Source organism: Durio zibethinus, chromosome 1, assembly GCF_047325235.1.
Source record: "Durio zibethinus cultivar Kanyao isolate XHJ-2024 chromosome 1, ASM4732523v1, whole genome shotgun sequence".
Lineage (NCBI taxonomy): Eukaryota > Viridiplantae > Streptophyta > Magnoliopsida > Malvales > Malvaceae > Durio > Durio zibethinus.
Genome location: NC_143162.1, coordinates 35,132,305 through 35,238,179, shown reverse-complemented (window position 1 = coordinate 35,238,179; position 105,875 = coordinate 35,132,305). Strand labels below are relative to the sequence as shown.

The 105,875-nt window shown below is 33.4% G+C and overlaps 13 protein-coding genes, 1 non-coding gene and 2 pseudogenes across 24 annotated transcripts; 10 read left to right on the top strand and 6 right to left on the bottom strand.

Moving 5' to 3' along the window:
* Nucleotides 1–239: 239 nt before the first annotated feature.
* Nucleotides 240–1,328, bottom strand: LOC111311344 (LOB domain-containing protein 38-like). The gene is made up of 2 exons (XM_022910719.2): nucleotides 939–1,328; nucleotides 240–824 (listed from the first exon to the last, which is right to left on the bottom strand). Exons 1-2 carry the CDS (start codon nucleotides 1,120–1,122, stop codon nucleotides 340–342), a joined length of 669 nt encoding a protein of 222 aa, XP_022766454.2. The 5' UTR covers nucleotides 1,123–1,328; the 3' UTR covers nucleotides 240–339.
* Nucleotides 1,329–3,995: 2,667 nt separating this feature from the next.
* TRNAK-CUU (transfer RNA lysine (anticodon CUU)) lies at nucleotides 3,996–4,068 on the top strand. The gene has a single exon. It is a non-coding gene; the product is annotated as a tRNA-Lys (tRNA).
* Nucleotides 4,069–8,569: 4,501 nt separating this feature from the next.
* LOC111311343 (zinc finger protein AZF3 pseudogene) lies at nucleotides 8,570–9,704 on the bottom strand (annotated as a pseudogene). The gene has a single exon (XR_016345884.1). The product of XR_016345884.1 is annotated as a zinc finger protein AZF3 pseudogene (transcript).
* Nucleotides 9,705–15,499: 5,795 nt separating this feature from the next.
* On the top strand, nucleotides 15,500–18,997 carry LOC111312556 (adenine phosphoribosyltransferase 1-like). The gene is made up of 7 exons (XM_022912930.2): nucleotides 15,500–15,874; nucleotides 16,146–16,256; nucleotides 16,378–16,488; nucleotides 16,740–16,832; nucleotides 17,179–17,328; nucleotides 17,572–17,630; nucleotides 18,578–18,997. The coding sequence occupies exons 1-7, from the start codon at nucleotides 15,682–15,684 to the stop codon at nucleotides 18,629–18,631; spliced, it is 771 nt and encodes a 256-aa protein (XP_022768665.2). The 5' UTR covers nucleotides 15,500–15,681; the 3' UTR covers nucleotides 18,632–18,997.
* A 4,032-nt stretch (nucleotides 18,998–23,029) lies between these two features.
* Nucleotides 23,030–23,976, top strand: LOC149520575 (uncharacterized). The gene has a single exon (XM_089766493.1). It carries the CDS (start codon nucleotides 23,456–23,458, stop codon nucleotides 23,954–23,956), a length of 501 nt encoding a protein of 166 aa, XP_089622619.1. The 5' UTR covers nucleotides 23,030–23,455; the 3' UTR covers nucleotides 23,957–23,976.
* Nucleotides 23,976–25,183, top strand: LOC111311342 (transcription factor bHLH84-like; annotated as a pseudogene).
* A 361-nt stretch (nucleotides 25,184–25,544) lies between these two features.
* Nucleotides 25,545–30,647, top strand: LOC149520574 (nucleic acid binding protein). Its single transcript, XM_089767019.1, has 7 exons — nucleotides 25,545–25,892; nucleotides 26,212–26,951; nucleotides 27,137–28,652; nucleotides 28,736–29,417; nucleotides 29,526–29,607; nucleotides 29,756–29,803; nucleotides 30,050–30,647. Exons 1-7 carry the CDS (start codon nucleotides 25,604–25,606, stop codon nucleotides 30,251–30,253), a joined length of 3,561 nt encoding a protein of 1,186 aa, XP_089623145.1. The 5' UTR covers nucleotides 25,545–25,603; the 3' UTR covers nucleotides 30,254–30,647.
* A 398-nt stretch (nucleotides 30,648–31,045) lies between these two features.
* On the top strand, nucleotides 31,046–36,387 carry LOC111310826 (Ubiquitin system component Cue protein). Its single transcript, XM_089767021.1, has 9 exons — nucleotides 31,046–31,535; nucleotides 31,620–31,779; nucleotides 31,861–31,922; nucleotides 32,085–32,179; nucleotides 32,788–32,901; nucleotides 33,056–33,121; nucleotides 33,504–33,601; nucleotides 33,945–34,363; nucleotides 34,975–36,387. The coding sequence occupies exons 1-9, from the start codon at nucleotides 31,103–31,105 to the stop codon at nucleotides 36,168–36,170; spliced, it is 2,643 nt and encodes an 880-aa protein (XP_089623147.1). The 5' UTR covers nucleotides 31,046–31,102; the 3' UTR covers nucleotides 36,171–36,387.
* A 255-nt stretch (nucleotides 36,388–36,642) lies between these two features.
* On the bottom strand, nucleotides 36,643–40,385 carry LOC111312555 (uncharacterized). 4 transcript variants are annotated; one of them, XM_022912926.2, is made up of 13 exons: nucleotides 40,135–40,385; nucleotides 39,719–39,890; nucleotides 39,443–39,523; nucleotides 39,142–39,224; nucleotides 38,933–39,048; nucleotides 38,719–38,829; nucleotides 38,454–38,563; nucleotides 37,887–38,199; nucleotides 37,724–37,801; nucleotides 37,583–37,633; nucleotides 37,399–37,485; nucleotides 36,993–37,070; nucleotides 36,643–36,901 (listed from the first exon to the last, which is right to left on the bottom strand). In XM_022912926.2, the coding sequence occupies exons 1-13, from the start codon at nucleotides 40,142–40,144 to the stop codon at nucleotides 36,851–36,853; spliced, it is 1,341 nt and encodes a 446-aa protein (XP_022768661.1). In that variant the 5' UTR covers nucleotides 40,145–40,385; the 3' UTR covers nucleotides 36,643–36,850. The 4 variants fall into 4 exon arrangements, with proteins under 4 accessions (XP_022768661.1, XP_022768664.1, XP_022768663.1 ...); XM_022912929.2 differs by lacking the exon at nucleotides 38,719–38,829; XM_022912928.2 differs by lacking the exon at nucleotides 39,443–39,523.
* A 12,502-nt stretch (nucleotides 40,386–52,887) lies between these two features.
* On the top strand, nucleotides 52,888–55,204 carry LOC111311341 (cyclin-D5-1-like). Its single transcript, XM_022910716.2, has 5 exons — nucleotides 52,888–53,370; nucleotides 53,471–53,557; nucleotides 53,647–53,938; nucleotides 54,056–54,189; nucleotides 54,309–55,204. Exons 1-5 carry the CDS (start codon nucleotides 53,140–53,142, stop codon nucleotides 54,531–54,533), a joined length of 969 nt encoding a protein of 322 aa, XP_022766451.2. The 5' UTR covers nucleotides 52,888–53,139; the 3' UTR covers nucleotides 54,534–55,204.
* A 904-nt stretch (nucleotides 55,205–56,108) lies between these two features.
* Nucleotides 56,109–68,102, bottom strand: LOC111312553 (calcium-transporting ATPase 1-like). Of its 6 annotated transcripts, none has more exons than XM_022912922.2 (9): nucleotides 67,673–68,102; nucleotides 66,747–66,801; nucleotides 64,707–66,658; nucleotides 63,983–64,141; nucleotides 58,638–58,809; nucleotides 58,224–58,522; nucleotides 57,532–57,796; nucleotides 56,917–56,948; nucleotides 56,109–56,819 (listed from the first exon to the last, which is right to left on the bottom strand). In XM_022912922.2, exons 1-7 carry the CDS (start codon nucleotides 67,847–67,849, stop codon nucleotides 57,548–57,550), a joined length of 3,063 nt encoding a protein of 1,020 aa, XP_022768657.2. In that variant the 5' UTR covers nucleotides 67,850–68,102; the 3' UTR covers nucleotides 56,109–56,819; nucleotides 56,917–56,948; nucleotides 57,532–57,547. The 6 variants fall into 6 exon arrangements, with proteins under 6 accessions (XP_022768657.2, XP_022768655.2, XP_089623136.1 ...); XM_089767010.1 differs by having other exon boundaries at nucleotides 56,678–56,839; XM_022912920.2 differs by lacking the exon at nucleotides 56,917–56,948.
* A 9,629-nt stretch (nucleotides 68,103–77,731) lies between these two features.
* LOC111311339 (putative strigolactone esterase DAD2) lies at nucleotides 77,732–79,095 on the top strand. Its single transcript, XM_022910715.2, has 2 exons — nucleotides 77,732–78,296; nucleotides 78,400–79,095. Exons 1-2 carry the CDS (start codon nucleotides 77,926–77,928, stop codon nucleotides 78,827–78,829), a joined length of 801 nt encoding a protein of 266 aa, XP_022766450.1. The 5' UTR covers nucleotides 77,732–77,925; the 3' UTR covers nucleotides 78,830–79,095.
* Nucleotides 79,096–85,381: 6,286 nt separating this feature from the next.
* On the bottom strand, nucleotides 85,382–87,262 carry LOC111311338 (uncharacterized). Its single transcript, XM_022910714.2, has 2 exons — nucleotides 86,092–87,262; nucleotides 85,382–85,642 (listed from the first exon to the last, which is right to left on the bottom strand). The coding sequence occupies exons 1-2, from the start codon at nucleotides 87,073–87,075 to the stop codon at nucleotides 85,565–85,567; spliced, it is 1,062 nt and encodes a 353-aa protein (XP_022766449.1). The 5' UTR covers nucleotides 87,076–87,262; the 3' UTR covers nucleotides 85,382–85,564.
* Nucleotides 87,263–90,054: 2,792 nt separating this feature from the next.
* LOC111312552 (mitochondrial outer membrane protein porin 2-like) lies at nucleotides 90,055–94,488 on the top strand. 2 transcript variants are annotated; one of them, XM_089766974.1, is made up of 7 exons: nucleotides 90,055–90,697; nucleotides 91,731–91,777; nucleotides 92,126–92,193; nucleotides 93,001–93,085; nucleotides 93,201–93,310; nucleotides 93,534–93,735; nucleotides 93,909–94,488. In XM_089766974.1, the coding sequence occupies exons 1-6, from the start codon at nucleotides 90,681–90,683 to the stop codon at nucleotides 93,729–93,731; spliced, it is 525 nt and encodes a 174-aa protein (XP_089623100.1). In that variant the 5' UTR covers nucleotides 90,055–90,680; the 3' UTR covers nucleotides 93,732–93,735; nucleotides 93,909–94,488. The 2 variants fall into 2 exon arrangements, 1 of the variants encoding a protein (XP_089623100.1); XR_002692920.2 differs by lacking the exons at nucleotides 90,055–90,697; nucleotides 91,731–91,777; nucleotides 93,534–93,735; nucleotides 93,909–94,488 and having other exon boundaries at nucleotides 91,811–92,193; nucleotides 92,687–93,085; nucleotides 93,201–93,262.
* Nucleotides 94,489–97,010: 2,522 nt separating this feature from the next.
* Nucleotides 97,011–98,437, bottom strand: LOC111311337 (F-box/kelch-repeat protein At5g43190-like). The gene is made up of 2 exons (XM_022910713.2): nucleotides 97,776–98,437; nucleotides 97,011–97,670 (listed from the first exon to the last, which is right to left on the bottom strand). The coding sequence occupies exons 1-2, from the start codon at nucleotides 98,156–98,158 to the stop codon at nucleotides 97,091–97,093; spliced, it is 963 nt and encodes a 320-aa protein (XP_022766448.1). The 5' UTR covers nucleotides 98,159–98,437; the 3' UTR covers nucleotides 97,011–97,090.
* A 3,527-nt stretch (nucleotides 98,438–101,964) lies between these two features.
* LOC111310824 (increased DNA methylation 1-like) lies at nucleotides 101,965–105,552 on the top strand. The gene is made up of 4 exons (XM_089747507.1): nucleotides 101,965–102,103; nucleotides 103,846–103,916; nucleotides 104,026–104,179; nucleotides 104,330–105,552. The coding sequence occupies exons 1-4, from the start codon at nucleotides 101,965–101,967 to the stop codon at nucleotides 105,550–105,552; spliced, it is 1,587 nt and encodes a 528-aa protein (XP_089603633.1).
* The last annotated feature ends 323 nt before the right edge of the window (nucleotides 105,553–105,875 follow it).

Genomic DNA, 105,875 nt, shown 5'->3' with positions numbered 1-105,875 from the left:
TTTCTCTCCTTTATTTAAAGTTCCCTTTCTGTTCCTTCTTCTCTCATTCGTATGCTTTTGCTCATCTTCCATGAGAAATAAGACCACAGAGTCAAGAATCAGCCGACTTCATGTGAGCTTCAGCCCTGCTTTGCTTTTTAACTTAGTATATTTTCTCAATTTTGGTTAAAGATTATAGTAATAAAAAGATTCTATAATTAGTATAAATAAATATTAAAATTCAAATTTAAAAAAGAAAATTAGAAAAAACTTTATAACTCTTATTATTTTTTCTTCATTATTCACTACATCGCCGGCTTATAAAAAAAATACTCTTTTTTTTTTTTAGTCTTAGTTTTCTCAAATGAAGAGATTCAAAATCTTTCTCTCTTGGCTTCCTTCGGTTCCGTTGCTTTCAAAAGTAGTTATCTGCGATTCCTCCGAATAAAACGATATCGTTTTGTCTCTCTTCTTTTCCTCTTCGTACCGTCTTCCGGTTCCACGTCTTCCTCTACCAAACTTTGTCGTTAAGGAGAGGCTAAGATCCGATGTCATTGAAGCCGATTGATTCTCCATCATCATCATCGTCATCAAAGGCTTTGACTGAGCGTAGCGGCGTTGGAAGTTGCATGAGTTAGCACCGAAACGATCAGATGACTCATCGCAATTCGGCGTCCAAACTCCGGCAAAAATCCCAGGAATTGGCAGTAAATCTCCGCCTCGAAGCACCGTCTCCACCGCCGCTTGGCAAATGTGCCAGTTCCCACTCGATAACAGCCCCACCGCTCCGTTCACCGGATTAACGGTACGACCACATGCCTCAAACAATAAAGACTGAAACAAATCTATGAAAAATCCAAAAAAAGAAAAAAAGAAAAAAAAAACTCTTACATATACGTAAAAAATAAAACAAATATTCAATAATGTAAATAGAACATCAAGTATTTTTGAGAGGGTACCGGGGCGTTGAGGTTCGGGGACGGCGGAGATGAGAGAGAGGAGGTCACTTCGGCCAAAAAATTTGGCCAGAAATAAGGTGGCGTTACCTTGTGCTTGGGAGGATTCGATCCAACGTAAGCTTGACCGTAACACGCATGTGTCGCTGCATCTCTTTCGGAGCACTCGGCAACCATTGCAGCTCATTTTTTCTCAACTAACCACTGTCTGATCTAAATAAAAAATATATATATAATCCTTATATCGGAGATTACTTAAGTTTCAAACACTGTCTAATCTAAATAAAAAAAATTATAATCGGAGATTACTTAAGTTTCAAGCAAGTAAAGAAAGTGAGTGAAAAGAGTGAAGCTGAAAATTGAAATATCAAAGCAAAGCAAAAGTATAGCATGAGAAGGAAGGAAAACGAAGGGAGGGCGTGTATTAATAAACGTGATGAATAAGGGTTGAGTTAAGTTAACCACGATTAGGTTAAGGGTTTCTTTTCTTTTTATTTTCTTTGATGACGGTAGGTACGTGGTGGTAGGGTAATCGAGGGGAGGAATATCTTCCAAACTCTGGGCACCAGCGGCTTCGTGTTTCCGCTTCCTTTACTGTTCTTGTTTTCATGTGCACCGTTGGATTCCATCTTTTTTTGTTGATGTGGATCGTTCGATCGGTTTAGTCCATCCAATTTTTCAACCTTTTTTCTGCTTCCCATTAGTACGAATTATCAATTTTAAGTATTAAGTAATAGCAATGGAACATATTGGTTGGTAGGAATATAATTACTTTGATTTTTCTGACAAGCAAGCTAGTTCTTAGCTAGCTCAATCCAAATATATTTTCTTTCTTTTCATTAGCTGTCTAAATACTATTAGTTGCATAGATATATCGAGGTCTAATAAGTTTCAAATCTGTCCCCCACCATGAACAAACTTTACTGGTCTTTGATATGGGAATGAATGAGCCTTTGAGTAGTTTTGATTCTTTTCTTTAATTGTAACCAATGTCAGATTGAGAGTTTTAATGTAAATTTGATAATTTAAAATATGATACGATAATATAATATAAATATGATATAAAAATAATATTATTTAAGTTATAATAATAATTATATATAAATTTAATAAAATAAAAATTTTTATATTTTTATATCGATACGAATTATGATATATAATTTTTGTATAAAATATGATACGAATATATAAATTTTAATATTTTATACGATATAATTATACGAATTATTAAATCTATTTTCATGTCATATAACAACGGAATAATTGGTTGAAAGCAGCATCCACGTTGTAATGACTTTATATTCATACGATAGTTTCCTTTTTCCTTTAGTGCACATCAAACTTTTGTCTCATTAGCATATTATTGGCAAGCAATTGGAGTATGAATATAATTTCTTTCAATTTCGCATGGGTCGACCTAGGTAATTAAATGAAAAAATAATAATTTTTCTACTAGTATATAAAAAAATTTTCATTAATAATGCATTTGGTAGGAATGATGCCAAACTTTTTTTTTTTTTTTATCTTGATGTTGAACTATATATTATATATAATCTCTTTCTCTATTGTATGGCTTGGATGTTCTATGACATATATATATTCTAAAGAATAATTTGTCTACCTTTGCATCATCTTAATTGGTTAATGCATGCGCAGCCTAAATGAAGTGTAAAGTCTAGGAGGCTGCATTTCTTTAAGTACATACTAATTAATTAATGTGACATAATTGTTGAGCAATTTAATTAAGAAACTTTGTATCTAACACCCCCTCCCACTATCAGAAAATTCATTATTATAGATGGAATTCTTCATCGATAATCAATGAATTTTACAGATAAATTTTTTTATTGATTATAGATAAGTCAGTAATATTATTCTATTAATAATGCATAAAATCCATCAGTAGTGTCCTTGGTTGTCATAAATAAATGAAAAGAAAACCATCCAGTTTAGTTTTACTTACTCCAAAATATTGATGAGAAATATTATCAATTAATGCACTAGTTTTGTAAACTTAAATACTCAATTATATAATTCGATCGAATTTAATTCAATTAAATAATATAATTATTATTAAAAAATAATATATTAAATTTGATATTAAAATTTTAATATTTATAATTTTTTTATTTAAAAATTACAATATTTAAAAAAAAAATACTGAATTATACATAAGGCAATAGTTTACCATACTGTGATAATTCCAAAATCGAATATCGAGAGACATGTTGTAATCTTTTCTTCCTTAATTAATTAGAATTCAGTCTTCCTTCTGTATATCCGATTATAATATATATATATATATAAACTAGACTATTAGAACCCAGAGAACAGAGTCCAGACCACAATTTATTAGTACAAGAAAACTTCTGGCATTCATTTAGCTTTGCTTCCAGAGGAAAGTAACCCTCATGTTTTTACGTACAGTGATTGTCTTTTGAGCAAGTTCAATGGTGGACAATGAAGCGTGGTGTGTTCCTTTGGCAAATTATCAGCATACTGCATACAGTACGTTTTTGTGGATGTAACACTAAAGACCACTTCGTCCACTATAGTATATTTAGTATACGTCTTGTCGAATACTATAAAAGTAGACAAATCTGTCTCATCAAAGTACCATTGCCTTTTTTTTTTTGCTTTGGAATTAATTCTATTGTGTAGTAGTTTGTACTATTTAAGTTGCGATGATATATATATAATGTATAGATAGATGAGATGGATTAGAGTCTGTTTATTTCAGACTTCAGTGATTGCCCGAGGTAGAAACGATAGAACTTTAACTTGGGTTACTTTCTTTCCATCAGCTGAACCTCCCAAGGATTTTGTCTCTTGATGAATCAAGATGAAAGCTAATATTATAGTATATAATAATATCTTCGTTTTTTCAAATTTCTGCCCATAATTAGAAGCAGACGGGGAGGGTCTTGGCATCTTCGTACCAGAAAAGAACAGTAGCAATTGGTCCAGTCAAAGCCTGCCTCACACTTGGGCTCGGTTTGGGCCTGTTGGTCTAATTTTTATTGATTTAAATTTTAAAAGCCCATTGCTTTAGCCATACAAGCCCGTCTAGCTCAGTCGGTAGAGCGCAAGGCTCTTAACCTTGTGGTCGTGGGTTCGAGCCCCACGGTGGGCGTGTCCAGGGTTTTTTTATGTGCCGTGAAGAGTCAGGAGTGATGTACTTTTTGCAGAACCTGGGGCCTGGGGGAGGGGAAGTTCAGTTCAATTTGTACTTAAAAAAAAGAGTAGGTGTTTGTTTGATAGCAGCAGCTTCAGCTTTGACAACATCAGATTATGTCTCTGAATTCGTGTTCCCGTTCCACATTGAAGTTTGAAGGCAACTTGCAGACTTGAAAAAGAGTACTTTAGCGTCTGCTATTGTAGCATTTTTTTAATGGTAAACGAGGAAGCCACGTATCATCCACTTGGTCTGATTACATCCAAAATGGGCAACAAAATGCACTACTAATCTACAGCTTCTTCCATCATCAATGGCCCAGCAGTGGTCCAGCCCCCATATAAAGATTTAACTCAAAATAGCAGTTGGCATTTCAACAAAAAGATTACTCCCAGCCCCACTAATTCCACTTACAAAAACAAGAACTGGTAAGGTGTGAATATTCTGTACGATAATCAAGGCTCTGCTTGATTTCTTCAAATAAATCCCATGAAAAAAAAATTGACCTAAGAGAAGTGTAAACTATTTCATTTTTATTCAATTTCTTATAGATATTTTATAGCAGAACTGTATATATGAGTTGAAATTTTTGTTTATAAAAAAGATTTTAATTTCTATAAAACAAAAATACTTTATGAAATTGCAAATTGAACACTGCATAAAATGAGGTCCGACTTTAGAAGTCAAACTCAACAATGGACGTTACCTTTTTTTTTTTATCCATTTTTTTTTGAATGGTGCAAATACACTCAATATAAAGAACTTGCAAAGTTGATGGTTAATGGAATTGCATAGAGATATTGCATTTGCATTGAATCTGGTTCACTTTTGGATTTTCAAACTAGCAGATTAAGATAAACTGTCCAACCTTTTTGATTTGTCATTGTCAAAATATTTCACTGGTAAAATTTTGAATGCACGTAAATTCTTTATACAAATCCTAATCTTATATATTATTAAAAAAATCAATAGATGAAAATATGATATAATATATGTGTAGAGGTAGAGTTGTACTTGGGCTCAACAACTTGCCTAAAACTTTTCTTGTTCAGCTTAGCTATGGTTGGTTGAGAAGGACCACAGTTTCCCTGACTTAATTATCTTGATAAAGATAATTAGTCCAACTACAAGAGGCCAGCTTCAACCATATTCTCCGAGAGGCTAATGGAATGCTGGTAGAAGATTGGATGTTAGAAAGACTAGGATGAGGGTACTTACCCATTAATTAGATTGGGTTAATTTCTCTGACTTTTTGTCAGCAAAGAACTTTCTATTATGACTTGTTGTCATCTACTAATTGAAGCCATAATGGTCTTTGGCCACCAAACTAGACCGCCGTCGACGTCCTCTCAAAGTCATACCGTACGTTCAAATGCTCACATACAAAGAACTTGGAGAAAAGAAGCTTCTTGGCATTGATGGATCACTTTGGCTATTGAAACATAACATTTTAGGCATTGACAAATGGAATAACTATGTTTTCTTCCTTAAAATTTTTGCCAAACCGACGACAAATTTTTAATTAGTTGGAAATTTAGTTGGTCAGAACCTCTAGAAGTTGTGTTCCTCTCTATCTATAACCATCACAAGTTCGTAAAAAAAAAAAAGATAATTGACTACTATAAACTTTTACGTGCATTGTTGTCAAATGTTCTTTGCAGATAGTAGTCTCTACATGAAAAAGGATAATCTAAGTTGTTTTTTAAATTATATATGTGATATATGCCATGACACTCATCATCATCCTATCAGTGCATGTGCCATGTGATCAGATATTTTAAATGTCCCTCGTTATCAGATATTTTATAAGTATTTGAATTTGAATAGCTATGGAAGGTAATGACTTGAAAGTTATATATATTTTTATTATTTTCGTAATTTATATTAGGACAAATTTTAATAGGCTTAAAATGTCATTTTTGACTTATTAATATGCATAATATAAAAATCATCGAATTAAATCAAAGAAAGAAAGAAACAAATTATTATATAATTGGGTAAATTTAACATAAAATTAAAATAAATTCACACACACACACACAATAAATTTTGAATTTAAAATCTTAAACTTTTATAATCCCTTCGTATTATTAAGTCAAAGTTTCATTCGCAATATCATCTTAGTTAACAAACAAAATTAATACTATATTTAATTCATGAATCTAATAGTTATCAAATAGGTGAATTGCATTTGCTATGTATAGTCTTTCGTTAATCAAGCTGATTAAACAAAGCCATGTGACATTATCACAATAATCCCCATTTTACTTATATATGGTCGGTTTGCCGACCACCTAGGTATAGTTTAATTAATAAGTAATTTGTGAGCTAACGGCCGACTATCAAAGAGGATGAGAGACGAAGACCAAAAATGCATCTATCAAAGGCGGGCCTATCTACTTTGTACTTTGTTTGATAGACAAAAGTAAGTTTCATATAAAGCAAAGGCCTGACTGTTCCACGCTGTTTGACTTCGTCATTCATTTTAATTTAATTTTAGTTTTGAATCACATTCTTATGCATCAAAGTATTTCTTTGCGCTGATATGATCAGTGCTTTCAAACATATATAATTCCTTTATGCAAAGAGAAGAAGCTTCAGTGTTTTAGTACGATCCAGAAGCAAACCTTTCGCACTGATTAAAAAGGGTTCCACTCTAAAACTGTATGATGATGCAATGAAAATAATTTCAACTATCATTCAAATAAATCATAATTCCTTTTGATAGGGTTTTCATTCCAGCAAATGGAAGTGAAAATGGCAAGGATTGCGTACGTACTTAGCCAAACAATATGAAGAGCCAGCTGCTTAATTATATCTCTTATCTTAGCTAGGTGTGAACAGATCATCAGTCGGAGATGAAGTATTTTAATTAATGTCAGATCGCCAATAAGATCAGGCGACTGATGATAGATGATGTGGGTCGTCACAACTTTTGATTGTGTGCAAATTTCTTTGTTTAGTTGGTGGGGGATTACTTGGACAACAAAACACATAGGTAATGCGTTGGCCTGGCAGTTTTCTTCGCGGTAGCGTGAACTTTGGAAAGATCTATAAGACAAATCAAATTCAAAGGTTTTTTTGGTACTTGGAAGAAGAAGGTTCGTTGAAAAATTTTGCATGTAAAAACTGGAAAAAGTTTGTTTAATTCCGGCTGGTGTACCGTTCAAAGATAGACAAACAAAGCTGAAACTTGTAAAAGAAATGAAAAGCATATGCATAGTGTTTAAGATTGATGAAGATTCGCATGCATTGTACATTTGGTTACTATATTTGATATGAGTTAGAAAACCATGTATGGGAGTTTCCAAGAAAACTGCCAGAAGAAAATTAAGACAACCCAAATTTGGGTACAATTTTGGTTTCATTGCCAATTGTTTCATTTATTTTCCTCTTATATATTAATTTAAAATACGATATAATAATATAATATAAAAATAATATGTAAAAAATAAAAGTAATACGATTTAAAATTTTAACAAAAAAATACATGAATTTAATAAATTTAAAAAAAAAAATTCATATTTTTCATGTTTGACATGATTTATAATATATAATTTTTGTGTAAAATACAATATAAATATATAAATTGTTAATATTTTATACAATAAGAATACATAAATTATGAGATCTAATGTCAACCTTATTAAAATTGAAAAATTAAACTAGCACATAAAATCAACACCTAGATAGCTAATTAGTGACATATGGAAGACAGCAAAACAAGCAATTAACTCTCCTGGCCCTTGCCTTAATTGTACTTATCATGGCTACTAGACAAAGCACTAAGCCTTCACAGATGGTGTAGACAAATGGTGGCATCACAGAGAAAAACCCGAACAAGGAAAGGGAATCGAAATCACCATCGCATCCATTGGTCAGTAAACAAATACAATCAATAAATAGTAAGAAGAGAGGGCATGGCAGTTATAAAAAAATGAAGAGAAGAAAAGAAGTTCCCTTAAGCAAAAGCCATTTGTCATCCTAATCACTTTCCCATACGAAAACGGTATGCCAAAAGAAAACACAAACTTCCCAACGGCCCCATCACCCCCCATCCCAAGCCTATCTTCTTATCCACACCAATGATCCCTTATCGTCACCAATATTGCATCCCACTCGCCTCGACCCCAAATAACTATAAACTACTTAATAATTACGAATTATTAGGCCAACAAAACAATAAAAGACGGAACATGCACGTGATGTTCATGGGCTGTAACATTTAGCCTGTAGCTAGTTTTTGCCACTGTAACTGTAACTACCTGTTAAAAACATCCATCCTTTTCTTTCATACGCCAAACTGCCCTATAAACTGAAGCTTCAACAACCTCTGCCAGCCACCAGCCACCAGCCACCAGCAACTGGCTCTTTTGTTGCGCATGTTAAGCAAGCATATGTTAGAATAAGCGTATGGAAATTATACGACAGTAAGCTGGAGATAAATACTTAATAAGTATTAAGAGGAATTAAATGAATTGAATTGAATCGAATTAACAAAAACAGTAGCAATTGAGACTGATGAATTGTTCAAGTGCTATGTACAGAAAAAAAAGTTCTCACCAAACCAAAAGAAAAAAGAAAGAAATACATCGAATCTGGCCTAAAATTTAGTTCCTACATAGAACTAAAAAAAATTCTAGAAATTGTTTAGTTGACTTCAATCTTGGGTGGCATCTGCATCAACAGGCGTGGCTTCTTAGCAGGGTGTGGGCTTTCCACTTCATCATCACCGCCGGAAACAAAGAAATTAGCCGGTGAGAATTCTGGCAAAGCCGGTAGGTTCAGGTCAAAGTCCCGCTGGCTGATGTGGCTCATGGTATTGGTGGAGCCCACTCCTTCAGATTTCGTCACGCCGCTATTGCTACCGGTATTCCCAGTCCCACCTTCATAGTGGCATCGCTTGTGGCCTCCCAGGGCCTGGCCTGTTGGGAAGCTTTTGTGGCAGATTGAACACTCGTGGGACCTACCGCTTGGGTTTGACGTGGAGGAAGTGACTCCACCGGCTGTCGCAGATGTGGTTGTTGACGTTGACCGGTCATCGTTGCCGCCTGAAGGCTTACGGTGGCTGGCTTTGTGGCCACCCAAAGCCTGGTAAGAGTTAAAGGCCTTGTTGCAAACGCTGCACTTGTAGCTAAGTTTTTGCTCTGTTAAGGTCGGTGCTGGTGCTGGTGCTGGTGCTGGCGCTGGCGGTGGTGTGTTGGTTGGAGTAGGAGAGCGGTGGCGATGTGGGATAGTGGCAGTGGAAGTGGAGGTGGCTCCACCACCGCGTGCTAGCATGATAAGGCAGAGAGCGAGGTATTCTTCCTCGGTGGGAACATGGTCAAAACGTGGTCGCTTTGAACGCTTACGCTTGGCAAATGACTCCAGGCAGTGTAAGTTGCTATCCTCAAAGTGAAAAGGAGCCGTAGCAGCTGTTGGAGAGTTAAGAGCTTCTAAAGCCATCTGATTCTAACACCGAAAAGCACAACAAAAAAAAAAGAAAGCTTTTCTTCTTTAGAATGGAGCGAGAGAGAGAGAGAGAGAGAGAGAGAGAGAGAGATGCAAGGGAAGTTTTTTAAGAGAGAAGAGGCAATTGTGAGTTGAAGAGTGAGAGTGAGGGTTGGAGGGGGTTTTAAAGGGTAGTGGTGGGAAGGGGAAGTTGCGTGACAAGTGGTGAGAATTGAGAAAAAGTAAAGCTTAAAGTCGATATAATATTAGACAAATGGTAGGCTATTTGGTACGAGGGCGAAATAAACAACAGAAAAGGGAGTGGAGCACGTTTAATTGAGTATTCTTGGTGGCTAAGAGGCAATTCCTCTTCAGACTAGTTGGTCAAAGAAATGAGATTGAATCTAAAGAATAGTAAGAAACTGATGAGGAAGTACAGTGTGGTCCTTCCTTTTAAGCTACCAGTGTTGAAAAGACTTGGAACAAGGAAGACAGCTTCCAAGTCAAACACCAACACCCAAAAACGCGGTGCAGGCCAGGCCGGCCCTTTTTCAAAGCAGCAGCCGGAGCTATACCCCAGATTGCAGCTAAGACTTTTCCTTGTCATTGGAGGCCTACTCATTTCCAATCCATCTTCCATCCATCGAGTAGAATCTGCTTTAAGCAGTTGCCAGGTCGTACGGGGAACTTTCTTTAAGGCGGTGAAAAGTCTCTGGTACGTGCACATGGACAAGAACTTTCTAAACCATTTTGGTGAATTAAGGATTTGGATTCGTTTGAGTTTGTTCCTCACTGTCCACTCCTTCTACGGCATTGGCCTGTGAATATGATTCGGAAATCAAATTCGTGAATGAAGTCTTTACTGTCTTAGCTATAGTGCATGTGTCTCTCGTGAAAAATATTAAACTTAGCAGGCGTAACACATTTTTAATATAACGTAGTCGAATTTATTATATCATTGATTAAATTTAAATATTAAATTTTATATAATTTATTTAATATAAATTTTTTAATAATTTTTTATTTATAATTAAAAAAATTTGTTTCATTCCTAATAATTATTATTATTATTATTATTATTTTTAATATTATCAAAATCAATTTTATCATTAATTCAAATAGATCCTCAATAGTCAATGTGAACAAAATCGCATAAAATTTCGTTTCAAAAGATCCACACGGTTTTGATGATTAATGAGACTATAAATTTGGCAATTAGAAGTGGAAAACAACCTGGAGTGCTTCCCATAAACAAGTTTCTCTCTTGATATAAATATAATATAATATATAACATACTCCTTTGCACGAGACCTTGTATATTTTAATGAAGTAGTACAATAATGTGTATGAAATTGATTGGAGGCAGAGTTTTTGTTTAAGTAGCTGATGATATTATTTTTAAAGTTATAATAATAATTTAATTGTAGGTGATTTTATCTTCCATGACTTCAAATCACCTTATTTGATTAATAATAATTAATTTTTATAAATTAAAAATTATTATATTTGATTTTATTAAAATTTAAGTATTACTTTATTTGAAATTCTAAAATAATTATATTGTAAAAGTTATAAATAATTTTAATTTTTTTTATAGATAATAATGTATAAAATAATAGTAATATTGGTGATAAAATTTTTAATTTTTTAATGAAAATTATGTCACTTTGTAAAATATTTATTTAATTACTTTAGAAGATATAAGATAACTACCATGTAAATTATTAAATTCTTGCTAAAGATGGTAATGTAATTATCATATATAAATTATCATAATTTTTAAGTTAATCAGTCTATATCAAACATTGAATAAAACAAAAAAAAAAAATTGGGTTTGCTTCAATTAGTTAGTTACTAACTATAGACTTAGGATTCACGTTAAATTTGGCTGAAAATATGTATTTGCTCACATGTTACATGTTAGTTAAGTGTTTTGAATTGACGAACAAGTGGGAAACTTTGACAATTTTATATATTTCATTTTGGGAGAAAGTCGTGGAGGATGGTATTATTAGAAAAGTAAAAAATAAAAACAAAACGGATGACCAAGTAACCAAAACTTATCCATTGAATTACTACAATTCTATTCACCAGAAAACCACAAATTTGGTTGCTTTATTTTTGCCTTATTAATACTATGCAAAATGGAGAAAGTCGGCTAATTGAAAAAAAAAAAAAAAAGACTTGATTCTAACTTGTAATAGATTTTTTTATGCCCATTTGGCTCTCTAGAAGCTGACGGAAGTTAACGCCAACTCCCGCGCGCCGACTAACAGTTGAAGGGTCCATTTTTGGCCACAAAATTAAATCAGAAAATAGCCGTCCAAAATCCGAATAAAAACAAATCAAAGTTTAATCACCGAAATATATGAAGGGGAAAAGATTATAAGAAACAGAGAAATGAACACTGCATTCCTTCAGATTCCAGAATGTCAGATCCACTTAGGAGCTGTGACTGATCAACCACAATCAGCCTTAGAAAAAGAAAAAAGGAATAACTTTTGCTAAAATCAACGGTTGTAAATCTTGCTCACTCACTAATATGATAGAAGCTACTCGTTGGACTATCTTTTGAGGTTTCATTTTCGAGGCTTGGGAACAAGGTGTAAAGTCCCATTACGATTCTCCCAATAATTGTGGAGAGTATATAAAAATGTCTCTACTTTTTGCCATGTGCAATAAATAAATAAATAAAAGCTCAATCATCCAAAAACAATACATCCTTGAATTGAAGCAGACGATTTGAAGCAAATTAAAAGATTGTTATCATTGTTGAAAAAATTTGTAATCACAAGAAGTTTGATTTTGGTACCAAAAAGTGAATGAAAATTGAGTAATCTTATTCAATGTATGTCATGTTTAATATTCCTTTATGTGTTCAGATAATTCTTTGTTTGATATTTGAGATATAGTTTTTTTGCTTGATATGTGATATTATTAAAATTATATTTAAATAGTTGAAATTGAAATTTTAATATTTTATTAATAAATTATGTAAATGTTGATATTCGAATAATTTGATCATGAGTGAGGATATAAATATTATTTAAAAGGAAAAAAACATATTTACCAAGCACAAAAAAATCTAATGACTCCAAATTAACCTTGTGGTCTTGCTACTTTCTTTTGCAACCTTGCCTCCATTCCTGCGCTTGTATAATATTCTGTACGACAGTGAGATTCACCAAGAAATAAAATATTAAATACAAAAACAGTTCATATATTATATTTTTTTCACTTTAATATTTTAAAAAATAAAATCTTACTTCAACACTTAAACTTTCGTTTCTTTAAACATTTTGATATTTCAATTTAACATCATTAATCAATTTGCATGCTTAATATTAATATTTAATAAAATTATGAACCGTAATATAAATGTTTAATTATGATTATGTCATATAATTTTTACATCAATATTTAAATAAAAATTTAAAAAAATTTAAAAGTATATTTGTAATTAAAATTTTTTAAAAATAAAAAAATAATCAAGGACAAAAAAAAGTATAAAATTTTTATAAATATGATAATAATTAACGTGTTGATGATTGAACATTTATAACAATATACATAATTTTTTTAAATATTTAAATTACGATAATCACTTAATCTTAATTGACGGTAATAATTCAAGTACAAAATGTTTGAAGAAATAAAAATTAAAATGTTAATTTAAAACTTTATTTCTCTAAATATAAAACTAATAAAAAGACTTTTTACATATTAACCCAAAAGCAAATTAAGATTGTTTTCTTCTAAGATTGACAGTCCAATCCGAATTTAATAAATTTTGATTCAATTCGATTACATAAATTTAATTTTTTTTTTAAATTTAAATTTTAGATTGGGTCAGATTGGATTCAAATTTTAGACAAATTCAATCCGATTCAATATTATATTAAAATTTATTTTTTTATTTTTATTTATATATAATTATATTTAAATTTAAAAAAATAATATTTTATTTTTTTAAAAATAATATTTTATTAATTTTAAATCGAATCAAATCAAATATAATTTATATAAAATTGAATCGAATTTAAATATTAAAAAAAATTAAATTTAAAATTTTTAATTATAAAATCAGGTTAAATTCGTAACTAACAAAAATTTATCATAACTTAACCCGTTATCATCCTTGTTTCCCTCGAGTCAAAACAAAATATCAGGGATATAATAATTTAGTGTAAGAAGTTAATCAAAGCAAGATAAGCATGGGAAAGTACATATGGCGGCGTCAGAGACCAGCAAGGGCAGGCCCGCCTTAAGTCATCTCTTGCATAAAGAAATATATCTTTATTTTTTAGTTCAGTTTCAGCGCACCTACAAAACCTGGGTGCAAAACAAAGGCTACTACAGCAAATAACAACAAATTGGTTCCTGGTTTTAGATCATCCGAAGCAGTTGGTGAAGAGTCATTGAACTTATCACATTCTTTAAAAAACAAGTCATTGAACTTATCACATACTTTAAAAAACAGTCACTGCAAAGTTGGTTAAGAAAAGAAAATGAAAGACATGTTTTTTTTTTTTTCAACGGCCAAAGTGACATCTGTTTAACCGTACTGAATGAATTGAGGTATATGCAAAATATGAGCTTGAAAGCATCAGATGCCCAAGACTTTTTAACTGGGGATGAGAGAGTGTTCAATGGAAGATGGCATAAACTGTCACAGTCATTTCCAATCACTGTCTTTTTAGTCGAAACTCTTTTCGATAGAGCACGTGCGTTAAAAAGATTGTGATTTTTTTTTAATTTGAAAATTTTGATGTACAATAATTATTTTAAATTTTAATTAATTTAAAATTAAATTGATTTGAATCTCATAAAAAATAAAATTTTTTATCATTTATTTTTTTTATTTATAAAATTTAAAATTAAAAAATAAATAAATAATTTTAATTACTCGAAGCAATATACATTAATGTAAAATTGCGATTTTATTATTTATTAAAGTCTTTTTTTCACGCCTCTTGTTTGATTAGACCTTGCCCTGCCAACTTGGACTATAATTAGGTCTGGCCTAATTTTAGACACCCACCTACATCAGATCGCGAAAATCTTGGCCAATTGGTTGATTCACTGATGACATACAGGAAATTTGATCACGTTTTAGGTAACTAATTTACCTAAGCCTAGAAATAAAGAAATGATTGAAGAAAAATGTTAGCACGCTTAATGATACTGATTAAAGTGATATTTAAAGGAAAAAAATGTAATTAATGCAATCTTTTTTAAAATTTGATAAAAACAATGCATTAAATATAAAATATTTTTTAAAATAATAATTAAAACAAATTCTTAACTAATGCCAATGCACCCGTTAATCAAACCCATCTAACGAAACCCAATCCGGAAATTGATTTGGTGAAGGTTTCTTTTTGTCATTACATACCACCAAAAGAAAAACCCATAAAAAAGAACCGGTCAGATTTGCGGGCCTAGAGTCCTAAACCCATAAAAGGTTAAGTGAAAAAGTAAACAAACCAAAATGTGATCCATTGCATTCGTATTTTTATAAAGTAAAAACGATTAGGTTGTGTGAAGATATATCATAGAAAAATACATATTAACCACTTTTAATTTAAACCATCGATTAAATCAAATCAAACGCAAATTTAACCTTTATCAGTTTGATTAATGCCTCAGTTTCAAAAACATTAAATATATGGTTCAATTTGTTTTATTTGAATATATACTTTTCCAATGTGAATTCTCAAACAAAGTAAATCTAATATGAACTAAGTTTAATCCCAAGTTCCAACATTTTCTATAGGAGATTTTTCTCAGCATTAGGCAAGAGTTAAGTCGATATTTAAAAAAATAATTAATTAATGTATTATTTTTAATTTAATTAAATAATATATGTAAAATTGTTAATAATAATTAATAATTCTTATTCATTCTATAAACGCATGTTCACTAGGCCTTTTTATAGTGGTTTAACTGAGTAAGAGTTGTTCACAGTAGATCACAGTTTGATGGATGTTTTCGCACATCAATATTCACTTGTAGACCAAATTACCCTTCACAATCCCTTAAATTTGCACGTATGCCCCGTCCAAAGATTTTATTTTAACATTTGAAACTCGTTGATCTGTTGCTTTTGTTGTTTTATTATATAGTCATTGCTGGCGCAACATGATACAAAGACCTTTAATTTTCTCTCCTTTAAATCCAATCTCTCCTCAAGTTTCAACACCGACCACTCCGCTTGTCAACGCCGTGTTCCCCAAACCAAACCGCCGCTGGATCGCCCTTTCCTCTTCCTTCCAGTTACCGGAACTTCGGTTGCAAAATTACCAGCTTACCCTCCCTCCTCTGGTCTGCTCTGGTAATGTCTTTGTTTGTTTGGTAAACCCAGTAGTCAGAAGGGTTTGTTACAAAGGGCTATTATAGGAAGAAGAATTTTAGCCAGGGGCAGTCTAGTCAAATAATTATAAATGGATATTGGTCGGCTTTTTTTTATAATTTAATTTATTTTAATTTTTGGGTTTTTGTGTTGGTTAGTCTTTCCCTTTTACACATACTGTCTCTGTTTTTTCATCTGGCAAAACAAAATCCCAAGTATCTGATTGGGTTTGTACTTTGTTGAGTTTGAGCAGCAAGTGACTCAGTGACAAATCAACCAAGCATGGCGTCTCAAGATGAACAAGACCCTCGGATTTCCAAAATTTCTTCTGTGATTCGTGTCATCCCAGACTTTCCCAAACCTGGTAAAGTAAACTACCGTTTCACTCTTCTCTGCTTTTTGTTTCTTTTCTTCTTTTTTTTTCTGCTATGGATTGTTTTTTTTTCCTATATTGATTTTTCTGAGTTGCTATTCCTTTTGTTCAGGGATTATGTTTCAAGACATAACAACTTTGCTTCTTGATACAAGGGCATTTCGTGATACTATTGATTTGTTTGTTGAGAGGTACAGAGGGAAAAATATCTCTGTTGTTGCAGGTAATTTCTTGTCTTAATACATAGTATCAATCTATTTTGAACACTTGAAAATTACTTGATCGGCTTGGTTACCAAGCAATAAGTTCAAGAAACTAACAACTGACATTGTAATGCTTCTTGGAAACTGATCGAACTCCATTATCGTCTGATTTTTCTCTTACTATAATGTTGGTCCGTTCTATTTTTTCTTCATATGTAGCAATCTTGTATGTAATTTTGTTTCTGATGTAATACTGATGGCAAAAATGCAGGTGTAGAAGCAAGGGGATTCATATTTGGTCCGCCTATTGCATTGGCTATTGGGGCCAAGTTTGTTCCTTTGAGGAAACCCAATAAGTTGCCTGGTAGATGCTTCTTATTTTATCTCCAAATGAATTCTGTCCTTCTGTTGCCTCAAGTTGTAATTAGCATTGAAGATTTGATTAACTATTATATGTTTTTTTTTTTTTAATTTACTCTAGCTCTACCATATGTGGCTCCTTAAAATAAATTTTTTTCTATTATAGTTAATGTATACTATCATCATATACTTCATGAATGATTTATGATACGTTTATGGTAATGTTCTTCAGTACTGATAATCTTGCATTATGTTCATCCATTAATTTGCCAATTTCTCCAACAAATTCAAGCACAGTATGAAGGACAATGATCTCTGTATTAACTGTTGAATGTTTTGATCTTTATTAGGGGAGGTTATATCGGAGGAGTATTCTTTGGAGTATGGAACAGACATAATGGAGATGCATGTTGGTGCTGTGCAAGCAGGCGAACATGCTTTGATAATTGATGATCTTGTTGCCACTGGTGGAACCTTGTGTGCTGCAATCAGGCTACTTGGTAGTTCCATTTATATATGAATGTCGAGATCTTACTTATTTTCTCCTTTATATGCTACAATATGCTGCAAGTGACTTTGCTTGGTTGCAATCACTTTCATGGTCAACTATAAGCAGACCTATGACTTTAGGCAGGAGAACAAGAGAGTTCCTTAAGATTGCCTTCTTCTTGGATTGGAGTGTCTGCTTGCTCCTGTTATCTTATTAGAACATTGCTATTTACATGAATGGCTGTTTTTTGCAGAGCGCGTTGGAGTGCATGTTGTGGAGTGTGCTTGTGTTATAGAATTACTCGGGCTAATGGTATGTGTCGCTAATCTCACAGCTACCTGCTGCCTGTCAATCACTAGCTATTAAGCTTCTGTTTCTTTAACCTTCCAAATCAGTCCCTGTGATAGCTGAGCTTCACACACACTCATATTATGACTCTATTATGACCAATAAAACTACAGGTGGAGCTTATTAACATGTCTATAAATGTGCTATGGTGATGGCTGTAGCTAGGCATATCAATGGGCTAATGATAAGTATTTAGAATAGTAATTCAGCTTTAGAAGGGCAAAAAAAAAAAAAAAGGTGTTACAGTATTGTAAAAGGAAAAGGCTGCCAGATGTTGCTTATGGTGATTAGAACTAATTGGCGCCATACTTGTTGAAGGAATGAATCTCATCTGTGCTCTAGTTTCATATTGCAAAATTTGATCTTCTTTTTGAGCCTATGCCAAAACATGTTAGGCTGGACAATAAATTCTTAAAGATGTAATAATTTCAATGTCATATTTAATACAACTGTAGTTCTTTTATGAACGGGATGCTGGGTTTTAAAAGAGCTTGATTTATTCTTTGCATTTATTCACTAGTTTTTGCCTTTTTTTGTTCATTGGAGGTTTTTAGGATAGGACCTATGTCATTTCTTTTAAAATAAAACTAGCAGAGTTTATGGCAGTAAATTCCATATAAATCATTATTATTAATATTAAATTCAACTACAACATAGCGGCATTGATATGATTCCACGTTGGAAATTTGGGCTTGTATTGACAGTAAGCCAATAGCTATGACTATTGACTGCATCTTCATTCAGTTCTTGCTATATATCTTTTTCCAATGTCTTGTATCAACCGGTAGAGCTTTAAAATTACTGACTTGTCATGCGCTACGAGTTGAGCGCAAAGTATATTATACTCTTCTACTGACAGTTATGCATTGCCGTTTGCTTTGTTTTTATTCCTTTCTTGATTTATATTTCAGGGCAGGGAACGACTAGGAGATACACCACTGTTTGTTCTTGTAAGCTCCACTTGATTTCTCAAGTTTTGTGGTGGAAGAGCTTGTTTGTTGGCCTTTTTGAGTTTGCAATATAGCTGGAACTTTGTCTCAAAGCCTAACAAAACTACTTGGTTGAATAAAAGGGCTATATTTGGTTAATAAGTTAATGTTAGGTTGAACTAAGAACTGTGATAAGTTAGGTATCGACGGTATTCGTCCCAGTTTCTCTGACAAGAAAGTCTGTAGGTGAGTATTTACCAGAAATGTTGCATTTCTGCTTGCAAGGATGGTTGATTGCCTTGTAATATTATGAGCACTATATCTAGTGGCTTTCATTGAACGGATTGTTTGTTGATACAAGTGATTCTGTTGTTAATGCCATTGTCGTGTTTTCAAGCTGAATTCACAACTTATTGACTATTGATTTTGTTACTCCTATAACTTTTGTATAGATATGGTGATTTGTGTATTTATGTCATATAAAAATTGAAATTTTTATATTTGTATTATATTTTACACAAAAATTATGTGTCACAATTTGTATTGATATAAAAACATGAAATTTTGCAGTCTTATGTTTCTTCATGGAATAAGTAGATTAAGTAAAAAAAGATTAAAAAGGAGACAGAGATGTTTCAGAAAACAGTTTTGTTCTGTAAATGATGTAAGAAACATGTTCTTTTATGCTATAAACCAAAAATTTTGGTTTTTTGAATCTAATTAATGCTAGTTTTCTGCCATGCCTTGAGCTTCTTGTAGCATCAAAGTATGAATAAAATGACATGCAGGAAGGTATACGTTCATGGTCATCAAAGTATAAAGTTTCACCAAAATTTATTGGTAAAATGTTGAATTCCTAATCCATTGATCAAACGTTAAATCACTAACAATTGTTTTTACAAAAGATAAAAAAAAAAAAAAAAAGCAGATGTCGGAATTTGAACTATAAATTTTTTTAATATTAATTTTTAAAAATAATTATACGAATTAATTGAATTAAATTTTTTATTTAAGATTTTATTATAACAACTTCAAATATTAAAAAAAAAAAAAAACATACAAAGTTTCACCTGACATTGGACAACTGAATTCACATTTCTCTTTGCCTAACCTCAAAATCCTTGGCCTAGGGAACCAAGGAAAAGCTAAAACATGGTCTATTTTCTTTATTCATCCCTTTTAGAGCAAATTAATGTTTGGGAAATAACTGTGAGTGGAATAACCATATATTTTGCTCAAACTACAATTATGCTCTTCAACAGTCTACTCAACTATAGCTTCTCCCCCCATGCGGCATGCTCTTCCCAACCCTTTTGTTGTCAAGCTTCTTTCTTTTTCATTTTTCAAAATAAAAGATATGCTAAAGGAAGCAAAACTATAATTTTTTTTTTTTTTTTGTAAACAAACAACAAGATGCCAAGAAAAGCTAATTCAATTGTATAGTGATCCCTTTATTTCATCATTGTTTGATTAATCATAATTAATTTCCATATTTCCCATGAAACAATATACTATATTTAACAATAAAAAGTTGACATTTTATTAGTTTATCATTTTTTAACCATAATTATATGCACCTATAAGAAAAATAAACTCAGTGAGCATTGACTTTGTAGTTTAATAACTATAAGCAAAAGACAAGACAAGTGTCTAAAAATTACTAAATCACAATTCTTTAAGGGGATATATAAGCTTTTTTTTTTTTTCTTAAAAACTAATATTGTCAAAAATTAGTATACCTAAACATTCTAAGGGAGGCCATTTTGTTTTTGTCTTTTTAATTTAAGTAGATTTTTCTTTCTTCTCATGACAATAATATATATATATATATATATATATGAACTATATGGAGAAGAACCATATGGGGAGCTTTATAGAAATTAATTATGTAATATACACACACACACATACATATCAATAACATGAAAACAATATTGTTTAATTGATTTTTTTTTTTAATAAAATCATGGGTGTCTTAGACTATACTTGAATTTAATTTTTTTTAAACATATTAAAAACTTCGTATTTTCCTATATCAATACAATATATTTCAAATTCTAATCTCAAAATACTTCTCATAAAAATCAAAATGATTTACAAAAAAATTAAAGTTCTCCTTATCAATTACAAAAGCAAATATCATATTTAAAATTTTTAATTTTTGCAAGAGAAGAATTTGACCTTTTAAACGCTATAAATCAAACACTTTACAAAACCTACATGTTTTGTTTATCAAACACTATTTTATATTATATTGACGTAAAATAATTCTATTTAAACAGTACTTTTTATAAAAACTTCAACTGACCCAAACATAACCTAAAATGGAACATAAATTAAATTTATTGTAAGTGTGAAGAGACACTGACTCATGCATATAACTTTTATGTTGAAGAAAGCAGAGTCTTACCAACCAGGATGGCCCATATTAACATGGCTTTTCAAAGAGATAATATATTAATATTCATTTTCACACTCCATTCTTTTGGAGAATGTCCCACTTTGTATTAATATATGTAAAATACTTAAATCTACATTAATTAATACAACTGATTAATTCTTAATTACAAAAATAAAATTTCTTTTGTCAAATGAAGTCGGCAGCTTGCTTTTGTATATGTTGAAGGACTGAATGGAAGCAATTAAGTAAATACTAGTTAGGATTCGATGTATTTACTCGGAGTAATTAATCCATTGTAATAATTAATTTCTAACCTTTTTAATTCTTAATTAAACTTTTGATAATATGATTTCATCTTACTTTCTTCAGCCTACATTTTCCTTTTTTTGCTTAACTTACGTAAAAATCGTGTTCAGTAATGTTTGGTAATGGAAAATTCAGCATATTTTAGTGTGGGAATGTAGCAAATGGATCTGTAAATAGAATGTTAAATCTTTAGTTTTAATGAACAGATCCATCCATGTCAACTTCAAATACTAAATGACCACCCGGAAGATTCAGCATTTTTTTAGTGTGGGAAATGTAGCAGATTGAAACGTGGCGGAACGAAGAGCAGTCAGGTAGCCAATGGGTGGTAGATGAAGATGGAGTAGAATTATATGGTCATTGGTAGTTTGATGAGACATGAATGAAGCAAGCTGTCCAATATTGCTTTGTCATGTTTTCGATGCCCAAAAACTAAGAAAAAAGAAAGGAAGACTTTGGAAAGCAATATCAAATTAAAAGGTGTGATTTTCATGGAATTGGTGGAAAGTGAGGAACAGCTAATTCTACATTCCATTGAAGAATAATATCAGATTTTGACAAGTTAAAAATCCCACTACGGCTATGTCTGTCTTGATTTTGTTCCATTAAACTATCAGACATGTCAGAGTTTTGTTGTTTGAAAGGTCGTGCAATGGCTGTTGCAAATTCCAAAGAACATCAAAGACCTTATCGAACTTTCCTTTAAAACAAGAACAAAAAGTTTCTTTAAAAAACTCAAAAAAATGGTCTAATTAACGATGGTTTCGGCAGAATTATAGGGGCGAATTAATGTACAATAATTTTGTGTGTTTATGGCTTTGTTCAGGTAATCTATTGGATTACTATATATACCTTGGATTACTAGTTTTCCTTAACTCAGATATCACAGCCGGGATCATATTGAGTTTGTCATAAATAGCTCGATATTGTGCTTCAGCTTTCAGGGAATCTTGGTTTGTTTATTTCTCATGAGTTACTTATCTCTATGTCTTGTGTTTGTTTATGGCCTTGTTCAGGGAATCGAAAATAAATGGCTGTGAGGGGATTTGATCAGTTGGGGAATATATATATATACACACTTTGCATTTTATTATAACTTTCACATGGCTTATGGTTAGAATGTACCGTTTCATCAGGTGCATGCTATTGTTGCAACTACTGGCCATGAGAGTGATTAACAGGCTTAGATAATGTAGAATATACTATATTTTTCAAATTATCTCTTCTTTGATCTTTCTCCGGTAACTCCTGGCTAAGGCAGTTGATCTGCACTCATTAATTGATCACAGTCTGGTTTCAGGCTGCAATATTAGCAAACTTGATGCATATGAATTTGCCTTTAATGGCTTGAAATGTTAAAACTAAGTTCTAAAGAGATGACTTTATACCAGTCTTACCAACGTATAATATTGATCAAATCATACATTGCAAGTTAAAAAGGCTTAAAGAAAAGCAACAACTGTTAGGTTCCTGCCAGTTGCCATTTAGGACAGGGAACGAGTTTGGTGGTTACCGTGTCGGATTTTTAAGTTAACTTTAAAGAATGTCAGACTCATTTCCCACGTTCTGGCCTTCCTTTTGCTTCAGTACTTTTGTTTAATCTGCTTAACATTCCACCTTATTATATTCCAGGGAAGACTCCCACGTTCTGACAATTCAAAATACAAAGAGTAGTCTAATCATCCTTATGTGTGCTTCATTCTCACGCTGCCTTAGCCTCAGTCTCACTGCATCATCTCACCTGTTTAATCACTAATTAATCATTATTAGTCACTTCTCAATGATTGTTCTTGGACCCTTGAGTCATTCTAATTGCAGTTTTATCATCAGGTCCAAGGTGTTTAAGGGTCGTTGAACCCCTTTGTGTTAATTTAATCTATCAATGCGTGAACTTGGCCATCATATGAGTTGTCCTTTGCCTGGTTTTGGCCCCACAATGGACTCCTGGATTAGTAACAGAATAATGATTGGGAATTCAGAAACCAATAAACTAATGTAGGTCAATCCTTGCTAGCATTCTCTTTATGGTTTGGGGTATAAATATATATCTGGTTTTTGCTCACCTCAAGCACCTTTGAGAGCTTCAATTAGCAAGTATAGCAGTACAGAGAAACAAAACCCTCCTAATTTTTCTCCAAGGCTTTACAAGAGAGATGGAGTCGCTTGCAGCATTTCCTGATGAAGAGTTGGATTCCTTTAACACAATGTTTTCTACTGAAGAACTTGACTTGACACAGCAACTTCTTAATCAGTTTTCGTTTCCCATGGAGCATGACGAGGGATTGAGCTTTTTAAACCCGTCGACTTTTTGTCCTAATCCTGAAGCCAAAATGGGCATTACTGGGGTAAATGACAGTTTGTTATATTCTTCCAATGCTCTTGGCGATAAAATTACCGACTCGTTTCCCGCAGCATTCCCAGACATTACATTGGAAGGCAGTATTGTTAATGTCATTGAAGATATGGGTACTGACGGCTTAGGAAAATTTGATGCTAGCCATCCAGCAGCTAATGTTGTGCTTTCCAACGAATTGCTACTCAAGAGGAAGTTTGATGTGCTGGAATTGCATGCTGAAGGGGAAAAAATCAATAGCAATTCATCTGAGAACACAAAGAAAAGACCTCGGGTTTCAAAAGATGTAAGAGAAACATGAATGTTAAGCTATATATTAATCCACTACGTTATATATTCTTATTCTCAAGCATATGTATAAAATCTTCATTAATTATAGTAGTTCTAATTCATGGTTTGAAAATGCAGGCACCAAAAGTTGATAAGAATGTGCAGGACTCAAAAAAGAACCGCAAGATCAATTTAAATGGAAGTGAAGGAAATAGTAACATTGGTTCGGATGGACAGAGTTCTAGCACAACCTGTAGTTCAGAGGATGACAATGTTTCTCAGGACGCTAATGGGGTAGCAACCTCAGATTCCAAAGCTTCTCAAGCTCTTAACTTGAATGGAAAGACAAGAGCCAGTAGAGGGTCAGCAACTGATCCACAAAGCCTCTATGCAAGGGTAAGAAATTTCCTACCAGCTGGCCAGGCAATCATGAGTCATTTACAGAACGCGAAATATCTAAATCTTTTGTGCTTGATTACTGCAGAAAAGAAGAGAGAGGATTAATGAGAGATTGAGAATTTTACAGAACCTTGTCCCCAATGGAACAAAGGTAATTAATTAAGCAAATGTCATAGTTAAGAGCTTAAGACACAAAATGATAATTAGGTTGTGAAACTCATATACTGTTCATTGATGATAATACAGGTTGATATCAGCACAATGCTTGAAGAGGCTGTTCACTACGTGACTACGTGAAGTTTTTGCAGCTTCAAATTAAGGTAAGGACAAAGTGGGATTAAATAAAATCCTAAAACAAATTATTAAAGGGTTGCTTCGAGTCATTAACTCTAATATTATATTGTCCTTTCTGCATCATCGCAGCTTTTAAGCTCTGATGATCTATGGATGTATGCTCCCATTGCCTACAATGGCATCGATATCGGTCTCAACAAGAAGATCTCCACACTTCTATGACCCTGGGAAGGAGCTACCTTGCACAGGAGTTCTTAGTTATAATTAACAAATGAAAACAAAAAATAATTCTATACATTGTAGTGTTGAGAATTTCGAATGAAATTAATTCCATTTTTCAACCACAAGGAGTAATCCATGTTTTTTTTATAATGAATTATCCCATATGTTTCTTCTAATTTGTATGTTGTATTCCAAAGCTGAATGTTCCCTAGCACATGCTCGCAGATGCCTGTGCTATGGGGATTGTCAAAGTTGCAGAAATTCAATAAATGCTTCTGCTTTCGAACTATGAAATGAAACTGAGCACCAAACTGGATAATATATAATTTTAAATATAGTAATAATAAGGTTTTGACCTTAATTTGTTTAATAAAGTTTTAAGTTTTATTTGGGTAATTATTCCAAATTTAAATCATTTTTATTGTATATCTCTTGATGAATTAAATTAAAACTTTATACTTAATTCATTTAAAAAAAAAAAAGCTTATAATTTATTGGACCGACGAATAGGGATTAGCAAGCTATCATGAATTTGGGCCCAGCCTAAAAGATCCATAAGAAAAGTTTGATGGTTTACATGGCAGATGCCACTTTGATGGTAAGTTTGCAACAGTTGGGCCGTAACACACAGGGTTACGAACGTAATTTCAAAAAATCCCAGAACTTCGTCGAACTCACATCCCCCCAAAACTCTCTCACTCCGCATAGCGAGAGAGAAAACAACGCTCCACTCGGCATCGGCTCTCTCTTCCTTTCCGCGGCCATGGCGATGGCATCTTCCGAACAGCCTCTGAAGAAGCGAAGGCTGTACGAGCCGCCACCTGAGCCGCCGGAGACCGTTGAGCAACCAGTTACCTCCGTAGCTCCGCCAAACACTCCACCTCCGCTGTCTCAAGAGGAGATTCTCGTGAGAAGGAGAAACAGAGACGAGATTCGAATTGTTTACGAGAATTACAAGAGGATCAAGTCCTGTATTGCCCTGAAAGGCAAAGATGCTCGGCACATGCCTGAGCTTGAACAAGCTTACCTAGCTCTCATAACTGCTTCTAAAGGTCACCTTCTTTTACTCTTTTTCCCTTCCTTTTTCCTGTTAATTACTTACATTGAATTTTGATCCTCAATGTATTGAAGTAGAAAAAGTAATAGAATTAAACATGTTTGGTCAGAATCACAGTAGAGGGAAAGTTCCCTTTTTGTTAACCTAAATCTAAATGAGCTGAATTCTAGTTAATGAATAGATTTCAAGGAGTTGAATTAATATAATAATTTGATTGGATTTGAATGGAGCTTCAATTCTTTAGAGGATGCAATAAAATATTCATAATTATGTAATGAAATTCTTTTAGGAACAGTTGTTTTACTTCTTTGCAGGTTGTACAAGCGTACAGCGTCTTGTTGCTGACTTCATTCCTCGGTATGCCTCATACTGTCCAACAGCGCTTGAAGCTGCTACAAAAGTCATTATTGATATGCATAACTCTAGCTTGGCAGTGATAAGTAGGGGAGAAGATGTTGATAATGTTGCATTTCAAACTTCTAAAGCTTCCATTTTTGGTCTAGCTGATATTTGTTGCACAGCTTCTAAAGAGGCACTGGCATCATCGGTTATAAGAGGCATCTGCTTAGCAGTTTTCCAGAATGTGCTCTCCTTTTTCGTATCATCCTTTGAGGGAAAGGATTTTTTTCAGATTGTTGATGATGATATTTGCAAAATGAAGGATTCTGATGAAATATTTTCTGAGCTAAAGCAAAAATTTTCAGATGATGATGAATCTTCGTCAATTAAGTTATCCAAATTCCGTGCCCTGACTCTATTCTGGATTTTCTTCCGTTGTCCTAAGAATTTGCTTTCTGCCTGTTTTGAGCTCTTCAAATCATCTGCAACTGAAGAAGCTGATAAAGGACTGTATTTTCTGAGATGGGCAACAAGCAAGCTTGATAGTCTTGATGATAGTGGTTTAGATAAAATAGATATAGGGCCTAAATCTGGTACAGGTTCGCTTGGAACAAGCACCAAAGGTAGTGAGCTTAGCGGTGAGACACCAGGATCAGATAGTGGCAATGTTACAGAAGATGCATCTCTCGTTCTGAAGAGCTCTTTGTTGGGTCTGGTAATACTTCATGGTTACTCCACCTATCAAATTAATTTAATGGATTTTAGTGGTTTACTCTTATTTCTAACACAAAAGCAATGGTTATTTACCCTTTAGTGTATGAATTTTTTTTTTTTATTCTAAATTTTCCTTATGTTTGTCTATTGCTCATTCCTGTTGGCATCTCATATCCTTTTATTCAGGTTTTTGGTAGAAATCCATCATTGAGTAGTTGGATGTTTGTAAAGTACAAGAATTTGTGTAAGTTATCTCCATCTAAATCTGTGCCAGAGTTTATATCTAGCTTGGAAGGAATCTTTGAATCATTTTGGAAACATATTAACATTGAAGCCAGTCAAGTAGCCAGTGATGAGGATGAAACCTCAAGTGACCCATCTGGAAGAGGTAAATCCAGCAATGAGAATTATGTTGAAAATTTATCTGATCAATATCTGAAGCCACATGTTGTTCCCCTTGAAACTAATCTCTACTTGAATGCTGGTTCTAGTCATGATAGTAGAGGTTCAAGGTCCATGGACTTTGAAAGGCAAGACCATGGGGATTTATCCGGTGGCAGGTCTTCAGTTCCTGGGGACCTATCAAGCCATCAGATGCTTTCACCTGCTACAAGAACACCAATGGACTTCAGGAGTAATTCTTTTGAAGGTAGAAATCACTTTAAGATTGTTGACAAGAATCAAGTTTCAAATTCCAATGCTGCTTCTGCCTTGAGATCCTCTAGTGGAGGTGTAAGTAATGCTTTGGCATCACCCAATAATTGTTTTGCAACATCATCTCAAACTGCTTGCGCATGGTATTTTGATGGTGATCCTGCAGCCATGGGTATTTTCTCAGCTTCTCGGCAGCTATGGTTGGGATCTTTAGGGTCTGATGCATCTGAAGGCCATATAAGATTTCAGCTTGAGAGATTTGCTCCCATTGAGCAATTTTTCTTTTTTCCAGTTAAAGGATTTGTGTTGGTTGAGTACAGAAGCATCATTGATGCCATAAGGACTAGGGAATATATCCGTGGCTGTTTTCCTTGGCGAGTAATGTTCATGGATGTAGGATTGGGAACCAGGGGTGCTGTGAATGGTGTCGCTGTTGGTTCTAGTTCTCATGTTTATGTTGGAAACATTTCGAGTCAATGGGCTAGGGATGAAATTCTGCATGAATCAAGGAAAGTGGTCTACAAGGGTCCTTACATGGTTACTGATCTTACTTGTGAATGTGCATTGCTGCTGGGATATGAAACTCCTGAAGAAGCTGCTGCTGTAATGGCACATCTCAGGCAGCATCGAAAAGAAAAAAGTAGCCATATGCCACCATTTAATGCAGGGCCAGCTAGTGTCACTATGTCCCATGTTGACAACGGAAGGTCTGGTGCTGCTCCACCTATCCATGTTGACAGTGGCCATATGCCACCATTTAGTGCTGGGCCAGCTAATGTCTCTATGTCCCATGTTGACAGTGGAAGGTCTGGTGCTGCTCTGCCTATCCATGTTGACATCAAAAACAATAACTCAGCAAACATGTCTAGCAGCTCAATGGAACTTGTATCTCCCAGGTTAAGGGTGGATAATCATGCATCTGCAGCACCAGGTGCACATCCATTTCAGTCAAACTGGCCCACTTCTGGTTGTACAGATATGCCTGAAGGTGGGGTGAGAAAAGTTGATGGTTATGACAACAACCTTATAGCAGATCCTGCACAAGGAGGTAATGTCTTATACTAACGAATGGTTATAAATACTGGCTCTTATCCTCTTTAGCATAGTTGTATATTACTAACTGTATTTTAGGTGGTGCTGTTGTCTCTGGTGCCTCTGGACAAGTATGGAATTATAAAAAACCTGAATGTGAGCTGCATTCTGCACCTGGGAGCATGCCATGTATGCCTGTAGCAACACAGAGCCTTTCTGCTCCACCACCAGCGCCACAACTCCAGGCACCTCCATTTATGCGACCTGTTTACCATCCTCCAAACAGTTCCTGGGATCCCAGAGGTTTGAATCACCATTTTCCTCAAAATCCAATTTCACCTGGGGTTGTGCCTAATACTTTTCATGGCAATGCTGTTCCACCTCCCTTTTTACCTGCTTCTGTGACTCCACTTGCTCAGATGCAGGGACCTCCAATGCAGCATTTTGAGCAGATGTTTCCACATCCTGTTGTCCCACCACCTTTATCATCAATGCCACCTCAACCTGAAATGCTACCTCCACCTCCACCTCCACCTCCTCTATCCCCACCACCATTGCCACAGTCACTGCCACCTTTGGTTCCTCCTCCACCTAATTCTCCTCCTCCCCCTCCCCTTCCACCTATTGCAGAATCAACTGATATGGGAAGTTCTGAACAGTGTGTAAAGTATCAGTGGCGGGGCGCATTATGTAAGAGTGGGGTTCATTATTGCACAATTTATGCTCAGAGACTAGAGTCTGATCTTTGCAAATATTCAAATGCCATTTCTGAACCTGCTGAGTATGAACTTTGTTCTCCCTTTTTTCCCTTAATTTCTATCTGATCATGATATTTATCAGGTGTAGAGAATAATTTCTATTAAACTTTCTCCTCTGCTGCCTGTTGCAGATGGCCTGCCAAATTAGACATGACCAAACGCACAGATTTTCGGCATGTGAAGTCCACGTTCACCAACACCCCACCACATAAAGTGTGTCCCCAATCTTTTCCCTTTTTTTTTTAAGATTATTATTGCAGAAAAGCTGAGTTGAACATTCTTCCTGTTTCTTTCTTTTTTTGACATAAATATTCTGCCAGTTTTCAAATGTATTCATTGGTGTTTCTTTTATGCGTTGCAGAGGGAAGTTTGTTGCTTGATCCCATCTTCTACAAGTGACCATAAAGGAGTAAGTTATCCCACGTTTATAAACTTATCCCTAAATAGTTTTATGTTACTTTTTGTTTCTTGCACAAGATTTAATGTTCAAGCTTCTGCCAACCCCAGTTAGATGGTGTCTCTATTCTCTAACGCTGTCACTAGGCTTCAGCTTGAAGCAATCTTGCCAAAAGTGCTCTTTTCAAAACAATTTATTCATGCTTATATGACAAAAGCAAATAATAATCTGGCTTATTCTTGCAACTTCGTTTCCCAGTTTCAGGATTTTATCTCGTACTTGAAGCAGAGGGACTGTGCAGGAGTGATTAAGATTCCAGCAATGAAATCCATGTGGTCCAGGCTTCTTTTTATTCTTCCCTACTCACAAGATGCGTGTTCTATGCTTTCAGTTGCACCTAATCCATCTGACTGCCTCATTGCCTTGGTTTTGCCCAAAGAAACAAACTTTGAGTGGGTATGAGCGTCGTGTCTTATAATAGAGAAAAACCCTTGTTCCATCCGCTCTATGGAGCTTCAAAATGAGAATGACATGGTTTCTTTGAGAGTCGACGGTTTCTCGTGCATCACATAAAAGCCTCTGGTAAGAACCCAAAGAAAGTAACAATGAAGCTTCTTATCTCCGTCCTCCATTGTACAAAAATGCTTTTCCCTCGGATAGTCTTATTAGTTTGTCAGGTACTACACATTGGGAAGCTTTGAGTTTTAAACTTGAGGAGTTGATGTTGGATAAAATCATATCTAGTTTGGTTTGAGAGTTCCCTTTGATAGTATTTGATTTGATGAGAATCCTATACCAAAACAATGTTTTCTGCGTTACTTTTAATGTGCCAAAATGCAGAATTTTATTGTTAGCATAGGAAATTGATATTTTTTTTATTGACATGGATGAACCTTATACATTACAAGGGGAGCAGAGCAAGGGGTGGGTACAATTTGAAACGCCCATTGCACAAAGTCCAGAAATTATAACTGACCTTAATGGCTCGACTTGTGCTTGGCCAATAGGCACTTTTTTTTTGGGCCATAACGGGCACTTTCAGTTTTTAACAATCACGTTGTAAATTTCTTCATATCCTAATTATAATTCCTACTAATAAATAAGTTAATAATAAATGGTTTCTTGGTGATTACGAATGTCAATATGAGCAAGAAAGAAAATTCAGAAAGGGAAAATGAACAGAACATAAAAACCCTTCGGGAATACGCTGTCAGCGACACCTATAAATTGAACAACAGCTCTAAGAGGTCTTTCACTCGCTCTTCCGTCATCAAACACTGAGAAGATAAGACGCAAAAACAGAAGAAAAAAATGTCTCATAGATACACTAACAGCAGCAGGCAAGACGGCGACTACAGAAATAATTTCCCCAAATCTCAGAAGAAATACATCCCCAAAAATCAAAACCCTAATCCGACCTCCCTCTCGACTTCTCTCAGGCAGTCTCTTCCCAAACAATACGATGCTCCGTCATCCAGTAGTCGAGCAGCCGCATCCTCAGATTCTACCAGCAGCCGTGTTCGGATGGGAGAGAATGGGGATTGGGTGCCAAACAGAGCAACTCCATCCACTCCTGCCAATGGCAATTTCGTAAATTACTTGCCACAAGATGAAGCCGTGGCGGCCGGCCTCGGCGCTGAGGAAGGAGGATTGGATCCAGTGGAATCACAGAGAGTAGTTGATCTCTTAAATAGGGAGTTGTCTCGCTTGCTCAAGCTCAGCCCCAGAGAATTCTGGAAACAGGGTATTTTAACTGCTATTTGATCGTGTTTTTGGTTTTAATGTATTTTAACTGCTATTTATTTTAGTTTTTTTTTTTTTTTATCAGTGGCTGGCGACGCATCTTTGCATGAATTCCTGGACTGCTTCTTGCAATTCAGGAGCAGGTGGTACGATTTTCCTCATCGGGGTGTGAAAGGGATCGTTGCTGGAGTTATTGTTGGAGAGTTTGAATTAAGCCGCCGTGTCTTCATGCTGTTGTATCGAATGTGAGTTTTTAAGTTTTTTAACTCTTTCCTTCGTATTCACTTTTATGTGATAAATTGATAAAGGCCTTCTTGCTATTGTAGATCTTCAAATAGGGATCCTGGTGCTCGAGCTGCTGATAGTCTTAGTGCCAACGACCACGTAGGTGGGTTGTCTCTTTTCCTTGTCTTATTATTGGAGGATAAATGTATTTTAGTCTGGTCAAATGTAGTTGGTGTTGCTCAATCTAATTTACCCCAAATTGTTGTTAAATTTTACTGTATGGCATATTTGGTATGCACATTTTGTTAACCAATTCTGCATGTAGTCATCTTGAAGGAAAAGAAGTTGCTTGACTTGCCGAAGTTGTTCGACATATGTGCTATATATGGTCATGAAAATGATGATCTGACCAAATTGCTGGTAAGCATTCTTTTGTAGAAAGTGATTGAAGACTTGATATCTTTTCTCTACATGCGTTGGCTTTTTAAGGCCTATAAGTGAGCTGGTGTTATGAAGAATATCTGTTTAGATTCTCCTGCAAGTAACTCTGCTTAACTAAGGAGACCAAACATCTCCTGCTTCCTTTGAACCTTTCAGTGAGAGTTAGATTTATGCTTGATAAGCTTACATTATTGTCAGAAGGAGATGTTTTTGTTTATTGATCCTTGAAATGTCTCCAATGGTCACTTTAGAAGTCAAATTGCCATGAATACCACCTCTGCAGAGTCAGAGTTCAAGGCCAATCAAGAAGGATGAGATAAAAATTACTCTGTAGTTTATAATTTAAGTAGTCCTAACAAATAGCTAAATTGTTAATGGGCCATGGACTTTTCTGCCATAAATGCATTGTACTTGGATGTTTCAAATGTTCCATATCTTTACCCTTTTATGTCAAATTAGTCTGCGTGTGTCTCATAGTTGAGTATGGTGGGAGATATACTCTTATGTCTTAAGTTGACTGCCTTCTTCCTCCTTTTTGCCTCCTCCCAAGCTCCTCTCTCTCTCTCTCTCTAACGTATATTTTTCAGGTAGCAAATGCTCTCAAAGCTCAGCCCACAACCCATGATAATCTGACTGGAGTGTTGTCTCATTTCTTGAGTATTGTTCATACAATGCATGAACGCTGCAGCACATCTTTGGAGGTACTTTCTAAACTGCTTTGAACAGATTTTCCTTATCAGAATGTAATGTTAGACATTTTCTGCACTCCTGTTAGTTCTATTTTCATCTGTAGTAGTTATTTACTTAGTTATGACTTTCATCATTGCTTATGTATGTGTTGCTAATACTGGACAGGTTCTTTTTTCTTCTGGAAATCATGGAGATCATGGATATGATCGGCTTCATATTGACTTTTTGGAGGTTTGTTGTTATTGTTTTTGTTAGTGATTTTATTTTGTTGGTGCCACGGGTAGAACAGTGTTGCGCTGAACTCACAGTTGGAAGATATTATGGCATTTTTATTTTGTTTTTAGGGATAATTTTCTTCTGAAAAAAGGATCTCCAGTATGTGTATTTGGAAGGAAATAATTATCATTTCATTTCAAAATGAATAAATAAACCGATAAATATAGAGTATGATAGACCTTTGTCAATGTGGGGGGGGGGGGGGGGGGGCTTAACCAAAGCTGGAACCTGTAAATATATTAGGATGACCTCCTGAATCATTGGTTGAGTCCTATCTCAGGTTGATTTTCTTAGTGGTAGTGGAGCTTTAAAATTATTTGTCTACTTCCTGGGACAGGTCATGGACTTTATTAATGATGCCATTGTATCTATGGATGCTTTTGTTACTGCATACAGACCTGCAGCTGTTTTTTTCTCTTGTCCTGTTGAAATGAGGTACCTCTTTTATTGCTGGAACTTCTATTCTTTATGAAGTATACACTTGTTATTTACACAATAAGAACCCTTGATGTTGCAAGAAGTTTGTTGGTTGTGGATGGTTGTTTGCAATGAGCTTAACCTAACTTAACTGACTGAGGATCATTGTATTGTAACTTCAACTTTGACTGTTAAATTGATCTAATTACTTTCTGATGTTATTGTTTTAACCTTTTTCTTTTGATAGTTATGTGGGAAACTTCTATGTGGTCGTGTCCCATCCTTCCCTTTCTCCTCGCAAATTACATGGGAAATTATGCTCTGATCCAATTTTTTATATAAAATTTCTCTATCTCTGCAGTTATGGGAATGAAGAATTGCTCACAACTCTTTCACGTCTGCATGATAATTTACTTCCATCTTTGCAACGGGGTTTTCGAAGCAGTACTAAATCTGGAGAATTCGCAAGTCTAACAGATATTGCTTTAAGTTTGAAGATGTTGTCTATTAGAATAGTCAAATTTGGTTGGAAACTATTCAATATTTGCTATCTTAGTGATGAAGTGTTTTTGGGTGGACATCCTATCCTGACTGCAACAAAGATGTTTCCAGCCACAGTAGAAGATCCATTCATAAGAGCAGATATTTTGGTTCAAACTTTTAGGGAGATAAATGGAGTTTCACTGCAAGTTCAAGAGAATGAGAAATGGGATACTTTCCTTCAGAATGTTGAAAAGAATTGCAATATAATGAGCAAACTTGAGAATTTGCAGAATACTGGTCAGTGCATTAAATAAATTGTCCTTTTACTTCAGATTGAGATACCGCCTTTATAACCAAATTGCCTAAATCCTATAATTTATATTTCATATTTAATTTGTTTATTTATTAAAATGGAGCATATTGGAGGAAGAGAATGGGTGGTTAGGAAGAAGGGACTTGAACCTAGACTTAGGTGCTTCTCCACGCAAGGCTGGTAACAACCATGCTGAAGGGCAGTTCACTGTTAGCATTAAGGTCCATTTGGTGAATCAACTTTATATATTTGCTCTTTTATGTCTATGAATATGCTGATAATATTAGAGAATTATATATATTTTTCTCATTACAATTATACATTTTGCTCTCTAGGTGGAATAGTGTATATCTATTGTTACTCGATAAGGGGGACAATTGTTATCTTAATACATGGTGGAGAGTGATATGTACTGCTTTAATATTTGTGAACTGGACCCTTTTTTTGTCAAATCCATCCAATCATTATACTTCTGCATTTGAGGATGTCAATTGTGTGCCTATGTTGTTGCTCAACAATCCTTCATTATTCTTGTTCTTTCATAAATGTGCTTGCGCTTCCACAGAGTAATTTGTGTTCAACATCTTTCTTGCAGGGTGGGTAGTCTTGGATGATGAACAATTTCAGTATTTATCTGGGATTATGATGTATTCAACAAAGGACATTGCTAAAGAGCAACCCCCTAAACCCCCCACACCAGCCCCTGTGACAAGCCAAAAGGTACAGATGGATGAGGATGCAGCAATTATGCAATCCAAAATCAGCCAAGTAAAAGATCTCTTTCCTGATTATGGCAAAGGGTTCATAGCTGCTTGCCTTGAAGTTTATAACCAAAATCCAGAAGAGGTTATTCAGAGGATTCTGGAGGGAAGTCTTCATGAAGATCTGCAGGCCTTGGACACTTCCCTGGAGACAATGCCAGTGCCCAAGTCTGCTTCAACGCTGAGCAGGAATGATAAAGGAAAAGGGAAACTGGTTGAAACTGTAGAAGTATCCTCAATTACAACAGTACCTGTAGTTAACAGACAACTGGTTGAAGGCCCATCAGTTTCATCCTCATCTTCAGTTGGGAGGTTTGTTAGGAAGTCTAAAGATGGCTCACCTGATTATGCTACTCTTGATACCAGAGACGATAAGGATTCATCAAGAAAAATTGCTCTGATTTCTCAGTACGAGTACGATGATGAATATGATGACTCTTTTGATGACCTGGGTCTAAGTGTTGCAGAGTCTGGGCTGGAGGAAAATGAGCTGCTAAGTGACAACATCAGCTTGGACTTGGGGAAGACCTGGGGTCTGCAACCTGAAAGTTTTGGTCAATCTACGCCCAGTTCAAAATGGGGCTCAAGAAAGAAGCCTCAATACTATGTCAAGGATGGTAAGAATTATAGTTATAAGGTTGCAGGTTCAGTTGCAGTTGCAAATGCCAATGAAGCTTCATTAGTCACCCAAGCTCAGCAAGAGTTGATACATGGCCTTGGACGCGGTGGCAACCTTCCTCTTGGTGCAGTTAAGAAGCTGATGGAGCAGGAGGAGCAAACCAACCAGCCTGATATGTCTGAAATGGGAGGGAGAGAACATGCAAGGAACCCTAGGGGCAGAGGAAAAAGAGGTGGAGGAAGACAAAGAGAGTCCCATGAGGAGCAACATAACCAGCCTGACAACACTGAAGAGGAAGAGAGAGGGAACGGGGGAAATTATAGGGGCAGGGGAAGAAGGGGTGGTGGAAGACATAATTACAGGAAGGATCGGGCCATGCATAAGCACTTCTCTGGATTGACTGGTTTTTAGGTACACATGGGAAAGGGATATCCTTTCCTTTTCATACAAATGGACTTATTACTCCACACACAACTTTTCTTAAAATCTATTTCGAGAATTCTTTCTACATGAAGCTGCAAATAAATTGTAGAGTACATTTCTCGACTTCCATTTTGCGAAGTTGAGAATAGAAATCCCCATGAAAGTTCAGCCTTTCACTATGGGTAAGTTATTTGTTTACCCATCAATTTCCATCCATTCAAGGAGGTTGATTCAGATTTCAGAGTATTGGTACCCCGCTCAAACAGTTAGAAACCTGGACCGACGAATCAAAATATCATGGTATGATCATAGGCTGTTGATCAAACTTTGGCCGCTTTAGTATTATGACGCTGGGAAATTCAGATCACCAGCTTAAGTCTTAACCGTAATAGGTAAGTTTTAAACATAAACAAATAGAAGGAAAGCTATTCGAGAAAAACAGTAACCAATTTCAATCCCATGAAAAGAACGACTGAAGTAACTTCTCATTGATGCCTTAAAATAGAGTATATCAACGTTACACACGTACAACTAGAATATCTTTATCTGTATACGAAGCCATCGCCAATATAACTAAATTGGTTCATAATTGATTTCAATAAATTGGTTGATGATAAAACAACAAAAGCCAGCAAGACATTTAATAATGGTTCCTGCCCTCCAGAAGTTTACGAATCTTCATCAGCTGCATTGACAGCAAAGTGCCCAATGTTTCTACCCTGAATACAAGAAGAACAAGCATTAACCACGCAATTCACTCATAGTGGATTTGGTTGCAAACACTAAATCAACTTCCCTTGAGACACTTACCTGAGATAGCATCCGCTGCTTGTTCAATTGCTGGGTTCTTGCTTTGTTGAGGACTGAATTTGGTGATCTATACATTCTCTGTACCACAGAAACAGAAGATATCGATATAATTTCATACCTTTTGGTAAAGCCAAATCATATATATCAAAATGATTGCAAACCAGGTAGGGAAATATAAAAATGATAATTCACAGAGCATTTTTCATTAGAAGTGTGATCTATCACAATGAATTGTTCACACCTCACAGACTGGCTAAAGTGCTAAAGAGGTATGATGGCCTAATGAATCATAGCTTAAAATGGTAATCAAAATATAAAGGGGAAAAAAACGGATAAACAGTTAACCTAGCATAGTTACAGAAATATTTTGATTCATATAAAAGTTGTTAATAAAGTAGGAACCAACCTTTTCACTGTTAGATATATGTTCACTGCCTAGGAGATTCCTTCTTTTTGGAGTGAAACCAAAAACCTCTTGAAGGAACTCATTCTCCTGTATAAAGAACCAAATTTGTTATCTAATCAACAAGCAAATTAAAATGGCAAGCAATTTGCACCAACAGATGTCAACTTCTCTAAAAGGAACCAACCTGCATGTGTTTAGTGAAGCCTCCACCCAGAAAGCGCCTCAAAAAGTTCAACTGTTGGATTGAAATATAAGAACACGATTATAAAAACTCATGGCATGTAACTAACTTAATAAATTGGAGAATTAGAAGAGGAAGTGTAACCTGAATCAACTGAGACCATGCTGATGTCTGTAATGAATCCCCACCAATCTTAATCGATGTCTCAGGACAATAACCATTCTAGCATCACCAAGTAAATTACCGTTAGAATGAGAAGTCCCAAGAATCATAAATTCAAGGAAATGAAAGATAATAATATGAATACCTCAAGGAACTCCAAAACATCCTTAAACGAGTTCCTCTGGTTGTTAAGATCTTTCTTGGCAGAACCTTTACCACCAGCTTCCACAGAAAGGTCTCTGACTTGATTCAGAATTTTTTCCTTCAGTCCTTGTATATGTGAGAATCCTTCTTTAGATTTATTTCCTTCTAAAACTGAGCCATCATTGGAACCTTTAGCTTCAGCTACAAACTTCTCTAAGCTTCCCATCTCAAAAATTAGAGCTACTGCTTCACCAGCAGCAATGCGCACAGATCGGTCATCCTTATCTAGCATATTAGACAGATATGTAATCGACCTGCATAAGTTACCAAGACCAGTCAGTCTCTTTGCCCATTCAAGTTGCCCAGCTTTGTGTTTTTACTTTGTAGTTCAATAGTATCTATATTGTGGGAGCATAATTTAAATCTCACAAAAATCTTTGACCTACTTTTCAAAGATTTAAATCCCAATGATTGGTTTAGCTGAGACAGATAGCGATGGAGGAACTGTAAAGACAATAAATTATCATGTATAAAAATGAACAAAGTATGATCCAAAGAGTTTGCTCACTCTAGCCAAAGTTTGGGACTGAGTTTCCGTCCATCCATGGTTGTCAAAAGGAAGGACCAGGCAGATACAACTGCTGCTATTACAGCTGCAGAATGTTTGACAGTAATAACCTACAAGTTAAACAGAACTCATTAATCCTAAGCAACCAACAATGCATTAATAATACATCATCATATTTTTCCATTAACAAGTTCCAAGCAATACATGAACCTCAAAACATTATCAGATAATTTTCAATTAGTGAAAATCAGGCATGCTTACTTACATTAGAACCAAGTTTAGGATGAACCAATTGCCACATAATTTGCATTGATTTATTAGTTTCCTCTGCATCATTCCCCCCAACAAAAGTGATGATAGCCAAACACTCCACTAACTAAAAAAGCAGATGATGTGAAAAAAAAAAAACAAACAGTTGAGCATCATAATACCAACAAATATTAGAGGTAGAAAGAATTTCTATTCAATTTCTTACATACCGAAGCTATCTTCGAAGATTCAGAACCAGATTTAAAAGCCTGTGAAAGAGGAGTGATTGATTCTTCCAATATTTCATGTGCATTATCTCCTGGGCCAACAGTTAGAGCCAGCAAACCTACAAAAGGAAATTATCAGCGTCGATACTGGAGCCTTGTGTTTTCTTCTGTCCATTTGTGCTTAAGCATTTGCAAAAGCATTCAAGACTAACCAATGGCATGGGATGCTAAAGATATCTCTTTGCTGGACCCCTTTTTGATACAATTCAGACACTGATGGAGTAAAGTAGCAAATCTGCATGACAGTCCAAAATAATAGTATGACCCTCAGTCCAAAACAATAATATGACCATCATAAGCACATAGATTCAAGTATTCAACCATATACTGTGAATCATAAGAAACATTTTCAGCTACACCTGCAACCATACTCCTAATCCATTCGGCAATTCTTGCAATAAAAAAAAATCATTTATGACCAAGATAGAAAGATATAACATAACAGGCACTTACTTCTTCTCCAAGAACTGATGCTGCAAGTTACAATTGAAAGCATTAATAATCACAGCCAAGGACTTCTCTCTAGTAGAACCCCTTCATCAAAAAATGGGAAAAACAGCAATTCAGCCTAAACTATTCTCAAAATTTTGCAAATCTCAAAAAACCTAACTAATTTCAACAACCTTAGCTGTTGTTCCCTTCACAACAGAAAACAATGAAACCATTCAAATGCATCATATTTTCATCCAAAAAGTTATTAAAAAAAAAAAGCAAATAAATAATTCTAACCTCTTTTCGAATAAAGCATCGACAGCTTCATCAAGTAAACTATCCTTATTAAACTCTACTTCTTCAGTACCAGACACCGACATTTGATCAGACCGCATGGTTGACGATGAACTTACACTACTATTATCATCGTCATTATCTAACATCGCTGCATTCTTACGCTGAGTTTTACCTGCCAAATTCAAATAATTCTTTTTATTAAGCTAAAAAAAACCTAAATCAAAATCAAAGACAAACACACCCCAAAACAAATAACAGAAAATTCTTCATACGCGCTTTAACCAAGCAATCAATAATCTACAATTATTCATATCATTAGGAAAGATAATAAAATAATTACAAAACTAAAAACCCTAAAAACAAAAGTTAATCAAATTAATTTAGGAAAATAAAAGAAATTAGGAAAAAAATCTTACGTTTTCCCATGTTGGTGATGACTTCTCTTACGTTAGTTTTATGTCAGAAACAGGTCCAAGGTTGACTAATAATCTGAGCACGAGACGTCTTTGAAATTAAGAAACGATCGACAAAACAAAGCTGAAGCGAAGACGAAACCAAACAGAACAACAAAAGTGAACCGAATAACGATGCAGCCATTAAGATTGAACTTTAATTTTGTTTGGAGGAGAAAATTTTTTGAACTATAGAATCGAAGCAAAAAATAATCAAAGTTTAAGAATTAGAGAAGCCTTTTATAAGAAAAAGGTTAACTTCGGGTTTGGAAGTTGCGAGGAGAGCTATAGAATTATTCAGTTTGGAAGGTATGGAATATTCGGCCAACATGTAGCGAGGTGTAGCCAGTAATTGTGCGACTCATGACGTGGCATAGTATCAGCCGCTAATTGGAAACCGGTGGATCAGATGAGGATGGGGTTGTCGGCGTCACGCGCCGAGTGGGACACGCACGAGGCAGCTTTAGGAAGAGAGCATGTGGGTTTCACTGGATTCTGGGAGAGATTCGTAGATTTTGTGATTCAGAGGAAGTAAACAACTGGTGTCGTGACGGAGTTTGAGATTTGAGAAGATGTTAGTGTTATGTTTGTTTGTCTTAGAAACTCGTAAAATTAAGAAACAACAACTGACTTAATAGAAAAGATATTACTATGGATAAATACCCTTCATTTCGAGTTTTTTTTTTTTTTTTTTTCATTTTATACGCTTCATTACATTACATATATTTGATATTACTTAGCCAATCATCCAATAAAAGTATGTCATGGAATGATATCGGTATATAAGTGGCCAACTATACAAAGAGAAGGCCAATTTAAAGATCCGCAATCGCCATTAAACAAAACCTAAATGGGCCTTTCATTATGAACTATTATATAAGTGGATATTGGAGTTGGTGGCCCAAGATATTTCTTCTGGGCTTTTAAACGAAGGTGGATTGGGATTGGGATTTGGGAATGTCCTCTGCTGTTTTCTATAATTTTTTTTTGGCCAATGGTTTCTACAGTTAGACAAAACTGAGAGGAAAAGACAAAAAAAAAAAGCCAAAAGTACTTGAAATGCTAAAAGAAAAGACATATTCCTCAGACAAAAGTAAGATCTTCAAAAGCCAACTGAGGCAATTGGCATCAGAACTCAGAAACAACAAAACAATGCAGATGAAGCTAAATATGCAGCCAATTCCAGAGACCAAAGGAAAGCTTTTTTAAAAGGTGCAAAAGATCCTCACGGACTTCACTATCAGATTATCACTTGTCAGTGCCGTCAAGGGCTCACATAACTAGCTGCTACCATGGGGAGAAGCTGACCTGAGTCTTAAGTCTTATCCGTATAGCATAAATTCCATAGAGTGGCCGCAGCCTAGACCATCTTGTCACGAAGCTAGTTCTTTTTATTGTGCCAAAAAGGCCAAAAGAAGCGACCATTCAAATTCAAAGGCCCATATGTTTGAGCTGGACATGAATCATGTAAGCCCAATGTAAGTTTTTATTAAACTTGCATCGTTGGCTCGGCTGCCCTTATTATTTCATGGGGGTTCGGGGGCCTGTGGGTGGAGGGATCAAATTGGAAGCAAACAACCATGTGAGCACACTGCCCAGAGGGGTTTTGGGAGTGGGAAGTTTGAAAGGGGATGGATCAGGGACAATCAAAACATTGGGAATCCCAAACTCCTTTGCCTTTCCCTGACTTCCTGTGAAATACAAGGTAAGCTTAGCAGGCACTTTTGTTGAAAGAGATGGCGTGGGAGTTAGTGTGCTGTGTTTTGTGGGGTATAACACTTGTTTGTCAGAAATTTATAAGGCACCAACCGTACTCATGCAGGGCTCCCCCTCCCTCCTTCCTGTTTTCTTCCCGGGCACCATTATTTTTGCTGTAAATTGATTCCCTGACAGAACACTTAATTTCTGGTATTCAATATAACTCCTATCAGCAACCTCCCAACGTGGGTTCATATACTTTCTTATTACTTATGGGATTATGAATGGTTTCATCAAAAGATTTAAAAACAAACAATGCCTTAAAAACTGCTAATTTTTTTTCTTTGAAATGAAATGTTGAACATGTCTTCATTGGGGAGAGCAGTCATTGCCATTGTTTTTGACATAGTAACACCTTTAGTGACAAAAATTGAATTTAATTCTCTTTGCACTATGCACTAAATTGGTCTATCTATTTAGAGGCTCAAATTAAAACTAAATTTCTCTCGAATCATTAATCAATGCTTTGAGGTTGAAACAGGTAAGGAGAAGGCCTGGAATGAGGTGTTACGTTAATTAGGAAGGTCAGTTGATGAGATTTTCATTTTAACTCATGTTGGGTTAAGCAGGAGACATGTTCATTTTATCACTGCCAACATTTTCCAGTTTCAGTTTATCCTGATTAAAAATAGTCATGGATTTGCTATTATTGTTCTTCAAGCATTTTAGGTGTGCATGGGGCCTAATTATTTTCCTGAATCAGTCAATTGGGGTCCAGATTCAGCTGTAGCTGCTGGATGTATATGCATCATTTTCCCAAAGCTGCCGTGTGTCAACTTTTCATTTCACCCTGGGGAATGCACTCCTTTATTACTTTTGAGACTTTACAAATCACAATCACCAAAAATATGAAGAAAATATGGCTTGCATGTGCTTTTGCTTAAGATTGGCAAGTCTTTATGCAAATTTCTTAATCTAAACTCTTCACTGCCCTTATTTTGTTAGAAAAATGGGTCCAGTTCCATGTAAGTAGTTTTGGACCAAGTAAAGGCCATGGGCCTTGATTTTTTATTTTACACAGAGCCCTAGCTACTTAATAAAAAAGAGATGGGATTGTTTTAGATGTGTGTCGAAAACCAAGCAGAGAAAGAAGAAAAGTTAGGAAAAGCAGAGAGAAAAAAAAGAGAAGGGAGAGTTGGTTAAACGAAAGTCGATCCGTGGTCCGATTGAGTTAGAACCTTGTCAGGAGGTTTATGATTCAGAATTTTACATTCTGAACGGTGAAGATCGGGTTTGAAGCTCTCTAGGAACAAATCCAGGGTGTATTTGTTGAGTCACTTATTTGATGAGATTTCTCCAATTGTTTCTCTAGTTGTTGATTAGCTCTAGTTTTAGCTAGAGAGGAACTTTGTATAACTATTATTTGATAGTGAAGATTTTTCTGGTGGCCCGTGGTTTTTTTCCTCTACACTAGAGGGTTTTTCACGTAAATCTTGGTGTGCTTTATTTTTCCTGCATATTTGATTATTGATTGTTGTCTATTGCTTCTATATTATTGTGATTATTGCTTCAGGCGCAATAAGTGGTATCAGAGCAAGGGTTATTTTGAGACATCGATACAAAAGTAACCCAGGATAGAAGTAAATTCTGTTTGAGATCATGGATAGTGATACAGGTTCCATGATAAAATTGACAGCATCGAATTATTCAATTTGAAAGCCTATGATGGAGGATCATTTATACTGCAAAGATTTGTATGAGCCAGTATTAGGTGATTCGGCTAAATCAGTAGATATGAAAGATGAAAGCTGAAAGAAGCTAGGTAGAAAGATGCTGGCTACAATCAGAAAAATGGGTTGATATCAGCGTGTTCCATCATGTAGTGCAGGAGTCAGATGCTCATATTGTTTGAGAAAAATTGGCAGCATTGTATGAGAGAAAAACAGGTATGAATAAAGTTATGCTTGTTAAAAAGATTACAACTTTACAGTACAAGGATAGACGATCTATTGTAAAGCACTTAAGTGATTTTCAAGATATATTTAATCGGATGACTACTATGGAGCTTAAGATGGATGATGAAATGAAGGCGTTATTTCTTTTGGATTCATTGCCAGACAGCTGGAATACTCTAGTTGTGACTATTCTTAATTCAGCTCCTGATTATAAGGTGACATTAGAGATGGTAAATGACAGTATGCTTAATGAAGAAGCAAGGCGAAAAGATGTAGACCCTGGAAATCAAGCTCTAGTCACAGAGAACAGGGGTAGAAACATCGACAGAGGTCAGGACTCAAAAGGCCGTGGTAAGTCTAAACATAGATCCAAATCTAGAGGTAAAGTGAAGTGTTTCCATTGTAGTAAGACAGGTCATATAAAACGAAACTGTAAAATCTTAAAGCAAAAGTGAAAAGATGAGAAAGGTAAGAGTTCAGATGATGGCAATATTGCAGCAATGAATTCAGATAGTGATTCAGTTACTTTGATTTGTACACATGGTGATTATAATCATGTTAGCGGTCCTGGCATTGAGTGGATAGTTGACACAGGAGCGGCATATCATTGTGTTCCTAAGAGATAGTTGTTTACAACTTACAAAGTAGAAGACTTTGGTTGTACCAAAATGGGAAACAAGAGTGTGTCACAGATTGTTGAGATTGGTGATATTGTTATACAAACTAGTACAGGCTGCATGTTGACTTTGAGGGATGTCAGACATATTCCAGATATGAGAATGAACTTGCTTGCTATTAATATCCTTGATAAGGAGAGATATGAAAGTCGACAAAAGAATGGACAATAGAAGCTTCTCAAAGGATCTATGATAGTTACAAGGGAAAAACTATGCTGCACAATGTATAAGACATTGATGCAATTGAACGGTAACAGGTAAATACCGTTGAAAATAATGCTTCAGCAAACTTGTGGCATAGGAGGCTGGCACACATGAGTGAAAAAAGGTTACAGGTTTTGGCAAGGTAGTCTCTCATTCCCTTGACCAAAGGTATGTCTCTCGATTCATGTGATTATTGTTTGTTTGGTAAGCATCATAGAGTTTCTTTTCGTAAAAATTTTCAGAGAAAAGAAAATATATTGAAATTAATTTATTCTGATGTATATGGTCCCATTGAGGTTGAGTCATTAGGTAGTAACGGATATTTTGTTACTTTTATTGATGATGCTTCATGTAAGACTTGGGTGTATATGTTGAAATACAAAAGTTAAGTACTGCAGTATTTTTAAAAATTTCATACCATGGTTGAGAAGATAACAGGGTTACCCTTGAAGTGTATTCGAACTAATAATGATGAGAAATACACATCTAAAGACTTTGAAAAGTATTGCTCAAAGCATGGGATCAGGCATGAGAGGACAGAACTTGGAACACCGCAGCATAATGGTATAGCTGAAAGAATGAATCGTATCATTGTGGAAAAAGTCAGATGTATGTTGAGGATGACAAAATTACCAAAGCTATTCTGGGGTGAAGCAGTCAACACAGCTTGTTATTTACTTAACAGGTCACCATCAATTCCTTTGGGCTTTGACATTCCAGAAAGAGTGTAGACAGGGAAAGATACTTCATACTCTCACTTGAAAGTTTTTAGGTGTAAAGCATTCATGCATGTGCCGAAAGAGCAGAGATCAAAGCTTGACAGTAAAGCTACATAGTGTATGTTTGTAAGATATAGTGATGAGAAATTTAGCTACAGGGTATGGGATCCAGTAAAGAGAAAGACAGTCAGAAGCATGAATGTGATCTTTCATGAAAAAGAAACTATAGCAGACTTTGAGAAAAATGAGAAGACTACACAGGTTACTATTGAGTGTGATGTTTCAACACCGACAGGGATTCCACAGGAAAGAGCCACAGATGGTAAAAATGAGCAAGAAACAGAACTTGGGGATATGAATGAGCTAGCTACAATTGGTGATGAGCCAGATGCTATTAGTTTTGAGCAGGAGGAGCAATTCTCTCTATCTGAGAATGTTGAACAGGGAGAGCTACCTTCGACATCAAGTGATGTAGAGTCTCAGCCCAGAAGATCTACTAGAGAGCGCAGGTCATCTACCAGGTATCCAAGTTCAGATTTTATTTTAGTTACCAGTGAAAAAGAGTCATAAAGCTTTCAAGATGTACAGGCTACTCCGGATAGAGAGCACTGGTTAAAAGTAATGAAAGAAGAGATGGAGTCATTACGAAAGAATGGTACTTATGATCTTGTTAAACTTCTCAAAAAAAAGCTTGAGCTTTGCAGTAACTTGATCGAAATGAGTTTCCTGGCCAAGGTAAGTTCCAAATGAAACTGCTATAGTGATGAATCTCCTCCTAATGGGGCTGAAAGGGGAGATTGTTAGGAAAATGAGGTCCAATCCCATGTAAGTGATTTTGGACCAAGTAAAGGCTATGGGCCTTGATCTTTTATTTTACATAGAGCCCTAACTACTTAATAAAAAAAAGGTGGGGTTGTTTTAGGTGTGTGTCGAAAATCAAGCAGAGAAAGAAGAAAAGCAAAAAAAAAGCAAAAAGAGAAAAAAAAGAAGAGAGAGTTGGTTAAACGAAAGTCGATTCGTAGTTCGATTGAGTTAGAATCTTATCAGGAGGTTTATGATTCAGAGTTTTACATTCTGAACGGTGAAGATCGGGTTTAAAGCTCTCTAGAAACAAATACATGGTGTATTTGTTGAGTCACTTATTTGGTTAGATTTCTCCAATTGTTTCTCTAGTTGTTGATTAGCTCTAGTTTTAGCTAGAGAAGAACTTTGTATAACTATTATTTGATAGTGAAAATTTTTCTGATGGCCCGTGATTTTTTCCCTCTACACTGGAGGGTTTTCCACGTAAATCTTGGTGTGCTTTATTTTTCCTATGTATTTGATTATTGATTGTTGTCTATTACTTCTGTATTGTTGTGATTATTGCTTCAGGCGCAACATATTTAACATTAATTTTAAAGATAAAAGATGACACACACACTTATAAGATTGAAGAGTATTATTGACCAAAAGAAAAACAGGTTCATAGTTATTTATGAATGATGCTGTTATCCAATACACACCAACAGCTTATACGTATGGAAAGCACTAAAATAACTCAACCACATTTACACTGCTATTCGAATTTCGAATGATTTAAACTAATTACATTAACATGTATAGCGCAAACAAGAGGGCCTAACTTACAAATTAAGGTCCAGCTGGCCCCCAAATACAGACGGTAAAAGGTTGCATGGGAAGTCGACACCAGTCACCGAAAAGATTACCCTAAGACACAAATGCAGAATGGTTGTTGTAGAAGGCAATAATTTCCTAGCAAAGAGTGCCCCTGTGTCAATGTGTCATCCTCTTTATAATTATTGGGATATAATTTACATGTAAGTAAAAAATTTAAATGAGATGTCTTATATGTATGCATAAAAGACTCAAAACCTAATAACTTAAGCTTTTAAGCTCAAGTGGTGTCCAGCATGTATGTATAGACTCTCCGGTATGCTTCCATAAGCTTCAAGTGTGGTTTATCTCCCCGACAAGTGGTATCAGAGTTAAAGTTACGGGTTCGAATTCCAGTTATAGTGCTGGGAAGAAATTGTTGACAAATCGAAGGTTGATCGTATCTATCAACTCTATGTGTTCGAATACCGGTATTTAAAAAATTTGATTTGGATATAACGAGTATATGATAATATGTAAAAGCAAAACACCCAAGTGAGTGATGTGTTATATTAACCTGAAGTGTAAGCTTGAGAAAGCACTGAGATAACCTAGGTGGCAAGATTGAGTACTGTGACCTGACCCAAAAATACACTAAAGATGTAAAGTTGTCTAGCTTAAAAGAGATGTTGATAAAACTTACTCACATTGGGGAGCCGGGGTGAGATTATTTAAAAGGTTCGACTTGGATGCAGTGAGTATATGATAATATACAGAAGCGGACTGGGGAGCCAAGGTGAGACTATTTAAAAAGTTTGACTTAGATGCAGCTAGTATATGATAATATGCAAAAGCGGAACACTTAAGTAGACAATGTGTTGAGTCAACTTAGAGTGTAAGTTTGAGGGAGCACTGAAACAACCTAGGTGGCAAGGTTGAATGCTATGGCCTAACCCAAAAACACACTAAAGATGTGAGGTTGCCTGGCTCAAAAGAGGTATTGATAGGACTTACTCACATGAGAGAGCCCTGGCCCAAAAATACACTAGAGATGTGAAGTTGTCTGGCCCAAAAAAGGTATTGATAGGATTTACTCCCATGAGAAAGCCAAGGTGTGACTATTTAAAATATTCGACTTGGATACAACAAGTATATGATAATATGCAGAAGCAGAACACCTAAGTGAGTAATGTGTTGAGTCAACTTGAAGTGTAAGCTTGAGAGAGCACTGAGACAACCTAGATGGCAAGGTTGAGTGTTGTGGCCTGGTCCAAAAGTGCACTAGAAATGGAAGAGCAGAGGTTTGACTATTTAAAATATTCAACTTGGATATAGCGAGTATATAATAATATGCAGAAGCAAACACCTAAGTAGGTGATATATTGAGTCAACTTGGAGTGTAAGCTTGAGGGAGTACTGAGATAACCTAAGTGACAAGGTTGAGTGCTGTGACCTGGCCCAAAAGTGCACTAGAGATGTGAGGTTTGACTTTGATGCAGCAAGTATATGATAATATGCAAAAGTGAAACACCTAAGTAGATGATGTGTTGAGTCAATCTGGAGTGTAAGCTTGAGGGAGTAACGAGACAACCTACGTGAGAAGGTTGAGTGCTATGACCTGATCCAAAAGTATACTAGGGATGTAAGGTTATCTGGCTCAAAAAAAGTGTTGATAGGACTTACTCGTATGGGAGAGCCAAGGTGGGATCAAAACTCACAAGTGAATGAGAGAGATTATTAGGATATAATTCACATGTGAGTAAAGAATACCACAACATTAAAAAATTTGAATGAGATATTTTATATATGCATGAAAGATCTAAAAACCTAATAATTTAAACTTTTTGACTCAAGTGATATCTAACATCTACGTATAAACTCTAAATATGATTTATCTCTCCAACAACAATTACATTTTCAAATGTACAATACTAACATGCCCTCTTTGTACTACTGCTTTGCTTTGCTTTGCTTTTGCTTTCCCTGATGTGAGCCCATTTTCAACTTACTATAAACAAATCAGAAGACATTGGAGGACATATAATAGGGGACCCATCTTTACTGTATGTATCGAGTATCCACTCAGCTCAAAATCATTGAAGATTTTTGGATATATGATCCAAGCATATCAGATGAGATCTTTGATTCTTCAATATCAATGTTTTGACATGAGTAATACCATGCCAATACCATGAGGGATCATACATTTGGTACAATGAATTGATATATGCATCATTATCGATCCAGGCAGAATAACACTGTGCGAGTGCGAAGTCACCAAATTAAAGAAACAGGAAAGCGCGTGAACAGTATATTATTGATCGACGGAATAACGTTGTGATTTTGCTTATATAAATATGCATCCTGATATCAAGATAAGGATTAAAGGCAAAGTTCTCTCAGAAATTGGATTCGATCAATTCAATTTTTGCTGCCAGTTCTTATCCTCGATATCTAATGGATAGCATTCATACTTTATCAAATGGTTTACTAACGAGCTTTGAATCAAGGTATTACTAAAATTTGAAATTTTCACATATATCTGGTAAATAATTTACAACCGGGAGGAACAGCAGATTGAGGTCTGAAATTTCAAAACAGCATGGCCTGCATATAGGGGGTGACATAATATATATACAATAGTCTCAAGATGGAAATGCATGGCAGATAGTAAACCCTAATGCGAAACAAATTGATTTCAAACAATTAAGTTGCACAATATCCAAGAAGTTGGATAGTGTCTAAATATGATGAGTTTTATGTCATGTGCATGTGCTATAACTTTCATATTTGCAATTTACTAATGCTAGATAGTTAATGATGAACTGGACATTTTTGCGCAAGTACTTGATATATATGCCGACAATGGATAAACCTGATCCAAATCGAGCTTTAACCTTACCCCATAGATGAAAAACTCATTCCCATGGTTTCCTCTCATACTGAGAGCTAGCTTGCTACATATGTAACTATAGCAATTGTAAGGAAAGTTTTTCGTGTCTTGTTGCAGTCGAACATTTTGCTCAATTGATTCAAAGTTGATGTTCACTTTAATCTCCTTTATCCAATTCAAAATATATAAAGTAATGAGAGTTCATCGGAGAAAAATTGGGGTTTTATGTTCAATTTTATTGTTAAAAACAGAAGCATTGTGCAATTAATTAGTCTGAAACTGACGCTCCATATCCTCTTCATATATTGAAATTAAAAAGAGTTTGAGAGAATTAATATATGTATTTAAAGAAGCTTGATACAGTTGCATTGGGTTTATCATCAATCAGCCTAAAACTTGGATCTAATCTGATTCAATCTTGATTAAATTCTCTAAAGAAAGACTAAACAAAGACATCATCAGCTCAGCCGCAGGCAAAATTGTCACTGCCAATCAATGAATTCTATAGAAAGTCGCCTCCACATTGCAGACAACTAAATAATTAATTATAATCTATCATATAATTAATTTATATTTATTAAGCAGTGCCACTAACTTATCCCTAAGTCTTCACTCCCAAGTCTTTTTTTTCAAACTGAAGTCCTTGATGTAAGACTCTGACAAATGACAATGACGACTCACATGATTCTTTAAAGACTTCCACAGAGGAAATGAGTCAGTTACAACAAGACGGGACTAAAGACATAAACATGTTTTATCTTTACATATTTTAAATGAGTAAAATAATTAATTAATAATAAATAAAAAAATATTATAAGTATTAAATTTGAATTTTAAATTTATTAGATGTTATTTTTAAAAATAATTATATAAATCATTTAAATTTAAATTCATAATTATTCGCTCAAACTAGTTTAATCATCAAGGTTGAGGAACAAAAGAAAAATGTGGGAACATTATTAAAAATATATATCCTTATGGAATTTGGAATAAGCTCCTATGCTAAGTGTAAGATAAGGATGTTAAACTAGAAGTAGAGGGATAAGGGATTTGCAAATATGGCAAAACAGCCATTAAATTTGACGGTTAAGATGGCTTTTGGATCATGTGTTATTAATAATAATTTTTTTTGTTTATTTATTTATATATATTAATTCCTTCAAAATTGATGTTATGCATATGTTTTTTATAATATGATGAGACCAAATCTAAATGTAAACTTTGAAGCACTCATAAAAATATATGTAACTCATTAATTTGGTGGTATTGGGTTTTTATTTGAAGTTTTGTGGGATTTTATTTATGGCAATATTTATAATTTATACTTAAAAAAGAAAAGATAAACATTGCATTTATAAGAATAATTACTATAATCAGTAATAATTATCCAATATTCAATCTCAAAGAGAATGCAACTTATTTATGATTACTAAAAATGTATCCATATTTTCTATTTTTACAGTGTTTTTTTTTTTTTTTTTCAAAATCAAGCTAAAGCAATAAAACACAGATTAACATGAGGGTCTATATAGAGATGCTTGTTTGATGGCATACAAGAAAATAAAAAAGATATGTTAATTTAAATCATACCAACCAACAAGAGTGAATTAGAAAGTCATTCCTTGATATATTAGTGCAATCAAAAGTTTATTCTTCAGTTTTTCTAATTAATATTGGATCCATACAAAGTAAATGATAACATTTAAATGAGGTTTGTTAAGTGAAATTTGTGAAACTTTTTATTAAAAACAATTACATTAAAATTTATTTTGAAATTTTGAAACTTATAAATTGATATATATATATATATAATTTAATGAAGATAAATAATATATAAAAATAATTTTTAAAAATATTATTTATAATCAAAATTTAATCAAAATTTTTTTAATCATTAAAATTCTATTAAAATTTTCTAATAAAAATATCAATCCAAAAGATTTATCTTTCAAACTTTGTACATTATATATATAATAAAATAGTAACGTCTCAATTTCATATTGAGATAATATGAAAATATGCTATAATATATATATATATATATATCTAAATTTACTATTGTAAAACCATTTTTATAGGACAAAAACATTGAAACTTTTGGATAATTTTGGGTTAAATCGAATAAACCCTTAAACTTGGCTGCTAATCTCCTTAAAAAAGCATACCACTTATAATTTTATTTACAACAATATCATAATTAACCAATCACGATAAAAAATTTATATAAGAATCTATTACTTCTATGTAATTATTTATGGACCCTTAACAATGTCGAATTATAATTGGTTAATTGTATTATAGTAATTATATCTAATATGCTTAAAAACATTTTAATATGTTGATTTAAATTTTAATATTTTATTTTTACTTAATTATTTTTAATGAAAAAAATTAACAAATTTCTTTTGAAAGAATTCACTTCAGTAACATATTAATACTAAACCAGTAAATAAAGTGATTTTTAAAATTTCTAAAAATAAAAAAAATTTTCATTAATTCATTTACAATAAGTTAATACCAAACTAGTAATAAAAAAAATAACAAATTCCTTGTTATATAATTGCAAGTCACTTAAGTGATTAACACTTATTGTAGTTATTCTTAAAGATATTTTAATTCATTATCCATTTAAAAAAATATATTTTTTATTTGACTAGTCAAATTGTCAGATAGAATGGCCTACAACCCCAAATCTTAGCCACTAACAGAGATTCAAAGTGTGGTTTCCGGGTACAAGCCCTGTACGGTGTCCACTGACATCACCATACCATCTCCTTATTGGACTGTGTATTCCACGCTCTTTAAACTCGTGTAGCTAAAATTGTTCGCTTCTGAATTGGTACTCCCAGTCAAAATTCAGTCCTCACAAAAAATAATGCTAACACAAAAATAAAAAAAGCAACCCAAAATCCTTATTTAAAAAAAAAAAAGGAAAAAAACCTGATTTAAAGACAATAGTGAAGATATTGCCTAACAAACCAAAGCTGTTTTTTTTTTTCTTTCAATCTTTTACCGTTAAAACAGTAAACGATTTCTGCTAAGCTATAGGTTTCAATCAATTATCATCTTTTTTTTTTTTTTGGTTTATCATAATTCAGAGTTGGCAAGGTGAACTATATTTTTTCTCTATCTAAATCATGGAATTATTAGCAGCTTTTGATATAGTTTCCTAGATTTTGTGGGAAGAAAAGAAACAAGGAAAGTTTTTAAAGAAAAGGGCTTCCAAAATGGATGGTGATGCTTCTTTATCTGGCCTTCTTTGCTTAGAAAGTAAGAGTTTTTTGAAGGAAAAGGGGGAGTTATTAGTTGATGAGAATTACATTGCTGTATATGATGAAGAGTGTATGCAGATGTTGTTTGATAGAGAAATGAGTTTTGGGTTAAAAAAAAATGAACCTTTGGTGTTTGGTAACTTCTTCAAATATGCTCGTTTGGAAGCCATCACATGGATTCTCAAAGTTAGTATCTTTAAAAGTTTTGCAATCTCTTCCTTTTGCTTCAATGAGTTTGAGAAATTTTAATTGGCATTCATATCTTTGTTCTTTTCAATCAATTCAGAAAAGAGAAGTTTTTGGATTTCGTTTCCAAACAGCTTATTTATCTGTCATTTACTTTGACAAATTCCTTTCAAAGAAGTCTATTGATGTAAGTTTTTAGCTCTCTTTATGTTATCTAAGTTTTTAATTTCAAATCATAAATAGTTTCTTTGTTATTTATTTTCTATTCCTTTGCAGAGTGAAAAGTCATGGACAATGCAATTATTGTCAATGGCATGTCTTTCACTGGCTGCAAAGATGGAAGAGATAAAAGTTCCTTTACTTTCAGAGTTACAGACGGAAGAATTCAACTTTGAAAGCAAAGTGATTCAAAGAATGGAGCTTTTGGTATTGAATACTTTGGAATGGAGAATGAGTTCAATTACTCCATTTGCTTTTCTTCCTTTCTTCATTACAAGAATGTCCAAGAAATCTCCATCTGATCATTTCATGTCCAGGACTGTACAACTCATTTTGGCTATAATGAGAGGTAATTATCAAACCGTTCAATCTTCGTGGTAATTTAATATATATAGAAGTTTGAACTAATTTTAGATTCTGTTAAATGATTAGCTATATTTTAATGTTTTTCTCTTTGAATATACAGAGATCAACTTAATGGAACATCGACCTTCAGTTATTGCTGCTGCCGCGACACTGAGGACATTGGATCAAAGATTAACAAGAAAAACATTGGAGTGTACGATGAATTCTGTTTCTTATTGTGGATTTCTTGAAATTGTGAGTCCTTCATTTGTGTTTTTTTTTTTTAAATCTTTTCTTTTATCAACTATAAGTAAGTTTTTGGAAACTTTATTGAGAGGTTTTGGATTGTTTTGTGGGCTTTTTTGCTGTCACAGGAAGACGTCTTTACATGCTACAATCTAATGCAGAAACTAGAGATTGAGATACATAATTTTCCAAAATCTGTAAATTCACCAGACATATCACCAACACATTTGAGGGCAATCAATGTTTTAGGCGATTCTTCAAGTTCTGCTGCAGTTTGCACCAAGAGAAAAAGGCTTACATTCAATAAAAGTGACAACGATCATGATATACCTAATGAGAAGCGACTCTGCTAGAGAATATCTTAGATTTTGAGTATAATACTGAAGATTTTACCCTGTGGACTGTTACTGATAATTACTGGTCTCTAATGAGTGTGTTCTTTTTATTTATTTGCTTCATCGACATGATTTCAAGTTGATTGAATATGGCTACTCGAGCAACCAATGCTCGGAGAAAGGAGGAACAGAGGAGGAAAAGGAAAATAAAAGTAAAGCTTTGAGCAACATATAAAAAGGCTGCTGGAGAACAGTCAGTTGAAGCTTACTGACCTTTTTTTTTTTTTTATTCATTCTTTAAATTCTTACTTCCATATCTTTTGGCTTTTTTTAAGTATGGGGTTTTATATAATGTCTCTGGCAACCCTACCTTTTGATGGGATGCTTTGAGATGCTTTTCTAAGTGTATTTGGAAAGGCTGATAACAATGTGGAGTGAGAGGGGAAAGGGGGAGACCTCTGTTTATTGGATTTGATGCATCTATGTTGCATGTTGGCCTACCAAAAAAGAGTACTTGCTTATATATTGTAAAGGTTTGTGATTGGATTTGTTTGAATGTTTGGTGGTGCCTTTTAAGACGAACCCCTTGTTCTTTTCCTATTGTCAAGTGTTTGCCTGCTTGGAACCTTAAACATTGTTTATGGATCATACCGATTTCTATGTTGATCACAATCTGATGGATCTTTTTTATTCCCTTTTTGCATGCAATGAGCTACCTTTTCTCCAAAGTTATTTTCCAGTTCCAATGATGATAATATATGGGATATATATATATAATTAAATGTAATGGCGTATCCTTCGATGTTTCCTTTTATGACACAAGATTCAAGCCAGTAATTTGAATTATTGATAGATATGTTTTAGCTAACTGTGAAGTTACACTGTTACGGTTACCACACGAAAAAAAAAAGCATTCTATAGTTGAGAACCAGTAATAACCATTCAGTATCTCCCGATTTCCGTTGTAACCTGTTGTGCGAATATGTCTAAATGTGATAATAAAAGTCGCGGTGGTATGTCTTTCAGCTTTTTGAGCTAGCGATTAAGAAGACTTCAAAAGACATGTTGGGTGGAGTTCGAACCCTGTCATATCTATCCCATCCCTTCCCTATCCGGTGGATAAAAAAGGTTGCAATGGTACTGTTTGTACTTTGAAACTAATCCAGGGTAATCAATTGGCCAATTGCTCTTCATAGAGAGACAGTAAATAGAGTGGAAAACAAACAGTCCTTTCTCTAATAAGATATTTTGACTGAAACCAACGATCTGGGGGACATTAGATTGGCGTTTCTGCAGATGCTAATTCATGGGGTGAAACTGTGAATAATTTGTTTTTTGTCCTCAATAGCCAATGGGGGATTGTATTTCTCTTTCATGGCTTAGGGGTGGGGGGGTGGGTCAAAACTGACAAACAAGTATTTGGTACTTTCCCTGGCTCTTAGCACATTCTTCTAGCTGCAGCCTCCTGATCTTATATCAAATGGCAATGACTTGATAAATCTGTCACTCTGGCATTGTATACAGCGCTTCGCTTCTGCTGATCCACCGTTCCCAATCTGATTGAACTAATGGTATATCTGAATAAGCCAAAAATGCATCAAACAAAGCATGTCTGAAATTGCGCTTCAGGCACATAGTACATTTTTCAGTGTACATTTGCTAGGAAAGTTCACCACTGCTAATGAATTGGAATGCGGTGACCAACCAGAGACAAGGAAATTATACAGTACATCGTACGTATAATTAAGTTTATAACCCCACAATTTGATTTCTATTCTTCTAAGTTGGTTTAAGAAACTGTGCATGCCTTGATGTAATGATATCATTTAAACCCTTAAATCCTATATTCAAGATGAGTTAAATCTCTGTCTCTGGATAAGTCTTGCAGGAGTTTAGTTGGATTTATCTGTTAACCAAAAACCAGCCTCTTCTTTATCTGCCAATTTTTGTTTAAGCTTTTAGCTTATTTTGCTCCCATCTTCTCTTTTTCCTCTCCCACCTTTTTCAGCCTTCGGACATTTTTCTTCCTAATTCGAACCAGAGAGCTCTAAATACTCATGAAGAAATGGATAAATATGGATTTTATGAGGTTATATTGCATAATAGCATCGAAGGTGATGTCCCTGCCCTTGGCCACCTTTCCCCTACCTTGCTTTGAGTCATTTCTTCTTGTAAAAGGAAGCCACAATGTCAGAAGTATCCTGTCCACCCTGTGATTAATGGCAATCAGCAAAGATAGCCCAACATTACCCAGACAAAAGCAAGTCCGGTCAACACTCGTGAGGTACACCCAGATCATTCAGCCTGCAAAAAAAGGAACAGGCCTAAGGACAACTTTGTCTTACTTTCAATTTTATTACTATTTAACAATCAATAATTCACCTAAAAGAAGCAACCTCACCTTCTTTCACCCATCCACAATTTAAGCCATTCCTATTTTGATCAGCCATAGAAGAATAGGAACATCAATAACTAGATTAGACATTAGTGACCGAGTTAAACTTTAAATGTTCTGTTCAACAAGTGTTATGAATCCCACACTTTTGAGCTGCCAGATTAATATGTTTTGGAATCTTAGCATGTCACTTGCCTGCGTAAGCAAGTTGTTAACCTTGGATTTATGGTTATATTGGCAAACGGCCGATGATAACTCGACAGTTCGAATGAGTTTTTGCCATGAATTAAGCCTTTCGAAAACTTGACAAGCACAAAAGTTTAAAAAAACCTTTCAATTTTCAAATGATTTGGGTTCATAAATCCAAATTACAATGTCTGTACAATTCGAAGTGAAAGAGTATGTATTGGCATGTTTCCAAAAGGTTGATATGTCTTGCAGCAGTCTAAGCGACCTCCCTTAAAAATTTGCTGGCCTTTTAACTTTGTAGTAAATTTTCTATCATTAACCAATGATGCTACTGCTGTATGATGAAGTGATTAAACAAAAGAAGGGGCAAAAAAGAGTGGTGAAAACCAATTAAAAGATGAGAATTTGGACCAAAAAAGACAAATTACCTACCTAGATTGCCCTGATCTCAGTTTGATCCTACAGGAATCAACTTTAAAGCGGCAGCGATTGGCATACCAAGGAATCCAAGGCAGACGCTGACAAACCACTGCTGCAAAGTGAGAGGACAGGTGCTCGCAAAGGTACCAAGAAACTCAACAATTACAATTTGGAAGATGATGGTGCAACTTAGCACAGCCACAAACACATGGTTTTTCAATATGCCTTCGAGAACATTAATCTTTTCCATCTCTCTGGAGCTAATTTCATTGAAAACCTGAAAAAAAGGGCATCCAATTGATGTAAATCATGCAATCCAAGCAGATATAGAATTAGAGAAGTAATCAAAGTACATAACACAAATTGACTGTAGAAAAAATTATCTCAAAACAGTCACTGACATTCAGTTATGTGGCTTGAATTCCATAACCATCCAAAAATCCTAACCAAATTAAATCAAATGAAAGTCACTAATGTAAGTTATCCATCATTATCAACTTGACTTCTGCTTATATTGATTAGCTAGTCATATAATTGATCCTATGTATTTCATAGACTCATGAAAAAAGGACAAAGAACTGGATTAAGTTATTCTCTACATGACCACGAGTAGATCTAGAAAGGATAGACCAATTAGATCCAAGCTTCTATAATTATTTGAAGAGTAACAATAGAGTCAAATATCGCAATAATTTTGATATTACCTGGCAAAAGACAAATGAGTTGAAAATAAGCGTGTTCAATATCAACTCAGAGTCTGGGCCATCGAGATGAAAAGCTGCCTTTCCTCTTGTCTGAAGAAACCATAAAATCACAAACTGATATAGAGACTGCCCTAATATATTCCTCCACATTACATTACTGATGAAGTTTCCCTTCCTACCAACTGGTGATCTCTTCATCAAGTCATCATTAGGAGGCTCTGTAGCTAACGCAAGTGCCCCTAAAGTATCCATGATCATGTTGACCCATAGAAGTTGAACAGCAGTTAGCGGAGCATTTCCTGAGAAAGAGAAATCATATCAAATCCCAAAATAGTAAGGGAAAGACAATATTGTCAAATTCATGCCAAAGAAGTGATAAATCTATATCAAACCAACAAAAACAGGGTCTCTTACCGGTCAAACAGGCTGAAGAAAAGTTGACAATTAGGGCAACCACGTTAACAGTCAGCTGAAACTGAACAAATTTTTGGATATTTAAATAAACTGAACGTCCCCATTTAGCCACAGTCACAATTGTGGAAAAGTTATCATTTAGGATTATGACATCTGCACTTTCTTTGGCCACCTGCAAGTTGCAATTATGGTTTTAAGCTTATCACATGCCTTTTTAATGAGCTAAGAAGATTTAGAACAGTGACAAACAACACAAAAACTACAATGAGTTGGGATTATTGATGGGCTGCTCATCAGTAGGCAAAGACAATAAGGTTGATAAAAAACAGAAGCCGCTCAGACCAGAAAAGAGGAGGAATTAAATTGGACAATCCGCAATATTTAGATTGACCAGCTGCATAACTGACAAAATGAAAAAAACCCTCCTCCTTTGATATAAAATAGCTATATTAATAATAATAATAACCTACACATGCTCATGGGCAATCTTGCAACACATACCCTTCAAAGCAACTAAACATTGAGCATGTAAAATTATATATGATATTTCTATGATTCAAATACAAGCAAGGCTATAAAGAAATGAGCAAAGAGGTAGCAGAAGAAATTCCACATGATAAATTTAGCTGAAATTCATTGTTTGGGAAAACACTTATTTACAGTTGATTGTAATCTTGTAATCTATATATTTGTAGTTATATCTTTAGAATTAAGTATTTGTATCCCTAGAATTAAGGACAAAAAATTAGTACAGACAATCCCTCAATTATAGGATCAGTTTTTAGGAAGATTTAGTTTCCTAGTTTAACCCCTAGTTAGTTCTATATAAATCTAAGGTGTTTGTATAATTCTTAATGAACAGTTTTTCAATATACATTCAATTTTACTCTTAGTATTTCACACAATTTTATTTCTTAGTTTTTCCACATGGTATCAGAACTTTAGACTCTTTTTGGGAAGCAAAATTTTCAACCTTCATTGCTGACTTCTATTTTAGGCCTTTATAGCCATTTTATTTTTCCCTTCTTTAGCCTTCATTGCTAAGAGTCATTTTTTATTATATCTTAAGATTTGTTTCAATTCAAAGAAAGATATCACTACCACTCAATTTGAGAAAGTGTCAACTAGAAAAATCACCAGAGTACTACAAATGTCTTGGAAATAAGGAGAGTTGGATAGCAAAGAGATTGAGTAACTGAAAAGCCTATTGAAAACCCTTAAAAAGCCTACTGAAGTATGTTCCTTGGGTAAGGTCTCTAGTTTAGGTAAAGCTTCTGATTCTCATAGATTAAATGTCTCGATTAAGTCTATTACGAGTTCTTGGGTCATTGACTTAGGAGCTACAGACCATATGACACATTCCTTACAAAAGTTTAGTACATATACCCTGTGTCCTAGTAATAAGAAAATTATTGTTGCAGATTGTTCATTTACTACAATAGCAGGATTAAGATATGTTCAAATTAATCCCTTGTTTGTTCTTAAAAATGTTCTTCATGTTCCCGGATTGTCTACTAATCTGATATCTATACAAAAACTTACTAGAGATATGAATTGCAAAATGACTTTTTATCCCTCATATTATGAATTTCAGGATTAGAGTCTGGAGAAAAAGATTGGACTTGCTAAGGAGGATGGACTATATTATCTTGAGACATCAAACAACACAAGTAACATCAAGAATAGTTTACCTTTGTAATTTCTTTCTGAAAAATTTTTCAATAAAGACAAAATCTGGCTTTATCATTTTCGTCTTGGACATCCTTCTTTTGGAACTTTGAAAAACATGTTTCCTTCTTTGTTCAAAGGATTAAATGCCGAAAATTTTCATTGTGATGTTTGTGAACTTGCAAAACATAGACATGTGTCTTTTCCAGTTAGCAATAAAAGAAGTTCTACTCTTTTTTACTTGATTCATAGTGACATATAGGATCTCTCTACAATTCCTAATATTTCGGGTGCAAAGTGATTTGTTTCTTTCATAGATTATTGTACCAAGGTCTCTTGGATATTTTAGCTTAAATCCAAATCAGATGTGAATAGCGTGTTTTTAAGCTTCCAAAATATGATCCAGAATCAATTTGAAGTGAAAATCAAGAAATTTAGATATGATAAAGCAAGAGACTATTTCAACCAGAGTTTATCTACCTATTTCCAAAAGGAGGAGATTATCTACGAGTCATCTTGTGTTAATACTCCACAACATAATGGAGTGGCAGAGAGGAAAAACAGTCATTTATTAGCCACAAACTGAGCTTCATTTTTTCAAGCAAACGTACCCAAATCCTACTAGGGGAAGCTATTCTCACTACCACACATATTATAAATAGGTTACTTCAAGGGTTTTGGGATTGAAAACTCCTATGGAACTACTCTCACAATTCTATCCCAACTTTAATACCACAAACAACCTCACACCTAGGATATTTGGTTGTACATCATTTGTTCATGTTCATAATCACAATACGGGAAAGTTGGATCCTAGATCAATTAAGTGCATTTTTATGGGATATTCATCAACTCAAAAAGGGTATAAATGTTTTCATCCTCCAACAAAAAAATTTATGTGTCTGCAGATGTCACTTTTGAAGAAAGCAAACCATTTTTTACTCAACCTTATCTTCAGGAGGGGACTTCATTCATGGAAGATAAAGATAAAGACTTTTTTTTGCTTGATTTGTACTCTTCTTCAACATTTTCATCCATTAATTTTTCTTAAGTTGACACATGTTTCTGCTGAACCCAAGTCAAACACTGAATTTGAGTCTGAACCAATTCCAAACATAGAAGATGTGACAAAGGATAATATTGTTCTTGATTCTATGAAGGAATTACAGGTGTACTCAATAAAGAAAGTTCCAAATCCTGAACCATTGTCAGTCCAAGAACCTGATCCTAACTCTAGAAATGAGGTAACTACACTCTATTTCTCAAAATGAGCATATATCTCCTAAAACTATAACTAGTGATTATAATCTGCCTATTACCATTAGGAAAGCAACCAGAGAATGTACCAAGCATCCACTATACCCAATCTCTAATTTTATGTCATTTGAAAAATTCTCACCATCCTACAAAAATTTTCTTGTGAGCCTAAACACTATTTCTGTTCCAACTACATTATTCGAGGTATTATCCAGTGAGAAATGGAGGCAAACCATGAAAATAGAAATGGAGGCCTTAGAGAAAAATAAGACATGGGAACTAGTAGAGTTGTCTAAAGGAAAAAATCTAGTGAGGTGTAAATGGGTTTTCACTGTAAAAAACAAAGCAAATGGTACTATTGAAAGGTATAAAGCAAGATTAATGGCTAAGGGCCACACTCAAAACTTATAGAGTAGATTATCAGGAAACTTTTGCTCCAGTTACCAAAATGAATACAGTTAGGATTTTGTTATCATTAGCTACAAATTACAATTGACAGCTTCAACAATTTGATGTAAAGAATGCTTTTCTACATGGTGATTTGGAGGAATAAATATATATGAAGGTTCCACTAGGATTTGGAGGTCATCTAGAAGCAAATAAATATGCAAGCTGAAAAAGGTTTTATATGGCCTTAAACAATCTCCCAAGGATTGGTTCAAGAGATTTGCCAAAGTGATGCTTGCAATGGCATATAAACAGAGTCAATGAGATCACACATTCTTTATCAAGCACTCTGATTCAGGGAGAGTTACAGTTCTATGTATGTTGATGATATAATTGTAACTGGAGATAATGAAAAAGAGAGAGAATCTCTAAAACAATGTTTGGCTAGAGAATTTGATATAAAAGAGCTAGGGAGATTGAAATACTTTCTGGGAATTGAAATAGCTGCATAGTATTTTCCTCTCACAACAGAAGTATGTGATTGATCTTCTGAAGGAAATTGGGAAGCTCGTATGTAAACCTACAAATACCCCTATAGATCCTAATCACAAAATTGGAGAAGCTAATGAAAATGTTGCCATAGATAGAGAGATGTACCAAAGGTTAGTTGAAAAACTCATTTATCTTTCACATACTAGGCCTAATATAGGATATGTTGTGAGTGTGGTAAGTCAATTTATGCATAGTTCTAAAAAAGTGCACCTACAGGCTGTCTACCATGTATTACACTATTTGAAGGCCAATCTTGGGAGAGGTATCTTATTCAAAAGAAATTCGAGATTAGTTCTAGTAGCATATATAGATGCTGATTATGTAGGTTCAATAACTGATAGAAGATCCACCTCAGGCTACTACACTTTCTTAGGTGGTAATCTTGTGACTTAGAGGAGTCAAAAACAAAATGTGATGGCAAGATTAAGTGCTGAAGCAGAGTTCAGAGCAATGGCTCAAGGAATTTGTGAACTACTATGGTTAAAGATTATCCTAGAATACTTGAAGATCAAGTGGGATGGACCAATGAGACCCTACTGTGATAACAAGTCTGCAATAAGCATTGCACACAATCCTGTGCAACATGATAGAAGAAAACACATTGAAGTAAACCGGCATTTCATAAAAGAAAAACTAAACAGTGGGTTGATTTGTAGACCATATGTATCAACCAAGGGTCAACTTGCAGATGTGTTCACTAAAGGTCTCAACAGTGCAACATTTCAAGAAATTATTTTCAAGCTGGGAATGAAAAACACCTATTCACTAGCTTGAGGGGGAGTTTGGGAAAACACTTATTTACAGCTACAAGTCTGCAATAAGCATTGCACACAATCCTGTGCAACATGATAGAACAAAACACATTGAAGTAAACCGGCATTTCATAAAAGAAAAACTAGACAGTGGGTTGATTTGTATACCATATGTATCAACCAAGGGTCAACTTGCAGATGTGTTCACTAAAGGTCTCAACAGTGCAACATTTCAAGAAATTATTTCCAAGCTGGGAATGAAAAACACCTATTCACTAGCTTGAGGGGGAGTGTGGGAAAACACTTATTTACAGCTGGTTGTAATCTTGTAATCTGTATATTTACAGTTGTATCTCTAGAATTAAATATTTGTATCCCTAGAATTAAGGACAAAAAATTAGGATAGACAATCCCTCAATTACAGGATCAACTTTTAGGAAGATTTAGTTTCCTAGTTTAACCCCTAGTTAGTTCTATATAAACCTAAGGTGCTTGTATAATTCTTAATGAGCAGTTTTTCAATATACATTTAATTTTACTTTTAGTATTTCACACAGTTTTATTTCTTAGTTGTTCTACACATTGCATCTTTAATAAAATTACGAATATATATTTATATATGCGTGTGTATGTATACATACAATTACTAACTTTGCCACTGGTAAGATATATTTTGGAAGTTAATATCTTTCCTGGAAGAAAAGAGAAGAAACAGCATTTATGATATACCTCAGTCCCAGCAATGCCCATTGCAAGCCCAATATCAGCTTCATGAAGCGCTGGAGCGTCATTTGTACCATCTCCAGTCACAGCAACTACTTCTCCAAATGTGGTTCGTAGGTGTTTCACAAGAGTATGTTTATCCATAGGTGAAGATCGAGCCATTACCTGCAAGACTCTCACATAGTTGGTGACCAGTTCCTTTTTATTATGAGCATCTGAAAGGCAAATCCAAATGTTGGTCCACCCAATATATGGTAAGAGACTAATCTTACTGCCACAAAATGCTACCACTATTAATTCTTTCATTAAGTACTGGTTACATATGCATCTTAGAATTCATCTTAAATAGAAACGTTTAAGTGTTGAAGAAGAACTAAGGATCATAAGATGATTTTTCCCAAAATGTAGCATTTTAATAACTAAAGTCTAAACTCTAAACATAATTACTTAATTTGAAACCCAGGGTCAAGGATTCATAGTAGGGTTTAAACAAACAATTAGTCATAGGTACTGAGTATTAAGTATGCATGGCAACCTAATGATTGGACTTTATCAAAAGCTGCATGGTAGCGGATGGCACTTTTCAAAGTAATCACTGTTAAGGATGAAATCTAACCTAAATTCAAATAATATCCAGAGCTATGAAGAAATAGCATCATCAAGATTGCAACAGTGTCCAAATAAGCCCTTGTTGGCACAAAAATAATGTAAAAAGGAAAAACGAATGCACCTGTATTGTTGGAATAAGTTCATCCAATTCCTCCTCAGATTTCTCCCGGAATTCTGCACCTTCAATTGCTATACCATTATCAGTCAAAATTCCAATTTCTCTTGCAATAGCCTTAGCAGTGTTAATGTTGTCCCCGGTGACCATTCGGACAGTAATTCCAGCTGACCTACATATTGCAACAGACTCCTTGACGCCAGGGCGTACTGGATCTTTAATGCCAACAATGCCTATACAAGTGTACCCTTTAAGGGGAAGGTGGCTGTCAACAGAAAAATCAGTTCCCATATCCATGTAAGCAAGGCATAAAGTTCGAAGGGCTTCACTAGCAAATTGTTCGATTGTATTCTTTAGATGATTGGTGGTTGGTTCATCCAGGGGAACAACATCACCATTTGAGCCTATTACTTTGTCACATGCAGCTAGGATTATTTCAGAAGCACCCTTATAATGGACTCGGTAACCTCCTTCAGGAAACTCTATAACTACACCCATGCTTTTCTTTGCAGAGTTGAAAGGCTCAACTTTCACAATTTTTGATGCTTGTCGTTCTGCTTGGAAATCCCCACCAAGCAATAATCCAAATTCTAAAAGGGCAGTTTCTGTTGGTGTTCCCAGTATCTCAATTTTGTTGTCCTTGTTATTAACAACTTCTCCCCCAGTGTTATTAAATATTGACTGAAGTAAAATTTTCACAGCAGATTCAGGAACTGCTGATCTAAAATTATTACACTTGTTGGAGCTGCTCGCTTCCTTGATTTCTTCACAAATGCATGTTTTCACAACAGTCATGTGGTTAGTAGTCAGTGTACCTGTTTTGTCGCTGCATATACTTGTAGAAGATCCCATTGTCTCACAAGCAGCCAGATGGCGGACAAGTGCTCTGTCATTCATCATCTTCTTCATGGCAAAAGCAAGGCTTAATGTCACAGCCAGAGGCAGTCCCTCAGGAACAGCAACAACAACAATTGTAACAGCAATAGCAAAAAATTCCAACATTTCCATTGCATCATCTCCAGACCAAATCCAATGTGTACCTTCCTGTAGCTTGTGGTTAAACAATCCTTGTACAAGAACAGCAAATGTCACAACAGCAAAAAATAAACCTATTTTCCCAATAATTGTTGCAACTCCATTCAGTTTAACCTGCAATGGGGTCTCATCATCTCCACCTTCACTAAGAGTGGCCATCAATTTACCCCATTGGGTTCTCATCCCAACAGTAGTCACAAGCATCTTGCATGATCCATCCTGCACTTTGGTTCCAGAGAGGAGAAAAGGGTTTGCTGCATTCACATTAACTGGTTCACTCTCTCCAGTCAAACTGGATTCATTTATCAAAACCGAAAACCCCGAAATGAAGAGCCCATCAGCTGGGACCTGGTCTCCAGTGGCAAGATGAACAATATCACCAGGAAGTAGATCAAATATAGATATTTTCTGCCTCAGGCCACCTCTGGTAACCTGAACCATTATTTTTTTCTTCTCTTTGTCTAAATCTCTGAACTGCAAAGATTGTTTGTAATCACTAGTAGCAGTAACAAACACAACAAGAAGAATACTCAAAACAATTCCAAGACCATCATAGGCACCCTTTGGCCATCCTTCCACTGTAATGCCAACAGCCAGAGAGACAAAGGCACAAATAGCTAGTATCATGAGGGTTGTATCTTGAAGGGCTTCCCACAGAAAAACCCAAAAACCGCGAGCAGGGGTTTCAGTAAATTTATTAATTCCATAAACGTGTTTTCTTTCATTTATCAAATGCTCAGAAGTAGGAATACCATCAACAGTTGACGTAGAGAGCTTGGCTGCAATATTATCAACCCCACCGTGAATTTTCAACTTCTTCACATCATGGCCTTCTACGATAGATCCCAACTCATCAGCACAAATCTGGAAACCTGCTGCTTTAACTTCTTCAGGTGCATCATATTCACTAGACAAGTTTAAACCTGTTGGCAGATTGGGGGAATCAACACATAAAGGCAACACCAAGCAGATCGTCAAACCTTGACATGTAGCAGAATGATAGATTCTTACCATGGATAAATTGAAGAGCAGCTTGTGAAACCAAAACTGCAACCCTAAATTTTTCCTATATCAGCAAAGGCGAAAAATAAAAAAGAATTAGCATCACAATCAAGAATATAAAAAGAAAATGTTTCTTAAGCCCAATGAAGTTTTGCTTTCTTTATGGTTCATAACATTAAACAGTTCAAGTAGATCTTGTATTTCATGAAACCAGTACATTATCATAAATTTGCATATTCCAAGGTGAAAGGAATGACTGCATCAAAATTATGCACAAATAAGAGCAGGCCTAAGTACTATCAGAAGAAATCCTTCCATGTAAACTTTAAAAGTAACAAATATAGTAACAATTTAAGACCATAAAACAAATTATAAAGCTTCCATTTACCGTTGCACTAATTAGACAGTATTATTTTTCATCAAAGAACTTAAGAATTCGGATTGATAGACTTCATATTCTTTCCGAAAATTGCAATGCCACTGATTTACAAAGCCAAACTTCAAATAAATGCATACATCCACAAGTAGCAAGCAAGCTCTCAACAAGACTTTTAAGCATTGAAAATTTGTTGACTATTGAGTAGGCAGGTATACATCAGCTGATGTAAACCTAATTTGATTCAACTTCTACATCTTTGGCAACATGAACAATCCAGAGGAACAACTTGAAACATCTGATCGATTACTTAATTGATTGGATATTAGTAATTACATCATAGGGAAAATATATAAAAATATAATATCAAATCAGAGATTTATAGCTTCTTAAAAGTAAAGAAATCTAAATAGATCAGATAAGGAAATCTCGTTCTAAAGCTTGGTCAAAAAATAATCAAAATGATGTTTTAGTTAATAAGTAAGAGTTCAGTTCTATTTAATTCTTCTAAACTTTAGAAAAATCCAAAAAAAAAAGGAAAAAAAAAAAGAAGAAAAACCTGATTGGAGCGGCGAATGGCTTCAGCTTCAAATCTTTTGGAGAGATTAGCAGTAAAACGAAACCTTCGCTTACGATTCTTCACGATCCAACAAAGTTTCCTCCATCGTTGCAAAGCTTCTTCCGATGAGTTCTTCGGCTTCACATCTCCAAAGTTCTCGTTCAAGTAACTCTCCATTTTTTCCTTTTTTTTTTTCAAAAAGAGACTAAGTAAGAATCCCTAGCTTTTGTATTACTTGTTCATGAACGAAATGGCCAAAGATTGAGAGAGAAGCTCAAGCAGCATAAAAAATATGTATTCTCACGCAAATGGAAAGATATTTTTGAATTACATTTACGATTTAATTCTTTGGTTTGTTCTTCGAAAAAGCGAAGAGAATAAAGACCAGAGTCGCCAAAAAAATGATGTTACTAATAGAACAGATTCTTCCAATGTTTTTCCGTTTGTCTTTGTCTTAAACTCAGATCTTTTTCGTGACAGTTTTTGACTGTTAGAAGGGTAACTGAAGGTGAAAAATGGTGAATTTTTTTTTTTTTATATTATGTTGCCGCGTAGAGTGGTAAATTGGGAGAATCTACAGGATTTTTTGTGGAACAAATAACAATGGCATGGATTCGTGGGAAAACGTGATACCGCGTTTGACAGCACGTGGGTTTGATAGCCAATCGATCGTGAACAGCTTGTTACTTAATTTTGTTGGGCCCCACTAACAATTCTCTCAAATTGTTTGAGATTTGGATGGATTAGGGTCGAGAAAAATCGATTTGTCGAAATTTAAGTGAATTTGATCGAATCAGTTTGATTTATTTAATTTTAATTATATTAATTTTAAAATTAATTAAATTAATTAATTTAATTGATTTTAATTTTTAAAATAGGTAATTTGATTGAATTAATTAATTTTTTAATAAAAAAATTAAGATAAATATTTTTATTTTTTATAAAATATTATTAAAATTATTAAATTTTTTAATCATTTAATTAAATGATATTTGAGTTTGAATTTTATTGAATTAAATTTATAATAAAATAATTATTTATAATAAAAAAATAATAATAAATTAATTATTTAATCGAACCAATCAAATCGAATTAATTTTGATCGATTTGTTATTATCGATTATTTAAAAATAATTAATCGATTCAATTATTTATTAAATAAAAATCGATTAAGTCGATTATTAATTTTTTTAAATTAAATCGATCGAACCGATTGATTAATCACCTGAGAAAAAAATTTGAAAAAAAAAAGGAAAGCATAAAAAAGAAGGTGGATATTAAGTAATTTGGTTAACTTAAAAGAAAAAATTTTATTGCTTTTGTAAATGGGAAGAAAATAATACTAGTACTTTGTACTTTTTATATCATATAGATAATGTTTTGATTTATTTTAAATATCATTAAATAAAATATAAAAAAATTTAAAGATTTAAAATGAAAAAATTGTATAAAAAATTAATTTATTTAAATATTTAAAATATTAACGATAAAAATTAATAAAACTATACTATAAAAAACAAAACCAAACGTAACTTGTGGGAGTAGCATTTTATTATTATAAAAAAGACTAATTATTTATAACTTCCACCTTCGTTTTCTTTTATTGCTTATCATGATAATCAAAAAGCCCATAATTTTGAATGGGGGATCAATTGGGTTGGTGGATTTTACTTGTAATTTCACTTGGTGACCTTAATCATCCTTATCTTGATAATGAGAAATTAAAATGGAGAGGGTTCCAAAACACTTTAGATTTGAGAAACAGTATTAATTAATTTAGAACTGAATAGGTTCAAGAATTAATGATTGGGAGTTGCAATGAGTTAAAGGTTTTTTTTTTAACTAATGGGACAACAAGTGAAGAGTTAGGTTGCTGCAAGCGAAGTCCCAAAAACAAAAATCCAACATTGTCAGATGTATGGTAGTAGTTGTAGATTGGTTTGATTTATGCAATTGGTTAAATTCATGCATTTAGTTAGTCAACTACCCTAATATAAATTCTTTTGACACTAGAATTTGGATTCTCCCTTAGGTTTCTTTCATCTTTTACTTCTTCAAATTGTAAACGTTTGGAAAGGACTAAACGAAAACTCAATAATGAAGCCTAAAAGGTTGAGAGAGAGTAGAAAATGGACAAAAGAAATGTGCAGCTAGAGGACCACCTTATTTGGTGATTATCCACTCATGAATCACTCAACTCCAAAGTCCCAAGTGTAAGTGGCTAACATGTTATGCAAATTGTCAAGCACATGATCACTTTTGTACGTAAACATTTTCAGTTGGATCTGAAAAGAAGATTGATGAGGTACGTCATCAAGATTCTCTAGTAATTCGGGGACAGCTGAAACGCGGTTATTAAATGGAATAACAGATGTAACGACAGATGAAATCCGCACTTAAAGTCGATCGTGAGGGTAAAATCTCGTAATGTTTTTGTCGTTTCCCGTTTGGTTGATGGTGAAACTCGGAAGAAGAGGGAAATGGAGAACAACGCATTCTTCCTATCAAATGCGACCTTCTCTAAGGCCTGGTTCATCTTGGTCGGGGTTGCGATTGACTGGTGCTCGTCCGGTGGTCGCATCCCTGGCTTCAAACTTTGTGATTCCTCCACTACAACCTCGTTCTCTTTTCATCTGCTACTACTAGAGCCGCCTTTCGCCTCAAGGCAAATTTGACATGTATTTCGACGTATCATAAACGTCAAAGTATTGGATACGAATACAATACAAGTATGCAAAGAGTTCAGAAGTGTCTTTGCTTCATAGGTATTACCTGTAAATATGCAGATGTGGTATTCTTGCTGATAAATGAAAGTGTTGTCTAAATCTTGAGGTTAGCATCAAATGCAGGAAAGGAGAACTGTTGATACATAGAATCGGTTGGGGAACAAAAGGAATAAAGTTGAATGGCCAAGATAGGTTATACTTAGTAAGGTTTTTGACTAGGACTTAGTAAGGTTTTTGACTAGGACTACTAATTATTAATGCCTCAAGAGTGATTTGCAGTGCAAAATACAGTATAATATCAGCATAATGAGGAGAATGAGTCAAGAAATCACTCACTCTTTCGTTACAGATATTAAAGCTGATTGGGAGAGAACAGCCTTGACAACTGACATGCACAAAAGAAACTTTTTGAAAAGATTGAACAGCAGAATTTACTCGGGGCTCCCAGGAGGAAAATCTTTTGGACTTGTTTTGGTTTGGTTGTTTTTATCACATTTGGAGAGGATCAGAAGAAATAAATATAACTTCACTAGTAAATCATTGTCAGATACTGCAATTTCTTTTGTGTTTATGCTTTGCTTGTTAAGCAGTAGTGGTTTATTCATGCTTCTTATGGAAGAATTAAACAATTATTTTCCCAAATACAGAAAATCTGTTTTTCAATGGGGTCAAAAAAAGTGATTTTATGCTAATGGGCAATTGTCAATTGGGCTTAAATGATAAGGGAATTTTATGCCTTAAGGTCCCCACTGATACCAAATAGAAAATGTCCAACTGGAATTGGGTTAAAATAACTAGGGCCCTATTGGATTTGGGTTAATGTTCTTAGTAAGGCTTGATATTCCTTTTTTTTTAAGAAAAAAAGGGATATCAGCCCAATTTGATTTGGGTTAATGTTCTGGCCCATTACTTTCCCCCTTTGTTTGTCATTTCGGGAAGTCTCTTTTTTTTTTTTGGGTTAAAGAGTTTGGAGAAAATAGGCCATTATCGTAACCATTGGTGGCCCTATCCAAGTTTAGTTCTGTTTCCAATCAGTACCTAACCCAATTTTAGCAAGATCTATTTCAAAAAAAAATAATAATAATAAGATGAGTGTATACAGCAAAAAGAATTCAATAATCTTTAGTTATTTAATTTAGTGATCAAGATAATTTAAAAAAAACATCGAGGTTAGAGTTTGAACCTCAACCTTTCCACTCCCCCTCAATGTAACGCTCCGCCTTCTTTAATGACCAAAAAAATTTAATATGTTTAAAATTTAAATTTTAATATATATAATTATTTTATCTTTAAATTACTATTTTTTTATAAAAATTATTTCATGCATAGTATTAATAGAAAATCAAATGAACTGACCCATAAAAAGACAGGCAAAAATTGGATATAAAAAACAAAAGTAATTTTTGAATGGAAAAAAGTCACGTATAGGAGAAAAAAAAAAAACGACAATATTTTTTTGGTGATGGAGCAGAGCAAGAGCAAAAGCAAATGGATGAGAATAAGATATCGAAAATCTTAACGACCACTTTGACAGGCACAGAAACAAGATGGCAGGAAGTGTTGGTTGATAGCGTCAAATAACAGATAGAACAGTAACAAAACAGTATGTTTTTAGACTAAAAGACATAATGGAAACCCCACCAAAATCCAAAGAATCCCAGAACTAATATCATGTGGAGTTGTGTCAATGGACGCGTGCAATCGCAATCTTATCACCCGCAGCACCCCTCCCTTTGGCATTGGTTGCCTCGCAATTTCAAGGCTTTGCCTTCTTATCCTTTTCAGTTGCTTTTTGAAGTCATTCAAACCTCCATTTAGTATATGAAACGTTGAGAGAGGCTAAAGCTTTTTTCTCTATTAATAGCCATATCAAAACAAAATCTAACTTAGCCACAAAAAAAAGAAAAAAAAATAAAGATCTCATAGGCAAAAAAGTCAAAAATATTTTCAAATTTTATTTGAATTTATTTCAACCAGTAATTTTAATAAAGATATAATCCTCTCAATTTCAAAGAAAAAAAATAATTATAGGGCAATCCCTGTCCTTAACTACCTGCAATCAAAATTAAATAGGCATGACAAAGGCAAAATGATGGGAAGAGAATTGTCTTGGTCGATAGAATTCCACTGATTAAAAGAGGGTACCAAGAACCGGGGAATCTTAAAAAAAATCATCAGAATAAAGTTTTTAAAATCTAATTATGATCGAGAAATTTTGGAGTGTTTGACTGTTAATTTTAAGTTATTATATAAAAAAAAAAATTGTGGATTATTATAATTTTTTAGATAAATTTATATATTTTTATTGTATTTAAAAAATTATTATTTATATTTATATTTAACTAAAATTTTATTTAGAGATAATTAAAATAAAAAATATTTAAATATAATAAAATATTAAAATATATCTGATAAATTAAAATAAATTTATTATTTTAAGCTTAAATTTATCTGGTGGAAACCGGAAAGCACCAAAGACTTTAAAAGTAGGTCATCGAAATCAACCCACCTTATCCACACATATCAAATCTAATTACGAGTCAGAGCATCACATGGGAGCCACAAGGCGTGCACATATCTACTCGCATGCCCAAAAAAGGTGAAAACTTAGACTGTCCATCTTTTATCTAATTACTAATCACGTGGATTATTTAGTACTGGAATGCCCCTAATTAGAAAATATTAATTTATAAATATATTTTAAAATATATATATGAAGCAATTAAAAAATAACGAAGAATGAAATGATAATTATTTATTAAATATTCAAGCAGTGGAAAATATTATTTCACTTATGCCAATAAATTACAATATTATAAGTTAAAGTTTTAATGTAATAATAATAATTATTATTATGAAGCTTCTTATGCATTTATAAGGGATTTACTAAAATTATTTTTAATATAAAATCTTTGTATCTTAAGATACAAAAATATATTACAATAAGAATATGCATAATGCACCTACACTTTTGAAGCTCGTTGTTTTAATATAGGTTAAATACAGATAGATAGATAGATAGATAAATAGATAGATAGATAGATATAAATATGGATTAGTAATAGCAAATATATATTGTTCAATTTTTTTTTTTTGTTTTTACAAATATATTATTCATCTCTAATAATAATAATGGACTAAAAGAGAAATAAAAAAGATTCGGCTTCTTAGAAAGAACAAGAAAGATTAAAAAGAAAGTGAATGATTATGTCGAAAATTTATTCGTAATCTACTAGGCAATGATAAAAGAAAATGAAATATAAAGTTTTCAACTCCTTTATTCAAAGATGGGAATCCAATAATTATATATTAGACTAGCTTTTGTTTTTATTTTATTTTTCTAACAATGGTTGATCATGAATTGCACAAAAATACCTAACTCATCTTTCTTTTAATTTACAATACCTCAAAATCTTTGTCATTTTCATTATTTTTTAGAGCAAATACACCAAATTCATTGAATTCTATTAGGTTAGGTTACGTTTGAAAATTGGAATTTAAGAGATGAGATTTAAATTTTAAATTTAGTGTAAATAGGATTTTATGGTTTTAAATATATGAATTTATTAAATGTCTATTTAATGGTGAATTTGAAAACTAAAATATTTAAAAATTTAAAATTCATCTTTTTATATCCTTTCGGATATATAGACATTAAATTTTAACTAATTTATATGTAATATATATTTTATTTTTATAATTTATATAACAAATCAAATTCATATTCATTTTTTGAAATTCATCTCTCCAACTAATGTTCTACACAATTATCAAGGTATAAGAATAAAACTGTAAGAACAATTAAGATATACTTGATAAGAATAAGATGAAAGTTTTAAAGAGAAACAGTCGTTTTGATTCTCCAGCAGATGGATTACACTATCTTCCTTTTTGTTACGTGGCTTAGATATTAGATCAAAGTACATTTCATATAACATATTCTATATTCTCTTAAAAAAAATTATAAATATTAAAATTTAAATTTAAATTAAATATAAGCTTTTAAAAATAATAATATAATAAACTAAAAAACTCTATGTCTTTCCTATGGGGCATAAAGCTTTTTCAAGAATGAGCTGATGAGGTGACATTCACCTGGAAGCTACAGTCAATTCTGTGTAGAATCTGCCAATACCAATAGTGATTAGACATAGGATTAATCAGTTAAATTTCAAAAGCCCAATATTCGTTCTTTTTATTCTGTTAAACCCTATTTATTAGGACCAGAAGTTTGGGTTTTGTTGACTTTTTAGGGTTTCATGAAAATGCAAACCTAAATGCATATTATTTGCCCATCTGTCATTCAACTAAAATGGAAAAGAAAGTTGAATCTTTTCTTTTTCCCGACAATCTTATCCCATTCTTTACCTAGACAAGGTCGAATATAGAGTAGATGCTAGACTACAATGTAATTCAAAGAAAAGAAGAATCAAAAGTGTAGATAAGATGAGCCCTGTGAATTGTGACTCATCAAACCAACAAAGACCCCATGGAAACTTGCCCTCCACAAGATTGTACCAAAGTAACCACACCATACCCCAAATAACGTACATATCTTCTTTTAATGTCATTTTTTTCACAATATATGCCAGTGTTCGGCATAGGAAGGGGCCCCCCTATTAGGCTTAGTGCCTAGGATGACAAAAAACGCTGGGTTCACGTTGTTTTGACGCTTAACTTGTCAGGTCGTCTGCTCATTTCTATTGTCCCAATCCTCAGGTGTCATTAAATTTCCACCAAAATATATATAGAATAACGTGAACAGAGGGCAATGCTCAGTCCAGTCAATTACAGTCTACAGCTTCGGAACAAATCCAAATGTCATATTATTGTATATATCAACAAACCCATTACATTTGCATGGTTGTATCATTTATATCATACACCATATAGAAACCATGTCAAAGCAAAAAATTGGCCAGAATTCACCGTATTGGATTAAATTTTGTCCTCCATTCATTCTGGTCCTTATTTCAAGATTATACAATTAACTAAGTTATAGTATGCCAGGAAGATGCGTGTAGAAGTGACAAGTCAGATGTGGGAATGTTTGTATAATTGTTCATTGAATTATCCGTCTAGATTCTAGATGACAGTTATGTAAGCCACGTGGATGGAAAACTTACTATACATTGATGATATTTTTATAGCAATCGAGTGCTTCAGTGCTCGTAATGATGCCTGATCTTTTCTTCCTTTTTCGTGGAAACACCACCAGTGGGGAAGACCGGAAGTATATGTTAATTTGGTAGCGATTTGTAAAGATGATGTTAGTGATTAAAGCAAGCTTTTGGTACTATTAGGGTTAACTTGGAAAAGTAGTAGATATTGTGGAAAGAGAGAAGAAAAACCAACTTCTTATGCTCAGGAAGGCCAATCTTAGTCGAAAGAGAAGCAAATTTTCTAAAGAGACATGCAGAGAAAAAATGTAGGGTGGCCAATGAGTTGGATGCGGCAACAAGCAGAAAAAGATGGATCATGGAGTATATTTTTTAGGTGATGGCTACCCCCCATTGAAACAGATTCCAATCTGACCCTACGGGGGCCCCTGACGATTTACCATGTATAGCATTCATATCCAACATAATCTCAGCAATTTCCATGAAACAATCTGATCACCGGCCGTAAGAATAAATAAATTTTCTATTTTGATTGTTAAGTTTCTGAAATTGCTTTCCCTTTCATGGAACCACTGCTTGTTTGTCGTGCATGTTGTCCTTTCTTTCTGGCTTCAATTCTCATTTGTTATCATCACCAATATCGTCATCATGCAACTTCATCAGGATGCAGCCATTAGCTTCAGAACAATAACAAAACACACAGCTAGATTAAAGGTGAAAGAAACATAGCATATCCAAACCTCCTGCTTCAACTGTCATCTTTATCATCACCGAAATGCCAACCCTGCAACTGCAGGCTGCAGGCACTAGCACCATAACGATGAGAAACATGACATATATACCAGATTGGAACTTGAAAAAACTCATTAACATTGCCGAAATTAAAAATTTAGAATTGAATTTAAGTAATTCATATAATTATTTTAATAAATATTAAATTTAAGATTCAAATCTTATTACTTATAATTTTTTTCTTATATCTTCAAGCTTTTTTATAGAAAAACATTATGGAAGATAAAAGAGACAAATTAAACTTGACATTGTTATTTTGGTTAGGGCTACCATCGTACTATTCCTTCCACTGCCATTTGGCCATGTACCGAAGAAAAAAAGAGGCATATTCCAGTCTTTTTTATGAAATTGTTATCATTGACCATAGCTATTCTATTTTCCTACTGTAAGAATTTATTGTCCATGATTTGACGAGCTGATAAATCTGTGTATAGAAATTAATCTAATGGTTCTTATTTCCTGATTTTCTATAGCGGAAGAGGGGACTGAGTTTGACTTAACATCTCTATCAGGCTTGTCACTTCTGTAATTATATTCCGGAGGCCTGAAACAGCCAGATATAAAAAACTCAACAAAAAACACTTCATTTTTGGTTGAATATATAGGCATATGGGAGATAATGTTCGAGAACCTTTTAATGGAAAAGAAACGTAAACATTATTTGCTAGCAAAAACAATTCTTGGTTTAGCTTCAACTCCTCACTATCGACATATGCTTTTATACAGGAATCAGGATGCAGACCAATAAGAAAAAATGGCACAAAGGAGACGAATGAAAATAGGACAGCAAAACCGAGTGCCGATAAGTTCTGACAGAGTCCTGCTACCATTGGTCCAAAAACTGTGTCCCACTGCCCAAGCTCGAGAACTTTTTGTTGGTCAAGTTCGAAGTTTGGGAAGAAATTAATGGTTCTGGTGGTACGGGTGCATAAACAAACCAACCAATAACAGTTCGATAAATCTTAAAGTGGAAGTTTGAATGCAGATTCACCCTTTAATTTCAATTAAGGGGTGGTTGCATTTTGCATCATCATTCACAAATTTCAAATAAATTTTCTGTCCAAATGATTCACACCAACGGTAAAAAAAATAAAAATAAACTCCCTTGATTGAAGGGAGCCCTTTTAGTCTTGTAATCTCATTTCAAGGCTATAGCATCTAGTCACTTAGCCTTGAACAAGAAACAAAACATGGATCAAGAAATGAAATAAAAAAAAAAATGACAGAAGCGAGTGAGAGTGCCGCTGGTCTATCAGCCATGTATAGCATACACGTCAATGACAGTTCAAGTGAACTTCCAGAGCAACAAAAATCATCCCATTTTTCACTCCCTGATTATGACCTCTGCACCCAGCAAAATATTGGAGTTAGATTGCATGCCCCAAATAATTCACTCAGGTAAAACCATCACTATCAGAGTCATTAACCTGCAACCAACGAAGAAGCCTTTTAGTTAGTAAAGAACGAAAGATCCTTCTTACAAACCAATATAAATATCAGTCTGAATCTGCTAAAGACCTGTAAAAACAAACCTACCCCAACCAAACACATTTCTGGGTATAACTTTTAAACAGTGCCCGTCTCCTAGTCATAGTATTCTCCAAAACAAACCGTTATGGGAAACACCCTTTTAGAGGCTTTGAACGTTCGAGTGGTCGGCTCCGGCGAGAATATCCTGGTGCTTGCACACGGGTTTGGCACGGACCAATCAGCCTGGCAACGCATTGTCCCACTTTTCAAACCTTATCATCGTATAATTCTATATGACCTCGTTTGTGCGGGTAGTGTCAACCCAGATTACTTCGATTTTAGAAGGTACACAACTCTTGATGCCTACGTTGATGACTTGCTTAATATTCTTGATGCCCTTGGCGTTGACCGTTGCGCTTATGTTGGTCACTCCTTCTCCGCCATGGTTGGCATCTTAGCTTCCATTCGCCGCCCTGAACTCTTCTCCAAACTCATCCTCATCGGCGCTTCTCCCAGGTAACGAAAAGGAAAAATAAAAGATTGGTCTTATTATTTTTTGTTATAAGTTTGATTTACTGATGAAATAAAGTTAATTGGAAATGAAATTTATGGTTTCCAGGTTTCTTAATGACAAAGATTACCACGGAGGGTTTGAGCAAGCTGAAATTGAGAAGGTTTTCTCAGCAATGGAAGCGAATTACGAAGCCTGGGTCAATGGGTTTGCCCCACTGGCCGTGGGGGCTGATGTGCCGACAGCGGTTCGAGAATTCAGCCGAACCCTTTTCAACATGAGGCCAGATATATCATTATTCGTTTGCAGGACCATATTCAACAGTGATCTGAGAGGGGTACTTGGCCTGGTCAAAGTTCCATGTTGCATAGTCCAGACAGCCAAGGATGTCTCGATTCCAGCTTCAGTCGCAGAGTATTTAAGGACCCATCTAGGGGGACGAACCACGATCGAGATTTTGAAGACGGAAGGCCATTTGCCGCATTTGAGCGCACCAGCGTTGCTGGCTCAACTGCTCAGCCGAGCCCTTGCACGGTGAGGCTGAGTCCTAATCTTTAGTAGGGGTGGGGTCCAGGGTGAAATGTAATAACAAAAGGGGATGTCGACACCTGTGGAATATTTGTGGCATTAGGATCCTTGGACTCATCACGATAATATTATGATCTTCTTTTCCCCAAAGGATAAGAATTCCCACGTGATAGTCACGTGATGACGTGCTGTTTTCGGCTTTCTCTTCTTTGTTTCTTTCTTTTCTTATTTTGTTTCTTTTTTTTAACTTTATTAGTAGTATTTTTGTGTTTGTTATTTTTTTTTTTTTAGAATTTCTTTTTTTTGGTTTTGAAATTTGAAGTATCCTTTGGGCGATGGTGTTGGTCGCTTTTGGGTACACTCCAATTTCGCCAAATTTACAAAACTTTCTTTAGTTTTGGACCTTTGATTGGAGAAAAATTGCAGCACGTAGGAATGGGAGAGTGCCTTCGGTTTGGTGTCTGGTTGGAAAGCCTGCTACGATCCAAAACAGCACATGGCCCGTCAATTTGATGGGCCTTTCTCCAGAGCTTCTGTCCCCAGCTATGTTCTTTGGGATCTCCAATCCGTCTTTATTACGTTTGTCCTTTCCAGGATGCCATTTCAATTGCTTTGGGAAATTTTTGCTAAGGTTTTGCTCCCATGATTTTGGTTACTAGAAGACTAGGCAGCCACATACAGGAACAATTCATGTGAAATACTCAATTTTTCATTTTGATTTTAATGCAACAACAAGATCGGAAATGGTAGAAGAAAGAAATAATAAATCAAAAGGAAATAGCAAAATAAAGCACGAAAAAGGGGAAAAAAGAGAGAAAAAACAAGTGGATGGAGAATAGAAAATGACAATTATCTTCTCAGGCTTCAACAAAGCTTTAATGATTGTTTCTCACTGTCTTTTATCGATACAAAAATTGAGCATGTTTGAGTATATAACAAAGAGAAGCAGAATCCGAATATCAGAATATCATTGCGGCAATTTAAAGACCAATAGTAGTTTTTGGAATAACTACTGTTATAGGTTCTCTTTATCCACTGCTAAAGCCTATATATTAAAGAAGATAATAGAGATAAGATTCAATTGCCCTCAAATTGGCCTCAAGAGAATAGATTATATATGTTCTCGTGATTTTTTTTTTATGTAGTACGAATCAGAAGAATAGAATTATGCATCAATATAAACCGTTATAATTAGTAATTATTTGACCTTGTGATTTTCAGTTTTTAATTTTCACCCAAGTCTCAACCCCACTCATGACTGAACCCTATACAATAAATTAAAGGAAAGCAACTGATGAAAAATGGAAAGACGCAGGGAAATGAGAAAGAGCTTAATCTCCTAAGTGTAAATTTGTGCATGTAATAACAGTTGAAAAAACATGCAGTTGAGAGCTTAATGTCAATGCGCAACAAATACAGTAAAATAACGCAATCCTGTTAGAAATGTAGTCATTCATTCACATTTTCAATCAGTTGAGCTTAACCATGGATTTTGTTGAACATAAATCTACATCAATTAGCTTGAAACTTTGAGGTCTCTCTTTGACTCTTCAAGTTTCTATGAAACTTTCTAATCATATCATCATCATCATCATCCAAGTTTACAACAAGTACTGTTTTCAATGACGTTCATTCAAACATATATAACTTGAATTGTAACCCCAGCGAGGCCACAACAAATTTGACAGGAAAAATTTGAAGGTAATGCTACATATCTCCTTTTTTCAAAGAATATTGGAAAGCCTTGAAGGCAAGTTATCATCTCTTTTACCTTCAGCAAAAGCATAGCAGCATGTTGAGAAAGATGCCTGATTGTCTACACAGCAAATTTCTTACCAGGTTCTCTGGAGTTTGGTCTCAAAGGTTGTTCTTGTTTTAACATGCCTGATTTTCTCAAAGCCGATGGATAGGAGTCTCTTCATTGTCCCAGCCAAAAAGTTGAAATATTCGTCTACAAGAAATATGTCAGAAGCAGACAACAAAACAAAACCAACGGATTCATAATTTTGAACAGAAAAAAAAATTAAAAAAGGTAAACTAGACTTGAGTATATTAATTTTAATTTCTTTTTGAGTTAAGAGTATAACTAAAATTTGGATGCAAAAGAATTTGAGTAATCTAAAAGCTACAAAATATTCATTATAATTCATAGCCAATAAGCGGTTAAGAAAAATATTTTCCCATTGTCTTATTAAAAACCTAGCGATTTGATAATTATACGAACTAACAATGGTGCATGGTTTTGAAGACAGTCCTTTTGCAGATCAGAGGCAAATTCGTACTATTTCCACGAAAACTTTATGACCTCCAACTAAAATCTGACCCAATGCAAGGTTGAAAACGGGTACACATGCCCTTCAGGCCTTCACATCAGATCTATTTTGTACTGTGTACTGAAACAGTGCAGAGGAGTCTTGAAATCTCAACGTTACATATACATCACATACACATGAAAGGTTTGGGCGCCCTGGGTCCTAGGTCCTCAGAAGTATAATCATGGGTTTTGTGCAAATGATGTAAATATGCCCTGACCTCACGAGCCTTAGTCGCTTTCCAGTACAGCCCAAGAACTGCATGACATCTGTCAAAGTAAGGTCAATTTTCAGATCAGATTTGTTTCTGGAGTGGTCAATTTTCCATCAAACTCGTCCCTAGTATTTAGAAGTTGAAAGATAAAGAACCGATTTGAAACCAAGATTCATTGACACGTATGAAACATAGTTACTAATAAATTTGTGATTGGGATATATAAATATATATATGTTACAGTATGAAACATTACTATTTGATTCAAATTGCAAGAGCAAAGCATATATAAATGCTACCAAGACTTTCAACTCACCAACCCTACAAAACTGTCATTCATTCTCTAATTTTGTGTACCAAAGTGGAGTAGTTTGTGCTCTAGCAAATAAAAAGGTTCTTGATCTTCTAGAACATGCTTGTTAATCATAATTTTCAACTAACATGGATAAATCCTTCGATTATTCTATTAAAAAAATCGTGATTAAAAACCTTGTAAAATGATATATATGATGGCAAGTGTCCCCCGCTCCCAACCAGATGTACCTATTATCATCAGCTTTGAAAGGTCTTAAGTGCAGTCTCGAAACGAACTAATAATTGAGTAGGGTCAAATTGGGCAAAAAACACATCTTAACATGGCCCTGGTCTCTGGCGAAAATAGAAACGTGGCCTTGGTCCAATGGACCCCAAATAAATGCATATTACCACATATAAATATATTTTTCTGAAAAAGAAAGAAAGATGGTTATGTTCTTTTCAGTTCACATGGAAAATCTGCCAGAAAAAATTGAACCGATAAGCGGCATCAAGTTGGAGCATTTTCAATCATTCTTCCAGGACTGAGTCGCTAAAGAACGTCGGGCTTGCAAATTGGCAAGGTGAGGTTAGGTGGGTAGAACCTAGAATTGTCAGAACAAACTCTTTGGTTTAGATTCTAAAGATAATTCGATCAAAAATTTCCTTGTTAGGGACTTAGCCAACTAGATTGCTTATAATCAGATCTGGCTTAATGAAAACAATTAAAATTGCTTTAATGGTTAAAGTTGTTCACTTTGAAATTTTGTTTTTTATTAAGTAAAGAAAATGAATATGAACGAATTTTTTTATAATTGCGATATGTACATTTAATTAACAAATATTAAAATATTATTTTATAATTTTTTATTAAATTTAATAAATAAATAAAAATTAATTATATTTATAAACTATTCATTAATCATTATGTTAGTTTACATATTTAATTTTACCTTTGCAACTAATTCAAGGCATTCAACTCCTGAACAGAACATTGGCCAAAAACAAAACTCCTGATCCAGGACCAATAATAATTTTAATGTCCAGTAACGCGCTTACGTATCTATTTAGCAATTATGTATCAATTAATGCAAGAGTTTTGGGTTAACGATGTCAATGAGTAAGATATAATATAGGTAAAGTATTTTTTATTTTTATTTTTATTTTTTTATATTATATATACTCCGACATCTATACTTAATAGATATATTAAATTTATTTTTATTTTTATCCCAATTTTTATTTAATGAGTATATATAATTTTTGTCTTGTAGCTTTTAAAAAAAATAAAAATAAATACTTATTTTTCAACTTATTTTTTAAATTTTTATGTTGCATATCTATGTAATTATATATATTAATGCATGTTTTAAATAGAAATATATTTATTCTAATTAATATAAAATAATAATTTATATTATTTAATAAAAAATCTATTATATATATAAATATATTAGAGTATGATACAAGTATGAATAAGGGACAGATATTATATTACTTGTCCTCATTTTCATACTTAATAAAAAAAATTTTAAAATTATACTTATCTCCACCTTAATATTCATATCTATTTTAGATAAACAGTTGGATTCTCCATTAAATATAATTTTTTGAGTAAAATTAACATTCTTATTTTAGATAATTAGAGATAAATATAAAAGCAAAAAATAAACATAATGTCAGTTGAAAGTATATAAAAAATATTAATTTAAATTTGAAGCTTAGTTCAAATTATTATCTATCTTAAAAAGTGGATTCCAACAAAATTAAAATTTGGTTTTAAGTATTTACAATTTTTTAATTTCTTCTAAATTACAATTTATTTTGTAGATAAAAAAAAGTATTGCTTCAAAATAATAAATTTTTTTTTTTTATAATAAGTGATTTGAGATTGGAAACTCAAACGCTACTATTCTTACAAGGTACAGTTCATTATGTTTTAATTTAAGAGATTAAGATTTTATTTGGATGGATGATAAAATTAAAAATAATAATAATAATTTTAAAAAATAATGAATTTGATACCATTAAAAAAATTAATAAAAAATTTATATTATATAAATTTCATTAAAATTAACCTTTGAATTTGATACTCGATAGAATCTAAATGGCACAAAATATCTATAAATCTCGGATCTTATGGGAGGAAACAAAAATCGGTTGGAAGTACGTTAATAATGTGACGACAAATGAGACCAATTCTGAGTTTGAGAGCGGGTAGGTCAAGTGCGGAGGCCTTTTGTTCTGTTAGCTAATGATTTTGCCTTGAAACCAAGATACCTATTACATGCAAGGATTGAACATTTTGCATGAGCAAAGCTTTGGTCCGTTGCCCACTTTCGAGGAGGCTTTTGACTTTGCTTGGCGCTGATTGGGATTGAGTTACGGGCCATGCGTCACTCAGCTCGACCTGGTCCGTTCTTTCTTCCAAGTACTCCAGTTAACGTACCGACCACCCACCACGACTACAAAAGAGTCTTGGGCTATTTTGAGCACAAAATTTGTAGCTTCCCAAAATGTTATTGGAAAAAGAAAAAACAAAAGACGATTAGTGAGAAATTACTATAAGTTGGCAAGACTCTCATCAATCTCCCATCTACTAATACTCAATGCAGCAATTAGATTTCCTAAGAGAGATGATTATGTCTAATTAAACTTATCCTTAAAGTCACCTTCCAACTTCCCCCTATTATTTTTTTTCTCTCCGTTACGGTTATGATGTCAACATCAATAGAAATAAAGTCGTCTTTCCTGGAAAAATGAAGATCACCAAATGGACTTTGCCAAATTAAGTGGGTGCATTTCATTTTATATTCTTCCGGTTCAAGTACAAATTATGCTTAACAATCTAAAAAATTGATACGATGATACATTATAAATATAATATAAAAAAATAAAAATAATATAATTTAAAATTTTAATAATTATTATATATAAATTTTAAAAAATTTTAAAAATATTTTTTATTAACATTAATTATTATATGTAATTTTTATATAAAATATAATAAAATACACAAATTTTAATATTTTACATAATATTAATATATGAATCCTTAAATCTAACACATGTTATAAAAATTGATTTAATATTGAATGAAATAAATCCCATGTAAAAAATAAAGAAAAGTAATAGAAAAAAAAAAAAAAAGCAAAGAAGTAAGAACAACCGGTTATTGGGTCTCGTCTTAAGAATTACTATCAACCTATCATATGTTCTTTCCAATTAGCTCCCGCCATGAGAACGCCAAAATCTGGGACCAGGGATGAAACCTACCGATGATGGTAAATTCTGACAGGTGGCACATGCAAGATGGTTAGATTGTTTAAATCAAAGAAATCAACAGTATTGATGAAAGTCGGTACCGCTTTCTTTCGTCCAGATGCACGAGTTCCTCGTGGAATTTCTTTTAATATAAAAAATTAAAAAAATTAAACTATTCATTTGCCACACAAAAGCAAAAGAACTACTAAAACAAAGCAGCGACAATTCCAGATCATATTCGTTTATTCAACTTTAATCATTACTTCTCATAGGTATGAAAATATAAAAGAACAGAGACAAAATATGTACTCTTTTCGTCTTAAATTATTTAAATTTTATTAATTTTTAAATAAATTAATTTAAATATATTCAATGTTAAATTTTAATTTTTAATATTAAAAATAAAAAATATAATCTTAAGACAAAAAATAAAAAATAGAACGAAGGAAGTAACACACTAAGCGGCAGTTGAACTATCTGGAAACAATACTATATTTTTAATATTTTCTTTATAATGAAAAAGCCAAAAGTGCAAAGCAAAAATCAAGAAGCTCAAAGTCTAACATACTAATAAGATATTTACATTTCTTTTTTTTTTTCGATAAAATCTATTTCAGTGTTTTACTGGGATTGTTTTTTATTACAATCACGAGGCACATTTCTATATTGACACATCTGAGGGCCTGGCAGCGGCGTTGCCGGATCTCGGTTGCCGTAGAAGCTCTATCAGTGTCTCAGCCTGTTCAAATAATGACAAACAAAACGACAATGAGTCATAGATACATTAATACAAAACAGTAAAAGAAAATAAAAATAAAAATTTCAATCAAACAAATGCCAAATCAACCAACTGAAGTTGAACTGACTGGAAAAAAAAAATTGATAAGACAGTTTTAGCCTAATTCACTGTCCAAAAAGAGGGGATGCTCATTAACGCGTTCGAAGACGGTCATTTTGTTCGTTTCTTCACGGCTCTTTTCATTAACACAATGGGAGAATTTGAAAATTTCTTCTACTGACGTGGCAAAACACCGTACACTTCCGTTATTATCCCAAAAACAGCCGTAAAAACTTTCGACATTTTCAAAAACTGCGATGCCACGTCAGCCAACGATGACTAACTGACCGGAATTTACTCTCTCTCTCTCTTTCCCTCACAGCGAAACTTAAAACTCACTAGTAACTTACCTTTTGCTTGGCGCGATTGGTGCCTGACTGAGACAAAGCGACTAAGGGAGGAATCGCTCCTTCGCGGGCCACCATAGTACGGTACACCGCACTATCTTCGCAAATCTGTAACAAGATCGCTACGGTGATTTCTTTTTGCCTTTGCGATCCAACTTCGATGATCTCCACCAAAACGGGAATCCCTCCTTCTTCAACCAGTGCCGTTTTAGCTTCCGGTACTGATACCAACACGCCCAAAACGAACGCCGACTTGTCAACCATGTTTGACCCGAAGTCGGCCATTAATTCTACTAGTGGTTTCATAATCCCCGCTTCAACGGCCTTGATCTTGTTCTCTCTAATTGTGCAGAGCGAATACAGAGCCGTTGATGCGTCCTTTTTCCCGCGAAATCCACCGTTCTCGAGAAGAGTAACTAAAAGTGGAATCGCTCCAGACCGTCCGATAGCGGCCTTGTTTTCTTCTATCTGAGAAAGCCGAAGCAAAGCACAAGCCGCGTTTTCTTTAGCCGTTGAAGTTCCCGTTCTCAAAGCTCTAACCAGTGGCTTAATCGCACCCGATGAAGCTATAAGTTCTTTGTTTTCATCGCATAAAGAAAGATTCAAAATCGCCGTCACGCCGTTTTCTTGAATATAAGGATCAGAGGATGAGATTAACGAAATCAACGGCTTAATCGCGCCGGCTTTAGCGATCTTAATTCGATTCTCTGGTTTGTTCTTCGCCAATAATCTAAGCTCCAAAGCCGCTTGCTTTTGCTCGTCAATCGAACAGGAATTGAGATCCGATACGAGTTGACGTATCAATTCATCAGAATTCTCAGAATTTGCACAGGCGAGCCATAACCGCCGGCTCTGAGATGACGCCGTTGGAAACTCTCCGGATCTGTCGCTGTTACAATCACTGAAAGCTGAAGAATCATTGTTGATACTTAAATCATTAAAGCTCCTTCCATTATACGTGCAATTCACTGCATTTTCTGTCTCCATAGCTAAATCAACAAGCTGTCACTGCATCAAAGTCTAACAGGTGATTAATCAAGGACTAATATCCAGGACACGTTTTTAAAACGGGTTACCGGATCCGAAGTGAGCATATTCGGGTCACTTGAGAAGGGGCTCAAAAATAGTGAAAGAGGGGGGGGGATAGGGGGAGAATGTAAGGAGGGGGGAGAGCAAAAGGAAGTTAGAGCAACACCTGCACTCTTGTGGCGGGTTTGGGGTGACACGTGTACGGTTTTGACCATACGAAAAATCCTAAGCCCGAGTTCAGCACGTGCGAATGGTCTCCCTCTTTAAGCGCGTGCATAGAAGGTTCGCTATTCGATAAAGGGTTTTTATCGAAGACGAAGTCCTTTACTCTTTTCTTACCTGCTTTTCTCTTGTCCATTCAAGTCTACAGCGATTTTGAGAGTAACTGATATAGAGATTATATTATACGGTCATTTTTAAAGCATACGAAAATAATAAAAATAAAATGATTATTAAAAATGTATTTTATATTTAATTTATGAAAATAAATTTTGATAAAATTTTTATATTTAAACATATTTAATACAAAACAAAGTAAAATTTTCAAAGTGCTGTGATAAAGGTGTGGTTCACTACCTCTCCCTCCAAATACTGCCACGTATTCCAAACAAACACCAATTCCTCCTTTTTTTGTGTTCTCTTTTGGACTTGGTGCACATGCTCGCATCAATCATAAGGAACAAGTACAGATCAGGCCACGCTCTGGCCCTTTTTAATCACGAAAATCAAGCCGATGCTGTAGCCGATGTTGGGAATAATTCCTTTCTTTTTCTTTTTTGTCGGTATAAATTAAACTCAATTCCTTTCGTACTCTGATTTTCTCTTTAATAAAATAATTTTGTGAATCCGAAAAAAATCTAAATAGTTCAAATTTAGAAAAAAAATATTTGAATAGTGTATATGTTACTGTCTAGGAAAAAAATAATCTAGTAAAAAATTCTTAGTACTTGTTACTTGCATATTAGAGGAGAATCAAAATTATTGGTGCTTAAAAGCGGTTTTTTTTTTCTTTTTGCCTTTTTGGTCAACTGCTACCAGTTAATTATAAGTGTTTTTAATATAAAAAATTATAATTTTATTATTATTGATAATTTCTTCAATGATTTTGCCAAAAAAAAAAAAAAAGATTATACTAGTTCTTGCATGGCAAGCGACTTTCAATTTGGTGGTTTTAAATTTTGGGTCCATCTTCTCGGCCTAAGAGTCATCACCTAATTTAAGTTTCATCAAGTTAGGCTACATCATTGTTCAAGCAAAAGTGATTAGAAGTTGGGATCGACTCTCTTTTTTTTTTTTTCTTCTATTTCATACTTACAAACATTATATCATGATTCATGACATTATATCATGATTCATGAATTGAATATTCTGTTTTGCATTTTCTAAATCAAACCGGGGAAAAAAAGCTAAGAAAGGATGGTGACAATAAGATTCAAAATACAATAAGCCCACAACATTCTATTATTGACTCGGAAAACCAATAGGGATGGTGGGATACTAGCTGACCAAGTAATAAAGAGGAAAGAAGACAAAATATAATGGCTGCTAAGGATCAACTTGATCAAATTATTTTCATTTTTTTATAATTGACTTTAAAGGTTGAAATATATTTTGAACTTTCAACCCTTTACTTTTATTGGAATAAAATTCTACAAATTTTTTTTTTTTTAGTAAAACAATATTGATATTGTCAAAAACAATAAATTTGGATAAATTGAATACTTTTTTTTTTCTTGTTTTAAGATTAAGAAATTAAGCAACTTATAATATAAGTCATGGAGTGAAACAAGGAGTTAGCAGCAGTACTTTAAAATTCGTAATGGACACTAGGACAAAACCAAAGTGTCAAGTCCTCATCACTACAAATCCTGAAAATGCATTGTCTAGATGGTTTTAGGAAACTTAAAATATATTATAGAGAAATAAACCATCGAAATTTACTGCATTCCAATTTGTTTGCTATGGAAGGTAGCTTTTCTTCTTTCTCTTTGGAGCCGATGGTGATGTGCTTTAGCCTAATTATTTTTAAATCGGATAATTTAAAATACGATATAAATATGCTGTAAAAATAAAATATAAAAGAGATATTATTTAAAAATTTAGTAACAATTATATATGAATTTTAAAAAATAAAAAATAAAAAATACATTTTATATTTTTTTTATTGACATAAATTATGACACATAATTTTTATATAAAATATAATACGAATCCATAAATTTTAATATTTTACATGATATAAAATACACAATTTATCATATCTAATTTATAGTTCTATTTGATTTGTGGAGGCGTATAGGCTTTTTGGAGGTTAATACAAAATCCACTCAATGACATTCTTTAGTTAGCATTTAATTATTTACTCAAGAAGTAATATTATTTTTTATCGATAGTGTATTAAATTTTTAATTTAAATAATCAAAGTTTACTTATGATAAATTTAAATATAAAAAAACAAATACTACCTACTTAAATACATTAGATTTAAACTTGACAGGTACCATTGACATTAAACGTCATTACTCTATTAAAGTAACATGGAGCCTATTACTGGTAAACATATAAGTGTTATAAAATTTTAAAACATCTCAATTACAAAATATTTGAACTTAATTGGTCCATTATCCTTTACTCTAGTTAAAGCTTTACCTACCATGACCATGTGAACTAATCTAATTTATTGGTTACTCCAAACTTCAAACTTTTTTAATGGGATTGATTACTTGAATTAGTCTTTTGCATCGTATATAGAAAAGAAAGAAACAAATAATAATAATAATAATAATGAGTGCATGCATTGAAAAGCAAAAGGAAACTTGACCGCGTTGGCATTTGTCAACGCATTCCAAGACCTTATTCGTTCCAATATGCTTCCAAACACTGATCAACCACGTCGAAAACTTGGTATACTTACTATAACCTTGGAGACTTCTACCTGGTCTATGTCTCTATGATAATCGAAGAGAATATATTTTTCTTTTCAGAAGAAAGTCCTGGGCAAAGTAAACTTAAATGTTGTGATTGGAGGCAGTTTTTCAACTAAATGTCGTGGGAAAAGGTTTCGGTTTTATGGAAACAGGAAAAAGTAATAAAGCTACTTTGTGAACGCGAGTTGCATAACATTCTTTCCAAGTTTTGTCAACAAACGGTGTAAGGTGGATTACTTCAAATTTCAAAACCATAAACCCCACAAAATCGCTACTTAATTTTGTATGAAAATGCTCGTGGAAGACTTTTTCTCTTCTTTGTTTTCAACGATGTAAGATGGGTCAATCATAACTTTTGATTTTGAGTGATGAAAGTTCTTTAGCTGCCTAAATCCAAATACTGGAAAATTCATGAAGCTCTTAGAAAAATCAATCACGTCATTCATTTCGAACCAAATGGCAAGAGTTTTTTTTTTTTTTTTTTTTTTTTTTTTTATCTTTTGAAAAATCTTTGAATCATAATGCCATTGTTGATATTAACATAATCATAACTGTGAAGGTCTCAAAGAAGCTTGGACTGGGCTTGCTTTAAAGCTAACATTTGGGTCTTAGATCGATCTTATCAAGACCTACAAAATGACGGGCAACGACAGGTTTTAATGATTCTTTTTTTTTTTTTGGTTAAAAACTATTGATATTTTTTCTGAGTGAGATAAATGTTGTATTAACAAAAAAATTCAGTATTGTTAAATGGTATGAAATTTTTTAATTTTATATTAGTTTTTGATGGTTCTTACTACTTTAAAAAATTTTAGTTACTTGGTCAATCATTTCAATAAATAGTTTGATGCTATGACACTTGCTGTCATTTTTTTTTTCTCCAAATGATTTTATGTAGATTTGACAATTTGGTTTTTTGAATAACTTGTGCTTTATTTATATATATATATATATATATATATATATAAAAGCAAAAGTCTGTTATAATACAATTACAATATAACAACAATTAGTATACACTGACATTCACTTTTTATACTTCTAATCGATTCTTGACACTTGTTTTAATCGATTCTTGACATCTGTTTTGTTGTCTCTTCTTCATGTCCATATAATCTATGATTCCTTTCTCTCTATGTTTAATATATACAAGAACTCTAAGTAATTGATAATTTTATACATAATATAATAATATAATATAAAAATAATTAAAAAAATAAAACAATATAATTTAAAATTTTCATAAAAAAAATATGTGAATTTGATAAAAGCTAAAAACATGTGTTTTGTATTTAACATAAAAACAATTAAAAACATATTAAAATAATATGATTTAAAATTCTTATAAAAAATATATATAAATTTTATAAAAACTAAAAAAATATATTTTGTATTTGACATATTATCAAGAATATAACATAATGATTTTTATATTTTATACATATATGACATAATACATATAGATAAATTATAATATTTATATTTTTTTTTATCATTCCCCCGATTTTTATAATGTTGGAAAATTATTTTATGGTACTTAAATTAACACGAAAAAATGGTTAGGCCCGAATTTGCACAATACTACCTTCTCTCATTTTGATTTGGGCTGATTGGCCAATCTTCCTTAAACCAGAGAAAATTGTTAAACGACAGCATTTTTGACGAGATCAAATCTTCTTTTTGCAGGTTACCGGTTCCCCGTGACTGTGCAGCAAAATTTTCGGAGCTATGTGGTAATTGGCATTAACACCTTAATCGGGTTTTAATCCTTTGCGTTGCAAGAAATTTCATTTATTTATTTATTTTTAAAATTTTATTAAAATTTTCTAAAACCCTTCAAACAAAAAATAGGGTTTATGTAAACAGGAAAAATCCATTAAAAAAAAAATAGTCTAAAACCTCTCTCCTGAAAATTTTTTTTTTTCTCTTGCTTTCAAAGTTCAAACATGAGGAAAGAACCTGGACTCTTTTCTGATTTTGACAAAAAAGCCAAACCTAATAAATTCACCTTTCTTCTCAGTCAGATTTGGGTAACTTTGAACTATCAACTGTTATATAAGCAATTCGATTTTTTTTTCCAGATTTACTCAACAAAGATTACACCTCCGACCAGAAGTTCACCATCTGTAGCTCCAGCTTCACTGGAGTGGTAATCTTTTTCTTCTTTTTATCTTTATCTTTTTTTTTTTTTTACATTGCTAATGTGCTTGTCATGATCTGGTTGTTTTCATTTTGGATGATGGTTGTTATTCTTTTAAATTTTTCTCTGTTGTCTGTTTTTTATTTATAATCTGATTGTTTTTATGGGTTTGAAGTCGTGGATATGTTGCATCATTGTGTCATTTGGTTTCTTGATGATATTAAAGTACATAAGGTTGCTTACAGGGTAACTAGTTTTTGCAATTTGTGGTTGCTCAGTTGCTTCAGTTTGGCATCAGTTTGGTATTTTGTGTTTTGCTTTACTAATTTTCTGGTTTTAAACGGAGGAACCTAAGTTTAAAAACACTACTATGTTTGTTGCAATAATATGCATTTACCTGGCTATGATGTTTTGATTTTGATCTTTGGGCCATGTTATTTTAATTCTGGGTAATTCTCACTACAAATGGATTAATCATAAGCTACATGTTTCTTTCAAACAGATTTTTTTTAGGGGGAGGAGCAGGAAATTATAAATTGTGGCCCTAGAATCATGAATCATCTGGTCATGATTCTAACCAGTTGTCTGGATAATTTGTTCACTGATTTCATTGAGTATATAAAACAAAGAGGGTTGGAGGTTACCTAGTGTTTCATGTCTTGACCTTTTGTGGGCAACAGTCGCTACGTGGAACTGAGGCTTACTTGCTGGATGAGTTGTATCTTTGGTCAGCAAAATTAGTTTGATTTACTGTTGGTTTAAATTGTTGTTTGCTTCTCTTTCTGTTATGCACTTTCTTTTTATCTTTTGTGTCAGAGATCAAGGATTTTCTTCTCTCTGTACTTAGTTGTATGTGATGCCTGGTTGGTTCTTCCCTGCTGGCATAGCTATCCTCCTCCATGTGAGTAATTGTGCTTATTTTGGATCTACTACTTTTCTAGTTCTGTCTTCTATTTCTTTGGCTGCTTTTCTTTCTTTATCGGTGGCAAACATTAATGTGATTTCCTTATCTTCAGCACTAGTATCAAATCTTGTGAAAAAGGGAAGTCTCTTCTCTGGGGATGTGGCAGCACAATACAAGTACAAGAATGTTATAGTTGATGTCAAGCTTGATATAGAGTCAAATGTTGTTGCCAACCTTATCTTTTGAAATTGAATTCAGTTTAGATTCTTACTAATATTAGTTTATGTATTGAGCAGATCTTGACAACCTTCACTATCACAAATTTACTTCCATCTACAAAAATAACTCTGGGAATTTACTGACTTACTTATCATCTAAGCTGGAATAAAAAATGTTAAAAAATGTAGACATAAAGATTTTTGACAGTATAATCTTTCTTTTGCAGTTGGAGGTTCAGTATTTTCATGAATATGCTGCTCTGACTACTGCTGTTGGGCTGAAGAAATCCCCGGCTGTTGATTTTTCTGCAACCATTGATACTCCCAGCATTACTTTTGGTGCAAGCTACATGACTTCTTGTAGTGATTTTGCAAAGTATAATGCTGGAGTGAACATCACAAAATCGAGTTTAATGCTTCATTGATCCTGTAAGTTTTACAGTTTTCAGTTGATATAGTCATATCTTACAGCAATTTACTTACAGTACATACAAAAGTAAAATAAAAGATTGCATATAGCAGTTGATGAAATTGGTGCAATATGACGACTTTTGTTTAATAAATATCAAACAAATTAATAATATAATGTTGCTTCATTGCAGCAAAACATAAAAACAAAAAAGCAAATAATGGAAATTGTCTTTCTTGTTTTCCCCCTCAAGGTGTTATATTTAGATGGCCACAACAAAAGCCAAAAGACATAATCAGTTATTGTTCATTTAAATCAGCTGAATGGTGGAGCTGTGGTAGGTGAGATTGCAAGAAAGTTCTCCACAAATGAAAACACGTTAACTGTGGGATGTTCATATCTTCTTGATCCACTCTTACTTGTTAAGGCAAAGCTTAACAACCATGGCAATCTTGTTGTACATGAGCTCAGACGAAAATCCTTTCTTACAAATATCTGAGACCTTTGACACGAAGGCTTTAAAGTCTTTGGAGCAAACTTTCAAGTTTGGTTTGTCTCTCACTCTCAAGTCTTGAACAAGTTTATTTTCAAACAATGTGGCTGATGGATTGATAAATATCTTGATTATCTTTTTTCTCACTTTCACATAGGCATCTTGATAGTGATTGAAAATGGAATGAGTACCTTTCAGAAAGTGTTTACATTTTTGAATTGTTCAAAATAATTGATTACTACTCTTTAATAAATTATTACTCATATTAAGTGATTATGCCTCTTGTGATGAATTTCTTTAAAAGTGGCATATGGTTTGGTTGTTAATAATAGATTACCGAAATGGGTAAAAGAAATTTCCATCCAAGATTTAATAATTGGTCCATTCTTAGCCTAGGTAAAGTCCATCTTGTTGCGATAGAAATAAACAAAAACAAATAAGTTTTAGTTAATGTAATAAAGATACCAATTGTCGTTCCAAAGATTCCATTCATTTTATTTATTTCAAATAGCTCAGGGACGAATACGTTAAGGTGTGAAAATATTCCAACCCCCAAGTAAAGAACTGTTACAAATAAGGAAGAAAGTAATAGATTTAGATAGGAAGCAACATAAAATAAACCAAATTTGATACCTGAATATTCGGTTTGATACCCTGCTACTAATTCTTCCTCGGCTTCTGGTAAATCAAAAGGTAATCTCTCACTCTCAAGCCTTGAGCAGGTTTATTGACTTCATGATAGGTTCAAACAACGTGGTTGATGGGATTGATAAATATCTTGATTATCCTTTTTCTCACTTTCACATAGGCATCTTGAAGTGATTGAAAATGGAATGAGTACCTTTAAGAAAGTGTTTACATTTTTTGAATTGTTCAAAAATTTTGATTACTATTTTTTAATAAATTATTACTTATATTAAGTGATTATGCCTTTTGTGATGAATTTCTTTAAAAGTGGCATATGATTTTTGTCTCCTTTTTTGTTAGTTCACTTTGGTGCAAGCCAAAACAGCGCAAGCCTTGCAAAATTTATATAGGGGTGCAATGTTTCAAACCTAATTTTGGAGATGAATCTTTACTATCTTGCTTTGAATATGAAGTTGAGGGTCTAAATTTAGCCGTATTAATTGATTGGATAATTTGGTTTATCCACTATCTGCTCTAGCAGTTTTCTTCTGTTATTTGCATTGCCTCAGTTGAGGTGCTGATAATTATTGATCCTGTTTCAGCACCTTATCTCCGAATTTGCAGACTCATCCATGGTCTATGCCCTTAAATTTATCTAATAATTATTGTCACGAAATTCAAATGGTTGCAAGTAGCATATCTCAAGGATTTATACCTCTGCACTAATAAATGATGAATCTACATACAATTGACTAACTGGTTCAATGCCCTTCGGCTAAGCAGAAACGGCAATTGAATTTTTATTGGTTTCTTTTCTGTTAGACAATCATTTCTATTGGTCTCTTTTGGTGGTAAGCTAATCACCAACTTGCCTTCCAACTTGAAACATTTAAGAGGGATCTCTTCCTCGTTCAGTTAACGGCGGATATAGGGTTCTTTTTTTTTTTTTTTTTAATGTTTCATGCACTTGAGTGGCTAAGTCAAGTCTCGAGTTTGTTATACTACAATGGACAATGACAACCTTTTCAAAGTCGGCGCCGATCTAATTTATTGCTCATCCCTATGGCCCTCTTGCCCAACTTGTTTTTTTTTTAAATAGAAGAAGTCGAAGAGATTATAAATATTAGAATTCAAATTTTAGATTTATTGAATTTTTTTAAAAGTAATTGTATAATTTAATTGAACTAAACTCTTGATTCCCCAACTCATTTTGTTACATTTTATCCCATGAAACATGGTGTGGAATCATGGGATTGCCACCTAAAATTCATGTTGAATGGTGCTGCTCTTAGAAATGTTATTACATTGTTGGTCTATATGTCTACATGCTTCAACTTTGAAGCTTAATGCTCTAGAAAGCTTTACATTTGAGTGTTTCAAACGGGAGTTACCTTGAAAGTCAGAATCAAACCGGTAGGCTTTACCAGGAATTACAGAGTGTAATTGAAATTTCAGATAGTAAAATCCAACTCCTAATAAAGAAAGCAAGGGGGAAAGCATGGTTTTTTCTCCGTCGGTTGGGATTTTATCCTTGTCTTTCTCATGCAAAGGATCTACTTTCGAATCTGAAATCGGGTTACCATGGTCAATTCTCATGACCGTGCAAAATAAATTTCAGAGTATTATTGATGCTTTGCCCAAGTGGTATTTTTTTCCCACTTGTTCTATAAATCTTTGCATTTTGTATGGGTCATGAGGAAAAAGAAAAAAATTAACAATAACAGTTGACTTTGAGCAGCTATTGCCTATTGGATATTTCAGTAGGGAAAAAACAAAAGAAAAAGAAAACAGACGGAGCGGTTGTCCAGCTCAACCAGTGGTTCCAAAGCCGCCTGCTCTTCCATTTGGAGGGCCTTTGTCTCCCTTTGCCATAACATAAAGAGTAAATAAAATATACAAATAAAAGGGTTTGAACTCGGAGAAAATGGAAATGAGTCCTGGAATGGGGACAATAGATCCAACATTTTGTGTTATACCACATAGTTTTCTCCGAATTCATCAATACCAGTCATAATTATGAAAAAAGCAACGAACTAAATCTTACTGCCCAAAGCCTCAAAAACAAATCTCTTGTTAAACTAATTGTACATAGCAAATCACACTAACTAGGATTGACAAACAGAACAAGAGCAATATCAATTCAAATAGACAAGAGTAGGAGACGAAAATAGACACTCTTTTATTTTTTTTTTCCTTTTCTGATTCCAATGTAAACAAGAAAAACAGTGACTGAGATATGATAAGAAGCGAGTAACTCAAGCCCAAGCATATAACTCTGGAACAAAAGAGAACCACCTGAAGCCACAGCTCCACTTGTCTGGCAGTGAGGGACACTTGGGTATCCAATGCCAAGTCCTCCTTGAAACCTTGTAATACAAAATCTCTGGCCATGTGTGGCAGCAAACACAGATCATTCCCTGATGCCAAAAGCAATAAACATGCTCATAGTTATGGTAACAGACAGACATAAATTTCCTGCACATCAATTCTGGCAATCTTTCCATTTCTTCCCAGTTCCCTCCGTTACCCAATTGCCACAATCTCAAGCTCCTTGAAATTCCATTCCTTCCAATTCCCCCTACCAAATACAATTTCCCTTCATCAGTATCACTCGCCAGTCTGACAAATATAAGCTCCCCTGGCATTTGAGTGTTAAGTCTGCCCCATTCTCCGCTTTCCAAATGAAAGCAAACCACAGAAAACGGTTCTGGGGTAGTAAAATACAAAGACCCATTGAAGGATGCGCCTTCCTGATGGAAATTGTCAATGAGGAGCGGTCGAAAACCATCAAATCTTCTCCAAGAATGAACCTTTGAGTCGTACACAAAAGCATAACTGGAAGAGAAGTTTGAGCAAAGCATGAAGATTTTATATCCATCTGGCGTAGAAACCAAAGTAAGCAGCTCAAAAGCAAAAGGGAAGAAAGGGAATTGAATAAACCTGGAAGATTTGGCCAAAAGATTGCACACGAGGAAAGAACATGAATTTGGGAGAGAGAAGCATAAAAGTCCTTTAGATGACGAAAGAAGAGTAAACTGAGCAGCATATGGAGGCAAGAAAGAGAAGGGAAGTGCTAACTTGCGCCAAGCCCCAACAATAGTGTCGTAAAGAGGAAAATGACCGTAGCACTGGGGATGAGAAAGCAACAAAAAAGAAGAGAAAGGAGAACCAGAGGAATGTTTGGAAATAAAAGAAGGAGAGAATACAAGAGACTTAAAATGCTTACAAGTTGACCTCAAATTCAAGAACGTTTTAAGAGGCAAAAAGGAGAGTATGTGCTCGAGAAGTTCTGGTGGTAGCATGCTCCAGATTCCAGGATCCATATCTGTTGAGCCTGCCTGAAATTCCAAGCTTTTTGCAATCGTGGGTCGTCCTAATTTACTCTTCAGAGGAGACTTTAAGCTGCGTGAAGTTGTATGCTGGCCTTTAAGATGAAACTTGGGTTAAAATTTTACAAAAGTCTTCTTTTGCTGCGTTAAGTGATCAAATTTCAAACCAATCTCGAGAGAAAAAAATGAGATAGGACAAAGAAACGGAGACTAGAATATATAAGCAGCAATAGGAATTTTTTACTTGTGGATTGCTGTTTTGACACGCAGCAATAAAAAAAGATATTTAAAAAATTGACTAATGATGTTATAATTAGTTTGGGATTAGGTTTTAATCAGTAATCACGTCACTGTCAACCTTGGCTGAATTTTTTTTTAAAGAAGGGAAGGTGGGGGTGCAGGAGTTACCACTTGCCTTCTTAAGTCTAGGACCGCTCGGCCTTTTTTTTCAATGCCGTTGTTTTAGTCAAAAGCGGAAACATATGTATCCTGAAACGACTGTCATTATTATTATTATTATTATACTAATAATAATTCATATAAACTAAATTTATTTAATTTTTTTTATCACTATCAAGACGTTTGTTTTTATTAAAAATTTGATTACAATTTTTTACGTTATTTAAAAATATTAAATTTTTATGCATACCATTTTTATTTTTTAATTAAAGTAAATTTAAATTCGTAATTTTTTTCGATGGTTAAAAATAAAATATTTTTAAAAATAAATAAATCATAATAATTTTTGTTGTTATTTTCAATCATTTTTTATGTCTTGCAATAGATTAATCAAAATTCTTTTTATCAATATAGTTTTTTTCTATGGTGTTACACAGTTTTAGATCTAGAGAAATGTTTTTTTTTTCCCTTCAAGTTGTCTTGACCCCATAATTGAAACTGAAAATTGAGGATCTAAGAATTTTTTATGAAAAAAAGGGAGATTTTGATAAAAAAAAAAGTTTAAAAGTTATCATGTAGATATTATTAACACTGTTACGTTGGATTTAGATGGATTGTGAAATTAATTTTGATAAAATTAAAAATAATGATAATGATAATGATAAAATTAATTATTATAGTAATAAATTAAATATATTGTAATGATAAGATTAAAATCAGTGATAAGATATTTATTTGAATAAAAAATTTAACTGTGACAATGAGATAAAATATAGTAAGAGAAAAAAATTATTATTAAGAACATTAAATTAAAGTTTGCATGTAATAAAAATTTTAACATATCATTTTTTTATGAAGTTAATAAATAATTAAAAATCACTAAAATTATTTTTATATCAAATAATAATTTTTTAATAAATAAAAACTGAATAAGTATGGTAGTAATATACAAAAAAATTATTTTTTTTTAAAAATGATATTAACATATTTACATAAATTGAATCTTCACAAAGTAATGTTCAATTATTTATTATTTTTTATTTGATAATTTTATATAAAACTAATAATGATTTCAAAAGATAATAATATATTTATCATATAGAAAATAATTAATATTTATTGTCTTCATCATTTATGTAAATATTTATTTTAGTTAACTCATGTTAATTATAATGATATTTGTTTTTATTGATTAATTTTTTTATTTGATTATAGAATTTATTATTTATTTATATATTTATTCCCTTCTAATTATTTAATAATTACATTTTTTAATATAATTATAAATTTTTTTTATTGTATTAAATTAATAAAATATAATCATAATTATAGTTATAATAGGGATTTTTTTTTTTTGAAAGGTAAGGGATGGTGGAGGTGAGTTTTTCCACTGCACCCCAAGGTTGCAATCAAGTTTTATAGCTGTAGTGCAATGAAAATTCATTTTTATTGTGCAGCAGATGTCATCGAAATGGATGATTAATTCAATTTGGGGTGTTAATCGCATCTTATCATAGATAATCGGTTATCTAAATGAGACTTAAGATAAGAGAAAAAAATTTTAAAAATAGATCTATTTTTTATTTTTTAAATAATTAATTAATATGATAAAAAGAGCATTTATGAATTATCATTCGACTTGTGGTTGTCAACTTCAATATTTTTAAGAGAAAACTATTCATGCTTTTGTTTTTTTTTTTTTTTTTTCCAAACTAGAAGATCCAATTTATCGTTTAAGTGTTTGACATAACTAGACACATTTATGATTTTTTTTTTCTTATGATTCATGTCAATTTACTTTTGTAAATGTTTCAATTAAGCTAATGTTATGTATATTTTTAAGATTATCAAGATAATATAATTATCGAAATAATTTTATAATCAAAGTGATATTATCATTTGTAATTTGAAATTACTTTATTTTATTAATAATTAATAATTTATTATGTTTTGTAATATTAAAAATTAAAAATTATTTTATTTAAAATTATGAAAATAACCATCTTTATTGTAATAATTATGTAAGTTAATGATTTAAATATTGTTTAAAAATAATAATTCATAAAATATAATAATATTTTATTTATTTTATGATAAATATAATTAAATTATCAAATAAATTTAATTATTTATTAAACTAATTTTTATAATATAAATTATGTAAAAAAATATTTAAATTAGAAAATAAAACTAATATATTAAAATCATAATAAAAAACAAAAACATTATATTACATATAAAATATTAGAAAAAGTAAAAAAAAAATACATAAATTATTTTTAAACGAGTCATAATGAATATTAGTTTGAAAATATAAAAATTTAGAATATAAAATAATTATAATTTTAAGAGAAATCAAAATTTTAATTCATATATTAAATAAGTAATATTAACTATTATTAATTTTACTTATTATTTTATATCAATGATAAAATTTTCTTACCATTTTGTATGAAAATTAGATCATTTTCCAAAAACAAGGATATGATCACTCTCAATAATTCAAAATCATTGTCACTTAGCATCACTAAGTATTTACCAAATGCGGTGATTTAATTACTATATGTTAATTATCATGATTTTTTGAATGATCATCCCATACCAAACACTACCTAAAAGATTAAATAGATTTGATAATTCATTTGTTTGTGTCATTTTATTTGTTAAATATGTATAAAATAAAAAAAATTATCGTGTTATAATTCGTATCAATACTTTTAAATACTGAACAGATTTTTTTTTTTTTTTTTAATTTATACTTTTTTTGTCCAAATTTTCACTTGTGTCATTTTCATATATTTTTATGTGTATCACTGTAGTGTCTAAATTATCTGTCCTACAGGTTAGGCATGTGATATTAAATCGATTATACAAGCTAAATTCCTGTAATTCTGATATCTTACAGAGAAAATAGAAACGATCTAGCAAGAAAATAGGAAAATATAAAAAATGAAATTGGGATATCAATGAGCTTGTTTGATGGTGAACAAAATAGTAAAGAAATACCTTCATGACTGACTTGAATCTCTGCATGAAAACCCTTTCTCAAGCTAAAAAATCGTTTGCAAAATTTGGAGTTGTTTGCTGCCAAATTCATTGCATCTCGAAATCTATCATAGAAAAGAGGATAGTTCTCGTTTCTCTCTTTCATTTTCTTCTTTCCTTAGCCAGCAGGTGCAATCAGTTCAAAACTAGAAATGGGCTTCAATTTCTCCTACCTTGCATGAATCATTTGAGAAAAACAAAGGATTCGGACAAACAATAATTATCTACAGTAAATTCAAACTGTTATTAATGATATAATTTTATAAAAAAGAACACCCTTTTTCAATGATATTGGGAATATTATTGACAATATTAAAGGAGTGAATCATGTTTTGGTAAGTCCTGATAATTCTCTAATGTCTCTACTGGAGCTTTCCATTTCAGTGAAAAATCTAGCTCATCACTCACAACTTGCTTCTTGTGATATTTCAACATTGCCTCAAATACCTGTGTGTGTGTGTGTGTATGTGATGCAACCAAAAGTGAATGTGGGAGGCAATTATTATATATGTGTGTGTGTTGCAACCAGAAGTGAATGCGGAAGGCAATTATAATGGGATATAGTTTTATATTATAATGAGATAAATGAAGCAATAATAAAATATAAAAATATATTTTTGTAAAATTTTTAAATTAAATTTTATAATATTTGTTTATACATTTTAATATTACTTTACTCAAATAGTATTGAAAATGATTTATTTTTTATTTAAAACTTTTATAAGCATTTTTCACGTTAAAGTCAAACACTCTAAAAGCTCAAATTATAACTCTTCACAACAATTTCCATAACACTTTTTAAATCAAAATTTTATCAATTATAATAGCAATTTTAAACTAGGCCTTCGAAAAACAGATTAAGCAGTTGCTTGAATAATTATGTTTTGTTGTGCAAATAACTTAGGCCCATTATAATTGACTTGTTTTTCTTAAGTAGGGTTTAATAAGTGAAGTTAAAGTTAAATGGAGGACAGCTAATAGTTAAAAATATGTTATATGGTGTACATGAAATTCAAGGAGGGCTCGCGTTCTAAATTGATGTAAAACTCATGTGGATATATAAAACTATATCCCCACAGCTCCTGCTTATTAAACCCTACTCACTTCTGGTTGCAACATATTATTTCTATATATATATATAAAACTCAAGGTTATATGTGGGAAAAAAATTTGTACAGGAGTAAATGTGAGAAACGCACAAAAGGTGCATGTGAAATTTACTCAAAATTTAATATTGTTTTTTGTTTGTAAATTAATTATTTTCATTTAGAATTTTTATTATAAATTATACATAATATTATTTTGTACATAATATTTTAACCAGAGTGTACTAAAAAAATGTTTAGTATGGGATGATTCATGTAAAAATCACGATGATCTGCACTTAATTATTATATTACCTTATTTTGTAATTTAAAAAACCGACTTGATAATGATATTAAATTATTAGGGTGATAAAATCATTATCGTAAGAGTGATCTAATTCTCAATTTTAAAAATGAGAAAGTTTTATCTGGGAAAGTAATTTTCAATATATATTATTTTTTGATTAATTTATCTTAAAAAAAAGTTAACATTACCTAGATAGAAGCTGACCACTAAAATTTTAAAAAATTAATTTTTTATTATTTATTTAAAAAAAATTATATTATAAATTTATATTGACTAAAAATAAATAAATTTATTTAATAATTTTTAAAAAATTATTTTTATCAAAATTGATTTACACTTTTTTGTTTTTTATAAAATAATGTTTAATTATTTTATAAATTATTGATTTAATAATATTAAATATTTTTTCAAGGTTATTTTAGATATTTTATAATATATAATTTTTTTTATATAATATTAAACATAATAATTTAAAAGTATTAGTAATTTATAATATTATATCAAATATAATAATTTAAAATAATTAATGATCAAATCACCTTCGTAATCTTTATCACTATAATAGCTAAATCACTATGACAATCTTAAAAATGATATCAAATACTATTTTAATATTTTTAAAAAATCATCTTTTAGCTTATCACATATATGGGATTGCGTTTTTTAAAAGATGTATAATGGATGACTCTCTTTGTAAATTTATTTTTTTTCAATGACCATAAAAAATATAGTGGTAACCCCCGTAGACTAAACCCTGAATCTAATGTAAAGTTAAATCTATCTCAAACCTTCTAAACCCTAAACTTAACTAACTCTTCGATTTCTTTTTTTTTTTTTTGTTGCAGAAATCATTTTTCACTTAGGATTTGATGGAAAATATCGAGGGCGAAATTTGTCCCGAGGCTGTATTAAGTTGGTATCATGGAAGATCAAATCCAGGTATGAAAAACACACACTCACGTCAACTTTCATTGAAAGCTAAAAAACATCTTTCTGCTATGGGATGGGTTTTCTGGTGCGCACAGAAAAATGGAAAACGTGAATTGCGTTATCAATCGCCTAAGGGAAAAGTTTATTACTCTCTCAGAATGGCTTGTAAAAGTGTTATTGACGAATATGGAGAGGAAGGAACAGTGGTGAGTCAAGACTTGGAAAGCAAGCAACCAAGAAAAAGGAAGTGTTTGAAGCCGTCTGAATCTTTTCAATCCAAACCCAAAAAAGAAAAACAAAAAACACCTGCGAAAAATCAAACCAAACCTCGTATAACAGTGCGGGAAGGTTTGCTTTCTAGTTCCTGTAACCCTAGAACCGTTCTCTCTTGGTTGATAGATAACAATGCGGTTTCGCCGTTGGGAAAAGTGTATTACCGCAACAAGGCAGGGAACCCTTCGAGGAAAGGACGGATAACTCGTCATGGGATTCAATGTGACTGTTGTTTCAGGGTTTTTACTCTCACTGCCTTTGAGTCTCATTCTGGTAGTACCAACCATAGGCCAGCTGCTAATATAATGTTAGACGATGGCAGTGGCAGGTCTCTGTCTGATTGTCAAAGGCAAGTTCGTGATTTAATGATTTCCAAAGTAGAGAGCGCTAAAACTGTCGAGGGCAATTCGTATGAACGTGAGACTGATGAGGTTTGCTCTGCTTGTCGCAATGGAGGAGAATTAATGTGCTGTGATAATTGCCCTTCTGCTTTCCATTCCAATTGCCTGGGCCTCAAGGAAGTTCCAGATGGCGACTGGTTTTGTCCATCCTGCTGTTGTGGAATTTGTGGCATTGGGCATTTAAGTGATGATAGTTTTCGTACTTGTCATCAATGTGAGCGTAAATTTCATGTTGGCTGCCTTAGTTTGGAGGAATCATGGAACTTGAAGAATTATCAGACTGGAAAAGACTGGGTTTGTAGCTATAGCTGTGGAAATATATTTTCTGGCCTGCGAAAGCTTACAGGAAAACCAATTCCAATGCAGAACAATCTTACTTGGACATTATTGAAGTCTGAGGCCTGCTCTGATAGTGATACTGATCATGCTCATGGCCTGGAGGCATCGGTAGAAAATCACAGTAAGTTGAGTGTTGCACTTGATGTGATGCATGAATGTTTTGAGCCTAGTGAAGATGTTTACACCGGGAGAGATCTAGTTGAAGATGTGATTTTCAGTAGAGGGTCAAAGCTGAAACGATTGAATTTCAAAGGATTCTATACGGTGATTCTGGAGGAAAATGATGATCTGGTTGCTGTGGCCACTGTGAGGGTATATGGTGACAAGGTGGCTGAAATGTCCCTTGTTGCTACTAGGTTCAGAAACCGTCGCCGTGGTATGTGTCGAGTTTTGGTGGATGAACTCGAAAAAAATCTAGTGAAATTCGGGGTGGAGAAGCTGATTTTACCTGCAGTTCCTAGTACGGTTGATACATGGACTAAAAATTTTGGGTTTTCCCGCATGACAGATGATGAGAGATCAGAGCTTTTGCAGTATACTTTACTAGATTTTCAGGGGACCATAATGTGCCAAAAAGACTTAAAGACAGAAGCATTTGTGACAGACTGATATATCATTGCCTTTATTCTGATACTTTTCATGTGATTCCAGTACCATTCCATATGTTTTTGTTGAGTTATTATGATAGCATAGCTTGTCAGCTTATCAAACATTGTGGGCTACAATTAGAATTTAAATGCTTGTCTGGTTTGGACAAAGTCAAGATTTGCGTGTGTGAGTTTATTCATTTACAATATAATCAGAAGCTTTTGTTGATAACCAATCTCATTTACTATTGATCTGCAAGGATCTGGATTAAAAGCTGATTATTTGTTTAATTACATGGGACATAGGATGTTTTTTTTCCGAAACTCAATTAGTCAAAATCAAGA

Excerpts from the sequence above, each read along its gene's own strand:
- LOC111312552 (XM_089766974.1), top strand. Across the intron at positions 93,086-93,200 it reads GCATAGCTATCCTCCTCCAT|CACTAGTATCAAATCTTGTG; the intron begins GTGAGTAATTGT and ends CCTTATCTTCAG. Across the intron at positions 93,311-93,533 it reads AGCTTGATATAGAGTCAAAT|TTGGAGGTTCAGTATTTTCA; the intron begins GTTGTTGCCAAC and ends TTTCTTTTGCAG.
- LOC149520575 (XM_089766493.1), top strand. The coding sequence starts at position 23,456 with ATGGAGTCGCTTGCAGCATTTCCTGATGAAGAGTTGGATTCCTTTAAC.
- LOC111311344 (XM_022910719.2), bottom strand. The coding sequence starts at position 1,122 with ATGAGCTGCAATGGTTGCCGAGTGCTCCGAAAGAGATGCAGCGACACA. Across the intron at positions 825-938 it reads CCCCGAACCTCAACGCCCCG|ATTTGTTTCAGTCTTTATTG; the intron begins GTACCCTCTCAA and ends GATTTTTCATAG.
- LOC111310826 (XM_089767021.1), top strand. The coding sequence starts at position 31,103 with ATGTCTCATAGATACACTAACAGCAGCAGGCAAGACGGCGACTACAGA. Across the intron at positions 31,780-31,860 it reads TTCATGCTGTTGTATCGAAT|ATCTTCAAATAGGGATCCTG; the intron begins GTGAGTTTTTAA and ends TTGCTATTGTAG. Across the intron at positions 33,602-33,944 it reads TCTTGTCCTGTTGAAATGAG|TTATGGGAATGAAGAATTGC; the intron begins GTACCTCTTTTA and ends CTATCTCTGCAG.
- LOC111312553 (XM_022912922.2), bottom strand. The coding sequence starts at position 67,849 with ATGGAGAGTTACTTGAACGAGAACTTTGGAGATGTGAAGCCGAAGAAC. Across the intron at positions 66,802-67,672 it reads CCATTCGCCGCTCCAATCAG|GAAAAATTTAGGGTTGCAGT; the intron begins GTTTTTCTTCTT and ends TTGCTGATATAG. Across the intron at positions 57,797-58,223 it reads ACTCATTTGTCTTTTGCCAG|GTTTTCAATGAAATTAGCTC; the intron begins GTAATATCAAAA and ends CCTTTTTTTCAG.
- LOC111312555 (XM_022912926.2), bottom strand. Across the intron at positions 38,830-38,932 it reads AATCTTCGAAGATAGCTTCG|TTAGTGGAGTGTTTGGCTAT; the intron begins GTATGTAAGAAA and ends CTGCTTTTTTAG. Across the intron at positions 36,902-36,992 it reads AGCAGCGGATGCTATCTCAG|GGTAGAAACATTGGGCACTT; the intron begins GTAAGTGTCTCA and ends TCTTGTATTCAG.
- LOC111311341 (XM_022910716.2), top strand. The coding sequence starts at position 53,140 with ATGGATGGTGATGCTTCTTTATCTGGCCTTCTTTGCTTAGAAAGTAAG. Across the intron at positions 53,371-53,470 it reads CCATCACATGGATTCTCAAA|AAAAGAGAAGTTTTTGGATT; the intron begins GTTAGTATCTTT and ends CAATCAATTCAG. Across the intron at positions 53,939-54,055 it reads CATTTTGGCTATAATGAGAG|AGATCAACTTAATGGAACAT; the intron begins GTAATTATCAAA and ends TTGAATATACAG.
- LOC149520574 (XM_089767019.1), top strand. The coding sequence starts at position 25,604 with ATGGCGATGGCATCTTCCGAACAGCCTCTGAAGAAGCGAAGGCTGTAC. Across the intron at positions 29,418-29,525 it reads GCCATTTCTGAACCTGCTGA|ATGGCCTGCCAAATTAGACA; the intron begins GTATGAACTTTG and ends TGCCTGTTGCAG. Across the intron at positions 29,804-30,049 it reads CTACAAGTGACCATAAAGGA|TTTCAGGATTTTATCTCGTA; the intron begins GTAAGTTATCCC and ends TTCGTTTCCCAG.
- LOC111311338 (XM_022910714.2), bottom strand. The coding sequence starts at position 87,075 with ATGGAGACAGAAAATGCAGTGAATTGCACGTATAATGGAAGGAGCTTT. Across the intron at positions 85,643-86,091 it reads CCAATCGCGCCAAGCAAAAG|GCTGAGACACTGATAGAGCT; the intron begins GTAAGTTACTAG and ends TTATTTGAACAG.
- LOC111310824 (XM_089747507.1), top strand. The coding sequence starts at position 101,965 with ATGTCTCTACTGGAGCTTTCCATTTCAGTGAAAAATCTAGCTCATCAC. Across the intron at positions 102,104-103,845 it reads ACCAAAAGTGAATGTGGGAG|AAATCATTTTTCACTTAGGA; the intron begins GCAATTATTATA and ends TTTTTGTTGCAG. Across the intron at positions 103,917-104,025 it reads CCCGAGGCTGTATTAAGTTG|AAAAATGGAAAACGTGAATT; the intron begins GTATCATGGAAG and ends TGGTGCGCACAG.
- LOC111311339 (XM_022910715.2), top strand. The coding sequence starts at position 77,926 with ATGGGAAACACCCTTTTAGAGGCTTTGAACGTTCGAGTGGTCGGCTCC. Across the intron at positions 78,297-78,399 it reads CTCATCGGCGCTTCTCCCAG|GTTTCTTAATGACAAAGATT; the intron begins GTAACGAAAAGG and ends TATGGTTTCCAG.
- LOC111311337 (XM_022910713.2), bottom strand. The coding sequence starts at position 98,158 with ATGGATCCTGGAATCTGGAGCATGCTACCACCAGAACTTCTCGAGCAC. Across the intron at positions 97,671-97,775 it reads CTTTTGGCCAAATCTTCCAG|TTATGCTTTTGTGTACGACT; the intron begins GTTTATTCAATT and ends CTTCTCTTCCAG.
- LOC111312556 (XM_022912930.2), top strand. The coding sequence starts at position 15,682 with ATGATACAAAGACCTTTAATTTTCTCTCCTTTAAATCCAATCTCTCCT. Across the intron at positions 16,833-17,178 it reads GAAACCCAATAAGTTGCCTG|GGGAGGTTATATCGGAGGAG; the intron begins GTAGATGCTTCT and ends GATCTTTATTAG. Across the intron at positions 17,329-17,571 it reads TGCTGCAATCAGGCTACTTG|AGCGCGTTGGAGTGCATGTT; the intron begins GTAGTTCCATTT and ends TGTTTTTTGCAG.